Source organism: Eleginops maclovinus, chromosome 19 (genome assembly GCF_036324505.1).
Source record: "Eleginops maclovinus isolate JMC-PN-2008 ecotype Puerto Natales chromosome 19, JC_Emac_rtc_rv5, whole genome shotgun sequence".
In the NCBI taxonomy this organism is placed as follows: Eukaryota; Metazoa; Chordata; class Actinopteri; order Perciformes; family Eleginopidae; genus Eleginops; species Eleginops maclovinus.
In genome coordinates, this window is record NC_086367.1 from 11,925,238 (window position 1) to 12,060,925 (window position 135,688).

Genomic DNA, 135,688 nt, shown 5'->3' on the forward strand with positions numbered 1-135,688 from the left:
GCTTATCAATGTTCCTTATCTCTCTTCATTATTTCCAAACCAGTGGTTAAATTGGAAAAGCCCATAAGAACGCGTGAATACATGGCAGAAGCAATAAAACAGTAGGGAAGAAGAGGCCCCCCCAACATCCCACAACAGTGTTTTCCTTGGGTGGAGGGAGATACATTCAGCAGATAGTTGGAAATATTTCTGCTCCCCCTCCCCCACTGCTTCATATCAGTGAGCAGCACAGATAAAGATACAGTTGGGCAAATAAATCTGAAATGAAGGAAGAAAACCCTTCACAAGCACTTATCTTGTGTGTGTGTGTAGTGTGTGTATATACAGTTTATTACCTGCTTGCTCACAGTGCTTGTGTTCTTACAATGTTAAAGTGTAAGGGAACAAGTGATTTTAGCTAAAAGCTGTATTTTCTCCTCAGCACTGTGGGTCAGTGTGGTCTCACCCTCCCAGGCATCCAGTGTGGTGTGCTTCTTGGGTTAGCTTGAATTCATATCAGCTGAAACAACTCTTCTGAAGACCAGTACCACAATTTGGCCCAGAATTGTCTCATTTAATCATTTTTTTGCTAAAAAAAAAGATTTTCTATGTTAACTATAGTGATTTGACAATCTGGAGGTCAACTGTAACCACTTGTTTTTTTTAGGACAGCAGTTTAGTTGTGCATTAAGTGGTGAGCAGAGCAGGCATGTAACCTGATAAATGCACTTAAAACAGTGAAGATGGACAATGAGAGGGCGAAATCTCAGATGGCCCCGGCCTGTGTGCCTGCTAAGCACTTTGACAGCCTATTGATCAGCCAAAGAGAGTCGTGGGCAGGGTCAGAGGTGTGAGGATGCATGGCTCCGATACCGCCAGTGGGACAGGTACAGGACAGCAGTAACCAGGATCTATGAGGAAATAGATCTACTTTTGAGCCAGTTGCATTGTCCTCTTGTTGAGGATCGGACTGGTTGTTGACTGCTGGCCCTCGCACTTTTCTCTGTGGACACGGGTGAAATTTCCCCTCCAATATAATACACACAACAACAATATAGCAATCTGTCTGTTGTTTGAAATTGATGTGACGTAATGTTTCTGTCTGGGACATTGATAGCGCACGGTTGTGAAAATGCCCAGCTCCTGTTATTGAATAGTAATAGGCTTGTCGGCCGATGCCTCCAATTTCACAAATGGAGCAATAAATACACATAACAGAATCAGTGGAACAATAAGAATGCCCATAAAGGGTGGTTGTGCCTCAAAAACAAGGAGGAGGGGCGGGGAAGGGGGAGGAGGGCTCCAAAGAAAATTTGACAAAGGAAAGAGATGAAAAGTTTGTGTGTGTGTGTAAGGGAGAAAGAGAGAGAGATGGTGGCCCACTCTTCATTTCTGTGCCACAAGCTCTCCTGGGCATTTGCGTGCTCCGTTTTCAACCTAAGTGTAATTTGAGCCCTGGGTTGATACAAAGTGTATGCAGCAGCTCTGTTCAAACCCAATCACTCACCCTGACGTGTAATCCTTTCCCTCACCATCATCAACGTTGCTTTGGGAATAATGAAACACACTTAAGCAATACACAGCAGTCATACAGCTGCGCGCGGGGCCACATCTTGATGAGATGCCTCGTAACTCTAATGAAAGGTGTTTTGACCTGCCAATGGAGGTAAATGATTGCCTGGCTACTGTATCTGTGGGAAACATCTTGATGGCAATATCTGGTTCCAAATGGATGATTTTGAATGGAAAACGAGTCGCTTTGCTTTTAAAAACACACAGAACGTGCTCTAAATGTTATTTGTGTGGGCCTTCTTTTTTCTCCCCTTTTCATCCTCCAGTCATCTTGTCTTGTGATGCCTTTGTTTCCACGTAGAGGATTATTACAATTAATTGGTTAGCAAGACATTATTTCAAAAAGGGAAATTGGCTCTTATAATTATATAGAGAAGGGAATACTTTAACTCCCTGGAATATCAGCTTCCTGAAATAATGGAGCTACAGCCCCTCGCTTCTCCCCCACCTCCATCAGCGTTAGCGTGTCTGTCTGCCTGTTTCCTGTGACGGATCCATTTTCAACAGCTCCTGGACCTGCAGTAGCTGAAGGGGATGGCTGAATAGTTGGAGGCCTTAGTGAATCTTCCACTGGTGTGCCTATAGCTTACTACCACCCTTCTGTGGTCTGTTGGGAGCCCGGTCTGCTCTTTGTTCTTTCTCATTGCTAAACTCCCCGTGTTGGTGTTTGGGACTGGCCATAGTGCAATGGGTAAATAAATATGCTAAGCAGAGGGCAGGGTTAGAGTAAAGGTTGCTCTTCAGTTTAATAAATGTTCTTTATTTCTCCTATTTTCTCATACAGCAAATAATGTAATGCCAACAGATGACAATGTCGTTGTTTTTAGTTATTGGTCCATCTCTTTGGTCCAGAATTAAATATCTCAAAAGCAATGAGAGGGATTGCCTTGACATTTTGTACATGGTACCCAGACAATGTGGATCGGCTTTGGTGATCCTTGACTTTTCCTGGAGCTCCATAAGCAGGTATAAATGTTCACTTATCAGTTGAGATATGTTTAAAACTACAGGATATGTTTTGTAGCCATTCATGGGTACTAAAATACGATTGACTGTAGTTTGTCAAATATTGACATATTTTCATTGTCCTAAGTGTAGTTGTTGTGTTAAGGTTCTTTGTATATTTAATTGGTGTAAATACTTGTTTTTGGCATTTTCTTTTTAAATACTCAGTAGTTTCTTATAAATACTCCTTTTTATTATCTTTATATTTTTGACCTACTTTTGCTACTTATTTTCCTGGATTATTTATGTTCGCCACCAGACACCAAATCAAATTGCTTGTATGTGTAAGTCTGATTCTGATTCAAATGATTTATCCAATGGACTTTGGTGTTCCCCTGACTTTTTCTCTACTGCAACTGTGAGGTTGACATTTGTGTTTTTTGTCTAAATTATTTTTGATGGATTGCCAGGACATTTGGTTGGCTACAGACATTCTTTCTGTGATAACAAAAAGCTTCCTTAAACTTCCAGTTCTTTGGTTTGTGACCAAATACTTTCAAAAAGAATGCCATTCCCATGAGTGTTGGGTGTATTATGTGCTAGTTAGCATTTGAAACATTGTTTGTATCTACGTTAGCTTTAATATTATTGGCTTGTACTGGTTTAATCATCTTAGTAGCTGGCTTTACAACTTTTTTAAAGTCCAAACACAAAAAAAAAATCACAGAGTTCAGGTAGTATTTAATTCATTTAACCTTTACCTTTTTGAAAATCAAAACGTAAAAGTTACACAGATATTGGTGATTCAACGATCAGAGATATCAATGTACATCATTGCCAAATGATATATTTCACACCATAAATACTCAAAGCACAGAAGCAGGAAATCAGTCCCCTACCTCTGTCTGCAATTTGTCATCAAGGGACCAATTCTGACACATAAAAACACATACCCGCTTAGTAGCCAAAATGAGTGTCAAACCCACTGATGGCCAAGTCATGTGGTCAACGTGAAGCATGCTTTACCTTTACAAACAGATCTATGAAGAATGAGTGGGAAAAGAAGATCAGTAAATACATTACAAATATTTTGGCAGGATCACTGAGGGAGGGAAACAGGTTTTGGATGGAAACATGGATGGCTCAGAAATGTCACAGACGTGTGAGTGTTGAATCAGAGAAATATTGACAATATGATAATGAGGTAGTAGTCAGCAGGGCGCTGCATACTTTATTTTCAATGGTATTTCGGCAACCTACTGTACTGACGCTGATATATTTACACACTTAAACACAGTTTGTAATGTAAGACATGTTCTTTTTTTACTTAACACAATGCCATATTGCAAGGTTAAAAGAAAGAAAGGGAGATGAGAGAACTCCCGTTAAAATTATTCTTTTGGCTGATCGTCTTGGGCCACTACAAAAGTCTAGTTGTAAAGATTTTCTGCAAAAGTTTTCATTTATACTGCACTTTTATTGAAACAAGCACAAAAGTATTTTATCAGTGGAGCAAATCAAATATAGTTCTTCTTCTGTACAGTTTACATGTTTCTGATCCGAGGGATTTAGAATATGTCACCTAATAACAGATTCTGCCAAATCCAAGTAAAAGCATGCTCTTAGCATGGTTCCAGTCAGAATTGGTCCCTGTTGCATTGCACAACAGTAAAATAACTCGAGTTATATCGCCACCCTCTACTGTGGAGCTTTTTAGCTGGACAGCGGCTGGTTCAAGTTGGTGCTGGAGTAGGTCGTCTTCCTGCATTACGTGGCCAATCAGGCTGCTGTATAAAAGGCATCCCGGCCACTAGATCAGTGCTGGCCATTGATATCGCAAGCATGGCGGCAACTCTACCCTACTGCAATGTCAGGGATTCCTTTGATCACAGTATCATATTATTGTGACAGCGCCATAATTTATCACATCACATAAAATCCTTCAGTAGTATAAGCATTCACCTCCAGCACATTCTCTCTCATATGGAGACGAGAGGCACAGCCCTGCAGGACTGGACTACAGCATTACTCACACCCAGTGGAACAACTGACTAAACACAGGGAGAAGGGAGGACCAGATCTCTCCCCCACCGCAGATCACACCTTGTACTGACACACTGTTGGGTTGCTGTTACCCTTAGGAGCGTGCTGACACTTTGTTTTCTTGCATAGCTATTCACATATGCGTGCTCAGGCATCCGGACGTCTCCTCGCAGATGCCTGCCTGCCTCTTGGCCGGTTGGAAGGGTGTTACTCTGCACTAGCTGGTGTGTCAACATGAGGTCAAGAAGAAGTGTGTCTACAGTACGACCGCGCAGACAGCAACCTCCCGCTGGGGTTAAAAATAAACCCAGTGTGAAGTGCCTCCACTCCCGCTCTGCACCTGCCATTTACCTCTGGTTGGTACGAGCTGTATAAATGCAGGCACAGCTATTAAAAGACGAGAGGTGTCTAAAATGGTGAGAGCAGATGCTGGGCACCTTGCTCCCTGTGTGTGGGATGACTCTGCCACAGGCTTAAAGGGGCCCAAAATAGAGCGGTTGACATATGGGCCTCTGATTGTTTGAACGAGGAATCTCCTGGACTTCTGCCACTCGGCATAAATCCTTTGATACTGCCACACCAAACACGCTGATCATCTTTCACCTAGCTCGAATCAGGTCATCTATTTGCATGCCAAGTGGCAATTTCCATGGGCTTAAACAATGACCAAATTTGGGGTTCAATGGGTTATGTGACACAAGCCGCTACAAGGGTAGGAGGAACACTAGTGTGCAGTGGTGTGTCCCACTGGTGGGACTGAGATACACAGGCATGGTATAGGAACAGCAGCATTGAAAAGCATGTGAACACATGAAAGATAGGTTAAGCCTGACTTCTCCACAGCTCCCTTTATTGCTGAGTTAATACAGAATAAGACAACTGACTAATTGTACCTGCCTAGGCTAGTTTGGTTAAACATGGGACCAGCGAGTCTTCCAGTATGAGACAGATCCACAAAGATCACACGGCTCTGGAGAGGTATATCCAAGGACATTTAAACTGATAAGAGTTCACATTTAGGAAACAATTTGAATTCTTTTTTTTTATCCCAGGAGAACTAGAGAAAATGGCCACCAAGTTCACCAGACTTTAAACTGTACACTCAGTCTTCCATTAATAAATATATACACGTCCTGGTCAAGTCCAGGGAAAAAAATCACAACTGAGACAAGTGAGTCTGTTTATGGTTGTTGACACCTCTGCTATCTTCAGAACATACTTAAGGAGAAAAACCTTCTTGTTTTCAAGAACTGGCAACTACTTATTCTGAAGATGCTGAGGGGCAGAGGGGTCCTTCATCATATACAGCGCGACCACTGACAATTAACAAAAACCAAAACAAATTATTACTGTACATAGTATTTCTTATATATTTTAAATTAATCTGCATCATTTTTATATTTATACTAATAACCAAGTTTTGCATTTTTTAATTTAGTGTCCCAGGGTTCCAGGGGGAGGGATGAGAGAGGTCAGTCTCTCTGCTGCTGAGCACAGTCAGTGGGGGTATCCTTCTCCTGAGGACCCTCAGCCTTGGTTCAAGTCACTTTCTGTATCGCTAATGCAGCCCCCTGCTGTTGCTGTGGCCCATCAGCCGTCCTCCGATCAGACCTTGGCCTCCAGCATCTCCAGGAACAGTTTGTGCATCGGCACCTTTCCCTGCACCTTGATGCTGTAAAAGTGCTGCACCGCCTTGGTGGCTGTCTGCCGCAGTAGAGGCAGGGTCATGAGCAGTTTGCCGGCCCGCCGCGGGTCCTCCGGGTGCTGGGCTCCCTCATAGTCCTGCAGGGCCTCGTGCAGAGCGTCCTGCAGCTTCTGCACTGCCTCCATGTCCTCTATGTGCATGGAGTCTGATGGTACAAGCAGAGAAAGGAGCATGAAGATTGATGGAATTTTTTGAAATTTTACAAGAGGAAAAAAGTAACTTGTAGTGTTGTTTGCACTCGGAGACATTGGTAATATAACAAGAGTGATAGTAAATGGATTTTCTAAAAATTAAATCTCATGATTGATCTTTACTGCTCCGTCTGAAGCAGTAAGGTAGGGAACACATTATCAGTATAACTCACACCGTGACAAGATAAAGAATAGATCATAAAAAAGAATTTAACAACATCTGCTCTATTTCTTTTATTTATTTATTTAGTCTTTGGAGGACTGGGTGGGATATTCATACGGCCCTTGACCAGCGAGACTGAAAATCAATGTTATCCTGCAGTAACAATGGCATGAATAGCACCCAATCTGTTCTGAGCGAGTACACATTAAACACCTCACTGTTCCAAAGGACAGATTGTTTACGGACAAAAAACAACAAGGAAAAGAAAGGGGCTCCATTAGAGAATTGGACGCTATAAACAAGCGCGAGATGAATGCAACACTTCCTTTCAATTAATTTCCTTTCCCTCAAAGGAGTTTTCTGAGGGAAAACAAACACTAATGGGTCTATTTTACAGCTCGATGCAAGAACAAAACCAGCCATCTAAATATAGCACTGAAAAAAAAAAGGCAAATATTTGTTTCCCTGTAAATGCTTTTTTATTATTTGTCTATATTTATTTCTAGCTTCTACTGTACAAAAACTGTGCCTCTGATGTTTAGACAGGCCCAGAACTCCCTCACCTCGAGGCCAGTTTTAGAGCGGTCTACAGTTTCAGTCTGGCTTCTCTCCGGTGTTCTTTGCTCCTATAACGTTTCGCTACACTGCCACCGTTTTTTACTGATCCTACTGTACATCATGTTACAGCACTCTCCTCTCATTCTCGCCTTTGTCTTTCTATCTCACAGCCTCTCTCAGGGACAGTCAGGGGTCGCAGTTTCTCTCACCGGTTAACCAGTGTCTGGCACTCCGGTGGCGGCATGTCATTGGCTGCCTGAGTCGTCTCACCTTGGCGGTGCATATTTTACCACACGGGACAATAAAAGGCAAAACAGATTTCAGACTTCGCCCCAAATTCATTGACTGGAACAACTGTATTCCCAAGACCTTGAGACATTTCTCACCCTGACGGTTTTCAAATCCACAGTGGTAAAATGAAGTAGGTCGTTTTGTAAAGTGAATGCGGAAGGGGAGGAGGGGAAGAGGGGGAGGTTGGAAGAACAAAAGGCAAAAAAGAAAAAATCTCCGATGAGGATGTGGTGTGACATAATTATCTCTTGTTCCTGTCACAGAGGCTGGATTCACAACCTAACAAGCGGCATTTTTACAAATCAAACTCCTCTATTTTCCACACGCACAAACACGTTTAAGCAATAAACCTGATTTGAACCTACTATAATTGAATGTTTTGCATCGAGGGGGAAATAAAAAGGAGAAAATAAAAAGAGTGATAGAGACATCTCAACAGATGGGCAGGAGACATGCAGCCTGTAAGCCTTGGAGGAGGGGCAGACTTTAAAAAAACAACTTTGAAGAAACAATTTCCTCGCAATCCATCAGTGAGGCCACGTCGATCCGATTGATAAACTGCTAATTACAAAATCAATCGCTATGAATTTTCACAGCTGTCAGACTAGGGGGGCTCCCGGGAGAGCGATCTCCCAGAGACCTTGTTCTAACATTCGGGACACCACCCTCCTCCTCTCTCCTCGACCCCCATCTCTCCTCTCTTCCACACCCCACCTCCCCACTAAAGCTCTGTTGTCTGAAAGCAAAGGCTCACCATCAGCATTTTCATTTTTCAGCCCCGGACAAAACAAGGGAAAGAGGCCCAGTGACACAGGCGTGCATTGATCAGAGCGGGACAGGTCCTGCCTCCTCAAAAGGAGCCTGTCAATAGCGGCGTGCCGTCCTCGCATTTGAACAAACGAGACCCATCAGTCCTTGATACTCATTCCATTCGACTTAACACATTTTATTGACAGCCCCTGTGCTCCTAATGAAATGCTAAATTTATCTCCCGTGGCTGCTGTGCCCTGCAGCTACTGTTATGGAGATAGAAAAAGAGAGGGGAGAAGGAGTGCTGGAGAAATACCACAACACGGAAGATGTTCAATTAAAAAAAGATCCCCTCTCTATCCCTCTTTCGCATATAATGCCCTTATCTGCTCTCCATCTCTCCATCTCACGCTCTAAACTAAAGGTTACCCTGAAAAACTAAGAAATGTCATTTCTGAAACTGTGTCAGACAATACTTTACCGTTCCTGGATATTACACTGTCGAGTGTGCATTACTCAAAGGGCCAGTCAGGAAAAATTTCAATAATCCCAGTGAGAAATACATATGGCTAAATGTTATGAAGTTATTATTACATATCGATTTTAAAAAGGAATACACTTCAGTATATTCTTTTATAAATGTTGTGCATATACATTTTACTGTTATTTCAGAGTAAGGTTTTTTTTTATTCTGCTTTTACAGTTTTGTGTTGTATTTGAACTAAGGTGATCAAACATTTTGATAAAAAAATTAAGTAGGAATAATATCATATTTTAAAAACAAAACATATTTTGTGGAATAAAACAAAAAGGTAATATTAGGCAAACCACCCACACATTTATAACAATTGATCCTCTCCAAGTCATTTTAAATTATACCTTTGAGAGATGATTTCATATTTTTAAAATAATTAAGTGCTTAATAAATCAAATTAAACATAATTCCTTTTATTCAAATCACTCACTCATTTCCCCTTTGCTATTTTCATTTAAATGCCCATAAAACAGTTTTCAGAGAAAATCCTGACACCTTAATGTTAATCACGGTGTGTGAGCGTGCAGAAGGCCCCTCACCTGAGTTGGCAAGAGCGATGGCCTTGAGGGTGACAAACTCCTCCTTCTCCACTTTGAGCTTCTTATATTTGCGGACGAGCTGCAGGATTGAGACGTAGAGGTCGAGCAGGCCCGTCAGCCGCGAGTGCTCCTCGTCCATGATGTAGTCCTCTGCGTACACCAGCTCGTCCTCGTACGGCAGCGAGCGGAACACGATGCTGAGGATGAGGATCTCCATCCAGGCGCTCTGCAGTAAACTCATCTGGTCTCCCAAAGAGAGGGAGGAGAAGCCTGCAGGGACAGAGAGGGAAGCTGTGTGAAGGACAGGAGGACATCATGACGGTGAGAAAATACAAATCTATTTCATTGGAGAATTTGAAGAAAGTTAAAGAAAGTTTTTCAAAGTAACACATGACACTTTGACTTGATCAGTAAACCAAACATGACTTGTCAAGCCCTGGTAGCTTGGAGTACATGCCGAGGCACATGTTAGCGAGCGGTGTTTAATTTTAAATGCACGGTGGAAGGTTCACTTTGAAGCCTGTGTCAGAGCACTGAGAGAGGGCTTTACTGTAAGTGAGGATAGTAAATCGGTGCAAAGGTCCAGGATACACAAAGCCAGGTGGTTACCCCTTGTATCCTGTCACACCTCTATTGGTGTGCGGGGGATTAGCACTGAGACACATTCTCATTGGAGGGGTTGAGGACATGACATGCACTGTGTCGCAGGAGGAGGTGATGAGGGGGACATGCCCACACAGACACACAAACTTGTGTCAACGAGGAAAACAAAACTGACATGTGCACCCGCGGATCATGACACCCATACGTATGCACATAAATCCATACACGTAGAAGTACACACACATACCCAGAGCACAAGGGTCACATGGTTCAAGCCCGGCCTGAAGACCTGCTTTAAACCCAGAGCCGGCCAACGGCAGCTGTATGAGCTGAAATTGGCTCGGGTGCATCAAACCACTGTCATTTCCCCTTCAACACCTCTACATATGCTCAGAATAGAACATTAAATAAAACAGCTAGATCCCTGAAAGATGAGCTGTGAGAAACTCAAACAAATTAAAACGGGTGAAGGCAAGAAGAGAAAGGAAGAGAGTGAGGAGCAGATAGCCAGATAACCATCTCATCCCTTTTTCCTTCGTACTTCCCTTCAGCTGTCAATAAACCCTACGCTCTTTCCCCTCCATCTCCTATCTCCCCTCCTCCTGCACCTCATGCCTGTAGGCGGCTCATTCTGACAGCATATTAGGCTCTTCAGCTCCGCCCCTGATTAATATGATTGCTTTTACAAGTTGCTGTTGCCCCGCTACCTGCCACTGTGTGATTAAGAGGCGATAGATTACAGTATTGACCGGGTTGCTCACCACACCTATTCCCCAAGTTTTCTCTTAAATATAAATGATCTCGCTGGGGTGCAGCCACCAGCCTGATGTTTATCTGCTGCTGCCAGGAAACACACACACACACACACACACACACACACACACACACACACACACACACACACACACACACACACACACACACACACACACACACACACACACACACACACACACACACACACACACACACACACACACACACACACACACACACACACACACACACACACACACACACACGGGGTGGAGAAGAGCAAGAGGCATGATGAGGAAGCGTGAGAGAAAGTGAAAAAGAAACAAGACGGGAAGAGAGAAAGAGACAGACGCAGAGAAAAGAAGAGCCAGGGAGAGTAGTACCTGAGTGTTCAATTTCCCTTATCCGTGGTGATGACCACTGCAGGGGAAGAGCCGGAGGATACATTAATTAACAGATTGTGATCAGAATGTGAGGGCCTTCACATTTTGAAGGGGAATCAATAGTCAGTAGAATAGAGTGCTAACAGAAAGATGCTGCTGCCCGGCTGCTCTGGTCAGAGGTCTGAAGAGCCCAAATTAGACCCAACAAAGCAAACTGCCGAAAGCACTCAAAACACTCTGCTATTATCGACGGAGGCAATAAGCCATATTTTGTAAAGGCCTGTGCCATTACACGCATCTGGTCTGCATCTTACAATCTTTTGTTGTGTTATTTCCTTGTCTGCATACATGGCCATTAAGTTGTACAGACTGTGGACTGGCCGGAGGGAAATTGTCATGCAAGCGTGGATGTGGTCTTGATTGCCGCATCAGGTTGGCATCACAATCACAGGCGAGGCTTTGTCTAGCCTTTTAATGCCAAGGAGGACTGAAGCGGAACTAAAGCGCTGCTCCCAATGTGACAGCCCGTGTGAAGGCCTTGTTCAGGGTTTGTCGGAGAGGCTTTAGAGTTGTTCTGATACAGCAGACACCTCTCAGCCATATGCACACATGCAGCCCAGCAGCCTGCAATTACCTTTGACGCTAAAAGTCCTTGAATTTAATCCAGTGTTGTGAGATGGAGAGGTGGTGTTTTTCCCCTGCTCCATCCCCTCTCTTCAGAGCCTAAATTATCGCTCCAAATGGGATCTCGTGTCGTTGCCTCGCCTTTTTCCACTCAATTTAATCGAGTAATGAAGTGACTTCCCGACTCCGCAGGTCACACCGCGCTCCGGCCGCCGCACTCTGAAGGTGGCCCGGTTAAGTGCTGTCGGAGTGGGTGATTTCCTCTAATGAAATATCAATATTTACATCTTCATTTCCAGCCCACTGCCTTGGCGGGGTTTGACCAAACATGACACAATATTGACCAAATCAGAGAGGCCTGTCTGCGTGCTTGAAGGCCCTTTTCCACTCCACTGCTGAGTGCTCCAGCAGATTTCTGTCTGGAAATCTTTATGGCAGGTATACAGAGATAATAACCATGCAGCGCTTTTCTTTGTTCACTTTGACTTAAGCACCCTGCTCATATAGCGATCATATGCGTCAAAGGGATTTTCACTTTCAAAATGGTGAGATGTGATGTGACATATTTTACCCTGCATGGCCATGCCTGGAATTCAGTGCAATCTACAAAAAGGGACAAAAATAAATGTAGTTGACAAAAGAAACTACACTACAAAGCAGCCCAACTGACCACTAACTCCATCAATCATAGCTCAAAGGCTGAAACAAGACCACCACTAAAGACCAACAACAGAAGCCAAAACCATCACCTTTCCCTTTATCTCCCCAAAAGCACTCGGCTGTGGGCAGGAGGGGGCAGCCCAAACCCGCAGACGGCTGCTTGAAACCCCCTCGCAGAGATTAATCAGAGCACCGTTTCATCTGCCAGAGCACAGGACGGTCCAAAATGAAATGCTGTAGATTTCTGTTGAGCTGGAGTTCATATTCTATTAATTTATTATTGTTTCCCTCTCCCCGAGGGCCATTAGCGCGGGTAATAAAAAGAGATGTAATTACGAGGCATGGTGGCCCCCTCCAGCTGCAGCCCCCTCGTAACTCACCCTCAATCAGACAACAGAGCAGACAGAGGGAGGGAGAGAAAAGGGGAAAAAAATGGAGGATAAAAGAGAGGAGAAGATATGGGCCAGAGAGGAGAGAGATAAGGAAGAGGGAAAGAAAGCAGCAGCAGGCGGCGAAAAGGACCGGGGCATGAGAGGAAGAGGGAGATAGAAAGAGGAAAGAGAGTAATTCTGAGCCGGACAGCAGCTGATCTATCATGGCGAGCTATCAGAAGGACAAGCAGGCCCTGAAGACTTCTGCCCAGCGGCAATCTCACCTCAGCCAAGTCAAGTGCTCTCCGGGCTCCAGTTGGAGTAAAACTGCCCCTAACAGGGCCCCAGAGGTTCAGCACCTCTTTTTTATCTAACCTCAAAACTCTGAGTTGAATGATCATGCTGCCATAACCTTATTCGATATCAAAGTGTTTTTATTTTAGATGGCTGTTTAAGAAAAAAAAGAGGACAAAGGGAAAATGTATGCACCTTCCGATTTTTATAGATTAATCTGAGTGACACACTAAGGTGTAAGATGTATAACCTTCACAGAAGGGGCAATTTTGAGCAGCTTCATAACGGTGTGTGTGTGTGTGTGTGTGTGTGTGTGTGTGTGTGTGTGTGTGTGTGTGTGTGTGTGTGTGTGTGTGTGTGTGTGTGTGTGTGTGTGTGTGACTGCCGATCATGATTCTTCTTGAATTTACATGACAGCGTCAGGAGGACCCAATCAATAGCAGCTTGGTAGTAAATTGCTGTGCTTGACATAAATAATTTGACCTGCAGTCCAGCCACATGTACAACATAAACAGCTCAGTTTGCTGCGAGCTTCCCTGGACACTGATTTGATGACTCAAAGGCTGTTTTTATACTGGAGAAATCATGTCGATACATACTAAAAAAAGAAGTGGATGACTGAACATGTATCTTGTCTGTTTTTTAAGCAGCTCTAGCCCTGACTTTCAGGAGAGTCCGCTGTCTGCCTTCTTTCAGAGTGATAACCAGCCCATTATCCCATTGTAAGTAGCTGGGGAATGGGTGATTTGACCAGTAGCCTGTGAACGTTATGAGGTTGAAGAATGTTAAATACAGTAATCCCCTTGTTTTAATCTTCACCCTATGACCTGCTGACCCTAGCAGAGAGATCTTTAGCCCTCCCTAGGGTCCCACTGCCCAACACTGACGTTACATATCTCTGTTAAGCCCCAAAGACCAGGACGAATCAGGCTTTAATCATTGCTATAATGACACATAATTTATCTCCTCCGCCGTCAAGCAACATTGCTTAATGAGGGATGGCGCTCGGCAGACTATCACTTAAGAGTCACCAGTAAAGAAGATTTCACAGAAAGCGTTATGTATAACATACCGAAAACTCTACAGTTGTACAGTTTCAGATTTCCGCAGATTCAACTTGGTGACAATATGAACAGTGCGCACACATAATTGGGATGCTGGATGTACCTGCTCATGTGTCACAGTAACTAAACAAAGCCCTCCCCCACCCTGCCTGGCAGATGTCCCTTTCCTGGCCCTGCAGACTCCTGACTGCCTGTCTGCCTCCAGTACGCCCCCATCTCAATCTCCCCGTAGCTTTTCCGCCTTCCTCCCGCTCTCCTGCTGGCATTCAGGCCTCAGCATCCACCTGATTGCTCAATCTATCTTTATCTCTTGTGTTGAAGCCTACGTCAGAGGGTAAATTGAATATACTAAGAGCTGTCTGTTGGTGTCTATATTTAATAAAGTGCACTGATGAGGTGCTGATTTATTGCCGGGCAGTATTCACACTCTATTACAAGGAGATTACGCAGCTTGAGTGGGATCAGGCTGGCAACACAGTAAGTAGATTTCACAATTTAATGGCAAAGAGAAAACAGGAGCCCAGAGGGGGCTTGAGTAGGGTGGGCTGATGGGTGGGTGGGTGGGTGATTACGGTGGAGGGTTGAGCTGACACAAACACGACAACATACAAGAGGCGCGATCTCTTTTTAACATCGCTGCCTCCATGCTAACAACTAACCCGCCAGGCGGCTGTCTGTCAAATCAGAGCTGATGAGCTGGAATCCAATAAAGCCCAGATGATGAATATTCCCAAAACACCAGTAATGAAAAGAACAATGCCAACAAGAGAATTTCATTAGATTAATCTGGTCTGAATCTAATGCCGAAAAATGCAATGACACACGGGAGGATGTATATTTTTTTAAGGTAGCATTCAAAAGAATCAAAATAAACATTGAGCTTTTAAATGCAGTTTTAACATGTTACATTGTAGGGATACATGCCAGTGCAAAAATATGTTTTTTCTTATTGTGTATGTGCAAAGCAGCAGCAGCAGCAGTCGCAGAAAGTCAATGTTCGCTTTAGCCTTCTGAGAATTCCCCACTGAAAACACTCAGGCCTGGGAAGCACCAAACACCCCGTACCTGTTGTATAAACAGAATGCATGGCAGTTTTTACATATAAACACATGACATTCCCACTGCGGGTGGGAAGCAATGTGGGGTGGCATGAGGGGTCAAGCTGGTATTCCGTCACTCCTGAAGAAGGCAATGTCAAGGTGATAAACAGGTCCATGTGTACTTAAGCTGTCAGTATACATCCCTAAACCTCGGGTACGGACTGAAATGTCGCTTTACGGAATGGAAGGGGACCATAGGGTTGGACGGTGGACCGCTATGTGTGTCAAAGGTTGTTAGCACCTTAGGAACCACAAGCCATCTGTCAGCATCCCCCTAACACTGCTCCTAATGACCTTACCCCCCCTCAGCCAACAGCCGTGTTAGACTCTGCTTCATGGAGCTATTTGGAGCAGTGACACTAGCGTCCAAAAGCTCCGCAGTGATTATCAATTAATCAAAGGCAGATTCAGAATGAGGGCAAGGCTGCAGTCTGGCAATGGCAGACCTGTGAAAAGACTCTGGTGACACCAGCCTTTCAATTTCTACCTTATTGAACTCAGATAACAAGTCCACCCGATCGTATTGATTGTTTCATCTGAAATCATCGACTAAAAACCTGTAAAACCTGAAAGCACGTCATGTATGCCAATGGACCTTTCATGGTGTGCTAAATAGAGCAGGGATGACATTGGACCCCGTCAGGCAAAGATACCATCTACACTAATGATGGCGCTTTGATATCCTCAGATTGCCCTCCAATTAAAACTCAATAGGACCACTCTACTCCACATTATGCCACTTTTCAAACGCCTTTTCAAATGTTAGCCTGAGAATAGAAGGAATTAAAAATCAATTGAGGGAAGGTAAGTGCCAATTTTCGCGACATTTAAATTGTTACATTTGGACTTTAGTTATTGGCCCATCTGTCAACGGCCTAATCAATGTGGTCTACTTCATAATGAACTGTTAATCTTTTTAATTCCATTGCCTAAGGCTGCAAAAATCTATCAGAATGCAATCAGCACTTTTTCCCCCTTGTTCCTTTCTTGTCCCGGAGCGGAGGGAGGGAGAAATGTGGTAGGAGCCGAGCATGGTAGGCTGCCCTGGGGGGCCGTTGTTGCGTGGAGTGTTAGTGCATGGAGTCTCGCTCAACCAGTGAACCGTCTCTGATCAGGTTCAGACATGTACAACTCAATTATGCAGCCATTTCATGGCCAGAGGACACCCACTGTCCTAATACAGACACCACCAAAGGGACGGACACAGGACGCGCACTAAGTCTTTATCTCATCAAATATATATATATTTTATAATCTAAAAATAATATTTGACTTTTCAACAAGAGATAATCAATCAATCAAAGTTTATTTAGAAAGCCCAGTATCACACATTTTAAATTTGTCTCAGTGGCTTTACAGTTTGTACATAACATGAATAAGAATACGACACCCTCTGTCCTTGGACCCTTACATCGGACAAATAACAAATATATTTGAAAAAAAACCAACAGCATTATCCGTCTGTATGTATTTATAAAGAGGCAGATCAGAATAATCTACTTAAAGTCTCCCATCTCTCAGGTGCTGCACCAGCGCATCCGCCCTGTTCCAGGTACCCGCTCAGACACTGAGGATTACTGCGTCAGGTTTTGGGTTAAATGATCATTATTGACGCAGTACGACTGACAAATCCTCTGAAACAATCTGTGCGGCAAATCCCATTACCATTAGGAATCCATCCACTGTACAATACGTGCTGGTGTAATCTGATTAACAGCTTCAACATTATGACACGAAAAATCCCTAATAGAGTGCCCTCATATTAACATGCATATGCACTTTAAAACCTGAGTGAAAGTTGTTATGGAGTACAACCACATTTCAAATGACCTGTGAAAAATGTAGTATTTTTTCCACAGTAAAATATAAAAGACCCTTCTCTATGTGTCTAACTGAGTGAAGCCACCATGCTTCACTGTCTGTAATCTGCAGCCAGCACAGAAATGTTTTCTGTGCGTTGTGTGTGATGCTGTTGTAATTTTTGGGTCACGACGATGAGACTGTGTTATTGGGTCAGTTGTGATCCAGTCCTGCATAAGCTCCTTGTTAAACTCTCAGTGTGCTGACCATGCAAGGCCCGGTGGGAGTGATCCAAACAGTTTAGAAGCATAAGGGGCCAGGGCTGAGGCCATGGGCTGGCAGCGTATCCATCTCTAATCTCCTTACTATCAGATGTGTACCTGATTAATACCCCTCCTTCTGAGCAGATCTCTAATACCTTTTCAGAACAAAATGAACCTGCACGAGGTCAGCTGGAGTCCACTTCACATCACTGAACATAATGAACCGTCTTAATCTATGAATTGGGATTTAAATGTATCTGCTGAATTAACTGATATGATTCAATCCACACATTTTATGTGTGTGTGAGGCAGACCGAGTGTGTCAGTGCTGTAGTGATGTCGCACATTTCCTGCATGCTGACAGCTCCGTGCCTGTCCAAGTTATGCTGATGAGAAGAAGAGGTTATGGAGGTGCCGCTGAGGGACACATTCATTTAGTTTGTTACCCCTCCATGCCTACAGCGCTGTAATGTTATAGAGTTATGGGGGTCAAGCTCAAGATCAAGGAGAATCTGCCTCCGTTGCAAAAAAAAATTGAGCGGCTAAACAATGTGTTCTCTGTCAAAATCAGAGGAAAACTCTCGAAGGAAGCGAAATCTCTGCTGACGTGAGGTGCTGTATCCTTAATTCAACAGCCTCTTATAACCTAACACCTCGTCTATCAGAATGTCTATGGGGCAAGGAAGAAACATGATTATGCCCATCAATAATTCAATGCGTGTGTGCTTGCACTTGTGTGCGTTCGTGTGTGTGTGTCTGTGTGTGATATGATGTCTTGTTTGGTTGGGCAAGTCCCCAACTTTGTTATAAATCTCCCTGGTGATTACAACATGCATTGGCACTTGGTGTGTGTGTTCCCTCACCGTTCAATGCAGGGGTTTTAAATGCACTCTATTGATTTGTTTCTTGCGCAGCTTTTGTCCGTTTTGCAGCCCCTCCGTCCTCCACACACCCTGAGGCTGGGTGAGCTGCTGTCATTAATTACCCCCGTGTGTGGGTGGACATGTTTATTCATATAGTGTGTTTTGGAGAGGAGACGGCAAAGAATAAAAATGGGAAAATAGGATATGAAGGAATCAGAAATCATTTGTTTTATACCTGGGATGTGCTTGGCCCAGCCGATGATGACCACCAGCTCGCGGTCAGCCAGGTCGCACAGCGTGGTCAGAGCCTTGATGTCGCTCTCCGGCATGGTGGGGTCAGGCATGGCATAGATCTTCTCCGGTTCCGCCACCAACAGGTGAGACACTATCTTTGTGACTGAGGAAAGGAGATGGGGGATGTTAAAGCAAAGCAGAGGTCAAAGGTCGTCTCACTGTAGAGCTCAGCGAGGCATGAAGATGCACTGCCCTTATAAACATCTGTGAAACTGTAACAGGCAGTAGAGTGGCGGTCTCACTTTCACAGTTTCTTTCTCTGTCCCATTATGCAAACTAATGGATGGAGCTTGAATGTGTAAGAGTTAAATGATGGCACTGAAAGCTCTTATCCCTACAGAATGCATGCGAGTGGATGAAAATGTATATGTGAAAATGTAAGAGTCCTCTAGCACTCGGTTCTTAAATATCATCTATCAAAATACAGTCTAGAAATATGCCTGGCCTATTTTTATGACCAATGATTCCTTAATTGCCCAAACATGACAGCAAAAGGAACTTGAAACTGGCCTAGAATTTCAGATTTACATGCAGGTGCAGGACAGATAAACTGAGAAAGTGATGGATCAGTACTCACGAGGCTTTTTGGTGGGAGGGGGGAGCGTCAAGCCCAGGTATGGGTTGTTTTCTGCATCCAACCTCCGCTTGTACTTCTGCCTTCCCCCGCGCACGCGGTCCAGACGAACCCCTGGGTCAGAAATGACAAAAGGGACATAAGATTAAGAGAGTGTCGTTTTACAACAATGCATTTTAAGGGAATTCAAATACATGAAAAATAAATATGTAAAAAATAGGTAATAAATATATTGGCTAGTAAATCCATGTTTTACAACAAGGAACAAAAGTGTAGGATGATAATCAGAGATGACACCCTAACATATTCTGTATTAGATCATGTGTTTAAGTGGTACTGTAAAAGGACTGCATAGTGGCATAAGTGCGTGTGTCTGCCTGGGTGAGCTTGCACTCCAGTGTGTGTGTGTGTGTGTGTGTGTGTGTGTGTGTGTGTGTGTGTGTGTGTGTGTGTGTGTGTGCAAATGTGTCAGAGGCACTGCTGCCTTCCCATATGTGGTCCATGCCTGGCTGGTCTACTGTGACACAGCTGAGCCCAGAGCAGGTCTAAACATATGAATATTTAACGCAGGGTCAATGATCCCACAGACTGGCCCTCTAATTATTTAGCTTTTGGGGTGAGGCAGACTGCATACTAATGAGCTGCCAGCTAACATGCCTCTATGCTCGCGTGGGTGTGTGTGTGTGTGAGCTCAGGTGTGCGCTCTTTGGTATCCAGAATAAGAAACTTAAACCAGCCTACAAGCAAAGACACGGTCCCGCACACACTGTACAAAACATCCGCTGTCATACTGCAGATAGATAACTAGGTATTGCTTTCCCATAAAAGACCCTTATTTCACCCCTCTTTCACTGGAGTAGCACTGAGGCCTTATCACCCCCAGCCACACCTAGGGGGCCAGGTTGCACACTGATACTGTAAATGTCAAGCCGGCCTCATCATAACATAAGTTATTTATTATCTCATTATTTGATAAGAATGTTTCCATTTGGATGTCTTTTCTATTCTATTAATTTTCAACATAGTTAAAATATTTCATCTATGCTGTTGTATTTATTTGATACCAGCGGGCAGGTATTTGGTTATTTAATGCGAGTGCATGCAAACATTTATATCCTGCCTCCCTATATTTGGAGCAGCGTGTCACTGCTACCATGCAGCCTAAATATCCCTGATATCTTAATCCTGTCAAGAGGGAGAATCCCTTCAATTTACGTTGTGTGCATAATGTAACCGACCCCCAAACAAATTTAATACTAAAGGGTGGATGAGAAAAGGCTCAATGAAATGCTTGCGGTGGAGGAGGAGTTAATTTGTCAGCCGCCCGCGTCCTCTGAGCGAACAACACCCGCGGCCAGAGCACTTCCTTGATGATTTCATCACTTTATAACAGGGAGGACGGTGTCAAACCTGGGCATTGTGTGGCCACTGCAAATGAGCCTAATACAATTTGCCCATCAGCAAGTGCTCTTGGAGGGGATGAGTTTGGATGTGTCCCATGCACAGTGATTGGAGGTCGGGAGGAAAATCAGATAATGCAAGATAGAAGGTGGCCTTCATTTAACAAAGAGGAATTCAACGGTGGATTTATGCAAAAATATCTTCTTGATTTTTGCCGCTTATCTTTTGTGGCCATAGCCTCCTTACACTCACATTGAATGCATGGGGAGGGGCCCAGTAGACTGTAATATCATACAACTGTAGAATAAAGATTTCTTCTACTTATATAAATTATTTGATTCCCTAGAAACACAAATCTGATTAGAATTGTCTTTCAATTTCCTGACACTGACAACCCACTAACCTAATTACCCCCAATTCCCAGCAGAGCCTCATCTTTCCCAGCAAGCACCAGGGAATCATTTCTACCTGTGCCACACACACACACACACACACACACACACACACACACACACACACACACACACACACACACACACACACACACACACACACACACACACACACACACACACACACACACACACACACACACACACACACACACACACACACACACACACACTATTTCCTTTTAATGTGTACCATAAAGAACGTTTGTATTTTTTTCGAGGGAAGGTACTTGAGGTCTTCAAAGACCCTTTACTTGGGTTAAATCGTTTGGATTTTGTTCTGGATCTTTCGGCTCTACCAATGAGCTGCTAGTTGGCTGCTTTCTATTCTCCATGATCCTCTCTGAGTCATGCGGCTGTGTAAAGCCAGCGATGGAGGTAGATGGGTGCCTCTTTTAATTAGAACAGTCCTGGCCATAATTAACAGATGCTGACAGGAATTAAAGCTTGGCAATAACCTGTCTCATTTTACTGTCCAACAGGGCCAGATACAGTCCAAGAGGAAGACAGAGTGATTAAAAGCAGCTAGACGGATTCATTCACTGTGGTCGGGACTTTATTAGGGCCTTTGTGAGGTTCATATGTCCCTTTGGTGGCAGCAGCAGCTTCTGACTCTGACCGCTCTGTTGTGCTCCCTCCAAAGTAAACAGTAGGAGCGTTATAAATGTGTGAAGAGAGTTGAGCACTGCCTCATCCAAAGACATCTCACTGTTTTATGGCCCGCCACACAGTGCAGTGAGGTTAGCAGCGGGTGATCTCGGGTATCATCTCTTCAAAGCAGGGTGCAGGGTGCAGGGGGAGAGGGCTTTTGGCCGAGGCGGCTGGCATTTGTGCACGGATTAGCGCAGGCCTTCGGGTTGGGGGCTGAGGCCAGCTGACCTAAGGCTCTTCTTTCTCTCCAAAAACAATAATAATCCCCTTCCGAGTACACTCCTACAAAAGGGCCTGTCTTCACTCACTTTGTGTGGCCGGCCGTGCTAGGGGCCCTTATTTTGAGTCCCTCACCTGTTCTGGGTGTCTCTCTCTGGGGAAAGTGTCAGGATGTCTGGGATGGTTGGCAATGCCAAGGGGGGCTTAGGCGGACCCTATTTTAGCTGGGAAAATCAGAAGGCCACATGGTAAGGCATAGTGAACCTTGCCTTTCAAGGAAGCCGCCGCGCTAAACTGCCGTCAGCACTATTTCAAAGGACCCCTGATGCCAGCTTTGCATGCTTGTAAGTGTGTTGCAGCATTTTTAATCACGAGTGGTGATGAGCAAGGGTAGCGGAAAAATTGTCACGCATTGCCCTCCTCCCTTTTTGCTGACCCCAGGGGCTGCCATACTGACACCCCTTGTCACAGAGTCCACTTACAGGTTAGCTTCAATATCCCCAGTGAGCCGACATCCCTGCTCGTTCTGCTAATTGAAAACAGTAAATGGTACTTAAACTACATTTGAGATTGCTCTGAATTACAGCATTGAACACAAATTAAATAAAAATGTTTTTAGTGAGCTTTCGCCCCGGAATGACTTTTTTCTATTGCTTATTTTAGTATTTGCCAATAATAAATCTTGGACGCAGACTGCATTTTACTGGTATAGCTGGTCTGCAAAACATGAGGACATTTACATGTCTTGTATTTCAGGCACTATACATGTGAGTGCAGCGGTGGTTTGGGTGTATGTTCTGTATGTTGCGTATGTTGCTATGACGGGGCTATTGTGGGATGTGGTTGTCCTTTGCGTGCCAGTCTGCTGAACAATGAGAGGTGTATTGTATATCAGCAGAGCCACACTTTGGTCCTTTGCTCAGCCAATGTTCACGACTGTCCTCATACAGTGAGACTGGATACTTTTTACTTTTGCACTTAGCGCTGTCACACGGTGAGGTTAATGAAACAAGGACTATTGTCTTTGCTCAACGCCGCAGATACAACTATTTAAAACTTCACTAAAATATTTTGTCTACACTTGTGTGTGGAGGGATGTGTGAGTTTTTAAAGTATGGAGAAAGGTAGTCAGTAAGAGAGCCACTGCCACTGAATGATGTCAATGTAATCTCTCAATAGCATCTTGTCTTCTCTCTTGCTCTAAGCTCTGATCCGTTTCCATTGATCAGAGGAAAAACCTGTTGCCTCAGACATCTGATTCTTCTATTGATCACTTCCTCCTTTACACAGGCAAGGGAAAGTACAGCAACACAGGGTTTAAGCAGCTCTCCTGTAATCGGACTTCTGATCTTCAAAGACCATTCTCCCAACACCTATTACCTTACTTAGAGATATGTTTCCTACAGCTTATATGCTTGCGCTGTAGACATCATAGGTATTTTATACTGGGAATGTAAACAGAAGTATCTAACTTTCTAAGAAGACTTCTAGTATTCCTACTTCTCCAGAGACATTGATGGATTTAAACGTGTGTTTCATTGGGTGGTAGCAGTGTACTTTGTTGGAGCTGTAAAGTTATAATTAGGTGATTTTCCATTGAGACACAATGTGACCTTTCTGCAGTAATGAAAGTAAGTGGCAACCTCAGTCACATGAGCGGCGACCATCTCCACACCCCAGGCCTGACTATGGCGTTGAGCTGATGGCTTCATAGAGCTTACAGTGGACAGAAACCGTGTGCCTCTTTCCATTTTGACTTGGTGACGCTTTTTGAGTGCCTTGGCCTCAAGGCAGAGCGGAAATATCGTGGAAATAAATTCTGTTTACATCTCTCTGTTAATCATGATAGATGTGTTGTTTTTATGATAATATTTTCAGTTTTGATAGAAAACGGTTATTTTATGGTATTTTATTTTACTATCTATGATGATAACACCTTCGCAAGACTTCAATCAGCCTGTGATAATAGTTGCCGTGTGGTGATGACATCCACTGTTTAAAAGATGAGGGTCACTCTTATTCTGGGAATGTGCTGAACACACAGAAGTGAGCAGCATTAAGAGCTTGGGCTTAGCCGAAGTCTGCATATTTGAGTTTTACACTCTTTTTACTCCGACCTGACACTGGTCATTCATTTATAGCCACGGCTACATATTTTTGTAGTCTCTTATTCTCCAAGATGATATATTGGCATACATTTTTCATCAGATAGTAATACGATTACTCTGTCTTTCTGGCACTGAGGCTTTATCTGGCTGCATGCAGTCCAGGGGATTCTGTTACTGTGTGCAGATCCATACGGGCTATGACTCTGGCTTCAGGTGGCGACCGGATATATATGCATCTATAAATCCTGCTCTCCGATGAATAATGGGATGAATAATGGTGTGATATATATACACTGCACAGAGTCTGACAGAGGACTTAAAAGTGGAAGTTTGCACATAGTTTCATTTATCAGAGCTTCTATCTGGCAGTATTTATACCACTGTATAAACATGAGGGACAGTCGTACTTAAGTGCTACCTGACCCGCACTCATCAGCACTCGAGGAAAACACGTTTCCTTACAGAGCCCCTGAGCTACTCCCAGAGGAGGCTTGAATAAATATAACACCGCCACTTCACCCCGAGCCACATATCTTTCATTATTCATTTGTCTGGCTCTTTTGGAGCGACCAACAAGTGAGAAAGAGAAAGAGGGAGAAAGAGAGAGGCAGGTGAGAATGCATCGGTTAATGCAAGTGGAGATCGGATAGGTGCCTCCCCAAGGAAGAGCAACCAAGCCTCTGGGTCTCAGGGGGATCACTCAGGGCCATAGAGGGGGGTGTGAGGGGAAAATCCAGCCAGACAAATCCATCGGAAGCATGTTTAATTGTCACTGAATTCCCTGCTGGCGTGACTTTAAAAAACCATACGCAGGAAGAGAGCTGAGATGTTCGGAAAACATTTAGTGGATCAATAAGCCGGGGAGAGCAGAGACTGTTCCCAGTGTGTGCTCAGGGACCCGGCCAGAGCCTTTCCAGGCGGAATACTGTTACATTTCTATTACTCAGATGGCAGGATCAACCTATTCAGCATATTTCTGTCCCCGGCTCAACTGCACATTATTTACTGCTGTGTAGGTAGGGGGAGGACAGGGGGAGGCTGGGAAATGTTGTCCAAGCCGGCCAGTTGTATGCAGCTCTCGCTCTGGGCTTGTAGATGAAAAATACTGTGGGACTCATTGCTGAAGCATTTTGGTACTTAATTAAACACGTACCATATGTGATAATGTAATGTTCCACTAGCAGCTCTTTTATCGGATCAATGGCGGTTTCTTTGTTTGCATGGATCTTATATTATAAACCAATATAACTGGAGTGTGTGTATTTGTGGGTGTAAGAATAATAAAAATGCTCTTACTCTTCTTACCTTCTTTGAGCATCCCCACTTTGAGGCATTTCATGAAGCGACAAGCCTGACATGATTTGCGTCTCCGTTTTGTGATCTCACACTCATTTGTGGCAGGACAGCTGTATTCTATGTTACCTGAGGAGCACAAGGAGAAGACCATGTCAAGACAAACAAAATCAGGGTTTATTCATGGCCTATTAATTCAATTTGAAACTAACAGGTCAAATATGAGGTGATCAGCAAAGTAGACTTGTGAAATTTCTCTCGTTGTTTTATTTTAACAAGACAGTTGTTTTCTTTTGTGCTTTCTAAAAGATTATGTGCTAATTTGAATACATATCTGGAAAAGATCTCTGAACATTGACAACCCCTTAACAAGAGGCCTGGTTCAAAGTTTTTCTTTCATTTTGTGATATATTAGATTTAAAGTCAGTTTTATAAAGGTCATTTTGAATCACTCGCTCAATTATTCAAACGTTATTGTTGACAGCCATTAAACAACAACAGTACATTTCATATACCATGTTTTTAGGATAAAGTATGATATAAATAACGCTATGCATGAAATCTTAATATAGATGGGAACATTTGGTGTATGTAATGTCTATGTTATAATATGCATTGGAAAATGTAATACATTTCGGAAGACACTTACGGAGAATGAATTCAAAGATTGAACTAATGTATATCAACATGCATCTTCAACAGTTGATTACTGACATAAAAGGCAATATTCTGTTATTGCAGGCACTGAAGTGTTATGTTTGAATATGAAAATGAGGCATTATGAAATGTTAACTTAATTAATAAATAAACATAATCCACTATAATGGAAGTAATATAGCCTCACAAAATGGACCAGTGCATAAAAAGTGTAGTGTGTCGCACCTAAAGAGAACCTAATGGTAAATGGGTTGCATTTACTGATGTAATAAACACCAGTGTGCTTTACGGTCTGTAATAAATCGTCTTTTGCCAACCTGGCATGGGCATTTGTTAACCATATGGACTCCTATAGGATACATTTCTGTGGTGCAGGTGGCTCAGGTGTTCTCCTGCGAGTGCAGAGCCTTGCAGCACTCAGGGTCCCGGCAGCTGGAGAAGCCTGAGTAAGAGGTAAAGGGTGGGTGTGGGGGTGGAGGGAAAGCTACACTAGTCCTTTAGGACCCATCAGTAGACGCCACCCAGATCCAACACTAAATTGGCCTCATTAATTCTGTGCGTGTCCCCTCCGGGCCTCGGGCGCAGGCCGTGTCCCCCTGCGCTCAGAAGGGCCTGCCACTGCCTCAATAGCAGGCAAGAGAGCCAGACACGCTGCCCCCGACCACTTTACATAATACTCCAGCAGACCCAAACCTGTTGTTACCACTGTTGCCATTGTTGACTATTTACATAGTGTACAGGCAAGAGGCCTTATGCATTATTCAACTGCGGCGTCTGATTCCAGGACGGAGCAATGAAAAAGAGTTTCACTGCTGCACAATAAAAGAGCCGGCTCTGCTCTACTCTAGCATTAGCGATAGAAAGGGCAGCATATGTGAGGCAATGCCTCCGCTTCTGTCTGATTCCCTACATTTTACTGTATTCAGGGGTTTTCAATAAAGGGTTTCAATATAATGGTTGCCTCAGCCAAGGAATTTGAATTATCCTCGTTCTGAATGGGCTTTCAGCTTTAAAGCTTTTGACATTGGGATTTTTCTAAACTTTTCTTTTAACCTGGGGTTTATGTCTTTGTCAGGATAGTAAAATAAATTGTTGAGTAAAAATCTAATTTAATTATCATGATAACCTTTCCTATCCACGTAAATACACGCAAGTGCCAGTATGTCAGCAAATATGCTTTTAGTTAAAAGTAGTAAATATACGCATGCTGTACAGTAACGCTTTTACAGATGAAGCATTTTTAAATTGAGCAGTGGCCGATCAGGATTGCAGCCCAGCAGCCTGCAGCTGCTCCTCAGCTCTGACCCTCACTCTGTATTTTCTGTACAGAGTAAGCGAAAGCTGTGTAATATTCCACAGGCGTTCCTCCACTAGCCCCTCCAACATCCTTTGACAACTTATGCAATTATGTTAACATTATTGGACAGATCAAGTGGAGGGTCCCAAGATGTTATAAATAATTAGAAATTCCTCCTTATATCTGGGTTAGAAATCATTATGCTAATTCTCCTCATCTCTTTGGGATTGGGGTAAATAAAGGTGTGAGGGAAGGCGGCTGATGAGCTCTGATTGTCTTTCCTCTGTCTGTTTTCTCTGTTGTCATAGCAGACCCAGACCATAATAATCCTATCCATTTCCCATATGCTGGGAGGAGGCAATCAGAGCCACCCTACGCTGGAATCAACTCTTGGAGGTCTTTTTAGTTTGCATTCCCATTATACACTAACCAATCAGCAATTTGCAGGGACTAAATGCATAAAGAAACATTTTGATTGCAAATCTGAAAAAATCTTTACTTCCCACTTCGGCACGCTGTGTCGTAGGTTTGCTTGCACTGCCTAACCCGGCACTGTTAACCCTGAGTGTCCCTGAGGACGCTTTGTTTGCGGGGGTATTTTTCTCAGTCTCAGGGGTGCCAGGGACACGTGCTGAAAACACACCTGGCGGTTAACTAAGAGTTAAACCTTTAATATCACACACTCCAGAAACAAAAACAAACATACGCTCACACACTGCTGTGCTATCGTGTCCACCTGTCCAGTAAAGTCCTCTGTGCGTCACATGTTTTGTAGGGGGGGCTTTTCGTAGCTCAATGCAGAGCGACGACTGGATTAACTAATTTCTCATCCCTACGTTTGGTTTATATCTAGGAGAAGTTTCAGTATCAGTATTTGAATTCCCACTTGAAAACCAGCCTTACATCTTTTGGCTGAGCAAAATGACAATAAGCTCCGACCCCTTTTGGAATACTTATTTAAATTCATAGTGATAAAAGAAGAAAAATATAAAGTAAAATGTTGATATTTAAATGGATAGGGCAGTATTTATAGATTAGAACTTGTAAAGAATATATTACATTTAAGAAATTATAATATCCAATGCTGGTAAATGTTTGTTGTTATCCGTAATGTTTGTAACCAGAGGGTAAAGCCTTTCAATTTAAATGTGTTTGATCACCATTATGCAAAAATCTTCATTTACGCTATTTCTAAAATATACTTATAATTTAATTAGATTGTGTCTTGATTGTAATTGTGAATTAAAAACACTACCGATATTTTTGTTCATGTATTTCACTTTTTATTTCTAAGCTTATTTGCATTATTACGGTAAGTACAGACCTCTTCTTTTGTGTCAATGATTATTCTTTTGTAGCAGTTGTTCGTTTCTTGATCAAATTTTTCCACTTAAAGGATGAATAAACTGTTTCTACCTGAATCTAACTGAACTGATGAACCTAACATAAACTTTGCTGGATTTGCCAGAATTACTGTCTGTGAACAGTAGTTAAACAAAGTCTGTCTGATTCAGTTGGGAATTGTGTCTAACAGTAGTTTTAAAAAATCAAATGCTTTACAATAACCTTGTCAGTCAGAAATGATGTCTGGAAATCGTGGCTTTAGAGTAAAAGCATGGCAGTTTCACTTTCAGAAATGAAGCATACTGGCGGGAACCCCTTTAACCCCGGGGCCATGCTCTGGTTTATCTGTCTTTAGAGAGGTTATGGTATGGTTACCAATAACATTACAGAGTGAAGGGAGAAGAAAAGATTTCCCCCCTTCTTCTCTTGATAAGTATCTGTCTCAATCTATTTTATGGCTTTTCAGGACCCATGCCAGGGCACAGAGGGGAAAGTCAGGTCTTGTAAGTAAATTACAGTAAAATGGCAGGTATTTCTCATCAAAATCTAAACTGACTTTTACAGGCTTACTGTCAAGGTCTATTACTTCATATAAAAAGGGGGCCACTGAGTTCAGTTGGTTTTCAAGCAATTTTACACTTGGGTTCAAAATGGGGAGAAAACAGGGTTCAATAAGAGATTTATGTTTTTGATTGGTGGGGCACGTGGGGTGCAGGAATGGCGGGATGATTAGGGAGCAATGAGAACAGCCGTATTTCTGGGATGGATGGAGATTTAGGTTGACATTAATTTGGGCCTGGCCTTGACTAATGTAACTATCTCCATGTAAGAGTTCAAGGGGCTTTTCAGTGGATGAATATGTGACAGAAGATGGATTCTTCTTCCGCTCTTGTAAGGAAAAGTAAAGGCATAAGCTAAAGATGTTAAGCCGAGGCAAGAAATTGAGCAAGAATAGTAGACTAGACTCAGTGTATAAATGCCTTAATTTGTAAATACATATTTTAAACACAAATTGAAAGACTTTACACTAATATCTTGAATACAACTATATATTCTCAATCAAGAATTAGGTGCAATAAAATACGCAGCGCTGCACAAGGTGAGCACAAGGTGATAAAGAAACTGTCATGTACATGGTTAACATTTACTTAGCTTGTTTTTTGCCCTAAGTGCTATAGAACAATGTGATGAAGAGCTGGAAAAGACAGCTCCTTTGTTTTCCTCTCATTAGAGAGGGCCGTCTCACACTCCACCCTTGAATGCCTCGTTATTCCTTTAATTAATCAGTTCTCATCAACGGCACCCTCTCATTCTTTCAAGGGCTCTATATCCCGCTTTTTACCGCCTCTATTTTCCTCCAGTACTCCTGCATGTGTTTCTTTTATCATTTCGGAAAGGCTTACTCCTCCCCCAAAAAGTCCCTGCGTCCTCCTGCCTTCTCTGCCTGGGACCCCTGTCTGATTATTATGCCATTAAGCCTCTCCTCCTCTCCTCCTCTCCTCCTCTCCTCCTCTCCTCTGAAAGAGCAGCAGGGTCCCTCTCCAATCTAAAGAAGTCCTGGGTTTTTTTCCCCTCCTTTCCCTGAAATTACCCGGCGACGCGTGCCTGAGTTTCTAATTGGCATGCCCGTCCCTGGAGACGGCCCCCTCCCTTCTTCCTAATGAAAAGCCTCGGCCTTAATTACACTTTCCAAACGCTGATTGTTATTGACAAAACTCCTGTGGCTCGGACAAACGACGGCAGATTAGCTCAATTACAGGCAGCCCTCCAAGAAGAGAAAGAGAGGGATTTCAAATCGACAATGCAAAGTGAGCGGGGAAAAAAGAGGAGCTTTCAATTTTTGTCCATGTACCTTCCTCTTAATTGTTTGGGCCGTTGCTCCACTTAAGACGTCTCTTTCTTCCCCAATGCCTTTTTTCTGTTCCATTGTGTTGCCGTCTGTGTACTTTAAGTGAGGGGACAAAAGCCTAGTTATGTTACTTGAGAAAAAATGTTCCTCTTTTGTCAATAGACAGGATTGCTGATGGCAGCATGGGTAAACATGAGGATTTGGCGTAATGCTTTTGTTTGCCTGCAAAAGGTACATAGACTGTCTAAAGCTGATAGGGCTGTAAGGTCCAAAATCAACAACCAGGCAGGCAGCTGGATTCTCATAGAGTGCCGGCAATCATTTTACTGGTGAAAATGAACAGAAAGCAATGAATGTAATATGTCATTTAGCTTAAAGATCAGCTTCTTCCACTCTTAATCATGTCCTTTCACCATACTCCAACCCTTTGGCTCATTTTTACCTATTTTTTCCACTATATTTGTTGCTCTACTAAGCCGGCAGAGCTTAGACCTGGACAGCTGTGCCTGTTGTGCAGATTTTTTCTAGGCTCAACAATATCTCCGTCTTCCTGATTAATCTGGAGCGGAGCGCACAGATTCACAGTGGGGGGCCGTTCATTGCCTCTCTAATGAGAAGCTGTGATACATCATAGCTTGCAGTTAGCCAATCCCACCCTAGTCCCCAGGCACACACACAAGCACATGCACACAAACACAAAACAGGAATAATAGAGCACGTTCTTCAAGCCCCCCAAGGCATCTACGCAAACAGAACCTACATGCCACCAAATCTGACCTGAGCAATGATGTCCCATACACCACCAACTATGACAGATGCTGTCATCATACCTATACTCTTGTCCCAGGTCAAATACTCTTCATACATGCATTTCTATTTTAGTCTGTACACTTCAAGGGATATTTTCATTATGGATTGTTCTGTCAATTATTTTGTAGATTAATCAAGTGATCTATAGAAATGATAAAATAGGTAAAAAAAAGTAAATGTCAGATTCTTAAAGTACAGGAAGCTCTCATAAAAAGAGTAAAAGCATGAAATGCATATTTAAGAGGCTGTAACTTTGAATTTTGAATAAAAGATTTCTTGAAATAGTTGTCAGTTATTTTATATCGATTGTCCAACCGATAAATAAACTCACTTTTTAAATGCAGTTATTTAAAAACGGTTAATACGTTTGCAGGGTCTGTAATGTTATCATATAGTAGTTATGTATTGTACAGTCAAGCAGTCAAGATTTCTTATGGAGGTTGCTGGTCTCTGGAGTGGGGGAAAACATCTTTCACACTCCAGTGATCTTTTTTTTTTTACATCGTGAATTGCGTGGACTGAGTATGTTTCAGTGTTGTTGTGAGGGCAAAGGTGTCTTGTAAGGAGGGTGTTTTTATGTGCTGTGATGCAACGTCATGGGATGAAATAACTTGTGTTGAGTGTATGTAAGGGGGGAGGTGAGAGGAGAAAAATACCTTGTATTGTCCTTTTAAAAAAGGCTTTGCAGGCCTCACACGAGGCCACTCCATAGTGATACCCCGAGGCTATATCTCCACAGACCAGGCACAGCCTCTTGGGGAGGGAGTTCAACATGTATTCGCACTTTATGGACGAGTCCTCCATGATGGTGCTGGAGCAGTCGTCGTAGCGCTTGCGGCAGGTGCCGGCCCCGAGCCCGCCGGGGGTGAACATAGGTGGAGAGTCCAGGCCGTTGGAGTGGCTGTTCATAGTGCTGACATAGCCGCCACTGGCGTCTGAGTTGCCGCTGGGGCTGTGGTGACTGACCGTGTCGATGACTGAGGAGGGACTGGATGGCTCCGTCTTGATGTAGGACCCACAACTGGAGGGTAGGTGCCGGTCATCAGCGGCCATTCTATTCAGCAGCCTGAACGATGGGTGAGGGAAGGAGGGGGAGGGTTGATGGGAAAGAGAGAAGAGATTATTAACAGAGGTCTACAGAGAGCATACATTTATCTAATCAACCAGTGGAGTGACATAAATAACTAAACAGGTAAATACTTGATTGACATTTAGTACAACAAATCATGATTCTGTGGACACTCGTGAAAATTACAACACAACTGGTGTTTTGCTTTAACTATTATGTTAAAGTGTATAGTTAATCAATCATACAGCTTGTAACTCTACTCTTCTGGAGAAAATAAACACCATTTCTTTAACAGGAGGCTTGGAGATAACACATTATGTAGATATTATGTGATGAAACAACTGTTGTTGCTTTTTTCATTGAATGTATCAACTACAGTCATGTCTTTTTTTTCAAAACTAAATATCCGGTATTTCCAATGTTCTCCATACCACTATGTGTAACCAGAGAAGCAAAGGGGGATTCTAATGCTTCATTAGCCAAACACAACGGCAGCTGAAAAAGTGCTTCAGCGTATAACTAGTGCACACATCCACCCTCAGTTGCACACATGCCCAAACGACACAAACACACACAGAGAGAGAAAGTGAAAGAGGGAGACACGGAAAAAGAAAAAGAGGGAGAGAGGGAGCACTCAAATAACTTAACACACAAGTGCACAAACACACACACACACACAGAGAGCACATGTAGTGTGGGGTATCTCCATAGTTAAGAGAGCAGAGTGGACCTTGGCTTGTCTCCTTGAGTCAGCAGTCAACCAAAAGGAAACATGATGGCAAGGTATTGACTTTTTCACTGTCTGCCTAATAACTGTATTTTGGAGTACATGCAATATGATGCTGTAACGTGTGCAGACTAAAGTGCAGCCTTTTGGCGGTGGCCACAAAATGCACTCTGAAGCCTTCCTTGCCCATATAAATCTATTTCAGTCTCGCTCTATAACCTTTAACTTGAAATTGCACTGGGAGAACAATGGGGGGAAAAAAACTTAGCCTGGACATGTTCAACTCGTTTTTCCCTCCGCCAATGGAGTGAACTGAAGGGGTGGACCGGTGGAGGAGATGGATAACTCAATGTATTGGGGATGCCGTGTAGACATAGTGACCTCCTAGGGTCAAGGCGAGGTCACACACTTACATACACACACACCCCTTTGCATTAGGAACCACGGAAGGGGTGAAAGGTCACCTGCACTTGCCTGCATTAACAAAATTGAGCCTTGCATGGCTTATGCAAATTCAGACACAGGGGTTCCTAGTGAGTGGCAGCTAGACAGCCCGAAGTTGTGCCTTAGCACATTAGTTCCATTAGCATATTGCCAACTAATGGCAATGTTTACATATTTGACATGTCAGTTTACCATCAGCACAGGGTAACGGGGGGGGGGGGGGCTCTATCAGCCTGATTGGACGATAGCTGTCTGTCTCAGAGTGCTTCAGAGGAAACAGGAAACGAGAAGGCCTCTGCTGTGTCCCCTATCGGTCCGCCGGACTGCCTCTTGCTCTCTGAGGCTGATTTAATTGTGAGGGTGGGTGACGGAGGGGTTCAGGCCCGGGGGTCAGTGGGTCAACCTTATTTTCTCACCCTGGCTTCCTGGGCCCGTGGAGATGGGGGTCAGCGTGTCAAATTAAATCTCATTCCCAGGTTTTTCTCCCTGCTGTCATGTATATTCATTGGAGCTCCAGGTGCCTACCACTTCTGGAAATTCACAAAAAGGTTAACTGCTAAAATAAATAATAAAAAATGCCCCCTGTTAAAACCGTTGACCTTGTGGAATAAGCCCTTTGCTTGAGTACTCCTGGAATTCTTCTTGCAATATAAAGACTTAGCTATATAAAACTGATACACAACTGCCATTGTGCTGAAGAACACGTGGTCCAATGTGCCATTTTTCCTTTAGCGACTCTTAATTTAAAAAAATAAATAATACATTTAATACTGCTGATGTCATGCGGGCCAGTTATTCAGATTTGCAGTTTTAAAAATTACCCACTTGTACTCTTTAATGTCCTTGCAGAAAGAAATTGAAAAAGTGAATCCATTTCATGCCTTTCTAAAATAGAACTTGCCGCTCTTGATAATAAATGCAGATTGCATCCCCATAAATTAATGCACGGCTCTGTGTTCATCTGCGTTATGTTCTCTGTTTCAGATGGATATGTGCACCTGTGCGATAGGGCACCTGCACTTGGCTTATTAAAGGCTATATATTAAAACGCAGGAGCACAAGATGGCTCCATTTAGCTTTTATTTCACAAATTCAGAGTAAGCTTAACCCCGGTTCAAAGGCCATCTTCAGGGTGACACTTAGCATAATTGCATAAGTGTCTTAACTGTTTCCCCTCCAGCTCAATGTGGTCATTTATAATAAATGTGCTGGCTAGAATCCCCTTAACTCATTCTGCTATGACACATTATACCACTGCTATGCTTATGTTTTTAACAAGACTGCATATATTGATTAATGATACTGAGGGAATACTAACCATTTGAACCTGGCGTATTAATCAAATAGTCTAAAATATTTCTATAAATATTCGTAATCTCTAATGGGACAGGACCAATTTAAATCTATAAATACCATTGTATGGAAAAATGAATTATGAGCATTAAATAGTTTGACAGCAGCAATAGTTGTGATAAATAATTCAATATGTGGGGCAGGTGCTAATTAGCTTGTGTGCTACACAGACAGAGCAGACAGGAAAGGGTCTGCTGAACTCACTGAGACTTGATGCTGTAAAATCTATAGTTCTGGCTTCCTTCCTTCCTCAAGGTAAGAGCATTTCAAATTCTGCTGCCTGGCTGCCCAAAGGAGCAGTGCTCGTCTAAGATACAGTATCTCTCCCTCTCTTTTTTTCTCTCTCTGTTCCTCCTCCTTTTGTTCCCTTTGTACTGATCAAAATTCATGCTGAGTAGTGGGTTATGTGCCCGCAAACGCACACTGCGCAGTTTGGTTTTAATCTGATTCCACCTGGCCCTTCTAACAGCATTTCAGATCCCTAATATCATTCCACTGGTGCTGCTGTGACCAGGATTAGCTGGCCTAATGATCTGGCGGCTCGTTTCGCACTCTCTGTTCCCCGACTTCCGAGAGGAGAACAGAAGAGTGCTCATTTTCTCACGTCTCGACACTTCCCTTGCCTGAAAGCGAAACTCTGAATGTCGGCTGACACTGTCGTAAGAACGCAGAACATTCGGGATCTAATTGAGCCAATTTGTAAGTATTCCTGCTGAGAGCTTCCTGCTTTCTACTGGAAGATACTTACATCTTCCACTGTTCTCAGGGCGATTTAGGCTCTGTCCCTGTTTCATGTGTAAATCACAAGCACACAGTACGGACCTAGAGGCTCTACTCAAACATTGAATATATTCCTGATGTCCTTTTTCACTCCCAAGGCCACCAGATGCCAAAAACACCATTCCATAACATTTGCTAACCTCATCCCAAAGTGTCACATCCTTGCTACCTGATCAGCCTGGGTAAGAGGAGGGGAAGGGGTGTGTGTTGGTGGAGGTGGGGGTTGACATGTGCAGGCAGGGTGATGGTGATATCAGATGCCCTGGTAGGGGCAGATCTGTCTGGAGGGCCCCAGGCGATGTGGCCTGATAAGCCACTGGCCCCAGAGTCGGCGCTGGTAGGACGAACTCAATTAGCTCCTGACAGACCTCCTCTCAGCCCAGCTCAGCCTCCCGCCACCACGAGAACCCACTGGCAGCTGCCACGCTGACCTCTTCTCCAGGGGCCACTGCCACCTTTTACCGCTCTAACACACAGCCAGGGATTCATTTCTGAGAGAGCGGACACCACGCTGAAATTCTGCACAGCCCGACTAAAGTCACAGGAATTTGCGCAGAGGTGTGAATGCTACCAAGTGTGCTCGGTGTGTGTTCTCGCTGGGCAAAAATGAAAATAGAAAAAGGGCCAAGGGAGGGGTTAGGGTGGCCCTTTGGGAGAAAGGAAGGGAATGGAGATTTCAAAACACAATATGAAAGATGGAAATATGGCAGGGAGGGGGGAGGTGGACGGCTGTGGTTTGGTTGGAGGCAAGCCCGGTACTCCATAGGGACACATTCTAATCTATGAGGGAGAGGCCCCTAATTTTGAAGTTTCTCATTCATTAGTCCTGCACTGGCAGGGAGAGGAGGGAGCGGAGGGGGAGGACCTGAAGGGATGGGAGGGGCCTCTTTATTAACGGATATGTCAGACACTCTGGAGAAGCTGACAGAGATTTATTATGTGCAGATCTATGGAGGCAAACAAAAGGGAAGTGGAGGAGACGGAAAAACAGGAAAAGAAAAAGTAAGCGATACGTGAGGGGAAGAGGCAGAGATGGAGAGAGAGAGAGCGGTGTTTATGGTACCAATGGAGAGCGAGCCCTGGATCAATAATCCGTAGGCTGGGGGCTCGTGCAGGGTTACCGCTGTGTGTGTGTGTGGGGGGGGGGGGGGGGGGGGGGACCATGCTGCTCTGTGGCCCGGGCAATTAAGTTTTTCAGTCTCCAGCAGAGGATTATATTTAGCTGCTCCACAGCGATGTCACTGTAGTCTTTATAGAGCTATGAGCTCACTCCACTACGACAACATGAGCCCCATGCTCCAGCGGCACCACAAGATAGCACTGGCCAAGAAGCAGATCACATCTATTGATCCCCCCCTCTCGCTGCTTCCTGTTCTAGAGATGCTGCTGGCAGGAAAGAGAGGGCCTCTTGTGATACAGGCGCTGCTGTTTGTCTGACGTAAACTGTCTGGGCCGCACTGGGCAGATCTGGTTCTTATAAGGGGCTGAGTTCAGGATGTTGAGAGAAGCAAATGGATAATGACAGAGCTACTCTCAGTGGGGGATGTGAGGGAGTTGTCTGAACTCCCTGCTGTGGGGAGCAAAGAGTTAACAGACTTCCATGCAGACCCTGTGGGGAAGCTCCCTGCAGAATTGGACAGCTCATCATACTGTATGTAAAAAAAGAAGTTCATGATAAGTCTAGTCTGCCATGGAGTACATTTGGGATCAAATTTCTAATTCAGCCTTTTCATTAGAAAAGATTAGTTTCCATTACATCCATTATGTGGCATGGCCATGGTATAATTTAACAACATAAGTACAATGGCTCGTGATAACTACAAAAAGTAATTATATAGTCGAATACTGGAAAAAGCGTCCCTTAAAAACGGTCTCTATATATTAACGTTGTTTAAATGAAAGGCTCCTCCAAAGCTGGTGTGGGTAGTGACATCAGACTAAACACATGATACTGATACCAATACCACCCTACACTGTCTTGCAGTACTGAGGCATAGGTGGATCATTTCTTTATGTGTATTAACTGTAAGCTATTCTGCTTTATGGTAGTACATCTCTGTGTAATTTCTTTGGTGGTAAACTAAAAGATGGAATAAAAATATATTGCTAAAAATCTCAAAAATAGAAAGTAAAAAAAATAGAGCTGTTTTATTTTTCTGTGGAACAGTATTTTTCCTCTTCAGTTACAGAGATGCTGTGATGTACCGCAGAGTATGGTTTTAAAAGTTATTGTTTTCTAACATAATCTCTTACATCATGATGGCATCAACCAAACAGGTTCAGCAAATTCTAATGCCAAAAAATAATTTTAAATGAAGTACAATGTAAACACTTTTGTTAAAAAGGAGAAAAGGGAATATGGTTATCTGCTGCTATCACTGACCCGTCCAGACTTATATTGAAAGAATAAGTCATAAAGATTTTGTTTTATGTTCCCAAAGCCTTTTAAGGCCAGATTTTGTTTAACTGCCATAAATTATGAGGAAAGCCAGCCGATATCAACCGCAGCACACCTCTCACGTACTCTCAGTAGGGTTTCTTATGTAAAATAAAGAGGGGGGATTATAAAATATGAATGATGGAAATTTGAGCAAAAGGTCCAATCCAAGAGACTGGTTCCCTTTATCCTAGAGGTAAAGGATACGACTCATTTGGTTGAATGTTTTTTTGCATTGTGTTTGTGTGCATGTGTCACAAACAGAAATAAATATTATTATAAAGGGTTAAGGCTATTTAACACAGTCCAGTGTAAATCACAGGTTTAGACACAGTGACTGTGCGTACAGGAGGACAGAGGCATAGAGCCATGCATGAAATTACTTCATTAATCTTCTTCTGATAGGCCGTCTTTGTTCAGGGGAGACCTCTACCTGCTTAAAACAAAGAACCTGACTCCATCATAAATTGTCCTCTTCATGAGAAGAAGACACAAATACAAACAGACAAATACACATGCAAGGCAAAATTAATATGGGAAAATTAGCAGGTTTATCTGGTATCCAGGACCATTTAAATGCAATCAAATATATAAATGTGTGTACGGGTTTTCCCGGTGAAAGTGTAATCCAGTACATAGGTAAGATTAAAATGTAATGCAGAACACAACAGGAATTGAACTTCTCATATTTAAATAGTGGTTTGTAGCACACACTTCCACCAGATCCACAATGAATTGATGCTTTAAACACTACTGCTATGAGTGTCTGCCACAGAAGCAGACATAGTCATAGCAATAGCCTCTAGCTTTTTACAGGCTCATCTCTACCAGCTGCCACACATTCCCCATAAATAGTGCTGGTAATAAAAAGACGGGTGGGCCTAACTGATTTATACGGTAGAGTCCACCACCACACCATTCAGGAATAATTAAACTTTGGGGATATTTCCTGAATTAATGCGTCTCCTCCGGGGGGCAATCTAAACATTTCAGCGTTCACCACGTCTGGTGTCAGCCGATGTACTGCGAGGGAGGGGCTCTCCGAGTGGCAGGTTCAACAACCAGCCTCTCATTGTGGCCATTCGATTGCACTTAGCACTGTGGGGGTGGTCTCATAAGGAGGTGTTTTAATGTGAACATGTTTTGTGACCAGCAGGGAAACACACATACACACACACACACACACACACACACACACACACACACACACACACACACACAAACAAATGTGTCAGTTATCAGATGAATAATAGTGTTACGATAGTGACGTTGTAAACAAGAGGTTTTACGAGACATGAGACAAAAAAATGCAACCTGTAATGAATAACGTTTTGTGTGACGGAGAGGCAGAACCGGGCCTGATAGTCAGATTGCCCTAAATTAAATACGAAGCATCTCTTAAAAAGGTAGAAAAATGTTATGATATTAAGTACGAATGTTTTTGGTAAATAATTAATAATTATGTTTAGTTTTTTAAAATATCGAATTTATAGAAACAGGATATTCTAGCATTTTTTTCATTATTTAAATATTTGAGAAAAAGGGTATTTTTCCTGTAATATGAGCAATGCATATTTGAGATGGGTCAAGAGAATCAGATACGTCAATAGAAATTCTTGTTCAGCACAGAGAAACTAGGCCTGTAGTCGCTGGCTTTTTGCACACTGCCCTGTTAATGGCTGGTTATTGGTCACATATTCTTCCCTGGGGCAAATCAGGGATGAGTGATAGTAGTACTCTCTGTCTCTGGATGAGACACCCATAACATAGCTGCTATAAGTGTGCACACTGCATCAGTCTTTACTGTTAAACGGATGGTGATGCCAAGTCACACAGTTTTTCCTTCAAACCACGGACTGCGTGTTTTAACATAAGCCTGGAACGTTAAATCATAGCTTTACATAGAGTGAGATGAAAAAAGAGGTCGGCCTAAGAGCAGTAATGGGTGCAAGGCTCGCCCCGACCATGAGGAGGAGACTTGGTGAAGCTGTCAGAGAGAATCAGAGCGGCTACCGTGACGGACGGTTTCAATATTGATTTCATAAATAAACAAAGCTAACCATCGATCCTAATGTTATTTTGCATTTCAATTACTGCTCTGAAACATAACCTTCAAACAACTCGCCGTTCAATACCAATAGCCTTCACTGATAAACACCCATACAGTTATGCACCTTACATCACATTTCCTTACCAAGTACGAATTAGTGGACCTAGAATTTTCCCTACACTGCGTTCAGGACGGAGTGGTAGAAAAGCTGGAGTGTTTTAGTCAGCTTTCACACCTAAAACACTGCTGATGGTGAATACCGTAGGAAACATGGCAAACACAGAAATCTTCAAATGAGGGTTCTCTCAAGTGTATTACAGAAAAATGGCACTTGTTTTTTCTAAACTTCTGCATCCTAGATGTTTTGTGTGTGTTTAAGTGTTTGCTCCATACTGTATGGTGTAGATGAAGAGGAGCCCTTCAATGTTGGAGCAACAGGAAGAAGTGCTGACGCACCGTGTCAGTGATAGCACTCTGCTGCCACAAGGGCATGAGAGCCCACGTAGGCTAGCATTATGCTTCTCGACTAATGGACCTAGTTATTTTTAAACAGATTCTCACACTGCGGTGGAGGTGTCCAAGGTTACCATGGATCAGAAATCAGGAGGGACCCGTGTGGTGACGGCTGGTGGTTTTCTGTGCAGGTGGATGTTGTGAAATAGCCAAAGAGGCATAGTGGCTAATCACTGAGAGGCGTAAAGGCCAAAAATCAGATTGGGTCTCAGAGGACTGCCTGTTATAATACCAGTAACTTCAAAAATGTAAACATAATATCAAAAATACAGTTTGAAACTTCATGTAAACGTTCTGTTATGTTTACACTAAAAAGGTTTACTTATCTATATGACCAATTTAACAAATTTGTATGCATGATATTGAAAAAAAATGATAAGTTTTCAGAACAGAATAAGTTTGGATGCTCTCTCTATTACATTCCTAATTAATTACCTACATACTAAAGCAGATTTACTACAAATGTTTAGGTGAGTTTGATGTTGCAGCTCTTTAAAAGACAGTGAAAGCACTAACAAGTATAAACCCAAATACATATAATGCTTCAGGACAGTGATCATCCAGAGAGATAATATACTCTGCATCCCCATTTGGCCTGGAGAGGGACAACATGCTCCTCCCTCCCCCCACTCAGCCTGAGCTGAGTGACATATTTACAGTGAAAGTAATGATACTAGATACCAGAAATGAGAGGGCTCCAGCGTGGCCAGTGGACTCAGGAATCTCTCTAATGAATTGGACAACAAAGCCCTGTTGGTACAAGGAAGAAGTATTTAGAATGGGGTGACAAACTGAATTTAAAAACATTAGGTTTTCTTTAAACAGGCACGTATTCCAACAAGCCCTAAAAGCTCTGGGAGAGGAGGAGGAGGGTGGGAATGGGACAGGTGGGTCGGTTGGTCAGCTGGGCTGCAGCTACAGAGGCTACCGGCTCCTGGCTCATAGCAGGGTGGCCATTCTCGGCCAGGAGCCTCTTCTGGTAATGTATTCTGAAACCAAATTACCGTAAGCTGATCCCATCTGGATAGTGTCTGTGCACGGCTGCTTTGGTTACCCACCACTGCCTCTAGCCTGCGATAGCATCTCCATGAAGACAGCAAAAATCTGATTAACCCAATAACAATGAAACACTTGGTCAAAGAGCAAAGAGCTTTTAACTTAAGATACACTAATGCAATTCCCTCGCCTTGTTTTCTGAAACCTAATAAGAATCAAGCAGACGGACTGCTGGAGATGTTTGCAGGCTCTAATGCAGCAAGCTGGGAATGAAGTCAAATAAATTGAAATCTAATTCATCATTGTGTGCTAACTTGTTTTTGCTTTCTCTAAAAAATACATTAAAAAGCTCTTATTTCCTGAAAGGAAATTCGATAGCCTAGTTGTTTTTTAGCCGTGGCAATGCCCTTAAGGAGAGCCAGGGTGTTGATGGAACATTTAGAAGCAGAAAGAAGTCACATCTCAATTCACTGCCGCTCAGACGGCGTGTGTGTGATTTCTAGCGAGCAGAGGGAAACTCAAACTGACAATCCTCAGCATTGACTGATTTCTGAGTGGCGCGAACTGCCACTGCAATACAACATCAACAATAAGCCTGTCAGACTCCAACAGTAAATGGCTCGTCTCTCTGCAGGGGCCATGCAATATTTGGGCTCAAACAAATACACATAACAGGGGAGTGTGTACCAGCATTAATGTAATAATACCATTTTGAGGGAATTACATATTATAGAGTATTTAACTTTAAGTAAAATATGTGTTGTCAGAATCTAAAAACAATATATCGCCAGTTTGCTGGAAGACATTATCGTGTCACTATTCTGAAGGCAAAACTCTGTTTCCATGTAATTCCCAGGCAGTGGCGGTGCCCTCGGGTCAATCTATAGAGTATACTACAGTGATTCCACAACAGTGCTGTGCTAATTACATGGAGCAAATACGTCCCACTAATCCTCTCATCCAAGCATCAGGGACACAGCCCACAGTGAGGGGTGCAAATACCGCTGCACAATTAGCACAGGAGTGACACTGCCGGAACAAAATGACCAACACACTCAGGCCAACGCTGGAGAGAGCCCACAAATAACTAACTGTTGGTGGGGAGACAAGCAATCAGGAAAATGTTAATTTACTCTCATCATTTCTACATAAGTTACTGTGACAGATTTTAAGCTTAGGACTTACAGGGGATAATAAATGGCATCCCCATTTTACCACGAACATTTTCCAAACGCGTCTTCACTAAAGTTATTTATACCTCAAACACCTGTTCACTACTTGCTTTGCTCGTTTCCCTGTGTATTTAAATGGATCCATTAATCAAATGTTTTAACATGGCAACTCCTTTCTTCTGCAGTGCCATTAAATATTAGTTCAGTATATTCTTTTATTAAATACACAAAAGCAAAATCACTAAACCTCCTACAACATTTAACTTTGATGTTTTTAGGGAAAGAAACAAACGTAAAGATGAATTGCAATTGAACATTCCAGCGTGTTCAAGTTAAGGGACTTAATTGTTTTACATTTGATAAATTTACTATCAAATTAAGAGTAAATGTAAGATTGAAAACACATTTCTGAGTTTTGTCAGATTACCTAAAAAAGAGATTAAAGTCACTGATACTAAAAACATTCTCAACATATGACTTCCAACATGGAAGTATTAAGGTTTAGTTTAATAAGGTTCCTCCTTGTTGAAATGAATTGGTCCAAAATGTGTTGGAAAGTGCATTTGTAGAAAAAAGATTTTGAAAATGAAAAACCTCAAACATCCTCAGATTTCAGGATTTGTTGAAATTATAAAGATAATTGTATTGTGGGATGGTGTGAAGACCTACTTTCAAACTAATAATATTGGTTTTGCTTTCCAATGAAGGTAACACATTCAGGGAAGGCTACAAATATAAATATAAATACACTTGAACATTTAATGAAAAATCTGTTAATGCTGTTGGTGTCATTTTTTTAAAAGGAATTAGAATTTGTTTAGAGAAAAACAGAGGAGAATATTTTATGTATGTTTGAGATATGATTTTTTTAAATACCTAGTTGACTTAAAGTCCAAATAATACCAGTGAACAAATAGGTCAAGTAAAGCAACGTGTCTAACTTTACACTAACACATTATTTTCAGTATTTTCACTGCATGTACTGCTTTAAAATATAATTTTAGACTAAACTCCTCAATCATGATATTAATAATTAATGTCCAGTACGTTATCATATCATTTACAAAATACTAACAGGAAGAATGTAATGTTTGGGACATTTGACAAGAAACGATAAAATGTAAATTGTCTGAACAGTTAAAAGGAAACTGTGACAGGAAATTAAACGTCTTAAACATCAGATTGGACTTCCACAATTTCCCACTTTTGCACATATGCTACTTCTTCAATAATATCTATTAAACATTTTATATATATATATATATATATATATATATTATATAATAACGATAGATGCCTTTATCTTTTCATTTAAACAAACATCAACACACACCTAATGCTTGAATTTGGTTCAGACATTAACAGGGATGTGTTGAAGTTATTTCATTAATTCGTAACATGAACATTTTTTTAATCAACAAATAAATATTTTCCCTAGCTTAACATTTACTTTGCTTTAAATGTAAACTAAAGACAGATTTCCAAAGTTAAAGTGTGGAGGTGCTGTCCCAGCAGCCAGGAGCAGCTCACACGCAGCTCGCCTCGTGCCGCTGGCTGGGACACACTGAGGTTAAAGGGTGCTTTCATTTCTTTCTGTGGAAACAAATATTAAACTGTGTAATTTATCCTCACCGATTCCACGGCTTCACCTTAATCGCATGTCCTTAAAATATTATTCCCCCTGGGCGGCCCGATGGAGGAACAAAGCCATCAGCAAACAACCTCCTAACCCTACCGGACAGGTACCCCAAATTCTTTAGGAATAAAATACACACTTTGCTGAAGGGCACGCTAAATCAATCAGCTATGCTCGGACGGAAATTTATAAAGACTGGCATACATGATGTGCTCACACAATAAATCTACACACTCGCGCACACACACACATACACTGCGCACCTGCCCTGTTGCTCTATACTGTCAAGTCCTACATGATTTAAGAGCCCTTAAAACAATGAACAAGAGAACGTGCATTTTTAAGAGTGTGAGAAGAAATGAAAGGGAATACAGTATGAAGAGAGAAGCCAGGAAAAACTAAAATCACTGCCAAAGAAAGGAAAAAGTTCAGGGCTGAAACTGGTGGGGTTTAGGAAACAACATTAGAACAGACACTGTTACAAATAAGAAGTTAAAAAAAGACAGAAAATAAATAAAACTGCATCACAATAAAGAGGTTAAAAGTGAAAGAAGGAAAGAAGGTACACCTACTGGTTATGATAGCTGAGAGGGTCTGGAAGACAAAGTTCTGAAATGTCCATCAGTCCAGTTTTAGCATTCCAGGAATGAGAGGAAGAGGAAAGAGAAAACAATTGAGACCCGCTTCTTCCCCAAATGATGGCACAGCACCCTCAGAGACAACGCTGCCGAAAGCCCCCTCCAGTCCGCTCCCCCAGCCTGCACAGGTATGTTGGACTTGCGTGTGTGCGTGAGCATGTGTGTTGAGTGAGTGCGTGTTTTTGTATATATGTGTTGTAGAGAGAGTGTGTCTGAGTGTATCTAAGTGAAAGTGTGTGTATGTCAGAAAGAGAGAGAGGGAGAGTGTGCAGGGGGGAGGGACAGATAGACGGAGAGGTAAAGGGGGGTGAGACAGAGAGAGAAGCGCAGGCAGCAGCGGGATGAGCGCTAAGATGGAGAGAGCATGAGAGCGCGAGCGAGGGGAATGACTCTTTCCATGCTCGGGATAGGGCTCTTTAAGACTCAAGGGCTTGATGAATATGGAACAGCTGCTGTTGGCTGGCTCCGAGGGGCAGGACTTAAAGCGACAGAGGGGCCGGCGGAGCACCGGGGAGGAGGGATCCAAATGCTCACTCACACACTCCGCTCTGCACAGATACAACACACACACACAGACAAAACACCCAATCACATGAACAACAGACATGCAAAGTAAACAAGTTTTTATCTAAATTTAGTAAAAGAAAATTGGGAAATTCTGGAGGTCTTAAACTCACATTGAAACATAAATGGAGATATTAAATAGTACTCTGTATCAGTGCATGCACCAAGCATTTGTGGAATATTTAAAAGAAAAAGCTTATTTTCCTTCTGTATTGTACTTGTAAAATTTCAATATGTATTGTATTTAATAGTAAAGCATCTCGAGATTTTATAAAGGTTTTGTAATTCATGTTATGAATTTGAAATGAAAAGCATTTTCTCTCAGTTTCTACATCTTTTGAATGCTCACAATAATAATATTCATTGCGATGAGATCACACAAAGGCAAGAATAAAACCAAAGCAAAATGACTTCACTCGACCACAACAGAGAACTTCACCAAGCAGCTATGATGTCAGAACTTAATATTAAAAACTATTTTGTAAGACTTTTAAAAGTAGCCTGTACTGTTATACAACACATAATAAAGTCGAACCTGACAGCAGCCTAAACCACACTATAGAAGCTCCAGCATCAGTGGAGTGCATCTGCAGCACTTCACTTTCAAAAAGCAATAGCTTTCAACCCACTAAGGACAGTAAATGTATTTATTGAGCTGTTTCGCTAACTCCATTTGCGAGTGTTACATGTGAGGTACCATTGTGAAACCTTTCACCGCCTGTGAGAGATGATCTCAAGCCATAACTCATATTCTGGAAGCCCATCAACTTCTAACGCAGCGGAAAATCTAGCTCTGTCTTCTCTAACCCCAGCTTTAGGAGCGCCTGTGTTTCACTGTTGATCAAGCTCCGTAAGAATGCCGAGAATGCAGATACCATTTCACAGTCGGTGAGGGTCTCCATGTTACTGTATCCCCACTTTATAAGAGCAGAGCTTACCATGGCATCTTTTTGGAGAAATGAGCAGTCCGGCAATGGTTGACACTTGGATGAATCGAGCAGAAAGAAGCAGCACTTCTCAAGAACTCACAAGGTGTCTGACAACGGTCCTCAGCTACCTCAGTAAAAACCAGAGTGAGTGAGGAGGAGTCGAGATCTACTAGCAGACTCATGCGAAAAAGGTGTGTTAGGTCGCTCTGCTGCTTTTCCTCTCCTGAACAGGAACAGTGTAACCCTTGGAGAGGAATCCAGTTCCATTCATCGGCTCACGTTTCTATAATCAATGCAAAAATAACACGCAATCCCTATTGATCATCACAGGCCTATTGATGTGCAGCAAGAGTGCCTCCATAGTGGCACAGATCACACAGCATCTGCTCTCTTTTTGTTACAAAAACAAATGACTAAATAAATGAAAATCCAATTAAGATTGATGCCAAATCAAACACCTGTCAGTTTAGGTCCTTAAAGAGGAACACAATTACAATCAAACAGTTCTTTAAAAGAAAAATTGACTAATGATAAAAAGAACAAAATGAAACAAAAAAGACGCAAAGAATGCTCAACTCAAAACTACCATTTTCATTTATTTTAAAAGCTGTAGCATTGTAATTCATCTGTTTTGGATTGCAAAACATATTTGTATCTATTGCATGCTACCATAACTGTAAAAACATCCTTGATTCCGAGTCAAATAACGTGAAAACACAACATCATTCTAGTAAAGCAAATAGCTGATCCTGCAAGATTTTAAATCGAGAGGCTTAGCAACTACTCAAATGAGAATCACAAGAGGCTGCCTTTTCTTATGACTGGCTGCAATGTTATCTTGGTATCTATCCTGCTTGTTGTCTTTCGAGTTGATAAAAGCCTTCACCTGATCAATCATATTTCTGCATATTTTCCTTTGGCCTCCCAAGGCTTTCCACTGACACAACACTGACTTTTGTCACGCAGTGTGAGCTATGAAAGCCCTGCTGCTGCTATCTTGCTTCTTATCAGCTGTTATGAAAAAAAGTCATGGCATGTGACAGTTGATTTGACAGGAAGGGATCTGATACACATAAAGGATAGAGCTGCACTAGGCAAACACTCGATCACACATGGCATGACAAAGTTAGTGAGTGCAGTACGACAACCAGGAGCAGGGCTGAGTTGATAATCCAACAACATATTTTTTTGGTTTTCATAATTTTGATTTGATTTGATAAATGTGAGATGTCTGCATCCACTGTTTAGCTCCTCCTTATACATTTGTAATAACATGTACAGTGCAATAGGTAAACAGTAAATTCACTTGTCAGATTTATTTGGACAGTGGGTACCAACTAGTAAATAAAGTCACTTCAAGAAGTCTACTACCTCGAATTAATAATGCCTTTATTTATTTATTTATTTTTTACAGCAGTAGCTAAACATAACACCCAGTCTGTTTTGCACTTATTTTCTGAAGTAACACTTGCACCTGCTGAACTGAAAAAAGCAAAAAAAGCGCGATGGTGTTCTGACAATGTTGATAAAGGTCTTCCTGAAGGACATGCCATTTTTTTTAACTAAAAGCCATTAAAGTCTTTGGATATTAACTCGTTTGTGTGGTGAGACAGGGCATAACACCACACAATACAAACTAGCATGTATAAAAATACACATTTGCAAAAACTAGTGAATATATCTGCATTGATAGTGGTTTGCATTTAACACAGTACCTCCGAATTTCTCTGGAAATAAACAGACAGCTAGGCCTTGCAAAGTCTCCATATTTAACCTTTTCATGCATACAGTAATGGTAAAATCAATAACGTAATTCAGTCACCATTCCCAGAGGAAAAGGTACAGTGTGCGCACTACACACGTTTCAATTAGAGCTAAACCGCGTGCAAACTAATGTAATGTACATTAGCTACAGGTGCGTCGATGCTAACATTTAAAATGCATATACTTGTTTACTTTCTTTTAATAAAAAACAACTCAGAACTGGGAAAAAAAACCCCACTATGGTGCGAATGTGAAACAGGAAAATAAACTTTGATGAATCTATAGTGTACCTTACTCGGACAAGTCATGTCACATCCCCGGCTGAGCACTGCGCACCGGTGTCTCCAGGTTGTGGTGGTGCTGGTGGTGCTGGTGGTGTGTCTCTGCGTGTCTGAGCGCGCCGTGTAACTGTCACACTCCGCAGCCTCACTATCAACCCCTCCTCCGGCGCGCACCCTGTGGCTAAACCAAACACCTCCACCGGCTGCAGCCCCGGGGTGAGCGGGGTCAAACGTGATTCAGAGAACAAGGAAATGTAACCGTCCAGACTGTTTGTCGCGTGACTTCAACTCCCACTTTTTGTCTTATGGTATAAGTTGATAAACACCGCAGAATTTGATATTGTTGACCGTTTTTATTTTACTTGACCGTTTCTGGAATTCCTTTGCACACAGCTGTTAAAAAAACGTTCAAAGTAATTTTAGGCAGCGTATCTCAGTGAGCCCAAACACTTAATTGAGGTATTTCGAGTTCTGTCAAATGTGTTTGTTTCTTCTCTACTCAACCCCCGTGGTGGGCTGGACACATTTTAACCTGAGCAAACGTCAGGTGACAGCAAAGGCAAGGCAAGGCAAGGCAAGGCAAGTGTATTTATATAGCACCTTTCAACATAAGGCAATTCAAAGTGTTTAACAAAAATAAAAGACATTAAGAACATTAAAAATCACATTATAAAATGGCATTTAAACACAGTCATTAAAAAGCAAAGATAATAAAATAAACATAACAGGTATACATGATAAAATACATGAATAAAAGTCACAGTGCAATGTTAGATAAGACAGCAAACGTGAAAAGGTGGAACAGCAGTCGTTCTGATTCTCCTATTGATGAATAAATAAGAGGATAATAGCAGTGCACAGTTGCTGTATTACATATCCAAGGTATACTACTTCTTTTTTCTTTTTCAGCAGGAGTGGGTATAAGTATGTTTTTCAGTGTAGTTTGGTATATACTTTTTTTGTAGGTTAACACTTTGAAGGCCACATTTGTAGTCCTTGAACCCTATTATGGGATCCACCCTCAGTGTATATAAAAGCACCACATGCACAAGAAACATCAATATGTAGGCTAAAACGTCTTTAGAATACATTATCCCTGCAATATATCTAACAGTACAATCTCTGTAGCATGTTTGATTTGAATTGTGATTTAAACGAAAATGAAATGACTTATACGTTTTTAAAAAATATTTTCCTGTCTCATGAAAGGTTTTCCTTCACACGTTTTACATTCTCCATCATTGACTGACTGCCTCAGCTGTGGAGCAGAGCATGAAACCAGCTGACAGCACTAACCAACTCTATCATCTCCACTAGAGGGAGGGCTATCTCACAACAAGGCCACCATGGAGCTGCAGTAGAGGTACCCTTTATTTATTTATTTTCCCAGGGTGATAGTGTAATTCATAAACTGAATGAATGACAGTCAGGATTGTGCCAACAGCCAGGCGCACAATGGAGACTCGACTGCATTTACTTCTGAGCACAAAAACCTATCCATTACAAACGTGTAATTATTGTCCTTAATAGATTAATTCATGCTGAAAGATAGAAATGGGTTCCAGGCTATTGATGTAATCATTTCGCTGAGGAAATTAAGTGACATTAAAAGAATGATATTGTCACCGTGAAAGTATCATTGATTCTTTTCGAATGCAATTAACTGTATTTGAAAATGGGACCTGCACATTGAGCTGCACAAGGAGCACTGAGGATCACTTCATTTGTGAGAGATATAAAGACCAAATTATCCCATCAAAGAGAAAATCTATAAATGTAATGGCACAGCGCTTCAGCACTAAGGAATGACAACAGCGGTCCTGTTCAGTTCCCTCTGTTAGGCATATTAACTACCAGTGAGCGGCTCTCAACCACCCACAGACAGATCATCCAGACTGTGAAGCAGAATATCGCTTAATTTATAAATTCATGTGTGATTTTTCTTTTTTATTGGCCAACATAAACAATCCACATTTAAAGTAGGAGCCACAAGATAGATGGCTGTAATATGTATTGTCATTGAGATATCACCAGGATCTATCATTCCTAATAAAAAGAAGATTGATTTTATGAAATCGTAGAATCTTTTATTCAATTTCTACTACAAATGATTTTTGAAACTGTTTAAATTATTGATTTTTCCTTTTTATCCAACATTTAGTTTTTATTTTTAAGCCTTTCTTTGCTTTATATCATTCCAAACTGGATATAGTTTGAACTTTTGGTCAGGACTTCATTTTGGGTTTTGGAAGATATTGTGACAACAATATTCTCTGACATGTTATAGGCTTAACATTATGTTGATTAACCATGAAATATGTGGCAGATTCAATCGAAGAAAAATGATTCTTAGTTATGCTTCATACAAATCTGAATCAATGCTTGTTTATGTACAGAAGAGCTGATCCTTTCTGCCTACGCAACATTATCCACAAAACATATTCATACTTTTGAGCGTTTGAATAAAATGCGATTTCATGGGGTTCTCTTATGGTTTTCTGAATGTCGCCATCAAAAGAATTATGATCATGGCGAACATCACTGTGGCCTATGATAAGGGCACATTTCACCAGCGATGTCTCCTGCCTTCAATTGCACTTTGATGCACAATTGGAATGGCACGTTTAAATAAGAAAGAATGAAAGCTAAAGCAAATCACATCTGTGTTTGTTGCTCATGCTTTAGATTTCCAGCCCTTGAATAGTTGTATACATGCACCCTACATCTTTGTAATACCATTTCTGTGTGTGTCGTTTTGTTGACTACCCATAGTTCTGCGGTGAGTTTTGATGGATTCCAACAAAAGCGCCCTTGTGAGGCGGTTACTGGTCCACACAGCTCCATAACCCAATTACAGTGTTGGTAATCTAGTGAAAAGAAATTCAGGGGAGAGGCAGAAAGGCAGGCTGGGAGAAAAAAACATGAAACATATCAGACCCAACTACTGATATGATGTCCAGGCATCAGATGAATCAGGCATCAATCTCCAGCCATGGTCAAAACTGCTGCATAATTCAAACCAAAACATTTTTCTCTACGCGATTCAAACCAAATCAGAGTGTCCAAAGCCTCTTTCCCTCCACCTGCTGTCGGCCACCCTCCATCCCACCCTCACCTAAATTTCATTTGGGAGACATCTATCTCCCTTTCCCCCTCTCTCTCATGCTCTCCACATCGCCGTTTCTTCTCTATCTTTGAATTCAGTGCGCCGTAGCCCTTAGATTTACTTGCTTAACAAATATGGACAGGGGGCCTAAGTGGTTTTTGAAATCTTCGAATGGACTTTGGAGTGCCTGTGCTCTGCTGGGTGAAAACAGTCTCTCTCTCCCTCTAACCCTTGTGTGTGTAAACGTGTCCTGTTTTCTGTCTGTTTATGTTTATATCTGCGTGTGTGTGTGTGTGTGTGTGTGTGTGTGTGTGTGTGCACACGCACACGCACGTACATGGCTTCCCCACGCTCTCCCAGACTCCCTGGCTGGGAGATGGCAGCGCTGGGTGGAGCGGCAGTCTGGAAATGAGATAAGGATGTCTGATTCATAGGATCTGACAGGAAATCTATACTCTGCAATGTTTATAATCCAGCCATTACTACACAGCCAAATGAAAGAACAATAATCCAATCATTTACTCCATATTTACCTGAGGCAGATTCTCGGCTTTAAAGGCAGAGTGCATTGCGCAGTGACGGAGGCTGTAAAGCAGCCGATATGGGCTTAGTGTGCGGAGGGTGTTGCGGGGGCAGTTGCTAGCTTAGAGAGAAGGGAGGAGTGTGAGGATGGACTGTCCTCAGGGGAGATGTGTGTCTACAGGAGACAGGGTGGTTCACCTGTGTGCACTCGGCAGGGTTAAGGGTCACTCATTACTCATCATTAAGACTCCATTGATTTATGAAAAACTTGAAAAAAAAGGAGTAACTAAAGTTTATGAAACATGAGGTTTAAGGTTACTAAGATGAAAGACATCCTCAGCACACATGTACTGTATTAGCAAAAGGCTTCTACTGTTACAAAGCCAATGCAGTTTAAAGGAGAGGTGTAATTTGGCTCCCTCACACTGATCCTGTGTCATCTATAACAGAGAAGTCCATAGAGGTAACGTCTCTGCATAAGCATAGAGGAATTCTCTGGTGGGGGTTTACTTATCATAGAGTCTTTCATGGACAGTATCAGCTGCTCTTCATTGTGTACGAGGGGGAGGTTTATCTTATTTGGAAAAAGTGAAGGGGGCCTGCCCTTATCTGTCAATAAACAGTAATTAGATTTTGTGGCCGATAGCGTCGATTGGTTTCTAATCTAGCTGTCGCCCTAGACGTGTGTAATTAAAATCCTGATTGATAAAGGGGCACAAGCCCGCCCATCCCACCACTTTACCAGACCCTACCCCCGACCCCTTCAAAACACAAACGAGAGAGATATGAAAGAACGCCCGGAGAGAAAACTGCACTACTTATTGATCAGTTATATCTGCCTTCCTATCAGTGCCCTTTTCCCACAATGGAGGGGCTAGTACAAAGGTTCCCTACGTAAAACTTCACAGCTAATCTTCATCCGGCAGATTTTATCCTCCCTGAAAATTAAAACCTAAACAATGAACGTTTTATTTAGGAAAACAGATAATTGGCTTGCGCTCACATTAAAAATAATAATATTAGCATGTATTTCCTGGAATCCCCTGTAAATATGACTACTAATGAGGGAAAGTTGACGATAATTGTAATGCAATCAAGGAAAAACACGCCTTAGGCAATACAGAGATGAAAAAGGAATGCACTTTATCTATTTAACTAATGGGCCTGTGAACACAAGAAAAAGATCCACACAAACACACATGCAAACACGCGAGCACACACACACACACACACACACACACACACACACACATACACAGGACACAGGTGAATGTCAAATGTCGTCAAACATTAGAGAAATAAGGTAGTACCTTCAAGTCAGAGGACTCCCACAGAGAGTAGCCAGGCTGAATGATGTTCAGAAACACTGCCTCCAGACTTCACTGTCATCAGGGTCCGTGCAGACAGATGAGCTTGGAAGAAAGGCTTAAGTTCCCGATTTTCCCGAGGATTTGTTTTCAAATTTTGCATGGATGTCTGCAGGATGTTTAAGCTGTATAAACTGTGAGAGTGCAGACAGCAGGCCTGTGACCTTTCCTGTCTGACACTGGTCACCTGCTGTCACGTGTGAGCGCTGACCTGCAGCAGTGAGTGATGGCTGCACACTCTGCCTCACCCCCCTCTGTGATACCTATGCACTGGCAAATGCACATAAATGCATGCACACACACATACTGTACCCATTCTGGAGTGGATAAGCCGCCACTCACTCAACTGAAAACCAATGCTCCTAACACATCAGGAACATAATAAATCACAAATTAGAAGTGTGTGTATTTAGCGGGGGACTTTTCAGAAAGCACTGGTCCAGTGCTTAATTTAATTCTTAATGGAAGGCAAAATTTCCAAAGGAAAACTTTCATTGGGCACAAAATGACTTTGCGTAGTTTTCACTTTCTTCCCCTGGGAGAGAGATTGAGATTGATAAACGCTGGCAGTGCAGTGCCAGCCCATGCATGCTGTACCTCATTTAACCAATTTCTGTAATTTCCTCACTAAACACTGATTAATAAATGGTTACCTAAACAAATGGGACATAGACTGAATATTACTAAGAAAGCGTTTTAACTTCTAGAGCGAAACTTTAGTGCATTGCTTGTCTTATTAACTTCTCATTTTATAGAATAACGGTTTATGCCTTCACCAAACACAATTCAGTTGGAAGCTATCATCAATTACGGCTTAATGATCCATGCTGTGTCTAATAAAGGATAAAATACTAAAATAATATATAATTATTTTTTTAAACAAAAAATAGTATATATTTGGATTCTGTTTAAGATTATTAATTATTAGTACATTTTTACCCTTGAAACACTTCCAAAGAAAGTTTCTGGATATAAAAAACCTTGTCCTGCATGGATAAATGTGATTGGAGATCAGATTGCTTTAGATTCTTCTTAAGGATGTCTTCTGTCCTGATAATAAGGCCCCCTGTGGTGCCACAACAGTAGTGTGACCTTGTCACCAGGGGGCCATGTGTCACAGTGGGGGGACCCAGAGGGAGAGGGTAGGGTGAACAGATCATCTCCCTGCATGCTTGGTACCCACGCCCTACCCTCCTGCTCCCACCACAGGCCAAGCAGCAGAGATGCTGGTGCAGGGAGAGGAGCAGCTCCAGGCTCTGGAGAACATGACTCCAATTAAGCTGTGGAAGCTCGACTCACGCTCCACTGCCTCAGCCCAGTTGTCCTACGCAGGAAGACACACGGTAAACCCAGGGAAGTAAACTCTTGTCAGCATAGTCAAGATAGAGAGTCAGATTCTGCTTTACAAACAATTTGCATAAGCAAAAGACTCCCTGGGATTCATCCCGAAATGTAGTCTAAAATCATCATCTTTGAGGAATGTATAAATGTTCAAACCAATAACCTCAAGAAAAAAGCAACAACAGTGACAGCTAGTTCCTGTTTTGAGAGCCCTGTATAAAAAAAGGCAGAGAGTTAAGCACACAGTAATGGATGAGAGCGATTGAGAGGCCTCGTTTTCCCCTGTGATTAAAAATGTATGTTGCCACACGCAGCCTTTGGTGTGGAACTCTCCTGGAAAAGGAGCTGGTTAATATTCAGGCCCATGTCTGGCTAATGTCTTAAAGTGATAAATAGGAGGGGGTTGCTGCCGTTTGATTGTTCTTCACAGGCAGTCTGGGAGCAGCAGCACAGGGGGATTTAAGGTGGAGGAATCCTCTCAAAGCTCCTCATTCATTCACTCTCAGACGCCCCATCATTAATTGGGCCTGTCGACATGACTCCTCTGTATCCAGGGCCACTGGCAGCTACCATGGTGGATGAGCTTTTCAAGACAGTTCAAAAGAGTCCTTGCCTCATGAAAGGCATTCAAATTACATGAAATTGCATTCATGTCGAGCCTTGCAGGCATATTCATACAGTACACTGGCATAATGTCTTGTTTCGTGCCCTTATCGGCCATATCGGTGTGACTATATAATAGTCCTCTTGGGAACAAATTGCACTATAAAGAGTATGCTTTAAAAACTATTAATACACAATGTTTCTTTTTTCAAACGGCTATATACATATATACAGTAAATACAGCACTGTCTGATTTAATGGAAGTGCAATTCAGTTCACTGTAAGGTAAATATAGATGTCTTTGCTAATTAAAAAAGTGGCATAATATACCCAAGAGTAACTGACATTATGGAATATTTCAATGACAAACACAATTTATTTCCTCTTCATTTGATATTCCTTTTGAAAACCACAATAATCCACAAGGAGTCGATAGTAATCCCTGCATATGAGGATAAAATGTACAGTGCAAAGAGAAGACTTCATAGAAATGATCAAATCACTCAAATGTAAACCAGATGCATCTCGCTAATATTTACCAACAGTTGAAAGGAAGAGACTTCTGATCGAGTGTATAAATGGCCATTTCACATGGGAGTTGTAACTGAAATGCATTAGAGAACATCTTAATGTGTAGCCAAACTATAATATGTGTAGCAGTTACCCCTTTGGCACAGTTTCCACGTTGACACTTTAGAAATCTCCCTGCTCTGTATGAGGATAGCTATGCAGGACAAGGTGAGTCCAGCCTTCAAAACTTTGTGATTTCTACTGTTGTGGAGTTGGAAGGTGAACGCAGAAGGTGGCCAGATTTGGTTCATGATGTCAACCGTGTGATGCTTTAGTATTTATAACCATTAGGGGCTGTATATAAGTCATGAAGTACAGCAGACTCTTTTTCAGGGTGGCCATTGGCCTACTTCACTTCCATACTTGTATGATGGTTTGTTCACATACTTCAAAAAGAACACTTTATCTCCCACTTTGAGGCGATCTTTATTTGTTTCCACAATTATTCTAAAAGTGATCTATAGGCAGCTTATTAGATAACAATTTGGTCCTTGAATTGCCATTGTATAAAACATATCTTATGCAGAGATGTAATTGATGACGGAAGGCACTGATTCTAAAGCAACACCAGCTCTACTTGACCTGGCCTTGCAAAAATAAAGCCATCAAATGTTTAGCAGAGAACACAGAAATGTGCTGGGAATTCACATAGCTTTCTTTCTCACAGCGTTTCCTGACATCTCTGGATCAGTCAAACTAGCTCTTGCGTTGTCATTCTTTGCATTTTTTCTTTATACTTAAAATATTAGCAGCCTCACTTTTCCTCACTCTTAACATGTTTCACAATCTTTTGCAATCCCACCCATTCACTGTATCCTCCCTGTATTTTCCCCCCTCCTCCCCTCCCTTTCGTGGAAGTGGTTTCTGTTATGGCAGTGGGAAGGCTACCCGCAGCGGGAGAGATCCTAATTAACAGCCTATTCATTTGTGTGGAGCGGAGGGCTCCTGCTTTCCGAGCACTTGTTTTATGGTGGCGCTAGGGAGCCCTGTCCAGGGATTTGAAGGGGGATAATTGCCTTTGCCGCAGGCTGCAGTAATCTGGTCGGCTAATTCATTATTTTAATAAGTTAGCTTCTCCTCGGGGGTGTGCTAGCTGCGCTGCGCCTCAAACCTTGGTGGTGCACCTCGTTATTGTGGCGCTCTTTTACACTGCCGCCCGCACGGGGTTAATAACAGTTATTAGCCTCTCTCCTCAGCCTGCAATTTCTCGTTTAACTGGGGCGATTCAAACGAAACCTTTGCGAGCGTCTAATAATCAACCTCTCTGGAACCAGGGGTAATCCCTATGAAGGGGTCCATATAGAGGAGAGGGGTAATGGATGCAATCGCCTGAGTGCCTTTGCCTGCGCTCCTTTCATTATGGTTCCTGATGTTGTTTTTGTTGTTGATGCTGCTGTTGTTTTTACTCAATTGACTCCAAAATCATTTGAGAGGAAGCAATATTTGACTTGAGCAAGGGGAAAATGGATCAGATTCATACACACAAATAAGATGATCATTAGGTTTGCGTAACTAATTGCTTCATTTAGGCCATAATCTTCCATCTCTCTAATAGTCTATGCAGACAGTGGGATGTGTGCATGTGTCTGTGTAGAGGCAGGTTTAATGACTCCAGAGCAGTCAGACATTGCATTGGCTGATTAAAAACCATGTCATTTCAACAGGAAGGAAATAAAGAGAAGGCTTCATGAATAGAAATATTTGAAAAATCCAATACTGGAGATGGTGACGGCTAGATGTTTGAAGAAACCTGCAGTTAAAATTCAATTATGGAAACAGCACAAAGTGGTTCAATGGTTTTGAATGCACCTATTGGTTACATTATTTCACTCTGTGACCAAAAAAAGAGATATCCTAATTCACTTTTGAGAGAAAATATGATGTAGACAAGGCAATCCTATTATGTGTCCCTAGATATCCCTGCTTTGCATCTGCCAATGACAAAGTCTATCACTGCGGATAAGAAACAGAAAACATTCAGACTGTCCTTAAAGATGAAGTTATATGTAAGAGAATCTCCAATGTCCTCCTGGCTGTTCAAGGACATTTGTAATCCAAAAACTGGATTTATTTTTGCAAATTGACGCTTTTGAATCAGACATATTTACCAGAGGAAATTACAAATGCATGCTTTCACCACTAACTGTATCTTAACAACAGTCCATCTTGAGTGTTTGGTATCATCTGTGCAAGCCACAGTCTACAGGCCCTGTGTGGCTTATGTTCCAGTCTGTAGCGTGGCTTGTTTAGCTGTCATCGTGCTGTGAGCTGCCAGCCACTGTGAAATGAGCTCCTGGATATTAAAGAGGCTATCTCTTCATCTATACTTAACCATAGTGGAGTGACACATCACATGGCCATGGGCCCCGTAAAGGAGAGGGGGCATAACATCTAGGGTGGAAAATGTTGAAAGGCGCAAGGCCATAGTCAGTGGTCAGTCATATGACTGAAAGAACAACACTGGCGCTCATTTTGTTTTTCATCAACCCCACAACAAGCCATAAATGACCTGAAGTATTGCACAATGTTTATCCAAGAACATGACAGTCTGCAAATGGACCGGCGTGATCATTTAGCACTATCAACTGCATCTAAAAGTTAAACCTTTTCTTAGCCACAGCCCCTTCTGCACACAGTAGTGGCGGTTGTGCTCCATAAAGTAGGCACATGATAGTAAATGACCTGGTTCACTATTAACTATTATCCACTTAATGTCCTTCCTGGCTTGCCACATGTGGAGCTTTGGCTGAGTGCTGGCCTCTGGGGCTGCCTGGGGCTCGTTCAGGGCCACGGCTTTTCAAAGCCCACACTGCCATCTGCTAGTGCAGCGGCCCTGCTCCCCTTCCCCGGGTGGTGAGGCTGCAGCTGGGACAGCAGAGGCCCATGACTGTCCCACACCCAGGTGTTCAACCTAGCTTCATGCATATGGATTCAGATTGCTATAGATCTCTGGTAACATATGTGGACGCTGACACACACCTAATAAAAGCTCTGCTATGTGGACAGTATTGCTTAATGCTATTTGTGCACAGGGAGGAGTTTGCTTATTGATTTTGTTCCTCTTATGGATATTTCTCATTTGACACTCTTCTTTGTGAGGCGGTATTGATCAATGATATCAGCTGACGTTTTTGTTGAAGAATTGCTGGAGTGGCAAAGCCCAGCCCTGCAGTCCTGCCCACCTTAAAGCCACTCAACTTAGCATGACTGGCTTCTAATGAGCGGTCCCTCCTCTCATCACACAATCCTGAGTCCCTCCCTCCCGCATTCATCAATTCTCATTAGGGAAAATCATCATGTGGAATACCAACTTTTGGCCAATATTCATCACTGTCAGCCCTCATCCATAGCAGCACAATGACAGACTCTGGATCTGGGAGTGCCTAAGTAGCACTGACTTAGCTCTTTTATTCCCTAATCTCAGCCTCTGTGCTTGTGGACCCCAAGCAACTCTTTGCAGTGCACACTCCCTGACAGCAATTACTTTATGCAAAAAGGGTGGAGTTCAGTGAGTGGCGTGAGTGAGAATAAGCCTCCTCTGAACTCTGGCTGTTGGCAGGCTGCAGCATTCCAATAGGACCAGCTCACTTCCCATGGGCGGTTAAGGGTGGCGAAGAGGGAGGGCAGGTGGCACAGGACAGCGTTGTTGACTGGGATCTTGTTATAACATCGCCCGTCCAGGCATAATTCATTTACAGAACTGCTGATTGCAAAGACTCATTGTTTTTATGCTCTTGCTAAATAGTGAACCCCAGTGTGTGCACAATTTAAGAGCAACATCTAAAAATGTGCTAGAGTCGCTTAAGTTGCCTTTAAACCACCAGTATATAATAGGACGGTGCAGTGATGATGTATTTTTTATGCTTAACCAGAAGTAAGCATTGCAATGGCTCCCTCAACAAAAATCAATGGGATTTCTCCATTGGATTTCAGTATATTGTAGAAAATAAGCTCTGTAGCAAACACACATTTATATTGCTTACCACGTATCAGCAGGATAATCTCTCTTTGTATTAGTAGATTATTAACTAAAATATGTTACGTGTTTTTACTCTTAAACAGAAACTATACTGGGAAATAATGTGATAAGAAATAAGCTTCAGAGCCAGGCTAGCTTTTTCCAGTCATTGTGTTAAGTTAAGCTAATGGTTCTAGCTTTATCTTTACTTTATATGGGAACAGAATAGATCGATGACCCTTTACGTCTTGATAAGAAATTAAATAACTATATTTCCCAAAACGGTAAGTATTCCTATAAATTAAGCCTGTGTCGTTCTTACATCCATTGGAACCATCTATCCTTTTGAAGCTTATCTACGTCACCAACAGATTGCCCTCGCCAGCAATGTGTTCCCCCTCCTGTAAAAATAGCTTGTGCATGTCATTCTCATAATGGCAGCAGGATCAATACATTCATTCCCATTTTAGCTGCTCTGCCCCTTTGCCCACCCACGCCCAAGAATAGGACAGCTTGCAAAACCCAGCCGCCATGTCAGCTAATCACAGCCCTATTGCTTCAGTCATTCGTGCCCTATCGTTGGCCCACACCGGCTGCCTGCCCAGCGCAGCTAGAGATTTTACCCAGAGGTCAGTGGGCTGGCCAGCCTGTCTCAATCCAAACTCCCCTCCTGCCAGGTGGATCAGAGGGAGGCTAGCAGTTCGCTTCACCGCTGAGAAAATGAGATCACACCGCCACGATAGGGGGGCTGCCTTTGGAAGACCTTCATTCCAGGATACAAGATAATACTGGAAAACCATTTGCATCAACCAAGGGGACATTATAATAAATCAAATACCATGGTCAATTATTTTATTGCTGGACACTAACAGGTGTTAACTTAGAACTGTAATACATGTCATTTACAGATATATATTTATACCTCCGCAGATACAGAGGTATAAATTGCCTGTGTTTTGTTATGGAAATCTTAATGAGCGGCTACTCTAAGCTGCTCCAAGTATTTATTTGTAGGATTGCAAATTGTTAAATCGATGTGGCTGTAGATTAGTGAGATCGAGCCAATATTCAACACTTTTAGCACTTGTTGAAACTACGTTAGCTATTAATATGACCTTATTTGTGAGTGTGGCATTAGTGATTAAAGCAGCATTAGGCTGGTTGTGTGTACCTGTATACTTTGTTTCTTTAAAAATGTATGTAGCCAACTCAGTATATTAAAAGACAGATAGAAAAACTCTCACACACACACACACACACACACACACACACACACACACACACACACACACACACACACACACACACGCATACACACACACACACACGCATACACACACTAGCAGATGAAGATTGCATTGGGGAACCTTGGCGGGCAGCATATGATGGCCTGAGGCGCTGTCTCAGTGGTTGAGCCATGAGTCACTTTCCTCAGGGCAGCCAATGAAAACATGAACAAACAGCATTCCTCTCCTGGGAAGCATTCATTAAAACTCATCCAGTGTTCACAATAATAAAACAGGCATTATTGTTAATCTTATTTAACTTTAACTGTGGGGTGGATGTTGAAGCATTGCAGGGGGTTTAGTTAATCAAATGTGTGGTAGAGTTAAGAGGTCCCCTATTGTACAAAATGCACTTTTTGATGTCTTTTATACATAAATGTGTCCCTGGTGTGTAAGGAGGCTCACAAAGTGTCAGAAAATACAACCCTCTCTCTTTTCCTCCTTACCCACATCTCTAAAATAGTCATATCGGAAATGTGGGCTGGCTTTACATTGAACTCGTTGCAACGTCCCGCCCACATGCCACAACCTACCGTCCGCAATATACAGTCGCGAGCTGATTCCCCTCGCAGCACCTCTGTGTGTCTGTGTGTTCAGCAGGATGTCTGCAGGAGGGACTTAGAGTTGTTGTATATACACTGCCCGGCCAAAAAAGGTCACCACCTGGATTTAACTAAGCAAATAGGTAAGAGCCTCCCATTGGATAATTACTGCACGGGTGATCATATTTAAGCTGGCAACAAGTTATTGAACCCTAACTGATGCAGTGAGTAGCTTCTCATTTGTTAAACAGTCATGTCGAAAGACATTTCCTGTGGTCGTGGAAAAGATGTTAATCTGTTTCAGAAGGGTCGAATTATTGGCATGCATCAAGCAGAGAAAACATCTAAGGAGATTGCTGAAACTACTAAAATCGGGTTAAGAACTGTCCAACTTATTATTAAAAACTGGAAGGACAGTGGGGAAGCATCATCTTCGAGGAAGGAATGTGTTCAGAAAAAAATCTTGAATGATCGTGATCGGCGATCACTTAAACGTTTCGTGAAATTAAATCGTAGAAAAACAACAGTAGAACTCACGGCTATGGTTAATAGTGAGTAAGAGCATTTCCACATGCACAATGTGAAGGGAACTCAAGGGATTGGGACTAAACAGCTGTGTAGCCGTAAGAAAACCACTTGTCAGTGAGGCTTATCAGAAAAAACTGCTTCAATTTGTTAGGGAGCATAAAGATTAGACTCTGGAGCAATGGAAGAAGGTCATGTGGTCTGATGAGTCCAGATTTACCTGTTCAGGGTAAGAAGGGAGGCGGCTGAAATGATGCATCCATCATGCCTAGTGCCTACTTTACAAGCCTGTGGAAGTCAGTGCTATGACCTGGGGTTGCTGCAGTTGGTCTGGTCTAGGTTCAGCAACGTTATGTGCCCAAAGAATGAGGTCAGCTGACTACCTGAATATACTGAATGACCAGGGTTTTCCATCAATGGATCTTTTCTTCCCTGATGGCACGGGCATGTTCCAAGATGACAATACCAGGATCCATCGGGCTCAAATTGTGAAAGAGTGGCTCAGGGAGCATGAGACATCATTTCCACACATGGATTGGCCACCACGGAGTCCAGACCTGAACCCGATAGAGAATCTTTGGGATGTGCTGGAGAAGACTTTGCGCAGTGGTCCGAATCTCCCGTCATCAATACAAGATCCAAAAAAAAAATGAATGCAACTGTCAGAAATAAATGTTGTGACCAGTGTTGTGCCAGTTCACAGCTTTTCTGAACTAGTTCAAGTTCAGTTCATACATGCTCAAAGTGAACAGTTCACGTTCAAAGTTCACAATTTTAATTCTGAACTAGTTCAAAGTTCAGTTCATTTCACTTTTTTCGTGAGATATTCAAATAAATACTTTTTTTCACACTACGAGCTAGAAATCACTATACGTTCTTTGAAACTGTTCATTGTAGACATTTGCTCATAACACTGCTATTGTGGGTTTCTTAACAGGTGCTGAAACTTGTAGCAATACAGACAAGATAGACCAGTTCTATACTTAGTGCAATGAAATCTACTAGCATTCAATTAAATAAAGAATATATAATATGAAATATGAATATATTATTATATGATATTATATATACCTATGTGTGTGTATGAAATGAGCAAAACTGTTGAATTGCATTCACACTGGATGGATGTTTTAATTCAATGTGCCGTTTCAAATTCGAGAAGGACGTTGTCGATGTCCTAACTTGTTTTTGCTGCGCAGGTGGACACATCTTACACAGGAAGGAAAGATTTTTGCCGTCGGGGTCTTGGTTTGCAAGAGTGTAAAATTGTTTTAAATGTTCGTGAGGAGAATCGGAGTCCGTCTCCGTGCCATCACTTCCACTAGCCATCTTGTTTTTGGTTTTTTTTTTAAATCGCAGCGCTTTCTCTCACTCTCGTCATTGGTCTCTGTATCTCTCTCTCTCTCTCGAGCCCCCAGCCCTCCGCGCTCTCGGCGTTGCTATGCCTAAACCGCTCTGCTGCAATTCATCATGGGTAACGTCGTGCGGAAGCCAGTACGTTTCAACTATTCAACTCAACTATTCTCAGCCGGACACTACGTTGCCCGCAATGCATTGCGCATACAGTGCCAAAACTATTTCTGCGTTGATACATGATTTAAGCGGCACCTACAGGAGGGAGGAACTTTCTCTCTCGTTGCGTTTCAAAAGAGAAAACAGATGTCACTCAGTTTTCAATGGAAAACTAATGCCAACGTTCATTTACAGTGATGTCTGCCGTTCATGACACATAATGTGAACTAATTCACGTTCAAGTTCTTTATTGAAAAATGTGTTGCGTTCAGTTCAACGTTCACGAAAAAATGATCGTGTTCAATGAACGCGTTCTTTTGAACTCGTTCACGCACAACACTGGTTGTGACATTGCAGAAGCTGTTATATATTTAGAAAGAGCATGGGGAAGCTAGCACTGGTCTTATTGCTAAGATTAGCTAATCATCTAGCTGTTGATTCAAAAAAGCTTGTTTGTCAAAGTCTTGAACCATTTATTTAAGTCCTGAGCGGATCTGATATCCTTGTAGCATCTTATTGAGGTGAGTGAGGGACGTTTCCACCACAACCATGGCATATCCAGATTAACACACACACACACACACACACACACACACACACACACACACACACACACACACACACACACGCACGCACAAATCATTTTACACATACAATGCTTCAAATAATCTCATGTGCATCTCAGAGAAATTAGTGTACAGACACATACAGTAGATACACAACCCTGACCCAAGCTCTTTATCCCTCAGCAATATAGAGCACCTGAACTTTTTCTCGGTGTGATAGATGGATGGCAGAATATCCCTGAGGGAGCGGTGATTAAACAGGAAGTACAGAGAGAGCCACTGAGCAGACCAGGAGCCGCTGACCCCTCCTTCTCGGCCGCGCACTGATCTGCTGCTACAAAGACGAGAGGAGAGGAGAGACAGAATGAAAGGGAGCCATAGATTATCAATAAAGTCAATGCAGCATTGTGTTACACATGCCCTCTGACCTAAGCAGGCTCTGATATCTTTATTGTGACAGGACTATTGGAGCAGACAGTCATAATTTATCTGAATTCCACAATTAGATGTTGTTTTTTTTTCGTTCAACAATGTTCTGATGGCAGTGATTGAGAATTATTAACCAGCTTACCTCTGAGCCGTATCCCATAATGATCATCTGATATTTTGCTCAGGGGGTAATCCATACATTCTTTCCCCACACATAGGGATTTATAAATCGCACTATGGATAAATACATGTAGATTTAAGTTTTGAAGTAATTGATTTCTGTTTTATTTCTAACATAGTTCAAGTGATGTCTCATTTATATGAAATTGTCACATTAGTATGCAAATTATTCAAAAATGATCTCACAGTCACTTTATCAAAGCATTATCTCTTCAAACCTAATTAGAATTCCAGTCACAGTCAATGAAAAGCTTGTTTCAACATATACCGTATCACCACAGCTTCTATACAGTAATGCCACTGAGCTGAAATCCGTCTTAGACCTGCTACTTTAATTCATCTCCAGCATTTCATGTTTAATTTTTAGCCTTGGCTGCCCACAGGGACTTTAACCCTTTCTGCTGTCTCATTTTAATCGGATGCTTTTTTGTTAAATGTTTAACTTAAATTGGGAGCCTCATAAATATTCCAAATCACTCTTCCTGTGTTTGATGAGGAAATGAGCCTCGTACCCGCCGTGATTCCCCAGGCAGGCGGGCAGGGAGGGGGAAAAGAAAAAAGCCCTACAACTTAACTCTTGGAAGTAGACCTGTGTGCCGCTCCGACAGCCTACATTAGCAAGCGGCAAATTGTTTTAACAATGTGAGGGCCGCCTTTGTGTCGAGATAATGATGATATCTCTTTTCTGTGGCGCTACATGCTACTGAGGTAATCAAAAAGGTCCCACTGTCATCACTGCCTGAGAGCACCTTTTATGGTCTAAAGGGACAACAGCTTGTGCTGAATATGAATCTAACTGCTCTATCAGAGTCTTTACATGTGACGTGGTAATGTTGTAGCATTTTCTCAGGCTGGTTTTGATATATGTTGTAATAAAGCCCATTATATCAATATCGTTTTCTAAACACTGGTGACAGAAGTGCACAGACGTAGTTAATATCATAGCTGCCTTGCGAGGGTCAAGCATTTTTTACCTTTGGGTTAGTCGGTTAGGCCAAGGCCCGTTTTAGAGTTTCTCTCTTTTTCTGTCCGTCTTTCCCTCGCGTGGCTCTGTGGTCATTAATCTTCCACACAGGTGCTGAGGACTCCTGACCCTCTGCTCCACTTCCTCCATTAGCACCATGACAGCTCCACTGTAAGGTTCATACACCCAACTGTATTTCCATTCCTCCTCTCCCACAACACTTCTACCGTTCTGAGAACTAAAATGGTCCGCGTCCACTTCACTCTTCAGAAGTTCAATTACACTTGTTTCAGTACAGCTTTTTTCTTGGATTTTTTCCTGAAACTATTGGCTTGTACCTGAATGTACATTTTATATTTCAACAGCAATGTAATTATAAACATTGAAATATAGATTTTGGATTTAAAATGTAGCCATTAAGCATTTTATTAACCATTTCAAGTCACTATAAACATGTTATACTAAAAAGATTCTTGGCTTTGTTTCATTACAGATACTTTTGTCTCGAAAAGGGCATTGAACATCACCAGAAACAGGAGCTAGATATCTTCAAAGACTGTGGAAGCACCCATTTGTGCTAGAATAATTCAGGCCTTAAACTTAAAAAAAACAATGTAAAAATACGCAACAACAATTAAAAGTCCTGTATTCAAAATATAAAACTTAGCAAAAGTACAGAGCATGTGCTGACAGTAACAGAGGAGTGGTACTCTTAATGCAGCAGAATTTGCAATGTCAGTTGTTATATTATTATAATGTATTATATCATTGGGTTTTTATTACTGATGCATAAATGTATAAGATGCATTTTTATTGTTATGGCTGGCTGAGGTAGAGCTCCTTTCTACTATTTTACTTGAACCCCTATAACAGCGCATCATATTTTATTACATAGTTATGTTTAGTATATAAAATCTTTATATTCACATTAATTAGTAACCATACCTGTCGAAAAAATATAATAGTGTAGTAGTATTTAATGAAAAAGTTAGTAAGTAATTCTAAATTTGTACTTAAAGACAGCGCAGCACTGTCAGAGTACTGAGAGACACCACTGATGTCACGTGTTCTGGAAAACATGAAAGATCTTTGATTGACTTTTTCATGAACACTACTATTTTACAAAGCGAAGCAATAAATGAAAGTGTTACACACAGCTGCGAAAAAAAAGTGCAATTGGTGGCGTGATAACTATAGCAAGATGGAAAACAAAGCTAGAGAATATTATTATTGTTATTTGTAATGTAAAACATTCAGATTTTCCTTTTAAAACGCTCATAGTTGATTGATCATGTTAGTGAACATTTGTACAAACGCCTGGTAAATGTTAACTAACTGCTAAACAGTACAGGGATTCGTCTAAAGCACATACAGTACTGTATAACATTAGTATGTTATATGAAAGGGGAACTTTTCTTTTCACTGTCCTTTTAATTCAGACTGTAAACCATGTAGTTTTATTTAGTTTCCTTCACTATTACTCTTACAGTATTCACTGTCCTGGCAGATAAAGAATGGGAAGCGAAACACTTGGTGCATTTTCCTTCAGCAACACCTTGTCCTATAACATACATCTCGCATATCATTAATGAATCAAAAGTTGCATCTTGCGCTGATCGTGTCAAAATAATAAATAATGTTACTTGCCAAAGTCAGTACACTTCAAATATTATTTACTTTAAAACATCCAGAACCACAGCTGGATATCTAAAAATGTATAAGATCAGAGATTAACACATTTTTGGGGATAATCTGTCACCTTTTGTTAACATCGCCATCTATCCCTGACTGTTGCCATCTTTCTCTGTCCCTCTACATCTAGAAGAAGAGAGTGCCTGATCTGCTAACACACAGTCCTGATACACAGCAGCTGTAAGTGTACGATAACGTGACAATACTATGACGAGATTTCGTAACTTGAGAACAACGTACCAACTCTATTCAGCGGCTCTTGTTTTCATCAAATGCGTCACAGTCGGAGCTGTGAATGTGTACTCAGTTTCACAGCAGAGCAAGCTCCCTCCCGCCCGACCCCACACACACACAACAGATGGACTGGCTCACACACACACACACACAGACACAAACACACACACACGTTAACATCACACAAACATAACCCAACTGGACACATGCATGCAGTTGTTTAACATATGCAGCATCTCTGTGCATTTTCTCACAGGCCGCCATACGCCCAGGCCCAAGGCAAAGAAAAACACAAATGTCAGTCAGGATGGGGAAAGGTTACGGGGAACCCAGGAGCGCAATACTGTTAATTTGCTCCCTGGAGTCCAAGGAGTCAACCAGCAGAGTGATCTGGCTTCGCTAACTCCTGAGATATATCCAAAATACCACCTCCTCCAGCAGCCTGCAGCCATGACATGGAAAGTGAACTAACTTCAACCTTTCACTTTGAGAGTTTATTCTTAGGTTCACCTCAGTTCATTAAAAGAATATTTTTTGTAGCAAGGCAACACAATACCAAATGCAACATAAAGATAGTACTGTGTGTTAATTTTGTAAAGATACTAAACGCATGATGCTGAAGCTGCAACTCAAAGAATAAAGTAAAAAAATGAAATGCTATGAAATGAATTCATGTGTTGTACATGGGTAAATGGAAACTTGTCAGGCTATGGTTCGCCAAAGAATTTAACAGCTGCCATCACAATATTTCCCAGTGAAGTGCTCTTTTCAGATATTTTGATTTCTATACCAACGAAGCAGTTACATATGCTACAATGAATATGTTTTGTAAGCACCGCATACTGTTAAGCACATATTTGCAAAATATAAAGTAGGACACTAAAGTGTTATTGTTATTTTTTGTGTAAAACAGTTCATGCTGAGTGTATTTTTGAGGGTGGATGCGGTGTGAACGTGCTGTGTGAGGTGTGTGTATATTCCTGGTGGTCCCATCCAGACGGTGTGTCTGACTTTCAACACGTCTCTCCTCCCATCTCACTGAGGTCACCTCGTTGGTATCGCAAGCGCAGCAGTCACATTGTGCTTCAATGCAGACAGATTGCTTATAATAACCGTTAGAGACCTTTCATTTTTCCCTGTCAGCGATTTGCAGGATAATTTTGGCACCCTTTAAGGATTCAACTCCCTTAATAAGAGGATAAAAATAAACAAGGTAGTTGTTGAAGCACTATATTGGGATGGCATAATCCCATTAACAAGTCTGAACGCACTCTGGCCAATACAATCAAACCCCAGCAACATTGTTATATATGGCAATTTTCACCATTTCCAAAAGAAGAAATGACTGAGTGCTCAGCTTTTAGACTGCCAGGATTTACTAAATGGATGAAACGTCACTTTCCAAATTTCATTACTAAAGACCTACAGCGAAAAATGCTCAGTTAATTCATGTACCATAACAAATATTAGGTGCGTTTATTTTTAGTCCGGCTATTGACCATTTTGGCAACAGATTACATTATAGGTATATTTTCATTTACAGTATAGCTGGTTCAAAACAACTTCAATATCCGGCACAAGTGGGGGCAGTGATATCTACAGTGTGGAGCTTTTACTGTCAGTCCTGTCCATCCATTGTGTCACAACTGATCTGACAACCACATCACACACACAAGGTTTTCTATTAAAGGTATAATAGAAACATGTTTCTTTTATGAAACGTAGATACTCAAAGACATTAAGAAGAGCTCAGAGATTATGTAAATGAATCAAGTGGTACAAAAGAGAATTGTACAAGAAGGTGATGTATGAAAACAGAATACAAAGTATTTTAGGGGGAGATAGAAAGTCGGTCAAATTAATCAACAGAAGCTGAAGGACAGAGGTTGAAGGCGTAAACTAACATCTGTTCTGCTTTGAGTGAAATGGACATTTAAAAACATAGCCAGAGATCAATACACACAAGGCTATCTCTGTTGATAAGATCTATCCATTACTGTCTTCAAAGTTCAACACATTTCATTCTGCTTTCTCATTAAAACAGCTCATTGCTTAATCAAACATATCTACATCATTTTATTGGTATAATCAGAAGACAATGTGTGTCAATAAATGGTGAAGATAATCTCTAAAATGCTTAGGTAAAATGGGGTTTATGGAGGAGCGCCAACACTGGCAGAAAAGTCAAATGGAAATGGGTGATGTTCATTCCTGGCCTCTATTTATCCCACTTCCTATACTCTCTTTATGTATCTAATATTTGTAATTTACCACCGTCCAGGAAAAGTGACACAAGAAGCCATAAATTCCCTTCTAATTCCAAATAATTCCGATTACATGGACGAGTAGTTTTCAATCAGAAAGATAATCTGGATGATAGATGGTGGGATAATTGGCTGTCTCTGCCACGTAAATATTGTGTCGTTCTATTAATCTTGCCGAATGAAGTGTCAAGCTGTCACTCATTCGTCAAACTGAATTAGGAAATATAACGAATAAATAAATGCATGCGGATGGCAGTGGCTGTGTGTTTTTGTGTATGTGAAGTGTGTGTGAGAGAAAGAAAGGGAGAGATAAGATGAGATGAGAGCCGGCAGCTGCAGTCCAAGTAAGAGACGGGGTAAAAGAGACATAGAGAGATGAGTGTGGTGGTCGTCTCCGTCTTTAATGAGTTTGTGTTCAAAAGTAAGTAAAAGAACGAGAGTGAGGGGGGATTAGTATAACATCAAAATGTGATGTATGTATTGACAGAGAAAAGGAGAAAGACAGCCCTCTCCTTCAGGGAGTATAACATCATCTGGAGCATTATACATCTCAAAACGTTACTGTGTAACAACCCACTGCGCTTCATCTTGCCAAAGGCCTTTTTATCAGGATGGATACCCTCAGAATTACATTGTCTTTTCTGTCCCAGGGTCCATATCTGTCACATGTCAAAGGCGGCTGCATATTTTACCCAACTATCAGTTGAATAGCTTAGATTGTTTTTCAGCCTCAGAGGGAGAAAATAAACTCACAAGGATACTCACAACGCATTCGTAATATGTAATTAATGTTTACTTGATAACTGAATGCATTCTGTAACAGAAAGCCAATTGGACATGTGCTGCATTTTATAATTAATATGTAGGGGATCAGCCAAGAGGTGATAAATATCTTATCTACTCTTTAACCTGTAGGACAGGAAGATAAAAAAATCAAGCAGTGACATCCTCTTAATTTAATTTATAAAGATCATAATTAACGACCTGCAGGCTGCAGGAGACCCCATTTCAGACGGGAGACAGAAGGGGCCTCAGCTATAAGAATAAAGATGAAGTTTTCATTGAATTCTGAATCAAATCTCAAATATCAGTAATTTCACAGAAAAGGTCAGCTCTAATGGAGTTCCTCCCTGCTTTTTAATATCTCATATTTCTCTTGAAGGAGTCTACCTGGCTTGACGTGGGCCGCTAATTGTGGCCGGTTAATTAATGAAACCGTCAGGTGTTTGGAAAGCCAAACAAAGAGCCGGGCTTCCTAAATCATCGGTGCCCTTCGACATGGTTATTATCCGGCGGCAGGTGAACCCTAGTCTTGACGCATGACAGATTAGATCTTCTCACAGGATGGGGCGTCCATTTATCTGCCTGATAAACTCAGAGCCTCTCTCCATTTTCAATCATCAGAAAGGAAATGAGATTAACAATCTAATGATGCCAGCTTCCACCCGCACACACACAGACACACACATACACACACTCGCTCACACAAAACAATACTCAAATGTTCATCTATCGTAGCTTTGATTGTGAGCACGGGAAAAGGCATCTTCAGTCATGTATGATCAAATTATTGTTTATGCTATATCAGAAAACATTTTATTTGAAGCAAGGAATTTATTGTCTCAGTTTCCGTTGTGCCTGCTCTGCTGTGTGTGTCCCTGTTAAATCACACAGTGGGTTCACGCTGTTCCTCTGAGGTCCGGGCCTATCGTTTCACAGCTCCCATACCTCAGACCTAAATTTACAGTGCAGGGCTTGTGTGCCCCGCTGTACCCCCCTCGTGGGTCAGCCCCTCCCCTGCTGTCCCTGACACGCATAGCAAGCATCCCAGGCCCTCGTAAAGCTGACATCTTCACTAAACTATGCTAACAAGGCTGTAGTGATTTGTATATGCACAGCCCGCCGGCACGTGGCGTTGGGGGTTGGGGCGGTGTAGAAGAAGGTGGGGGGAGGACCTGCTCGTGTGGTGAGGGCAGATAATCAAAGCACCGCCGCCTGCAAAGGATCCAATGTACACACCAACATGAATGCGCACTAACAAAAACACATATCTGAGCGTTCACAGGGTGACAGGAGGCGAACCCGGGGTCCAGTGAGCAAGCCGTGGAACATTTCAGCTCTGTGAGTTGCAGGATTTATAGACTTCAAGCTGAATGGCTGGTGCAGGTGCACATCACAGACAACTGCTCCGCTCTGCTGGTGCAATATATTTCTGAGCAACAAACATCAGCCGGGGTGTCAACATGAACACTCCTATTATTTAAGGCTGTGTCTTTTAAAGGTGATGAGCTTCAATGGCTAGGATGGTGCAATCAGGTTGGGGGTTTGTATGTTGGCTGCATTGTTTACAGGAACTGAGGGGGTGATAAATTGAATTAATTTGTTTTTTTCTCGTATTTATCCAGATTTATTAGGAACCAAACATTTTTTTAGAACTATTGTGACATTTGATCGATAAAAATAGCAAATAGATAGATTCAATTAATAAAAAATTAAACAATTAAACACATTAGTTGATCAGCGTACATTTCTGTTTGCCTCTGCCTGCCTATTAATACCCGTGGTTACAGGCTGGTGGACATGGACCTGTCCACTGCTCACTCTCTGGTGATTGAAGGCCCTGTGTGCTCTTTTACTGCCCCGACAGGTGAGGCTTATTTGAGGGCACCGATGAAAGCAGCAGCCCAGTCGTGACCCAACCACTGCTAATTTGAGAGACTCACAGTTAAAATTATATTACACTTCATTAAAAGACACTTCTTTTTTTTTATCTGTGTGAGAACGACATTCAGAAGGTGCTTGGTTAATAAGATCATTCTGCTGAAAGACCCTCAACTTTGACGTGGGCTGTGTAGTCGTAAACCTCAGTTGAGCAAAGACGTCTGGTATATTTCTCCTAGAGCTGTTCTTTTTTTTACTGAGCATATTTCTGAATCAATTAGTTGCTTTTTGATACCCAGGGTCCACCACTTTTTGTCTCTCAATCGTTTGCTGGATTGACATGAAGTGTGGTGGGGAAAAAATATCCCCCATCAGAAGAGGTTTGGGTAACTTTGGTTGAACAAACTGTTTATCTCCCACATCATTTATTTTATGATGATCCTTGAGCCTCAACTGTATTTTGCATACTAATTAGCTGAAGTTAGTCTGCTAACACGACAATTGACTCTGTGTACTGTTAAACGCTCTTTACAAGTAGCAGTTGTAGTCTTATTTAGTCCTTCCTTCCTGCAGCAGTCGGACTGTACAACCACCACAACCCAACAATACGGACTGTTGAGATCTTGTGCGAAAACAGCAATGTGCAATATATTCTGATTCTGATATAACAACATATCCCTTTGAATTGCATGTAACATGTCAAAGTTAGTACACAAAATATGGGTTTTATTTCTTATAACATTTCGGTCTTGTTTCTCAAAAGTACCTGTTGCTTCAAATATCATCAATTTTAACTTAAGATAATGTTATGTTCTCTCAGCACAATCTCTCCCTGACTGTAACCATCCCTCTCCCTGTGTCTCTAGCTGACTCTCTGCCGGGGTCAGCAGGTAGCGCGTCAGTAGAAGTGAACGAGGGAGCGCCTGATCTCCTGCGAGCGATGCTGTCAGCGTGGCCCTGAGTGGGCTGTATGGAGCTTCTGTCAGAGGGTGTCAAATTTCCACGGCCCACACTGTGGCCCTCTGTCCTGCTCGTGGCTGTATCTCAATGGGCCCTTTGATGGGCCACCCGAGGCCTTTCATCGTGCACCTTGCCATGGAGCACGGGGCCCAGGGGAGGTTTGAGTCCCACAACACCTGGCAGGTATGCTAAAAGCACGTGCCTGAGACAAAACAAAAGCCACTTTGTCAAATGTTTATTGGAAATTAATTTCCTCTCCCACATCTTTTTGCATTCATAAAACGCAGGAAGGAAAAGAACAGGATTATGTGGGGCAGCACTCAGTCATGTGCTGACACAGGAGACACGATTGCGTAACGAACAATAAGTCGTTTGCCAATAATACAAAACTCATCGGTTTCATAATGAAGCAGATTTGTGATTGAGATCTGGCCCGCCTGAAAAATATTTCTGATGTTGAAAAATTTAGTTTTACAAGTTTGAAACGGTTTTGTGCCATGTGATCATTAAAGGTTTTCCGTCCTAGAAGTACAATGGTGTAGTAATAAAATGCTATATGAGAAGAAAAGGATTGCCATGTCAGTTAGGTTATTGTGTGACAGCTCTCAAATTTACATCTGTTTAAAACCACAGAAGAGTGCATTGCACATTGGACAGTTGCTTCTCGCTCAGGTCTTATCTTTTTTGGCCCTCTCCTGTTCCCATACACCTGCCATTGCTTCCCTCTGCCTGTACTGCCCCTACACTCCTCTGCCCCTGCCCTTTATAAAGCAGGCCCATCCCCGGGATCATCCTCTTCCTCTCTTATCTACAGTTCAAAGCCTGTTGACTGAATTATCTCCGGACGGTAAGAGAGAAGGAAACAACTGTCGGCAGCCCTCAGTCAGCCGGAGAGAAACTCTCCCCCGACAGCTGCTCGGTTAACTGGTCTTTTCTGTGTTTCCTCTGGGGGAGAGCGGTGTCATGAGATAGTGGATGTTCATAGCTAGAGCGGAAGCGGAGGTCTCAGGTTTGAGTGGCCACAGAGAGTGCTTGACTGAGGTGTTGAGAGGAAAGGTGTGTCGCGCCCGAGCCCACGGGAGGACGGAGGGTAGATTTAACTGCTGCGCTGAGAGGAAGAAAGAACAAGCACTGCAGGATGAGTGGAGCCTATTGAACCCAGAACACCTGTGGACACTGATCAAAGGCGATGTATGTGTGTCGGGGGGGGGGGGGGGGGCTACAGTGCAGTGTCAGCAATATTGTTTCCATAATCACAGTTATTCTCTGAGGCTCTAAGCTCAATTTAGTAAAACATTTTAGTGGAATTTATTTTCAACCTCATGAGTTCTGTCTCAAATTGAAGTTAAGTTAGTAGCTGTAATCAAATAGTTAATAGAGATCCACTTACAAAACGTCCAGAAAAAGATTGGATGGTTTTTTCTTTTACCGTCAAATATTCTTTTTTTTAACCAATCATTTTTTAGACTGGCACTAATAATGATACAAAAATGTAATACAGTCATAGTTTAGTACTGTATGTGTAATACAGTATTATATCAATCATATTATAGTATGTCACAAAAACATTGATAACAGTCAAAGTATAGTATTTTGAAATCAACATGAAAAAGTCATAGCCTAATATGTAGAATAATGTGAAAGAAGCCATATTATGGTTGTAAAAAATTCACAGAATAAAATTGGGAAATGTAAAGAACAGTCAATGTGTAGTATGTGGAAACATCTGAAAGACTCTTTGTTTTTTATATCAAAACATTTCAGAAAAATGTCATAGAACAGTACAGTCGGTGTCTTGAGTGCCGAGAAAGGCGCCTTCAAATAAAATGTATTATTATTATTACATCAAAATATCAGAAACAAAAGTAATTGTAAAGTATGTCGAAAACATAAACAAAAAAGTCTGGTTCATGGTAAACCCAGATATTACATGACACCCCACTTCCCACTACCAAGAAAGGTCATCGAGACAAATAGAGGCCTTAATCTACCGTACCAAGGAACAGAACCAAACAAAAGAGAAGCTTCTAACCTGAGCTCCTTCTTTTGTATTGACAGGGGAAAACAGGGATTCACAGTATACAAAAAGGGTTTCTCAGTCCTACTAGTGTTTTATTAAAGAACATTTTAACTGAAAGATTATATATACATGCACAGAAAACAGTTACCTTAATCTGTAATCAAAAATGAACTCGCCAAAACATCACTTAGACATTCCTTTAATTCTTTTTTGGGAGCAGTAGAGGTTTAACAGGACAGTCACTGACTAGCTGTTGTCATTCAGGTGGTCCAATTCAGCAAACTGGTCCAATCACCAGGAAGACCTTCCACACTCACACACATGCGCACACGACTACAATATGTCGAAACTATAAGAAAACCGTCATAGTAGAGTATGTAGAAAATACACTCATAGTACTGCATGTAGAAACAGGTTTAACTTTATATAAATACAACTGTTTGAACAAATATCCAGTTCACTTTTTTCTTTAGCTGTTTTATCTTATTCAGCTTTCCTTTTCCTTTTATGTTCTGACTATTACCAACTGTTGGCCTTGAGCATATTCATAAGCGTTTAAAAACCCTACACATTTACACAGACGACATCAACAGGACGAGTCAGCATAAATGTTTTACGGCCATATGGTTTGACCCTTAACTACAGTATGGCCTGTTAGATACAGTTGATTTAAAGAAGCCTAAGTCCTCTACATCCACACAGATATCCCCCCTGGCCCCCTCGTCTGTCTTGGCTCTCTGGCACACAAGGTCATCCCCTAGCCAGTCACGACACTCCAATTAAGGCGACTGATGGACGCAGCTAATTGGTAGGATTTATAACCTCCTTTTATTATGCTTTATGAGGAAGGCAAGTGGAGGGCATTACCATTTATAGGCCCCAGGCTCTATGCTGGATCACTGTCATCCACTACTGTCCAGTCTTACTACTTAATACCACAGCAGTCTTAGTAGCTGGAGCCAGGACGTCCAGCTGTCCATTCACACTGTCCTGTTTCGGCTTTTGCTGTAATTTGAGGGAAAATGTGTTTAATTCAAGTGTTATCATTTTAAAATAAAATAAATGAATATGTTTTCTCAAGATTAGAAATTGAAGGAAAAAAAAGTGCAATAAAAGGTGCAAAAATGCATTCCCCGTCAGCCTGAACAGTCCGGAAAGCCATCAATGGAAACGTTGTCATCAGGTGTATCCTGCTGCAGCCATGTTTCTGCAAAGCAAATGAAACTACACTTGAGATATTCCGTTTGACTCAAGGCGTCCATTTTATTAGCCAGTGATCTTATGGTGCCCATGATGAAAGAGCGGAGACACAGCATATATCTCCTCTTTTCCAAAAGCCTCTGTTGTCTGGACCCAGCTCTCCTCTTTCGTCTCTTTGGTTTACACCTGGTCCTCCAGATTTCAGTGATACATAGGAATACATTGAGAGGAAAACTCAAAATATAGGAAGACACTCTCTGAAATAGAGAGTGAGAAGGGAAGACAGAGTTAAAGATAAGGTGACGCATGGAGGGAGGTTCCAAGGGGCAGGAAGGCAGGCAGCGCTCCTGTAATGAGTGTGTGGTTATTGATTGTATTGTCAGGGTGGCTGACCAGGGTCCCGTGTGCTATGGGCCCCAGTCCATCTGTGGACAATGCAGTCAGTTACACCTCACTGCTCCGTCTAATAAAGAGCAGGCAGATTGATGTCACCAGTATGGTTGAACTCTACCTTACACTCACCAGCACCCCTCAGTGCGCACACACACACACACACTCTCTCTCTCACACACACACACACACACGTATGGTGGGACAGTCGTGAAGCAGTGAAATCATTTTTTATTTCCTATCCCGGTGGAGAAAAAATGATAGGAACTTTAGTTTACAGTTAATATGTTTATATATATAATACAGGGCTGTACTAATGAAAACAGTCAAAAGTAAAATCTAATGTTTATTTTCGTCGTAACAGTTTATTAATTTAAATTTCTATAAAAAATTACAACTGAGCAAAATTACTATTCTCTCATAATACCAAATTGTAATGGACTTAAAAATGGGGATAGAAACTACTCAATGATTCTTTGCATCTTAGTTACACTTTTATTGTAAAATACTGTAGAAAATAATAATAATAATAATAATAATAATAATAATAATAATAATAATACATAAGATTTGTATAGCTTTTCTCCTTATGCTTTACATAAAATCAATTTACCAATCACGAAAACAAGTCTGAAGTGCGAAGTAAAATGTTGGGGGTGAAGGGTCGATGATAAGAGATTGAAAGCTAGAGTGATTATGTGAGTTTTGATTAATTGATATAATGAAAAAATACTTTAAACCAATACATATTAGGTTTTGAGTATAAAATGATCTACATCTATATTTATGTTGCTCACAAACAGGGATAAAAAGGATAAACATGTCACCAGTTAAACAACAACAGGTAAGTGCAGTCGAGAGCCACGAAATCTGTGTGGACATCTCATGGGAACACTTTATCACTCCATCAGTTAAGTACACATTACTTTTTGCACATGCTAATACATCAACAGTTCAGGTAAGGACCGTAAAACAACCGTCATAATGAAGGCGCTGCGTTCTGCTCGTTAGCGTTGCCTCCTTTATCAGGAAGTCGGCCCCTCCACCTGAACATTTGTCTGCACTCGAGCCCCGTGGCCCCCGTGGCAGCAGCACGAGCGATTACTCCTGCGCAGCCAGCCAAAACACAAAAATCAATAAACAATCTCAACATTTCTGAGGGCCTTTCGTCTGACTTAATAAATGTCTCAATCCACTGTTATGACTTCATTTTGCTTTAACGTCTTCTTCATGTGCATCTTTTGCCGATCAATTAGAGAATGGAGTGCCCCTTCTGTCACGACACCTGCCCTCCATCCGCTGCTGCTGCACACGTGCACACACACACACACACACACACACACACACACACACACACACATACACACACACACATCCCATGCCCAACCACAAGGTGAACTGCTATTTTAATCCTTGAAATGAGATACCTTGTGAAAGCACTCACTTAAATGGCTCATTAGAGGCCATGCCATCCACTCCTTTCAGGTTACTCTACATCTCGTGTTCTTGTGTTGGTTCTTTTAATCTGGTATGATTTTTCTTTTTGCTGATAGAAATGCTGTGGGGCAGTGTGTTGTAGCAGTGTATCGAGACGTATATGCAGTCTAAGTGTGCAGGAGAGGCACCATTTCCAGGCTGTCAGCGGTGATGACGACCTCAGCATCTTTCTCTTCAGGCTGCTCCTGCTGTCACAGGCCCTAATCCCGGAGCTGCAGGAATGACAGGTGAGTGGTGCCAGAGCCTCTGGTCTGTGACTGGAAGCTCCGGGAGAATTTCACGTGCACCCCTCTCTTGTCTCCCATCGATTCTGCCACTTCCCATTATTGTCAATCAGAGCGGCGTAGTCTCTATGGGAAGAGCGGTGCAGCAGGCGATTGCCAGGGCAGCGGAGTTCGAAAAGTAGCATGCTGCGCGCCTGCCAGCCACTTCAGCTGCACGGGGACACCAGGGACCCCTCTCAAGAGGCTGCCTGGGCAGGTTGCCCTAACTAAAAGTGAAACCTTTTTGCTTTACAACACATAGTGCACATGGCTGAGAAGCACAGATGGGTTAAACCTCTGGAGCTGCTTTGTGTCGACAAAAGGAGCAGATGAGGCCCACGCTGCAAACATAGTTTCACAGCGCTGTCAGCGGGAAAGCAATGCTGCTCTCTCAGACGTGGCCGCCTTGTTAGAAAAATGACATAATAACAATGACAGGAATAATGGAACAGAAGTGAAGCGCTGCTCTGCAGGTGGAGGAAGGCTTGGGAGGTGGCTGCTCCATAAGTGAGCTTTCAAATGTGGCCACTTCCCCTGGTGGCTCCTGACCCTGAGTGGGCTGCCGACGCGTTGCCGTGCACGCGCCATGGTCAGGTAAAGCAACCATGCGGCGGTTATAAGCCCTGGAGATTGATGGGAACGGTGCCCCCCCACCCTTCCTGTGCTGTAAAAGATTATCCGCTCACCCGCTGGAAACAAAGCTGTGATGGAAATTCGTCTCGCATCATCAGCAACAAAATATCTACACGCTGAAGCGGGAGTCTCTCATTTTTCATGGGCTATATATTAAATAAAAAAAGGCATTAAAGAAAAAGGGAAGGGGGTGGTCTGAGTGATAGCACTAGTTAGTATTTTTTTTTTGTAAATGGGCCACTTGAATCAGGGAGATTATACGGTTTTTATTGGCTGTCAGGAAACACAACTTTCTGCGTACTTCACCCGCTGAAGCACGTAACGCTCTGATTAGAATGCCAGCAGAAATGAAAAGGGATGGTGCTGGTGTAAAGACACGGGAGAGGCAGCAGGACAAGCACAGATGCCCTGGAATCTGCTCCCCCTCAAATACACAAGAGGACCGACACATGCACACCAATAAAGCACACAAGGCGAGCTAACAGGCTGCACACAAGCTTCAGACAGAATTTATACACCGAGTTTCTCAGTCAGATCTGGTGTCAGAGGCTGAGCCGTGCCTATTCTCAACCGGATACATGAGACACATCAAGCAGAGTGTTATCTCACGCTAAGTGAATATTGCATTCAGCTGATACGTGATATTTGAATTTCCCATTAGGGGGGGAATGTGTGTCAGAGTAAAAAAGCTCACTGGTGCTTGCTCATTTCAGAGCGAGTGAATGGAAACCTTGCTCCACAGTTGCAGTGTGTCATGGTGGTGATAAGGATGCTGTGATGGAGGGGGACTCCTGAGGGGGTGAGTAGTAAGAAATCGGACTGCTGTTACTCACAGGTTCACCTACACAGCAGCTCGAGTCAGTCTGAAGACTAACTATCATTTACTAGAAACTGAACCCGATCACTGTGATCTTCTACGGCAGATTGAAATCGGTCTTTATATCGACTCGAGACACTCCAGTCTATTCACGTCTGTCAATTTGTTCAAACTCGTCTTTCAATTTCCCATCGTGGCGAGCGAGTAAGAGAGGGTAACATCAAACTCCCAAACATGACAGAGCTGGCTCTTTCTGACGAGAGGAAGCCATTGATTTTTCCTCCATTTCACCATCAATCTGGTGGAGAAGAGGTGGCTGTGGGTGCTCAGACAGCTGATGATGTGATTTGTAAGCGTGGACCACCGGTGAGCGGAGAGAATTGCTCCGACTCTCAACACGTGGCAAAGTGACTACCGGCGTCTTCAGCGTTCAGTCGCAACATTAACAGCAGGGATCAACTGATGGTCTCCTTCGGCCAAAGGAGTATTTTCTCTGTCAGCCACACTAACATTTGTATTCAGCAGAGCCAATGTCAAGGCTTGTGGGGCTTGTGTCACTCCATTGTGAAAAGTGTTAGAGTAGCAAGGAGCAATCAGTTTCCTTATCACTTAATCTGTTGATTGTTTTTCTTCATTAATTATTCAGCTTATAAATTGTGAAAAGTGTTCCATTGTTCCCTGAGCCCATGATCTTCAAATAGCTTTTTTTTTCTCACCAAAAGTTTAAAATCTAAAGGTACTTTTAGCCAAGGGCAACTCTATGAATGGCAATATTGGATAGTACTTCAGTCTGTCCAGCCCTTTATGCTATCTAAACTAGAAGAAAGGCCATGATATACTTCCCTCTTGTAGTTTTCGCTCAGTTTGTTTGTCTGTTTGTTAGCCATATTACTGGAAAGACTACTTGGTGGAAGGGAGTAAGGGCCAAGAAAGAACCAATAAAATGTGGAGTGGCTCCAAATCAAGAATTTTAAAGAATGTGTTGCTTACTGGAAAAATGTACGCAAATGTGGCATCATATAACTTATTGATTATTGAATAATGTATTATACTGTTTTATATCTATGTCAGGGAAAAAGAAGGTCTCAAAGAAAGTGTTTTTTTTGTTTCAAATACTTTTAAGCCTTCTGATGCTTGGATTGGCTATGTTGCATACCATGTAATCAACCAGTGTTTACAGTCGCCCTGTACTGCAATACTATATTTCAAATAACATCTTCAAAAACGCATTTTGCACAATCATCAACACTAATTTATTGCACACACATTTCAGCATTTAAAATAAATAGACAATGCAGATTTTTTTTCTGTAAATACTCACGACATGTAGGAATGATTAAAACATCACAAATGACATGGCATTACATCATTTAAAAAAAAAGATTTAAATTACACATGACAATACAAAGACATTAATAAAACTACAATTTCATCAACCAACTTCTTATGCAGGAGTCCACATTTCCTGTTCGTATAGAGTTTATTAAAAACCAGAGTATCCACCTCATGCTGATACTTATTTAGACCTAACAACACCCTCATAGAAAACAGAGCTACTGCATAAACGCTGCACTGCAGCTTTGATTGAATGTTACCATTGTCATGTCTCTCTAACATCTAGTGACACCATGCAGGCTTTCTAAGGAAGGAGTAATCCTCTTTAGATCATTTGCAAAGCAATTAGGCATGCCTCCACTGCTATTAAATATGAAGATAACAGCCTACGAGATAAGATGCTATTTGTACTACGTATCAAATGTGGATAGCTGCCTAAGAGCCCTGATATCAGGGAGATATATTTAATTCCTTGTAAATGAAATTAAAAAATACGACAGTAAAAAATTAAAGAGACATATCTACTCTACTATCTATCATGAAATTGAATTTATTAATTTAATGTCCTCCGACCTAAATCCTCAATTAATGGAGCTATAACTATGCATCACATCATAAATACTACACATTTTATACAGTGCAATCACTTTAAATGCATGGCTTCATGGATACGATCAAGTCTGACATTCCACTGAACAAGGCAAATATATAAATATGTTTAGCTGCCAAAAATAATTGTCAAACAGATTGTTAGTGCAGCATCTCCATGCTGACAATCACAGGAAACCCTGACCACACAAGGATGGATTTTATTGTGAAAAGAAAGGTGCCCAGATCAAACAGCGTCACTTTTGAAACCCAAAGTGAGTTGAACTACGGTGACTCGCAACATGCATTTGTCAGCAGGAACCAGAGAGCCTCTTTTGCATGTGTTTCTATCATCACTACACAGAGAGAACAAACGCCATTGATAAGAAAGGAGCCCCAAAAAAAAAGCTAATTTCCCACTGACCTGTGACCCGAGGACCAAGGGGCTGCCCCGTGTGCATATAGAGGAGGTTCAAACAGAGTTTATGACTGCATTATCTCTCCTCCTTCCTCAACACCTCTCCCCCCATCAGTGGACACTAGCAGCCACTACACCGGAGCACACAGACCGGGCATCACTCATTCACTCGCCTCCTAGGTGCCTTTGTCAGGTGATTGCTGGCGGAAAAAGGAAAACAGATCAATACATCTCCCATGGGCCTGACAGGTAATCTTTACCTGGGATGAAATATGAGTGGTACTGGCTTGCTGGATTCCTTAACTGTAACAGGGCAATTGACTGGCTTTGCGGAAGCCATTTCCCCCCACTTCCTGGCCCTTAGAAATACATTTTGGGGCCTACAGTCTGGCTGAGATGTCATTATGGGGACTTCTAATTACCAGAGAGGCAGGAGAGGTGTTTCCCCTCCTGCTACTAATGGAACAGATGCTTCTTCCTGCCCTGTCAATGCCTTGGCACCAAAACACAGACTGATGAAGGGAATGGTGGGAAGCTCTCCCTAAAACACTACACAGTCAATACCTGTCAATGTGTCCAGAGGCATATGTCTTAAAAACGAAACCAATGTATTCATAAAAAACTTCAGATTATGAATGTGGTTCACGTATTTGTGACGTGTGAATATCCCACTATGCTGCTGGACTGTTTGGTCAAGCTGCAGCAGCTGTAGCCAGGTGTGTGTGCGTGCGTGTGTGTCCTCTTTGCCTCAACACTTTGACTGATTCCTGTGGCAGGATGTCTTGTGTGAGGCATCCATTTAGACGAGTGTGCACACACAGCATTTATAAATGTCATCCCTGGCCAACATGATCACATAAAGCCTTCTCAGACGGATTATTGCGGACGTATAACTCACGTTAATTGGCAAATCTCATTCTACTAAATGCGATCCTTCTCTCAGAGAAGGCTTTAAAGTGTCTGAGAAGACATGCAGAATGTGGCTGATGATAATGCGGATCGTTCTACTATAAAGGCATCTTGCAATCATTATGGAAAGTGCATACCTTTGCCTTTTTGGTGTTGGGAAAGATTTCAGATAAGAGTTTTAAAAACTGTTGCACAAATTCACTCTGATGTGTCTCTTAAAATGTCCTTAAAAAACACACTTTATATTGAAATGTCAAACCCCAGGAGAGAATATGTATAAGAGAATGTATACGGCTTGTTTATCAGCTCTGTGAGTCTCGTGTTTGATCTCACTGTATGCCATTGATCTTTTAATGCATCTGATGACGAGAGATTCAGGGAAATGTATACCCCAAGGGTAGGTGAACATACAGTGCACAACTCTCCTTTCCCATTTTCAACAGCTTCTGCATCTCATTTCCACTGTCCCCACTTCTCCACCTCTCCTGAAAAACACACTGTTCAAACAGGTTTGCAGCTGGCCTTGAACTTACACACATTTGGGGAAATTTAAATGCTGAAGGTAGGCTATAGAGAACAAAAGCAGCCCTCAGAGGACGCAGGCTACGCTCCCTCTGTGTTGTGCTAATGAGCACCTTTGTACAAACTGTAGCTTTTCAAAACCATGCTAATCGGACCCCTGTACTTTGTGTGGCTCTCTACCGGTGGTCGCTCTCTGAACCCTGTAGCAGCATGTGGTAGCTAAACATTCTGATGCTCTCCTGTCTCGCAGCTACAGTAGCTTCGTGCCATAAACCTGACCACAGCATCCTCCCAGTGTTCCCGCTGACAAACGCCGCGCTACTACAGTGGACATAATTGTCGGATTGTGTGGTAGCAGGTGGCCCTGGAGCCAGTGTGTGGAAACAGGAGGAGCCGTCCAGTCTTCAATGGAACGAGGAGCCTCTTGAAGCTGCTTTGAGGAGATGGCTTAACAAGGCTTGATTGCATTAACATTTGTCATGCTTAATACAATACCTGAAAAGACTGGATCTAGCAATAACATGCTGATTTGAGGAGTAATGATGTGCTTTGTATTTTTCCTTTGTTATATAGTTTGTGCAGCAAGAGAGGCCTTTTCATTCGCCGGCACAATATCTTTTCATTTGTCACTTCAGTGTGCTTGTCCAGCCCCGTGCAGGTTCCTCGCAGTCCCTAAGGGGGAAAGGTAAACTCTGTGAACCTGGTGCTCTTGGTCCCACTAGGGTTGAGGTGTTACTGGCTCCCTGTGCCTCTTCTCTCCGGTGATCCTTGTGAAATGGGTTGCTTGCTGCAGAGAATAAAGAAAGCCCATATCATATTCTGGACATGTAACACAACACTGAGAACAAACAGTAAAAGATACTCACATAAATCACATTTTCCTGATTCAATGGACAGCCTCTCGGACAGAAATTAAATTTCGTCCACGACTCATGGATCACTTGCTGTTTTAGGTATATTAAAATAAAACTTTGAAGCAATCCTCTTCTAATAGGTTAAATATTAATGAGGTTTTGGTCAAGTGAGCCAAATCCAATTTGGCCCCATATGACTCGTGGACATGGTTATTAAAAGGCCAATCTGTGCTGCTCCTATGGCTTAACTCCCTCACCTCCAGTTATGCAGTATTGGAAGCTGTATGTTTTTAACTCCATTCATCACACGTTCACATCTCACTGACTACCTTTCTTTTTAAACATCCTCTCTCTCTTGATCTGGCTCAACCTTAAAGCTTTTTGTTCCTGGAATTGAAGGGAAATATCTGAAAGAGAAAAGGGGCCAATTTCTGCAGAAGACAGAGGAACTCTAAAACAATTCCCCTCCCTAACATGCTAGATAAATAAATCTTTTCTGATTTCCCCGAAAAAAGTTAGCGGCGGTCACACAAGACATTGGTGAGGCAGTCCCAGAGCAGAGGACAAGGGAACTAGAAGTGACATTGTAGCTCTGGGCTGTCTCAAAGGATTAGGCATTACAGCATTCACTGGCATGTGCTTTTGCTCCTTCCCATTATATCTGCTTGTGCCTCTTTCCAGATGACTTCTTCCCCAAACTGATCCGGCGGGCAAGATAATTGATTAATATTTCTTGAGGGAACGATGACTAACCGTTGCTGAGTTTCAACCCAAACACTCAGGTTAAACATAGTCAAAGGCTTGGATCAAAATTCAGTGGTTTTCATATTTGACAGATACACAGAAATGGCTGGGAACTTTCAGTTTGTGGGTGTGTGTACATGCACTGGGCATACCAGATACTCACCTCTATACTAGGTCAAGGTCACAATCTGGATAAGCTGTTTGTTCACATTTTTACATTCTGATCAACAGAGCGTTGGATTTACGTTGTGAAAGCTTTAGTTCATGCACAACGTAAATCCTGGTTGTACTTATTTAAGGGAAGCCACATTATTCTAGTTAATCAATAAACCAGTATTCCTCATGGTAAGCTCATTATACGGGGAAGAAGTACTTGAAAGTATGCTAACGTACCAATACAAAAAAAAGTCCTGCAGGCAGAATCCTGTTTTGGTAAAGTATAAAAGCATTATTCTGTAAATGTGTTCAATACAGGTAGGAAAAAATACTCGTTCTGCAGGAAAATGGCCCCTGTCACTCATATATTAGAAATGTATTGTATGGTGTGCCATGCTTAAGTCCTGTATTATTTTTAATGGCCAACTTACAGTAGGAGAGGTTATAAAAATTGAAATAAGTCTGAGGGTTTGTGAGATGATTCATTGGGTAAGGAAATACAAATATATCAATCATAAATTATAAATGCATTTGGCACTTTAACAGTTACATAAAAAAGCATCCAGGTGAAATTCATCAACATGTGATCTGACACTGGCCTCAAGCCAAGGTTTGGGAACACTGGTTTAATATTTAACAACACATTGTATTTTGGGAGCTTAGCATGTGTGGAATGTCGTGAAGTAGGACCATAAGGGAGCAGAAAACAAAAATACTTAAGGTACCTCAAAATGGTACTTAATCACAGTACTTGGTTACGTTCTACCACTGACTGTCTGTAGGTTTTAGGTAAATAACATAAAACGTTTAAATATAGCAACTCATCACAATTATAGTATATTTGTACATTAATGTGAACGTTACAAGATCAATTAAACTTGATGAATGAATAAAACATACTTTCATTCGGCCAGAACACCTACACTTACACTCAACTGGTTTTACATCAAGGTCGATAAAGGCATTAAAAAGGTTTTCTGTCAATGGGAGAATTACAGTACATGCATTTATTGTGGGTGATAATGGGAGGTTGAATGGAACCATCTTACCATCTTAATAAGCTCTCATGTGATGCTCTCTAAAAACAATCATTACAGGCCTTCCTGGAGCACTCCCCTTCCCCGTGTTTATTAATCAGCTAATTACACATTGACAGTAATGGGCCTGCTGATTCCCACACTTAAATGAACGGGGCTGAATAGCTCTTTAATGATTAGCCTTTGTGTTTCTCTCTCCTGCTCGCTCTCCTTTCCTCTCTCGTGCGTGCACACACACACACACACACACACACACACACACACACACACACTAACAGACCTTTCTTTTCCCAATTGAAAAAAAGGACACATTCAAATCAGACCTCCCGGTGAGAAGGTTTACACGCAAGCAGAGTCAAGAAGCCCCTGACAGACTCTGAGCTGCTCAAAACAAATCTGTCTTTACAAAAAGAAAACAATTAGGGTGTTTACCATGACAGCGGGTTCCTGGCTACACTATGTCAACTTGTGTGGGTTTCAGTGTTAAGCCCAGCCTCGAGCAACGGCAAACAACCAACGTGGAATTTGGTGGAGCAGCGCAGACAGGTGCAGGTCGGAGACGGAGGAGATGGGGAGGGGGTTTTTGAAGGACGCGAGCGGGGTGCGGAGTGGAGCCGGAGAGGGCGAAATAGTGCGGTGGGCTGCATTTCTGTCAGCAGAAGTGATGGCTGAGTGGTAGCGTTATTTGTCTTGTGCTGCCATACGGCCCTCGCACCAGCCTGGGCATTAATGAGAGGGGGCCGGACCGCCGGGCAGGAACACGGCGGGCCTCCGACGCCGGTGATCTGTCACACAGCCGTCTTGCTCGGGCAAGGAGACACATGATGAGGGGAGGCTGCAGGGCTGACCGGGGGGGGGCGGCCTCAACATGAGCACCCACATGTGGCACTTTCCAACACGTAGAGATAACACACTGATGAGGTTAATCAGACTTCAAACCCTGCCTATTTATTTCTTACTCTTTCTGAAATAAAGCCACTCTGAATAAGTTTGAGTTTGGTTTATTACATTGTCAACATGTACTTATTTCTCTTCTCAAACAATGGTCAACATGGTGATATTTTATGATTTACTTATTGCAAACACAACATTTTCAATCAATTATCAAAAATTCTGAAATAATGCAATTTACAGCCATTCCAAATATCCCAAATAAATTCCAAAATCCAATAACGTATAACAGAGAACGGGCATGCTTTGTCTCAGAATCTAGTAAGCACTTGTTGGATTGAGTTGGATTGTTGGATTGTTGGATTGACGGTGGTGAGAAAAGCAGAAAATGGGCAATTTACGGCTGACAAATGGAGTGGTCATCTAATCCAAACAGATACCTGACTTGATAAGTTGTTGTGTTGGTTTTTTTTTTTTTCCCCAAACCAGCTTCAGCACTTCCACGGCAAGTGCTAAAAGGGTAAAGAAAGAAGACGAAAGCAACAGCTGGGTACCGCCTCAGTAATTCCCCATGGAGACCTGGAAGACACCTCCGGCTGAAGACCATTTTCACTCCTGATTTCAGAGTTTCAAATCAAGCACTAACACGTACAACAATCCACTTCCTCTGGCCAACTCAAACAAAGTCTTGGCTGTCGTGTTCACTAAAAGCAACGCGCTGCTCTTTTTTCTAAATGCAGTAAACAGTCTTTACATGCAAACAAGATGTTTACCGGAGAACAACTTGGCTCAACAAATCACTGAATCTGATTTTGTCTCTGAACAGATTTATGTCAGAACTGCAACACACAGGGAGTGTGAAAGCTTGTCAGAGTGAATGTGCATCTCCTGGCCGCGGTGAGATTACTGAGGAGAGACATGGTGCAGCTCGCTGCCAAAGTAAAGATTTATACAGAGCAGTTGCAGCTGCAGAAACTGACATTGGACGACAGGGGATGCATGATAAATCATGGTGGACAGGGGGCACTAGAATCAAGAAGCAAGAAAACACCTTGAACGGGGCTGAGGGGGATGTGCCAATCAGGGACCCTTCTTCTATGCAATATAGGAAACAGATCATCTTGGAGTCTCTTAATCCAAAACACACAATGAAATAGCAGACACAGCAGTATTTATTTTGGGAAAACACACATTAGAAAATACCCTATCAGACAAAAATTATCCAGTGATCATTTGTAAACTGCAGGATTTGCAAAGACGACACTCATTTATTTGGATTTTTGGAAAAATTAACCTGTTTTGTTTAAGATTTGATACATTTATTTCCCCCCCCTCTTAAACCTTTAACAATAGGGTCTGTCAACTGTCCTAAACTGAGGGATGCCCCTTCGTTCTGCATGTTGAATATGAGGGGTCCTTAAGGGCCAGGGGTGAATCTTTTTTTATTTTTATGGGAAGTGGATCAGCGCTGGGGAGGTGAAGGACAGAGTCGCTGGCCGTTCCATCACTCAGTGCAATACATGGATGCAATCTGTACCTAAGTAAAGCATTGGCTGTTTTTAAATTCCACCTCTTTTATCCAAATGAATGATGGACTCTGGTACAGTGCACTGTGTGACAATATTAATATACATCAGAGGCCTGCACCCCTCACTAAATCATGGAACTACCAGCATTTGTTATTTAAATGACAAACAGCAGCTGCAGGAGTGGAGCACAGGGAGAGGACGCAGAGGAAAAAGGTGGACAAACCAATTCAGATTTCAATCCGGCAAAGACACAAGGCCTGGAGCCATGACTCTAATGAAAAAAGGCAGCTCCACCGGTCCAAACAGACACAGCGGCTGCTGCTCGCTGCCACCTGCAGTAGGGTGAACTCTACATCTCTTCTCTTTGCATTTTGCTTTAAGCAGGAAACTCCAAATGTAAAATGTTTAAACAAGTCTAACTTCACAATTTCATCTCCTGTTAACTCACTAAATATTCTTTAAACAAAAAGCTATACATCCATGCTACCTCTGCTGACTAGGCTCTAGGCTCTGGTCAACTGCATTTAGGAGTGGTGCTTTAAGAGTTATATTAATATGCTCAATCATAAAGCTCACAAGCTCATGTATGGCAGGTTTGTTTACCATCTACACCTTCATAGTTATCCCAGTAAATGAAAAAGTGTTGCCTATTCAATACACAGGTGTAATCTGATGTTTCTCTGTCATGCCATCATTAAAAAATGTGAAAAAAACATGCCCCCAACATCCTGACCCTAGCGCAAAACAAATCTCATTTCCTAACAAAAGCATAAATAATGAATCAGTAATGCATTGGATGTCTTCAGTTTGGAAAATGGTTTGGACTGATTTGAAATGTGGGTGGAGATGGTGATACATTTAATTACAATCAAAATGACAAGAATTAATCTTCAGAGGGGCATGAAGGCCCTTACCAAATTTCATGGCAATTCATGTTGAGATATTTCCCTAAAAAAACACATCATGTTGGCTTTAGAAAAGTGAGGGGATAAAGAAAGCCATTAGGATTCATCCTCTGAGCTACTATTATGGACTAAACAAAATGTCACAGAAGTCTATCCAGTTGTTATAAAAAAAAATCCGTCAGACCCACATTGTTGCTAACACTGCTAAAAGCACAAAGCTACAGAAATGATACCTCAAACTCTCTTATTTTAGGTATCCTTTAGATGTCTTTACTCAAGATATCTACAAATATATAAGCGAGTGGCGAGTAAGCCAGAGATTCATTAGTATGTGTGGAGGGTGATACCTGATGTTGTGACGGACACCGCTTCTGTTTTCCTCCTCCTGATGTCACTGCGGTGCTGGTATGCACAGGAGACATCAGTCTGCCTGAGGGGACACAGACAGAGAGCCCAAACGTTACTCACAATACCTCTCTACACATAAACGTGTAAAAAATGTTATAATTCCATAAAAGTCGATAAACGCAAGCGAAGCACATTCGCCAACACGGCAGTTTACAGGACGATGCATATCTTGGCCCCACCTTAATTTTTCTTCATTAATACATATTTTCAGCAGATGGAATATTGGATGAGGAGAGGTGCTGGGGTGCATGTGGCTGAGTCATTGCAGAGTTCACATAAACAAATTACACCTGCTCCGGGCCTCCTGTGTCATATGTCAGGAGCCCTGAAATAGGAAAAGCCCCCCCACCAGCTTAATAGCCCTGACTTCAGAAATGTAAAGTTAAGGTCAAGGTCCGTTCCATCACTGGGAAAGGGTGGGGGGGGGGGCAGCTGATGTTGTGTGTATGGGAGGAGGGGGACAGATTGGGTAAAAGAGAGTTGGAGTGTGAGGGAGCTACAGTAAGATATGACAGGAAAAAAAAACATTTTAGTTGAACTCTTGCACGTTCTGCTTATTATACACAGCTAAACTGCATCTCAGAGAGGATTTAAACAACAATGTGGCAAGCTGTTTGAAAACGCCAATAATTACAACTTGTAAAAATGAATTCATGACAGATTGCAAAACAACAGAGGCTCATGCAGCACAATGCTTCTTGTTAACCAGCGGCGCTCCTCTTGGACGGCAAGCTACATAAAGCTCACAACCCTAACAGGCACATGCTACAATAAGGCCCCGTCAGGGCAGCCTTATAACAGGCAGCGTGTTCCATGACCTCAACAACCATAAATCACATGACGGGTGTGCAGGCGCGGGGTGTCGAGAGCTGTGCGGGGCATGCTTTGAGCGAAGTCTCTATGTTGTATAATCAATAGATATAAAAATAAATGGCCTGACCGTTATTCTCTCCCTGCTACCCCTCTCTAATAAAATCCCAGTAATGCATATTTCATTTACTTTTATACTTATTGATTACCTGTACTCCAGTTAGTAAATCACGCGCCTATCGATCCCTCAATCGTAGCTCTGTCGGACAGCACATAACCAGCCATTTGCGCCCCTGATAAAGAGCTCAGGCATTGAACTCCCCACAGTAAATCTTTGCAAACTAACTTTTTAATTCCAAAATCGATCCCCGCTTAAATGTCGCATTATTTCACGAGGCACGCCTGCGGTATTAAAAGTAATACCCTGATGCATTTGGTCTTAATGTGTGGAGGTCCATCCCTCAATCTCTTCCCTCATTACACCGAGTCCGAAGCACTCCGGAGCCCCTGCAGCCTGAAGGGAGGCGAGGGCCCTATGAGAGCTCAGAGGCAGAGCCGCTGCGGGGCCGACAGGAGCCCACCGAGACGCTCAGCACAATGCTAATCAAACATGAGAATACCATCAGCTGGCTCATTAACCAAGCCAAAACACACCATTCATCTCAGAGCACAACCCAAAGGCTTTTAATAAGCATGTTACACGGCTCCGTGTAAAACTGAGGGAAGTGGTAAAAAATGCACAACACTGTTTTTATTATTTAACATCTGTTACTTCATCAGTTTATAACAGCAGGACAGATGTTGCCCAGTTGTTCTGTCCCTAAATATACAGAAACTGTGATGAGAAAACAAAGATTGACTCAGGGGCAATAAGCAATGAAAAAAATAAACAATATGTAATGAAGACGGCTAAAAACAACTCAATTCTGGCAAAGACACAAGGACACTGAGGGGAAAGTCTCCAAGATGGATTTCTCAGGTCCTATGAGACACTTTTAAATGCAGTGCAGTCCCTCAGGGTACAGAGTAAAACAGCCCTGACACAGGGTCAATTGTAATTTTGGCGCCCACATCCAAAAGCAAATATATCAATTAAAAATAATAAATCGTGAGGGGCCACAGTTACAAAATGGCCATCTATTTTCATTAGGGTACATGGTGCTTCAGGTGTGAGCAGGATCTTAAGATTAATAGAGGTATTCAAATGAATCAGAAAGGATTAGGGTCTCCAGGGAGCATAATCAATAACTCCAAATCAATAATCAATAGGCCACTCACACCAATATACTAACTGCTGACACCGAGATCTCACAATTAAAATGAAAACTGGGAAGAGAGTGGCGTAAGGCTATGATTTATCTCACAGCGCAAGTGTCATTTAGAAATAAATAAGTCAATAGATAAAAGCTGCTGCCGCCCGGCTCAGGTGGGAGGCAGTTATGCATTTTAAGGCGACAGCCAGCTCTGAGCATTACAGCCAAATCCCACAAAGCATCGCGTCTATTCTCACGCCGATACGAGGATAAACAGCATGCAACCTCAAACAGCCTTTATCACTTAACATCAAATCTCTGATTGTCGCCGTCAACTGGCGGCAAACAGGAGATGACAGCTTTTATTAATACAGTATCATTTCAACCTGGCCGCCATACAAGATTAATGCTTACACTCTGCCCACAGAGAAAACACTTTCTCTCAAGGGTGTTTGGAAACAAAGAAAAGTCAGATGTATGGGAGCTCAGCGCTAGGAATCGATCAAGCGGGTTAGAAGCTCGGATAGAAATGAAAATATAGTGAAGTGAGATCAGGAGAGGGCGTTTTAAAGTTTGTTAAGAGCAGGCATGAGCAATTATAGCATTCCTCATTGTCATGCAAAACAATAAGTGTAACGGGTGTTGTGTCTGCATGTGAATGTGTGTTTTGGAGGAAGTTGGGGGAAATAAATGGGGGCGATGCATGCAGAGCTGGGTCGTGAGGACAGAGCCTCCATCTCACTGGAGAGTGGATTTGAGCAGCTTGGGGAGATGGATTGAGCTTGTGCCGTCCAACGGGACACATCAGAAGCCCCTCTCGTCAATCCCCCCTCTCTCCCTCATTCATTTGGGAGTATGATTTATACTTTTTGAAGTGAAGGGTCTTGAATCCCACTATAAAGGAATTAAGAGGTCTCCCCTGAGTCCGCCATTCAAATGAGAGCATGGCAGGGATATGAGGGCTTTTTAATAGAGAGAAATTAGTATTCACAATGCCTCAAACTGGAATCTGAAGGAACCTTTCAGGTGGAGAAGAAAGGGCCAGTTTAGAAAAGAAAGCCCTAAGAAGTTGGGGGCTTTTCATAGCAGTCGTGTTTTTGCCCCTCATCAAGGAGTGCTGGAGCGCTCTGTGAACTAACCCAAGAGAGAGGGAGGAAAAGGAGTGTGTGTGTGTGTGTGTGTGTGTGTGTGTGTGTGTGTGTGTGTGTGTGTGTGTGTGTGTGTGTGTGTGTGTGAAACAAAATTAAGAATGCACCATAAATAGGCAAAGTGGAAACAATACAATGAGGAGTCCCACAGTCTCGAGGCCAAGGGGGCTAAGCGGCTCCTCAATGGTCCCCCATGCACATCCAACAGATCCAGGGATGACTGCGAGCGATGAGATGCTTTGACAAACATCTCTTGGATAAACCTCTTTATTTATTTTTTTGTGCAGTCCCAGAAATGCAGGGATTTGAAACTGCATTACAACTATGTCAACACATAGTATTTCTCTTCTAAGGAACGCTGACCTTGAAAACTATTTAATTTTGAAGTTTTAGCTGCATCGAACTGTAGCTGTCTATTGTCACTTCGTCTTAGACTTTGGGATTGACCTCAACACTTATCTCCTATTTATGGTCCTTCAGACTCTGGGGACCACTTTAACAGCTCAAAACACACTCAACACTCTTTTATCAACTTCATCCCTGAACTAATTCTAGAATAAATGCTGATAAACATGGTTTGACACTCTTAACTTTTGTCAGACTTCTTGTACAGACCCCACACATATCTAAAGTCCCTGTGTAAGACAGCATGCCGTACTTTTTGTCTGTGGATGTCTTTTTAGCAAACAAAAACATATACAAATTTGTCCATGCATAGGATGTTAAATGTGAATAATAAGCTTATTTGGTTTATTTTGCAACCTAACTCAATGTGCATGCTCAGTTTGTACCACGTTTACTACTTACGCAGCATTTGAGTCTGTGAAAGCCCAAGCCATGAGAAATTCAAGCCAATGTAAACACAATGGGTTACGATTGACATGAAAAGGATATTGAAATATGGGCATCTGTGTGTATTATATACAACTGCAAAGAATTTGATTAAATAGAATATTAAACAACATGAAAGGTGCCTTGAATTCACTAATTCCAGCAAAATGTGGCTTAACAAAGATATCTATAGTAAACAGCAACCTTTGCTCCGTGACAGATTGATTAAAATTCCTGAATGGAGTCTCCAATAGGCCCTTGAGAGCCTACAAATGCCCTCCACTACCTGCTTCTGCAGATTGAGGAAGAACAGCTGAGACCGGAGCTCTCTGACACCATGTCAGGACACACAGGTAATGGGCACAAAGGGTTTAACTGGAAATTAAAAGTAACAATAAGATTTAGAGTCTGGAATTCAAGTCTGAACAAAGTGTAGTGAATCAGACTTATAAGGCAACGTACCTGGCTTCTGTCTCGCTTTCCAACAGGAGGCCGCCAAAAGCTAAACGGAGCAAACAGAGTATAATCACTAGGTGCAAAATAATGATGATGAAACCACATGAGTTGTGATTTTCTTTTTTTAATTAGTTAAAAGCAGTATCTTACTCTCTCTGGTAAGGATCTTGGGAGTATTGTCGCAGTCTCTCTACAAACACTGGCATGCCCTGGCTCTGTAAAACACAAATCAAACATACATAGTAAGACACAAAGACCGTAAGTAATGTATCCTACTGCAGAGGAACATGCCTGTTTGCTTTAACCTTGCTGGGAAGCCGCCTCCTGTCCCTCCTCATGCAGCAGGCAGCAGAGCCAGGCACTCGCTTCAGGCGTGAATGATACCGATACCCTGCAACCACAAGACGCACATTTATCTTCCTGTGTGGCAAAATCATGTTTAGTACATCATTAATGTAAGCAATATTGTGTTATATGCACAAAACCATTGTGCATACCTCTCTGAGGGGGCCTTGCAGGTTGCAGGAAGGTGGGAGGGGGGCGGTTGTCCAGCTGGCTGTCTGAGTCCCAGCCGGGCAGCAGACTGGCTACACTCGTCCCAACGCCGCAGTCCCCCTCAAAGAACCAGTCGCTCTGCTCGTCATCGCCTGCACACGGGACAGGGAGGAAGTTGCATCGGTTAGCATGATGCTGCTGCAGCCTGCCGCTAGTTCTAGCATATTTGCAGACTTCATTAAGATGCCTCAGCCGCACCCCTGCTTTCTCCAAAATAACTTTGTTGGACTTTAAACAAGATTACTGATTGAGGACATTGATGGAGAAAGGAGGTTAATATTTATCCAAAACACTTGTAATACAGGATGAGCTGTTTGAAGAAATGTAATCAACAATACATTCTATGCTATAGATTAGAAGAAGCTGTTGTTTGGTGATCCTGAGGAGTGGAGATTTGAAGGACAGATTGGTGCTTCATTTTTTTTTTTTTTGTTCCGCTCATGATGGTGCACAACATAAGAAAAAAAAGAAAAGAAAATCAATTCACATTCAAAACACAACTCTATTTACACATTCAAAACAAATAAATCTTATTTAGCCTGCCCCCTGCTTCAATAATGACTGGGTATTTTTTTTTAGGGTAAACTTCCCCTTTAACTACACGCTACCAACCAGTCTGGTCCCCAGACAGCGAGCTCTTCTCAGACCTGTCAGTCAGCAAAGAGCACGCAGGAAGCATGCCTCTCACAGTCAAGGTGTAGTGACAACTGTTAAATCAGAGGCCGCCTGGCCCCACCACAGCTAATGAGATTAGCAAAGGCTTCAGCGCTCATTAACACGACATGACAACGTCTTATTAGAGTCGCCTGGGTGCCCAGCAACCAGCCCATTGTATGGAAACCTCCCTCTCCAGCCCCAGCATTCCCTCAGAGTCGGGGAGGGTATCTATCTCCCAGATCATGAACGTTTCACCTGTGAGCTCCAAATACACAGAATCAAAGCGTTTACTTGATTGAACCGCGCTGTAAAATTGTTCCCACCATACACTAAAATTAGGATTTTTTTAAATACCTTGTCTCCCCTCATCATTGGTGAACAGGCCAGGGTCACTGCTGCATGTGCTGCTGGTTTCCCTGCAAAAACAAAAGAAGAGAAACATCACATGTAAATGATCGGCTGTTTCTTTACTATCAGTGACATCTGAGGACTCTTTTTATTTGTCATTTTAAACCTGATGGCTTCTTTAGGTCGGAAAGTGTTTAAGCATTTGAAGAATGAACAATGTGAATCAGAAATGTACATGTCCCTGTGATGTCGATGTTTAACATTCACTTATAAAAAATAATGGAGAAGTCAAAATCTAGAGGTCGACATAAATGTAAATGACACAAAAAGACAGAGCGTGCCGTGTTCTCCCTCGCTGCGATAGCGAACACAAAGGCATGAGGAGAGGCTCTGATCGAAGCCACTGAGTGACATGCACAATCTAATTGAATATCCTCCGCTGTCAGCTCCAATCTAATCTGGCCAGCGTTGTGGAGGATGACAGGAGAGCGAAACACATTCCCCTGCCCGCCCCTCCCTCTGGGTGTGCCCCACACACAGAGCGGCCCACAGACATGCTGCTTCCTCACAACAACTGGCCAACATCTGCTGTGTGGGCTGCCACCACTCGCTGCCTCCTCTGCTCCCTCCCTGCTCCTCTCCACACCCCCAGGCCAACCCCTGTTACACTGCCTCCACACCCTCTGCTACCCCAGACCACCCTGGGTTTCCCTGCCTTTCTCACACCTCAGCCACCTTGAACTGGGACCTCCAGACACCCCAAGGTCACCATGGGGGTTTAGGGGAGGGGTGCAGGGGGACCAACATAGAGGGACAAAAAAAGGATTTCCTCTCTCTGAAACAATGTCACAATGCAGTCATTCCTTACTTCTAACAAACATATGTCAACAGTTTTTTACTCCCAAAGCATTTTCTTCTGAATACCTAAGAGCTAAAAAGAGATATCACATCAATTGATTTTGAAGAAATCTATTATGAGTCATTCTGATACAGTTTATGTTGCACTGCTGCCATAAAGGCTCACTAATGTGTATTGATCCGCAGGTGAAAATAGTCCCCGACAAATGCACTGTACTACTCTTGTTGGAGTGTCATAACAAAAGCTTACATTACCATTTTCTTGAAATCTCTTAAAAAAAGACGACAAATATTTATTTATTTAAGGACAATGACATTTGTAAACATTCCTGTAGATTGTAGAATAGAAGAAAGATATACATTCATGCCAGCTCTACATTTTAATTGGGCTAATTTCTTTACTTTATGAGAGGGAGGGGGGACTGATGCTTATGATTGCCTTGCATTTTGCTTCCTGTTTTTCATCGCTGACCTTGCTCATAGGAGAAAGCAGGAGGGTCAGATATGCGCTGATACCGTGCTTCCCCATATTGCAGAGGCCTGCAAGTGAAGGCAAGATCAGAAATCGTCCGTCCAGCCTGTGCGTCTTCCTGACCAGATGGTCGCGCACCATCTCCTTTCACATCCACAAGAAGCAGATGTGAGAGGGAGCAGGCCTCTCCGGGGAATCTGGAGGATGCCGGGCGTAGCAGTCCTGAACTGTCCCCCCCCCCACCCCCCCCACTCAGCCCATCTCTCCAGACTGACTCCCCAGGCCTCTGCTCAGCTGTACCCCACCTCTGGACACACTGGCTGACATCTGGAGCACACAACTCTCCCACATCACTAGAGGACACAGCCACAGGATCTACAAAAACAACCATTTTCGATTTTATGCTTCATTACAAAAACCTTTATTAGGAACAACAATCAACCAGCAGTGGTGCTTCTCCCATATAGGTAACTTTGGTAAAAAAGTGTTCTTACTGAAGGGATTTTGTTCAAAGTTTGAAACAGGTATACACAATTAATTAAAGACAGCCATTAAGTATTTATACGTATTAAAGGTGTAATGTGATGTCGCTTGGAGCAGCACAGGGCCGATGTGTGAGACCGTTTCCATTAAGTACTGCCTAATTAATGCAATGAATAATTGAGACCCCCATTTTTCTTGGGACCAAAAGAAACACCTCTTCTTTTATCAGCAGTGACCTTTGTTGAGAAAAGTTGACAAACAATTTGGGCAAACTTTGTCTTTGGCTGACACACAAAATACCACCTCCCCTGCCATTAAGTATTCTATTGTGGATTAGGTGCTATAAAGCAAATAAGTCTTAATTACATAAAATACCATATGTCCATGGTGAAACAAAGGCAAGGGCAACAACAAAAAGTGCACTGCTGTGTTTTTAGAACTGAACTCAAGTCCCCACATGGTCCTATTGTCTCTTTACAAGCCGAAGAGGTGAAGCAAAACACAGTATCCAGATGAGCACTAATCATTAGGATATAATCCTCAACTCCTGGGAGAGGCAGAGCAGTTTGCACAGAGATTACAGGCTAGCCGCCATTTATTGAGCTCGGGCTCATTCTGCAGAGGAATAAAAGAAGAGGCAGAGACGGAGGGGGGCAAAGCGCTGATAACAATGGATCTGTGGGCTCTTCAAACAAGCCGCCCCAACCCAAATCCATGCCCTCTTCCATGGGTGTCTGATTATAAGGTTATCCCACCATCCCTGAGCTGCAGTAATTGGATTAGTCTCAGAGATTTATGAAAATTAACTTCGGCAAATGCTGCACCGAAAACTCCTCGTATACTTTTCAAAATATAAATTACAGCGAAGTGTGGGAAAAGACGCTTTGTTTTTCCTGGAGGCCGGGTTGAAGTCAACATCAGCGGTAGCAGCTCGCAGCTGGAGACGGAGACTGAGCCCGAAACGGCGTCTACCCACAGGTGAGGCCTGCTTGCTGAGCCAGCCTGGGTGCCAGGTGGCCTCACTGCCAGCAGGCTGGGCCAGCTCTAATCAAGGATGTGGAGCCCAACTGGAGCTGCCAACATCTGCTCCCCTTGAACTTAGGTGGCTGAAGGCAACGCTCTGCTCAGTATGCGCGTAAATGGAGTGACCTTGAGGAGAGGCATGTTTTGAGAGACCAGACACTCCATATGAAGGAGGTTAATGGAATGAATGGAGACCAGAGAAGTCCTAGTGCTTCAAAAGACATTTCAACAATGGCATCTGTGTGTGACATTAAATGGGCTGTACACTCTCTGAGTATAAATGTTGCTGTTGTACCACTGTCAACCCTTCATCAATGCTGACATTTGCTCGTATCCTTAGCCTTAACCATCAGATTGTTCAGCCCTCGGTTCAGTGTGGCAGTCTACTGAGCAGCAATCAAGGGCGTTGGCGTTGTGTAAGTGGGAAATGATTGACAGCACACCATGGTGTTCCCATTTGTTTCTTCTCCGGAGCTGTTTTCTGTCAGAACAGCTATTGATTTTTCCATAAAGTAAGAAAACAAGTACCGTTTAGGGGCTAGGGAGGTCAGCACAAATTAAACCAGAAGATGTAAAGCCTTCTGTCTGTCCCATTACACATTACTCCAAGTGTCTTCCTCTTCTTCTAAAGGTTTTATAGATCAACAGATAATGAGATCAGCAAAGGAATTACTGTGCAGGAGCATGACTAGATGTGAACAATGGGAACTCCAAGGCTTAAAGTCAATGTTACTGCATGTTATAATAATAATAATAATACAAATAAACTCAATCATCGTAATAGATGTCGATTGGTCAGTCGACTATACATGATAGTTATTTAATGCAGAACCACCATTTATAAATTCTGAAAATAATATATATTTAAAGTATGACTATCCTTAAAAGCAATAGCAGCATGTCCACCACTTTAATCCAAACTGAATTATATAACTTATTGTAGTATATTACATCTTATGTGAAGCACTTTACGATACAATTTTTGTTAAAAGGTGCTATTAATTGAATGCACTTGGGTTTGAGACTGCTGCTTTGTCAAAATAAAATGTAAAGATTTTTTTTTTTTTAGCTTTACCATTGTTCAAAAGACTAATTGTAAATATAATTGTTACAGAGTCTTTTAAAATCTAAAATATATTTTAATATTTGCTTCAGTGTATTAACATACATGTGTTGCCAGTTTAGACACATTTACTTTTGCTAAATAAAATGCACACAAGAGGGTGCATTCAGGGACACTGGGACAGGCCGAGCTTTAATTACTCGGCCAAAGAAAGGAATTCATTTCAAAACAAATCAATACCGCACCAAGTCCCTTATTTATTTGTGACAATATTGCTGGAAAGGAAATAATGAGCTGGCAGATGCCCGGAGGCATAACTATCAAAGATCCCTCCCTGGTGATTATTTCAGCTATAGGAAATGAGGATGAAGAGACTCTATCATTCATTTTTAATGTCAACTCAATACTTTAAAGTGGAGTGATATGATTGTGATACTTTTTCCTGGTTTGGTTGAGGACATGCTGAATATTGACAAGTGGCTCGATGAAGACAGGAAGCATAGATCATCTTAAATGTCGCCATGTTTAATTGCTCCTGTCTGATAGTAGTTATGCCCATGACTTTTATGTTATGGGTTTAACTGCCTTGGTAACTTTCCATTTAAAGGGTAAAAAGGGCTTTTAGAGTTTTGAGCTCCTTTTTCAGAATGGTTTTAATCCTGACTTTTTAAACAATGACAAGGTTAACATTTTTGCTTGTGGCAGTTCAGTAAATTAAATGCAGGCTTTTGAAAACTGGATTTGCTTATTTTTCACAAATAACTTACCTAAAGAAATTGTATAATCCTAAATAGAGGCCAACGTTTGACTGGTGCTACTGTGGAAAATAAAATCTGACATTACCCTTCAGACATGTTCTCATCTGCAGCATCTCTGTGTTCCTTGGCCATCTTTCTCTTCCAGCACTCCTTCCCCATCAGCCGGGCTCCTTCAGTCGGTCGGTCTGCTGCCACCCAACTGCCAGACCTTTTCTTGGATCCCGCCAGATGCTGCATCCTGGACGGCTTCTGTCTTCTTTTCCCATCTACACTGGAAACCTTTAACTTCTGCTGCAACCTAACTGTGACATCTGAGGTCATACGTTTGACCTTCCTCCTCCTCCTGAGCTGCCGTCCTGGATTATTCTCGGTGAAGGAGTCGGACTCTGGCCACGAGGGCTGCCTATTTCTGACCGGGCCTCTCATTACAGAGCGCCATCGGTTGGTTGGAGTCACGTCGTCAGAGTCACTGCAGTTGGCCACGGAGGCTGCGAGGGTTGAGGAAGACTTCTTGTTTCCTTTAGTTTCGTCTAAGCTGGACTCCGAGGCCTCAATCCAACAGCGTCTGTGCTGCATAGGATAGAGGGAAGATTGACGATAGCGTCTGCGGCCTCTGCTGCGGCGGACCTGCCGGCGCTGGTGCAGAGGACTCAGGACCATTTCCTGCCACAGCTCCCCCAGCTTACTTTGCTCTGAGGTCTGTTCCAAAGCCGACACCAGGTCTTGCACCAGCTCATCCATCATGGTGCTGGAAAACAAAGATACGAGACAAAAAAAAAACATGTGGTTTCGTTTGATAATACAGTAGCCAAGACAATAATAATAAAGCTGAATGTGAAGTCAAGTGAACAATTCTATATGAAATGTTGCTTATTCCATGTTGACTTGAAAGAGTCTCAAAGTATTACACTCTGTCGTGATGTTAAAGCAAGCAAATTTGAGATCTTGGTAATTATTGGTTTTATGTGCAGGCTAACAATAGTGATAGTAGAATCCAACATTTCCAAAATCAGATAATAGTTTAACAAGGATGTAATACCATGTGATACATTTATGTAAGAGAAATGTTGTGACTTCTACCACTATAATATTTTTGAATTGTGATTGAACGTGCAAAAATGAGCTGGACACTTTATGGCAGCAATTACATTGTTTGATCTAAATGCTTGATTTTAATGTATCAGTTACTGTATATGATTTTATAGATAGGCCAAGATTTTCCAAGAAAATATTAGTATACCATTATTATCAAATCAAAACATCCCTTTAAACATAGACTCTTCTATCCATAAATAATCTCTCAGCTTCGTGCCATGTTATACAAAGGTTACTTTTAATGCAAAAGGGGAATTATTTTATATTATTGTGGAGCACTGATATCATTCTAATCTGATCATTGGAGTTGACACATTGCCTGCAACCATGTACAGCTGTGGTTGTAGTCTCTCATTCTGCAAAAACAAATGGACATAGAATGAAAGAGGCATCTCTAGTGGATTTTAAAAAACGATAGAATATGCCGAGGCCATTTTTTCATAAGGTCTGACAGCAAAAACTGACAAACTGTGAAACTGTGTGTTTATTTAATTGCAGCTGTGTAAACATAAAAGCTTTGAGCATCTGCACATCATCATCAACTACAAAGATGTATACCACCTTCATAATAAGGTAAGAACGTGACTGAAGCTGTACAGCATCAGTGCACCAAAACAATAGCAGAGACATGCTAGACTGTGTTACATAACAACAGCTAACACGTGAGCTCAGCACAGCCACACATCTTCCGTTAAATCAGCGAAACCAAACGATTAACAGCGTTTCACACAGTCACCGTGTCTTGAAACGACTCTAAGCTGCTATCATGATGTCATGTATTTATAGGCAGATCGCTGTGTTTGACTCACCAGTCGCAGTTTGTCTTGTTTTGTTTTTCAGCACAGCTGGGAAACAGACGCACTTCCGGTCGGATGTCTAGCCAATCAGGTGTCTCTGCTCGCAGTGACTCTTCTGCTTAACAGCCCGCCACAACGTCCAAGCTTCTCATACAGCCTGTGGATAATGCAGATAAGAGGCAAAAAGTCAGCCTGCTAAACTGCAGATATAACATTAATCTTTACTAATGATCATCGTAACACTCCTATAACAGGCGGATATTCAAATCTCCTTTTTATTGCCGTTTTCCTGTAATGTTTCTGTGTTACCTAAGTGATCCTGTATTGTAGTGTATTTGATTCCCTATAGTTGGCTCTTGAGTCTTAAGTGAAGAAAAAAAGACACCCTTATACTCAAAGAAAGTCTCAATTAAATAGTTTTTGTTCCCTCATAACTTTTTTCAATTATGTTTTCAACAAGTCTGTTATAAAATAAATTCTTTGAAAGATAATTCTTCTAAAAATCAACCAAATTCAACACAAATGTTTAAAGTTGGACAAAAGTAACTATTCGATGTATAAGTATTTTACAAATAGAAACTGCCTTCAGGGAAAATGAAATTACCATGCTCCAACTAGAACATAGTTGTGTTTTAAAGTCCAGTCTCATTTGTTTTACTTGATATAATCCTACCATGTCAAATGTATCATATCCAGTTGTTGTTGTTGTTGTTGTTGCTGTTACTGTTGTTTTTGTCACTGTGTCATAGGGGTGTTCAGTAACCTCTACAGTGATTTTCAAAACCTGATTTCATGGTACATTGTTGGTTCGCATTATATTGCCAGGTGAAGCACAGACAATGCAGTGCACCACATTATAAATCCCACACAAACAAACACAAAGTAAGGGAGAAAGAGTTGCACATTAGTCCCAGGGTTGGTGTATCCCCATCTCTCCCTGTTCACATGTCAAAGTGCTTTTGAGCAAGACACTGAACGCCAATTTCTCTAAAAGGATAGTCTACACAGTAGCTCAGCTGTAAAGGAGCTTGTAAAAGAACATTAATTAAATGCAGTCCGTTAACCATTCACCTTAAAAATTACAATTCAGTTGAGTCAAACTGCCTATGAGTTTCAATGGAAATCAGAGTGAACATTTAAATTCATCTACATTAAACATTTTGTTAATTTCTTCAAACAAAATCCGAAACCATGTTACATTTGTGATTAGTTGTAGATTACAGTCATTGTATTACTTCTGCAACTTTTAAAACAATAGTGCACTAATACGCGTTTTATGATGTGTGACAGCTCTCAGTAATGAAGAATTGTTTCTAAATGCCTGTCTTCCTGAATGAAGCAGAAATAAAATAAAAAAAGTCATTTACCACTTCTTTCATCTCCCATATGAAGGCAGCCCAAATAATAAAAAAATAAAAGTCTGTGAAAATGAGTACAAAAGCCATTTAATCTCTCTCATCTTCCTCTTAATAACTGCAAATTTCCCCTTGGGCCCATGGGAGAGGGCCTCTCTGTGCCGCTGCCACCTTATCTGTCGCCTCCATATTTCAGCATGCTGAGCGGCTCCCTCAGTACCCAGCCCCCGGCCTCCTCTCACCGGGGCCTGTGGGGAAGCTGGGCTCCTGGGCCCGCCATTGTTCTGGCCTGGGAGGAAAGTCCAGAGAGAGCCCTGAAAGCTGGAGAGAGGGAATATTAAAATAAAACTTGAGCCACTGCTTCATTAAGCGGCAGCCTTTCACAAGCAAACATATCAGAAACAGCCCCCTTTCAGAGGCAGTAATTAGCAATTTGGAAACCTTGCCCCCTCAGGATATACAGTTTCAATTTAGTCAGCAGCTTTAGATTCTTAGGCACTTAATATTCATTGTTTCTGCCATCTTCCCAATTTCTCAATGTACATTGTCTAGTCTTTCACTGGCGATAAAGTGTTTTATCTTTCATGTAATTCTTCTTTTCAATGAGCCCTCTGCAAGAGAAGTTAATTTTTATAAATAATTTTCAAAGGGATTTGCAAAGAATGTGAGGGATATGATAGCAAAGTGCTCTTCAGGAAGTACCAGGCTGAATATCGTATGGAACATGTGCTTGATTGATCTTGCAGTAAATAGTATATGGAAAGAGTTCCTGCAACTTACTGGGGAGTTATAATGCATAGAAAAACTAAACAACTTATCACATGGTCCAAAAAGTAAATAATATTCAAGTCGGAATGATATTTGATGAAAGGACATCTGGATTTACCATCACAGATTACAAAAAATATATTAAGTTAGCAAGATTTGAAACCTGACATTGGCACTTCACGATGGTATTACATTATTTACTGCTTTTCTACAATTGAAGACTAATGAGAACTCTTATCATGAATTATTTGCCTGTGTTTGTATTGGCATGGGAAACCCTTTGCATGGATTTAATGGCAAGTGTTTGCAAACTGCTTATTAAGCCAAACCACATATCGTACCTCAAGGGGGCAAGACAGACACTTATCTTTGCCACCATGGAGCCTTTGTTTCAAAATGCTACTACTTCCATTCATTTCCAATCAGCATTGTGTAATAGAAATAATTGATTTTTGCCTCTTCTCCACAAATGAAAAACGCTTGTGATTAAACATTTTGTCTCCAAATCTAAATTCCAAGATCCCCATCAACACTTTAGAAAAATAGGCAACTCATTAAAGCAAAAAAAAAGAAGTAGCTAAGACGTGAAAAGAGGAGGCAGGGAAAGAAATAATGAATGGAGTCCGAGTGAGCTATCTTTCCCAGGCAGAGCGCCACTAGGGATGCAAACTCTCAGCCACCAGAAATGAGCTACCTATCTGTGAAAAGAGTGACTGCTCCATCCTATTTGATTTGGCTCTCCTATCATCTCTTAAGAAGATGTCAGCCTTGCTTCTTCTATTGCTCTGAGCCTTTATCAACCCAGAGACGATTTCCCTGCGAAAAAAAAGGAAAGAGCGGAAGACGCATTTCAGTGCCTTTCAGGGAGCAACACTAAAGAATAAGTGTTATGCGATAAAAAGCGGGTTGTTAAATAGATCTGTCTATTTGTATGGTAATAATGATCGCTTAAAGACTCAAGGCTCCGTGACTTGTAGAACAAGGAAACAAATCTGTATTCAGGTATTATGTTAACACGACTCTCCAAACGACCTTGTAAAACTTTCATAGAGTAAAAAATGAGTTGGATTCTCAAGCTTTTTTTTTCTGTGTTTGAATCATTCTTTCCCCTGTCCTTTGAGCTCCTGCACTAAGCAATGCTGCCAATTTCAAACTACTGGCACTTTGCATTTTAAATGATCTTTTTCAGGGATGATTTAGCAATCAATTTGGTAAAAAAAGCTAGATATTCATAACAGAGTATCTTAATAGAATATATCTAATAATGGGATTGTTTTTAGTTGATGCAGTGTCATATAAGTAGCATTTTAGTCTCATCTTTTAGTAGTCAGACTACTATTAATAGCACAACATCTCATCTAATGTAAGTACAAAGCCTGCCTGTTACTTTCCACAACTAAATATTGGCAACCTTTCTGATCAATCACCAATTTCTAACCATTGTTAGTGTATCCCATAGTTTCATCATAAGCATTTAAACCGTACTACCTGCTGACTGTCAAAAAAGCAAACCCTGAGGTCTCATTAGGATTCAAAAGCTACATTTTTCCCCAGTTAGAATAAGCTGTTAACATTATCTGGGAAAACTGGCCAATAAACCTCAGGAGCATTTCGTTGTCGATTTCAAGCAAATGTAACAGAAACTAGGGGTTTGATTGTTGTTCTGCGTACCTGGAGACCCTCATGATTATTGTTTTAGATGCATCACTGCCGTGGGTGGCCGTGTCAGCGTGATCCACAAAGGTGTGTTTGACGTGTCAATTTAGCAGGTGGCAGGTTGAAGCTGAGCCCTGTTTAGTTGATACTTTGTCTGCTCTTTTGATATCTGCACGGCCTTTCTGTGTAAACAGCAAACAGTTCAGTGAAAAACACCTCCCAGGGGGTTGTTGAAACTGAATCCTGAAATCCTAATCTTACTCCTGGAGTACAGGCAAAAATCATGTGCAAAGAGTCGCATTAGTGCAAGTCTAATAAGAAACCTGTTTAATGGAGTGCAGGCCTGGATGGCTGATAGACGACTGCTCCTGGTTTATGAGAGCATTGAGGGCACCAGGGCCCACACTCAGAAAGCCCACTTGCCAAGACATGAAGAACAAATTCAATGTTGGGGTTTGATGACGAGTGAAAATACTGACAAAAATACTATTTTTAATGCTTTTGGATGTCTGTTATTGCTACAAATGGTCAAATCTGAGCATCAATTATGCAGAAACATCAATAAGCACTAATTTACCCAGCGAGTAAGTACCAAGTAGTATTTAAGGCGTAGAGATGGCATCCTTAAACGTCTCACCACAACTCTTAAAAAATGATTATAGTCTATTTTGTGTTAGTCCCTAAATGTATTGTTCTCCTGATGCTGCCTACTGCTGAACAGAGCAGGAGGAGGAGGAGGAGGAGAATGCCGACTACACAAAGCTCTCCAGGCTCGGCGTGGAAAGCACTAGAGGTAGATTGATTAGCCTGCCCAGTTTGGCTGATTAATCAGAGCCTGTTAGGTGGAAACGAGCACCATTTATGGCTGATTATCTTCCCAGAAGGCACAATCTTAAGGTACAATCCACAGTGGAACTTTTCAACCTCCATTTAAACCCAGCACTTTACAATCTCCTTATTTATTTAATAGAAATGCTTCCTACATTTGGATTCATGAGTGTCAGGCTTAGTGTTTTAACCATTTACATTTGGTAATGACCAGTTAGTATGGAAGAAAAAATATATATCTCCATCAGTTTGTGCAATAAATAAAGCAAAAATGAAGACTGTACCAGACATACTGGTTTTATGACAGCTAAATTACCAATAGCTTTAGGCTATAACCTCAACCTCTTTATATACAAGCCCTGTTGTTCCAACGTTTAACTGCTTTTTCTTAACCAATATTATTTTGTAATACTTAGCCTTTTATGTATTACTTTGTTCTGCATAACATGTATTAAAGGACCTTGGTTGTAAATTAGATGTAGAAAAGGCATTCATGTTTTTGAGTATTAGTTTACTAAACTAATACTATGGTCATTCTTGAACTTCCACAAAGGATTGCATTTGAAAACATGTCTTTGTACTGTGATGTACACCTGGGATGTTTAAATCGAAAATAGTTCCTAATTGTCTGTTTTGAGGGGAATTTATATTCGAACATGAAACACAAAATGATGATGTTGAAGATGAAAAATGTATATTTTTGATGAAGGAGAAGATATACTATTCACTTTGAATTTTTTCATAATATAAAAACAATGTGATTAGAATTCCGAATATTTTATGTTTGTACATCTGGACCTATCTTTCCTTTGTTTCCTATTTAGTGTATCATATAAGTGTTTTAAGTTCCTTATTATTTAATAAATTTTCCCAGCAAAAATGTCAATTGACCGGTTTTAGCTTCTCCAGTGTGAGGATCTACGGCGTATCTCGGCAAACTGTTGGACAACATTCTCAGAACATCTCCTTAGGCACTAAGAATTTGTACGTTTTCAAAAAATAAAACTATCAACTAATCAAGAAAATTGAAAGAATCATTGATTATAAACAGAATCTTTATAGGTAGCCCTAGTGATATATAAATAACCTATAACTAGTTTCAAGCCATGTGTAACAGCTTTAAGAAAAGCCAGACCAGCTTCCATCTCTTGCTACACCAAAGAACCCAAACTAACTAACGACTGTAACTAAGTACAGGTTCTGCTCCAGTGACAGTGAAGGAAAGAGCTTATGCAAAGTGTCATTGACCTTTTACATTGAAGTGAGCATGATATTATAGTAATGCTGACACTTCTAAATTGGAAAGTGAACACCTATCAGCCTGAGGACAGTTGCACTCACCCTTTTCATCTAGCACGGCTCGTCCTAAATGGAGCTAGACCACAGTGGGACACAAGAGGTTGACTCTACTCTCTACTCTCTCGTTCACCACCATGATATGAAAGAGACAAAGGGTTTAACACTTCCTAAACTATATTGGGTGAATTTTTAGTTTGATCTGTGTTTTAGTATATGCCTCAATTTCTCTGAGAACAACAGGAAAGGAGGTCGCACACACCATCTCATGCTATTGTCCAGCTCTGCAGCCGACGCTTGGCTCCAGAGTGGCCTTTCCCAGCCTGGTCACCCGTTTCCATTTATCTGCTGGGATAACTATAAAAATCTGTCAGGAGCAGGGTGGGTTTTTCGCTCAGCTCAGCCCAGCTGGCAGATTGAGAGCCCCCTGTAATGCCTAGTCTGTTTTTATTATTCTTGCAGGGGGAACACTATTTCATCAAGTGCATGATTCCACAGAAGAGAGGAGATAGCCCCAGCCCGGCTATATTTCTTCCAATCAAATATTCCAAGGGGAAAAAATGAGTGGGTGCCATCAAATCCCAGAATAATGCTGCCAGATTTTATGTAAAAAGAAGGACTGATGGACAAATACAGGAAGGCAAGACAAGTTTAATGACGTGTGTTCAGGAGCTGAGATTGGAAAACTGACAGAGAAAAGCAGCCTCTTTGCTGGAATATAAATTGTTGTGCGCTGTAAAAAGGCTTTTATCTGGAGTGAATATGGGACGAAATACACAGGTCAGGGTTAAGTCATTTTCTCCGGCAAGTTAAGCGAATAATGAAGGCGAGCCCGCGCGGAGAGGAGCACTGCTACTGCCAGTTTGTCTTCATTTATTATGCCAAATCTCATGATTTTGGCGTTGGCGCAGTGAGTGCTCTGGCGCGCACCGGTGGACGACATATCGCTTAATTTACACAAGGTAATGAAAGCAGGGAATGGGAGGACAAAACAATTTACCTGCTGACACGGGAAGAAGTGATTTGCGAACATGGGGGGTGAGCGAAAGAGCAGGCAGAGGGCCAGGGCCAAGGGGTGGAAGAGAAGCAGAGATAGGGAAGAGGGTGAGGAGAAGAAGAAAAGGGGAACAGGGGAGGACAAATAAAAGAGAGGGGGGTGGAGGAAAAAATAAAAGGATGAGGATGGCTTCAGCCTCTGCTCGTCAGGAGATGATGGCTTCGATGAGGCAGTAGACAGTAGACTCTATACGCCGTCTCCCTCTCCCCCACTGACACACACACAAAAATACACGCAATCAGACCTCAAATCTGGAGGGTCGGCGCTGACAAGACCCTTGTTTTACTCCTCCTTTGCCCACCAATTGTAATCACTTCTGAGAGAGCCACTTGTGTAGCAGGAATAGGCGTCTTGAACATCAGCCTGGAGTCGCAACAGGTATTTTTCCCCCAAAGACCAAATCTCTGACTGCTTTCTCACACCACATTTTGCTGACCAGAATATTGAGAATGTATTTGATTAATACAAGTCTTACTTTTTAATTGAGATTCATCATTTCAGATTTGAAAAGTGAGGTTTATCTGCCCTGCAAACATTTTACCTACCAGCATATTTTATCTTTATCCATTAACATTGTAAACAAAGTGACCTAAATTAGGATGACCAAACAGGTGATCCAGATGCAAATTAGCTCTGTCAAAAGCCAATCCCTTCCCAGCACTGATGGATGTATTTAAAGAGCACGATTGACCATTCAGCTGATGTCCCTCCACAAAAAGAGAAAAAGAGTCTGCCTGAGACTCCCTGACAATATGGTCTGAGCAGCACTGTAATTTTCCAATCACTAGCCCTTCAGGCCAGGCCACTCCTTAGGGCAGTAAGATCAGATGAGCTCCGGCATTTTCTTTTGTAAGAGGCCAAACTCTATTTGTCTGCTCGCAGGAACAAAAACAATCAGGGAGCCGAGAGAGAGCGGCTTTTTGGTCTCTCTGGAGAAGGGCCAAAGACAGAGCAGGAGGAGGAGGAGGTGGATGGAGGGGGGCAGTGGGGTGACACAGATAACTGAGCCCCCCACCCTCCTCTCCTGCCCGCTGTGGGTGGTTGGTTGTGGTGATGATGAACGGGGACGCGGCTCAGCACCCGTTCCCCGCTGTCAGGGCTCTCCGCAGGACGAGACAGAGAGAGGAAGTGTCACTCTCGGCGGGCCTGCTGGGCCAACCTGGACTCTGCTGAGTCCTGCTGCTCGAGTCTTCACAACAAATCAAACACCATCACACCCACCCCTCCCCGAACTCGGCCACACACACAGCTAAACCTCTGCTACTGTCTGGAAGAATGTGTTAGAAATACAGACTGTTGAGCGTGCTGCATCTGAATACCTGCTTCTGTCTGTCATGTATTTGAACGCATGCGGCGCTAATATGTGTCTCTCCTTGGAAGAGTCCTCGGGCTCTGGTTGTAAGGGTGGGGTGGGGGCTCTCCTCTGTCCTCCAGCCTCCCCTGTCTGCAGCTCTCTCCACAGGCTTATTTCCCCTCGCAATGAAAGGTGACAGTGAACAGTGGAACTCGTCAGTGTGAATAACAAACAGTCGTGCTTGGTGAGACTCTCGTGTACACACACACACACACACACACACACACACACACACACACACACACACACACACACACACACACACACACACACACACACACACACACACACACACACACACACACACACACACACACACACACACACACACACACACACACACACACACACACACACACACACACACACACACACACACACACACACACACACACACACACACACACACACACACACACACACACACACACACACACACACACACACACACACACAGGCCCAGCAGTAGGCACGCTGTCAACCTCAGCGCGCTGCCTTCCATTACAGCATAACTGGGGACAAATTGAGCAATTTGATGGGTTAAATTTGACATCTTTGCCCATCCGACCTGCATTTGTTGTACAGTACAATCACTTTCCATGGCTCTACGGGCGGAAACGGTGAGCTGTGGGACTTACATGTGTTCTTAAAGATTGCGATCAACATAACGTGCGGTCTCGGATCATTATGAAGGTCGGACGTACATTTTTTAAGTTTACCAACTCAGCTCACATTACTGTACCATCAGGTCTGTGGGGGTCCCTTAGTGATGCGGTTGTCCTAGTCTTGCAGTGTCCTTCAGTGGCTCCTTATACTGTAAGAGCAGTCCATAGCAGGACCAGTGGTCAAGCTTAATTTACACGCTTTCTCTGTCCGCCGCCCCATCAGCATATAGTATCATATAACTGCTAATGGGCTAATGGAGAGAGCGGGCGGGGGGAGCGGGAGGAAGACAGCGGTAGTTAGGGAAATGGAGCTCAGGTTCATCCAAACATTTAATAACTTATCCACTCTGGAGCATTCACCTCTTACTGGCCTAATTATATCATTTAACTTGCTCGGAAGAAAGGGCCAGCGTGGATACTGCTTCTTACAGTGTCATCCCATAATTATGACTTATGCCAGTGTGGCCTAGCAGGCCGGATGAAGTCAGCTCTCCATAAATTTTAATGATCACTTAGACAATACGAACATTCGCAGAGCTTCGACAGCATTGGTGGGGAAATGCGGACGCTGTCAGGCAGAAAAGTGCAGAAACAGACTGAGAAGAGCGAGGTTAAAGGAGGGGAGACGCGTGCTGCAAGAAGCAGGGGGGAGGAGATGTTTGTGTGACATGTTTAGGGATGGTGAGTTTAGACTAGCCAGACACACACACACAGCTTGACCGTGTGGGATCAGGTTCTGTGGTCACTGGGCTGCTAACAGGCCAACGTCAGGCTGTCAGAGAGCTAAACACCCTAGTGTAGTCTGTTTCAATGGAAAAACAGCAGCTGACACTCTATGCTGGCGGGCCAACTGCTGACCTCATTCTGAGAGTAAAAGGCACTCGACAGAAGGGAAGAAAGCCTGGCCCGTGGAAAGTCCATGCTTTGTTCCCCAGTACAGCAGAAGTTTTCTAATAACTTTTAAAAGTTGGGAAAAAAAGAGAAAAGGCCGTAATGGTGGGAAAATAGATGGGGCATAATGAAAAGGGCTGAGTGTCTTTTTTTAATAGCTGTAAAATGGCTAATTAGCCCTCAATGATTGATCATTGTGGGAGCAGGCATTGGGAGGTTTGAGTCTCCTGGGCTTTTATAGTTTCTGGTAAAATAATTTTACATTTCTTGTGTAATTAAGAAATGCTCTGTGACCTCTGTGACCTTTGAGGGGGGCATGTGGAAATATTTTTACAAGGGGTTCGTTTAATGTGGTGTCTATTAATTTACCATAGGAAAAGGTATGTGAGCATTAAAGTCTCCTGACAAAGAGTGTAAACTAATACTGCAGTATACGGGTTATTGATTTCAAGATGCAGACGGCCTACCCAGATATTCTGCACTTATAAAACGAGGAGAAGGGACAGCAGGGCAAACAGAAGCTGATCTCTTGCACTTAATATTAATGTCTGTTTTGTGGCTATCCTGTTTCAGGAGGACCCAGGTCTTGTGGTGAAGCGATTGAATGACACAGATTACCTGTTTGGAAATCCCCACGAGACAGCTGATTGATAATGCATGACACAAAAATGTTTTTGTTTACCCACATATATGCCCGTGAGCCGGGTTCAGTTCCTTGTTTTTTACCTCGGAAACCTGATTCACTGGACTGAAGTGGATTGAGGGGGTCAGGAGGTCTCCACTGGCTGCCTAGGTACCTTCTCGACCACGGATCTTCCACATCATATTCATCCCATTCAGCCTGTGTTGTCCTAGAGGGGATATAACATGAAAACATAATCTCACACCACAATTTCATTCCTTCAGCAGCATTAGATGAGATTGAAACTTCCCTGCACACTTTCCTGGGGCTGTCAAATGAGCTGTCAGTCATGTGTCAGAGCCAGCCCCTGCTCATCTGCTCTAATACATCACACAGCCTTTTATATGGATCAGTATGAGTGGGACTCTCTACACAAACGCCAGCAGCTCCTCCACCGGGACGAAGGGTGATTGATAACATTTCCCCAGCTCTTCACACTCATGCCCATTTGTATAGTTGGTTGGAGAAGGGGCCCCTGGTGTCCACTGACATCTACGGTGCCCATCATCGCCTCTCCGAGAACATGACATTAGCCTCAACAACCCGCTCTGATGCATGCCAGGAATGGGCAGCTTTCCATTCATAAAGTACAGTGTGACAGCCATTGACGGATCACTTGTACAGGAAGCTGATATTTGTTTTTCCTGAACAATGAAAGCAGTACGGGAAACTGGCTCAGGTGCCACTCGGAATTAAAGATCAGCTCTTAAATCAATTATTTAACCACCATATTACCACAGTTGATAAATGTTTATTGCTCATTAGTATGCCCGTACAGTCTTAATGCTTTAGAAAATCCTCAGCTGCTGACTGGTCTGAGTGTTGAGATCACTGAGGGGAATCCTGAGCATGTTTTTGTGTACAGTCATATTGGCATATTGGACGGGCTAATGGCCACTTGGCACATAGACAGCTATCCATCCCAATCTCAGCCTCAGTAATCCAATTGAGGCAACCTGCTTGGCACGAGGGAGACTCATCTGTCTTTACCGTTCATTAATAGGGCTCCTCCTCAAGCTCAGGGCCTATACACATTGCTTCGAAACGGACTGAAAGGAAAGCCTGAAACACTGGATCTGTGCCGGAGATTGAGCTGAGAGGGGAGGGGGGATGGATATATAATCACTTCCGCGATACATAATCACTGCTGTGTGTGGTAAAGTATCAGAAAATATGAAACCTCCCTTAGGGAAAAGCTACATATTACAGAGTATAAAAACACTCGGTATGTGATTCAGCTCAATATCATTACGTAGATAGCCTTTACTCAGACGTTTTTTACTGCTTTCCATGGCAAAGCTTTATGTCTAGCGCAGGAATGATGATAATGTTTCTAATCTTGTTACATTGCACACAGAATTGTCTTCTATGTTAATGATGGGCCGGCCCCCTCCCTGCTCCACTGAGATGCTTACTTTCAATTTGTGTACTGTCATCTACCCGCCTTGCGCTTGAAATTGATGCACCATCTTCCCTTTAATTAAATCAAAAACAGTTGGGGTCCAGGCAGGTGGGGGACATGCTCCCTTATACAGCCATCACAAAGACCTGGTTGACTCCAGGACTAATGTGTGTTGCTCGTGTGTCTTTCTGTGTGATTGTCTATGTGTTGTGCAGCCATGTTATGGTATGTAGGAAATTGACATCATATTTTAATTAAAGCACAATAATGAGGTCAAATAAGTTAAATCAATTATATCACTTGTCAATTCTAAATCTTTAATAAATGGTTTTTAAAGTGGAGTTTGAAACTATTTTATTTGGGTTTTACTACATTGTAACTTTAAAAATATATATATATATATATTGATTTCACAACGGCTAGATTTTCCTGGTAAATTTATAAATAAATAACAATCCCAAGAATCTTTCTCAGGTAGGTTTGCCCTCGAGCAAAGCTGGAGCCAAATTCTAAGAAATGAGAGCGTAAAATTCCCACACATTAGGAGGCAGATAATTGGATTTCCTGTGTCCTGTACGGTGGGCGGTGTGGTTCCTGCAGCTGTGACATTATCAAGGTAACATAACCTGAAGGCTGCGGTGTAGCAGCACAGGCCCCGCAAGGCCTGTCCTCCAGTTCCACATCACTGCCTGCTTGGCTATTCATCCTGTGGACCCTGAAAATGAAATTATGGGAGGAAGAGCAAAGGACATTCTTTGGGAATTAATCCCATTTATGCCTAAACCCACTTCAGATTTTATAGTGAGGGCCTCTTTAGATGTAGGGCACATTTACAATTAGACAAGGCCTTAGGAGGGTTGAAAGAAATATTGTGTGTGTTGGTTTGTTTTGGAGGTAATTTGAAGACAGAGAAGAAATAGGGAAGCTCAGACAGAGAAATTAAATAGTGAATAAGTTATCCCACCAAAAATGCCGTTAACATTGAAACAGATCACACAGGTGTCATCTCTAACAGATTTCTCCAGTTTAACATAACAGCATGGACAACATCAAACATGTGAAAATGTAATAACTAGGAGGTAAATAGAAAATGTAAATATCTTCCATACTGCTACTGAGAGTCTGAATTATTGATTTGGCCTTAATACATGAATCTATATTAACCCAAATAAGCATATGCAATAATTTTTTGAAATTACCTAAATATTTCAATTATAATATAGTGGACATATTACACTTACTTACTCAAATTCCAGTCCTGCACAAGGCCACAAGCCATGCAATTTGTTTTTCTGCCATATAAAAAAAAACAAAGACTAAGAATATTATTTAAAAGTTGTTCCTACATTGTTTTTCTTAAATATCCAGCTGCAAGCCACAACGGTAACCTACATTAACTTAAACCTCACTATGGTAAAATGATTTACTCACCTATAGTGATATTTTTCGGTAGAAAAGAAGGCCCATATAAAACATGTATAGTAGCCTTCTGTGGGATTTGGTGATTGAGCAACCACATTAACATTGTACTGCAGGAGTCTTCCACCAACATTTTTTGTAGCAGTTTAGCATCACAATATGGCAGCTTTTATGCTAGTGAAAAAAGGGTCAGCATGTCAAAATTCCTGCAATTAGGCAACACATCTAGATTCATTGTCTTTAAAAGTTATATATAATTCTTACCTGTGATACAGATGCTGTAATTGTACTGCCTTCATGTTGTAATACTCTGCTTTGCATCTCTGTTTTAAGCACACATTCAGTGAAAGCACCTGACATCAATTAGTCCCGTCTGTTCGCTCTCGCGATGCATTGCAGATAAACACTGCCCCCTAGTGACGACACGAGAACACAACGGTGTAACCACAGTCTAATACCAATGTTGTTTTGTATAAAATGAAGCCTTTCGTTTGAGATATGTTTTAACTATTCATTTATTTAAGATATTCAGAGCTGTAGGTTTTTATCAACATGTACTTTTATTTTCCTGCATATGCATTTTTTCAAAATGGTTTTCCATCATTTTATCAACCAGGCCAAATGAATTAATGTTGAGATGTTGATGAGTTACCTAAAAAAATAATATCTTTTTTTTTTGTATAAAGATGTTCCTATAAAGAATATTTTTACTAATTCCTACAGTTGTATTATAAAAGAATATTATGTTTTATTTATAATTTCTTGTCTAACAGTCATGTAAAATTAACACATTGGTTTGTAACTTGGAGATACCAAGCCACACACACACACACACACACACACACACACACACACACACACACACACACACACACACACACACACACACACACACACACACACACACACACACACACACACACACACACACACACACACACACACACACACACACACACACACACACACACACACACACACACACACACACACACACACACACACACACACACACACACACACACACACACTTCAAGTATAAGTACAAGGGCTGGGCTGATTACAGCTCCTTCACTGTCCTCATCAAGACCAGTGCAGACCACAGTCAGAGACGAGAGGGCCCCAAACACACACACACACACACACACACACACACACACACACACACACACACACACACACACACACACACACACACACACACACACACACACACACACACACACACACACACACACACACACACACACACACACACACACACACAATAAACTGTTCTCTCCACTGCACACATACTGTACTTATAAACACACATACACAAACAAATACATAGACAAAGACAAGCACACCATAAACGTCTCCTCAGGCAGCCTCGGAGCTCAGACAGGTCCCTGCCATTATCCCGTCCTCTACCCTAAACACGCAGTTTTAATTTCAAAGCTCTGATTAGCTGATGATTGCATGACAGCCGCCGAACCAGGTTCCCTTTTCGCCCGGCTCCCAGACTGCAACTCAATCATGCCCAATTAGTGGGTCCCCAAACACTCTCTCTTATTAGAGGACTCATAATCGACTCATTGTGTCCTGATTTGGCAAATAAATCACTCTGGAGGCTGCTGACTCCCCCCTTCCCCCCGTTCTCTCTCCCCCACTTCCCTCACCCTTGTCTTTCACTGCCCACTCGCCGTCTTTTCCTTGTCCAGAGGTTTAGTGACAACGTTTTGAGACGTGCTTTTCATTGGAGCTGACAGTTTGAGCAACGCTGGACTCCTTTTTTTTATTTTTTATTTCCCCTGAAGAATGAAGAATAATTTACCAGCTAAGACAAGGCAGGCAGCATGCGGGTGTCCTTGTCCTACAAGGTTAAGAATCCATTCCATCTGAGCAAGAAAGGAGTGAATTAAAATAAATGATGGCCAGATATTTATTGCAAGTTTGTAGATGAAGCTAAGACACTCCAGTGGACCAGCGGGGCCCGGGCTGCCAGTGGCTCAGTGTAGCCGAGTGACCTCCCTACCTCTGCCTTCCTAACTGGGGAATAACACTCAATGTCACATTACTCCTATCCTGCATTTCATATATATATCCCTGTATTTATTTATATCTATAAACGCATGTGTTGGGGACCTCAGGGTAGGACGTATATGAAAGTATCTGGTTGGATGATGCTAAAAATAATTGTAATTTGATAAAAGGATCGGAATTCTTGATGAAATTGAGCTTTGGACACACAGACAAGGAGATCCTGAACGAGTAAATGTCAAATGTCCTTCAATTTGTAGTTACAAAACTCAATGGCGCAAACACAGAGTTAATGTTTAGGTTTAGGTAAAAGTACATCCAAATGCCTGACGTTCATTATCAAAAAATGTTTTGAATGTTCACATTACACATAAACTAATTCTAAGGTTTTGACAATTAAAGGGGGCTAGGAGTTGAAGCGGACTTCACAAAATTAATTAGAAATAGTTTTCAGCAGGGCCCGGTGCCATAGCTACAGTTCCTTAGGACAGAGATCCAACATGAGAGCTTTACAGACTCAGCAGGTGCACCAGCTTGAGCCTGGGGGCTTGCGGAGCACTGGGAGGCCTGTGATGTTGCTCGCATGCAGGAAACCAGCGGACTGTGATGTAGTGGACGCAGAGACTTGCTCTACCAACTTCCCACTGTGATGGTGAGCTCTCTCTCCGGCCACAAACAGCTTTTCCAACAGCACAGACCCTGTTCAGCAACCTCAGGATGCTGCTTTGCTTTATCCAACCGAACCTCTCCCCCTGCATTGCCTCCCCCTCCTCCACTCTACCGAGGGCTATGTGTTTAGTGTGTTGAATGGTCATTAGTCTCTGTTTACATTGGAGAGAGCCTGGCCAGCTGGCATGTGACGTGTGATGTGCCGCGCTGTGGTCTACCACTGTGAGACCCCCGTGGCATAGTCGTGGAGGCCCAGCAACCCCCTTCCCCAGGCGGGCCGCAGAGACAGAGGCGAGCCCTCGGCAGATGGAGCCTCCAGTGTTTCTCTTCTCTCTTCCACAAGCAAATAAGAGGTGGAGCGAGCGCTGGAGGTGGGACTGGCCCTGGCCCCCATCACAGATGCCAGGAGAAGGCTGAGACCCAGGCGAGGCCCTGCTGGGAGGCTGCTGGGCCGGAACAGGTGCAATCTCAGCCCCTCGATCCCCTCTGTCAGCACCTCAGTGGTGGAGCCCGCGCTCTCTTCCTGTCTTCGCTCCTTCTCATTCACACACTTGAGAGGTGTTGTGGGGCTACATCCACCCATTCCCCTCCACCCCTAGCCACAAATCCAGACACCAAAAATCATGCAGACACAGTGCTATCGTTGACTCTTGTCTCTTCCTCAAAAGGAACAAAAATAGTTTAAAAGAACATTAACATAAGTGTGTTTGTGACCCTCGGAGGGCAAACAGTGGAGTTGTGTTGACTCAGGCGTTTTCCTCGGCTGGCTATGATAAGCTCCTCGGCTGACCTCGCCACTGCCAGGGGGGCCGACACAACCACTCTCCCATCAGCCCTTGCTTTATCGCCAGTGGCTGCAAGACAAAGAGGTTTAACTGTATACCTGGCCGCAGGCGCATGATGGAAAGAGTTTATGACAGAGGGGGGTGCGTGGCAAGGCCCAACAGGCCACCTTGACCTGTCCCTGCTCAGAGGACCTTGGTGAACCCCATCCCATTGCCCCCCGTCCCCCACCAGCGACCTGCCCACTCCTACAGCCACTGAGTTATTATCATAATTTCCAGGAGAAGCATTGCAGGGCCTCGGCGATCAGAGAGGCATCCGTGTTTTACAGAATGTTTTGTGTTTTATTGCCTTTAAGTCACTCATAGGCCAGCGGAGAGGGCCCACAATGATAAGAAAACCAGTCATGTGAAAAATGAAGGACCTCGCGCACAGGACTGAGAGGTGAGGAAGGGAAATAATAAAATACATGACAAATGTGGAGCTGGACTGTATTTCATGTTCAAACCCCTGTCTCGCCTGCCAGCCCTCGGCAGCACTAAAAACATATGAAGGGAAAGTGGGAAATAATAATAATGAATTCAGCCAATCACACTGCTACAAAAAGAACAGAAGCTTTTTTTTCCCATCTCGTGGTTTACACTTAAAAAAAACTCCAGGCCTCTCATTCCCCCCCCCGGGTCCTTTGACAACATGATGGCCGTAAGATGCCCAGGGGCATTCAAAGCTGCCACCGTCCCAGCCATTTCATGTCTAAGCCCACCTGGGGTAAACAAAAAAGGACTTGGAGCGACAGAATATTAACTAAAGAAGAGAGGGAAAAAATAGCACTGACAAAACTGAAAATACTTTTCAACCCGTCAAACTTTGGGTCTTAAAAAACACCACGTTCATTGTCTCTTTTGTGGAGTAATTCCCCCTCCTCTCCCACCACCCCCTGCGCGTTTTTTAAGGTGCAGTTTATCTAATGAAAAATAAAACATCTGTTTAATCTAGCTATTTCAAAAGCAAATCCCCTTTTGATCAAAAAATGATATTGATCTGACTGCCTTAGTTGTGTGGCGAGGATTTGTGCTTTAAACTTGAAATATCATGGAGTCTTTGTGGCGAATCAATACTGCGGCTGCTTTTTGAGGCTCGTTTCAAAGGGCACAAGGTCCATCTGAATACGACTGATATAGGCCAGGTAGAGATGTTATAAATGAATGTGTAAAATATGATCTTGTCCTAAAGGGGGATGTCTTTATTTTGTTGCCTTTCCAAACTGATAATAATCCACTCATGACCGCTTCATGGCACCTGACTGATGCTGGCCGGGTCAGCGACAGGGAACCTGTGACAGGCACGCGGCCCCTGGTGGAATGAACTGGTCCTAATACTCCTTGAGCTTTAGCGTGTCTGTCCTCACCCCTCACTCTGAGTCTGCGGGGCCCCATCATTGGGCCCCATGCTATCTCCACATCTCCCCATTTTCTTTAATTACACCTCAGCATATTGCTTTTGGGCCATATGGGAGGCAGATATTGAGACCAGATAAGATGTATAAACTTCTGTCAACACCACAGCATATTAGGTAGAGCTGGAAGCATATTATCTTTATTCTATCCTTCCAATTAGCGCCCAATATCAAAATACATTAACAAGCCTGTCGACGAGGAGCAGGAAAATACATTACATTAACAGTGGCTTTGTCCCTTTTTATTAAAAGTGTATTACTTTCTTCTGTTTGTATTTTTTGCCACAAAAATGAAAAGTCATTTCCACCAAGGGACCCAATAAAAGCATAGATAAATTACCCATTCAAACTCAATGGCCTGAGAACTCCCTGTGCTCAGCTGCTGCACATTGGACTAAGGATTTTACAATGTCTTCAGTAACAAACTGCAGCTTTAAAAATAAACAGTGCACATTCACATGAGAAAACTTCTCCTGCATAAACTCTGAGATTTTGGTGTACCGCCATGTTGAATGAGTCCCATCAAATCAAAGGATTTTAAACATTGTGTCATTACTGGAACATTTTGAATGAAATATCGGATTACAGAAGCACGCACTGGGGAGACCTGGATGTCTACAGCAGTAATGGCTCCATTATTTTAATAGAAAAATGTCAAGGAAAAACAAATTACACCCTAAACCCATGTGAGGCCTGTATCGCCTGATCTGATATACACAGCATCAACATGGCCTCAGACTCAGCTCACCTCCCAGTGACACCGCGTTCATCTGAAAGCAACCGCCATAACCAAAAAGCTCTCTAAGAACACAAGTGTCTTCTTCACTAGGAATTATGTACATATTGTAGCTGTTTTGACGTGATTGAATTCGCTGCAACCAGACAGTGAGAGGTCATTCTGAGCATTGCAGCATCAGGATGTACTGTGTGCACCGAGAGACACGGGGAAAATAAAGGCGAAAAGAGAGGCAGGATGAGGAAGTAGAGAGAGGTCACTTTGAGAAGCTGGATGCAAGCATATGCCAAACAGCGTCTCTGGATCTCTCTCTCTCTTCCTCTAATCCCCTCTCTGATCCAGCGATGCTCAGGCCAATCATTTGAGGCCGGGCGCAACCCGTGATCACTGGGCCCTAATCTGAGTCCTCGGCCCGTCCGCAGTCCACCTCAGACAGCACCGGCCGGCTGCCAGCAGAGGAGTGGCAGGCTTAGGCTTCTCCAGAGAGACAGCTAGAGGTTGTCTCTACATGGATGGGCACTTCGCAACTCGGCGGGGGCGGGAGGAAGGGGCAACATAGCAGCTGCTCGGGGCATATGGGCAGAATTCATTAGGTCTGGCCAAATAAGCCAATTGTGGAGGCGGCAAAAAAAAGTGTGTGTTTGTATGTCTGATAGCGAAACAAACACAGATCACTCACTGCATTCGAGCACTGGGCTCAGAGATTCTGCCACAAACAAATATTCAGAGCACAAATATCCCATGTGAACGCCTGGTGAAGGTATTACACTTGATGAAGTTGATTCAAGGCCAACCAAATGAAAAACTCTGGATCTATTTGTGATGGCCAGTGATTGAGCTGTTAGATGCATAGATAATGTGTCCTTCAGGACTCTGCTGTGCATCCCCAAATGTCATGAGAGTGCTCTCGGCCTCAGAAATAAACCTAATCACAATCTGTAAATGTTACAGCTGTTTCTCTAATAGACCTGGCCTGACTTTAGAGGCCTGCATTTATATTCACACACATGAACCAAAGACACAACTGAATGCTGATAGCGGCGACATGTCTAAGGCATGGTATACAACGTAAATGACATATCACAATATCTGTTCTAATGTGTCGGAGCCAATGTCAAATTAAATTCTGAATCCTGTTTCGAGTCCTGTGGCCTGTTTTGTATAATTGTGAGGCATTTGTGTTCTTTCACTTTTAAAAGAACCTGACGCCAGCTGTTGTCTTGTTTCCAACTTACATCAATTACTCTTTATCCAGTAAAAGGTATAATGTATGCTAATCCCCCAGGTGTCAATAGGAACTGTGTTCAATGCATTTGAGATAATAGTGAAGAAGGGGTTGCTCCTATCGAAGACCTGGAAGATAAAGTCAATGGCACAGTCAATAACAATAAGGTTGTAGGCTTTAATGAGGAATGTTAATTTGAACACAATCAACTGGATTTCAGCTTAGCTGATTATCAACCTTGGACTTGTATAAGGGTGTTGATAAAGCTGGCACTACAGGGAGGACATTTTTTTTATCTACGACAGCTTTTTTCAGGGAGCTTTTAAACAAAATCAGTTTGCCTTTGGGCTGTTTAAGTGAGAAACTAACAAACTAAAAGGGTGAAATTCTAAAAACCCTAAACAAAGACAGGGTAAGAAAACACTGCACTGTTTAATGCGCAGTGAACTTTATTTAGAAAATACGAAAAACACTGTATATACACTTTACAAAATATAAATTCTGGGTAACAAACAGTAATTAAAGTTAATATAACCAAAGTCACTGGCCCTCTGTGTAATGGACATTCAGTCAGTTCCCAGTGGAGCCTTTTAAAGTCCCAGTCTGAACATCTTCCTCATGATACAGGCAACGCAGCCTGATCCTCACTCTCTCCTTGATCCCATTCCATCAGCAGCTCTGAGGACACCTCTGTAAACAGATGATCCCAGTCCCAGCTCACATCATCCTGCAGAGCAGAAGAGGGGGAGAAAAGAAGAATTAGAGAGGCAGAGGGGAGACATCCCAAGAAAGAGAACAAGGGGAACAGAGACCAGAGGAAGGAGAGCAGAGGGTGTTAATGTACACATCATAAATCTTGATTACCTGGGAGACAGAGTGGCAACCTCCCCTGGTGCTCCAGAAACAGCTGGACATGCATTCGCTGGGAGCTCACAAGCTATATTTACTAAAAATTCACTCACCTCTTTCACCTCCTGCTCTGGAGCTAAAACCTTGGTGAGGAGCTTCAAGTCAATCTCTCCGTCCTGAAGAAAGATCGCAGTACATTTCACTTGGCTTGCACAAACAGAGGTTATGTGCTTTGCAAAATTAACCACATTGACAAGAAGAATATCATAGATATATGAAAGTAAATGCCCTTGACTTACTAAGGGCTGGAACGCAGAATAATACTTCAGATCATTGTCCAGATCTCTGTAGGTCATCACCCGGTTCACCTGCATGCTAACAGGGTAACAGAAGGTCAGAATACGCATTAGATACACTAACCAACTTTAATTTCAATCAGGAAAACACGTCACAGATAACAGTAGCCTTACTGACTGCAGTGCTTACACATGCAAACCAAGACACAGAAGTGGCTTTGCAGAAGTTTGTGCACAACGAAGCTTCAAGACTTCAAGCAAAGACCACAGAGAGCAGGAGATTGTTGCCAAGTGGTAAACGCTTCAAATTGAAACCCAGCTGCTTATCTGTGGGTTGGAATTAAGTGGGGGGGCTCTCAAAGTGGCCGGGGCCTAGCAGTGCATGCCAGTCCTACTTACTGCACATTACACGCTACATTGCCCCTGCAATGAGTTCAATGTGGATATTATCTCGCACAGAGAGCAAGCCCCAGCCTAATAACCTCCACCGCTGTCATAGCCTTGCTACATATTCGACACATGTCGGCGTGTCTCTCACTGCCCTGTAAATCAAAGGGCCCGGTTAGTAGGGACCCTGGTAACAGGGTTGCATAAATCACACCCAACTGTTATTTCTCCATTTCAGCCCGATAAAGCAAGACACTCTGCAACGGCACGAGTGGAGGACGGGTAACCATCAAAGTCACCGGAGCAGGCTGCTGATCTAATGTCCTAGCACGGACAAAGGTTAACCGTTGGACACGGGGACACGCTGCGTGAGTGTGCGTGAGTGTGAGTGTGTGTGTGTGTGTGTGTGTGTGTGTGTGTGTGTGTGTGTGTGTGTGTGTGTGTGTGTGTGTGTGTGTGTTGTGTTTAAATCCAATATTTCCATGAACTTCAAAAAGTTTGTGTCAGAAAGGTACCTCGGTGGAGCTGCAACCTGCATGGTGAGATCTTCTTCCTGCACTTCGTCGAGGTCTGGAATTACTGGAATATCTGAGAACCAAAACCACGTAGACCAGAGCATTTAGCAGATGATATGATAACATTTTCAAAAAAGTGTCAACATTTAAGATTATCCGATTGGCAGCCCAACAACCATTTATGAAAAATGTGGTAAATCCCCTGAGTACGGCTGCTTGGATTGCACATTGTGTGTGAACATGTGTATGTGTGACCATGTCTGTGTGGCACTTCCTCCCCTCCCTCTCTCTGGTTACATCCTCATAAGAGCTGCCCTGTCACAATAGCCATGCGGCCATGAATATTCAGGAGGCGAGGCGGCAGCTCTTCCTGCTGTGAGAGGGGCGCTGGCCAGGGGCTCCCCAGAAAGCACCCCCTGCTACCTTAGCATTTGGGCCCTGTCAGCGCCACCCACCCCCAGGACCCGCAGTGGCCGGCAGGCCGACCTCCGTGTCCACTCTGCCACTCCGACTGGGGCGGCATCCAGCCATGTGCAAGAGTATTTGCTTGCGGGCCCATCTGTGTGGGGTCGGAAGTCACAGTGCGGCCTGGCAGGGGCTGCAGTGCCAGGAGCCGCCAACCCGCTGCTCAAACAGTGGGAACCCACTTTAATTGGCAAAACGCAACAGGACAGAGGATCGCTCCACTCCCAAGAAGGACAGGGCAAACTTTCACAGCATTTTTCAGATGGACATTTTTCGGAGCAGGGAAATGAAAGAGGCATAATAAGGGATGTAGAAAAACTGGATCAAAACATGATTTACTGGATAATTAATAAACTGAAAGGAGCTCAAAGACTCTCATAATGAGACGTTACTGTGTGATGGCATTTTAGAGGTTACTGTTGAGCCTGAGAAGATTGTACAAAACAGTCAATGGGGAACAATTGTTTCACAAAAAAACATCTGTCTGAAAATGTGATAACTTTGGGTGGGATGTGAATTTCCTGAACAATATTTTGTGGGGGGGCAGCAGACTGCACATCCTTAGCTCTACAACTGAGTGTTGACAGTGAGAGAGAGAAGAACAGATGGATAGAAAAAGAGAGCTGGACTGCATGAAGAGGGTTGTCAGTAATCTCTAACCACAGTACTGCACCCTGAGGGGAAAGTCAATAGTGGAGCTAAATAGAGGTGAGGAGATGGAAGTGTGCATCTGATGTGAGGACATATCGTGGCATCTATGTCACCATCACCATCCCCTAAATAAACTGGAGTTGAAGAAACATCCACTTTAGATGGAGCACTACATTTCAGTTCTTCGTGAAAGTTATCGACGGAGGAGAGGAAGAGAAATGATTTTGAACACTCAACTTTCACACGATAACTAAAGCATGATAACTTATTTCTTTCTCTTTTTTAATTAAACCAAATTAAAAATGCCACGCTCGTTTAGCCGCTGACAAGATTCATCTGTGTTTCTGATATCCAAATAAATGCGGGCGCGGGTATTTCATATTCATGAGGCCGCGGTGACACTTTGTCCTCTCATTTACAAAGCACAGCGTTCAGCAGAATCCGTCCCCCCTGGACCCCCAATCAAATTTAATGGTCTTAGTGCAATGACATCAAAAAGCCTTGCTGTCCGGCTCTTTGCAAACAGCTTCCTGGGTTGTCTATCCCTCCACACCCACACTTTTTCATTACAGCCAGTAATGCATTATAAACACACTTCACGAGAGTTCAAAGTGAAGCACAGAGGCATATGGGTCTATATGCAAAGTCTATTATTAAGTGAAAGAAGGAACAACATTTTTAAATGAGCTTCAAATTCAACCTATTACTGGAGGTCAAGCGGGGCATCAAAGCAGCCGCAAACAAGCCCTGTTTTCTTCAGACGCTCAGGGCAGCTCTATCAGGAGGAGCAGTCCCTCCTGCGTTACCCACACTCACATCCTCCCTGGGCTGGACATGTATCAAGGTGGCTTTTGTCTGGCAGCGAGCAGGCCACGCGTATCCTTATTACCCGCTTGCGTCCGGCTTCCTCGTTGAAGCATGTAAATATCAAAAGAGGATCATTTGCTGTGAATGTAGACATACTCCCGGCAGGCACGCGCCAGTCAGCGCCTTTGCCGAGATGGGACCGCTCTTTACATCACTTGGGCTCCTATAATCCACGCAGGGGGCCAACCCAATGATTACCTAGGCACTGAATACATTTGGAAGGCTTGTGGGAAAATATTTAACACATCACCGACTAAGAGCAAGACAGCGAGACATGAAACAGATGAGTGTTTTTGTGACCGGCAGGAAGCTGTGGGGTCAGCTGATGGGAAGATGGGAGCAGGGGACTGGTCTAGCCTTCTCTCTCTGTGTGTGTAGCCAGTGGACATAAGGGATAAGGGTAGGGGACATAATCAAGATCGCAGGGGCTATCTCACTAACCCTCAGCACTGTAATTTCCAATGCCCCTGCCTCCGGCTCTGTATTAAGAGGTCTCCCTCACCAGAGTAATAATCTTTCCGGCGGCATTTACTGCAAGAGAACCAAACCGCTGGACTTTCATTCAACTGCCAATTTGAGCCAGCACACAGAGTGACAGACATTGTGTGTGTGTGTGTGTGTGTGTGTGTGTGTGTGTGTGTGTGTGTGTGTGTGTGTGTGTGTGTATACATATAATATAATAGAGATGTACAGTATAATATGGTACCTTAAACCCTGCAGTTTATGTGAAAATCATTGTGACTCATCAGTACATTTCAATTTCCTTTGAGGGTTTGAAAGATATTTTGAGAGAATTGTACTTTTTTTAAATGGTAGTTTCCCCAATTTCAATAAAAAGTTCAGATTTGAAATGAAAATAGAATACAACCTGTGGGAAATATAGCCAGATTTACGTCACGGCAGTCAGATTATTAAACACTGTTGCTCCATTGTATAATAATGAGACATGTTTTTTATTTCATGGTTCTCATTAACTTTTTTAAATTATAAAAAGTTAGATATCTAAAAACACATCCCGTCAATGAGAGGAACTTCTGTTTTTCATTCTATAAATGTGCCTATGTCTTCAGTGTTTTATATTATATGTATTCTACTTGATTCTATTATTAATATATTTACAATACTCAATAAACATTAAAGGGTTTTAAATGATTTTTTTTTCTTCATAAATGGCATCACTTTAACTGGGAACGTGATGTGTAAGAGTCCTTCAGTGTCAACTACATCTTTCATCCTGTTAACCTTTCTTTACTAAGGCAGTTTGAACCTATTTCCCCAGCTGCCTGCCGTCGCAAAACAGAACAATTATTCCAGGCAGGGTTCAGCTGAAATTTCCCTCCTCAGTCCTGACATTGTTTGTGGTGCGCAGAGTTGGGCCCTCAGGTGACTCAGTTAGAGCTAGATCTGTATTCAGCAGCAGCTGCCAGACGCACTGTGTGCATGAATGTGTACATGTGTGTGTGTTTGTGACTGCTCTAAGTAGTGAGGAAACACTGATCTCCTGCCACACCATTCCCCATCACTTAATAGATATTTAATGAGCGTGTTCACTTGTCGTTGTCATCAAAGGGGCCGTGCTTATACAGAGTCTCGCACTGGTCAAGAGTAGGAACACAGATGCAGAGCTCCAACAGATAAATCCATGCTGGATCCAAGGAGAAATATAGTGTGAGCATCAGTGAAAAGTGATGATCTGACTGCCTGCTTATCTGCTCTACTTCCAGAGGATGAATGTGCCCGTGGAAGCACTGGAGGGCTCCTCTTTGCCCGTGAGGAGGGACACAGAGTGGAGGATAGTGAGGGTGCTCTTACCTCCTTCATCATCTGATCCCTGGGGAGTTTGTGGTCGCAAGCGGCGGCTGTAGAAACAGGAAGCGTGAGAGTATGAATTATTTAATGCTTCCAAAATGCAGCCTGATGATGAGGTCATCATAAGGAGAGTGTGACTGGGATCCTGGGCCTCTTTGCTTTGATGATTGGCTGGTTTTGTGTCTTTTTGTTGGAATTCAGAAGACTTATTACAGTCTGACAGGACTTCTGAACACTCTCCTTCAAAAGCACTGATGGTGCTCTAAGACACGGCTGTGTAGTAACCAATCTGCAAGCTAGAGACAAGATCACCTCCAAAATACACGGCTGGGGCCGCAGTCTGAATAAGTATCACTGAGACAAGGCAGTTGTGACAGGAGCACAACATAAGGGATTTTTCTGCCGGGTAACAACTTTCACACACAAAGCCTCTGTCTCACTACAGCCATTCAGGCACCGGGCTCCAACTGCGATGATGAGTAAAACATAGAGGACTTCGTCCTCTACCTGCCTCTCCTCATGATGTCTATTCTAGTCACTGAATGATGTAAAGGGGGGTAGGGGAAAAAATGGAATAACAGGAAACCTTGGCTCCTAACAGCAATAAAAGTGATGACAACTCAGTCACGCCGTTTTTAATCATGTTAAGTGATTGTTCTTGGAAGGCAAGGATTAGTCGCAACCAAGGACAATCTGAAAGTGCAGCGCTGTTTTCACTTTACTGCAAAATAACAAACATTTTGATGACCTTATCCAAAATTGTAACCAGCATTGAATCACATGTGCAGGAAAACAATGAAATATGGAGCGAACGTACTCTTCCAGATCCTCAGTTGCAGGCCTTCTTGAAGATCTGTGGAGCAGCAGAATAGACAAATGTCAAACAAATTAAATATCACACGTTATTTAACATTTTCCCTTACTTGCACACAGAACTCAAGCTATACACAGTGAAGACTGGTTATATATTCTTAGTCCTGGCACAGTCCTTAGAGGGGTTTTAATAAATACATTATTTTCTATATTTAATGACTTTAATTCTGCATAGCAGACGAAGTGGGGTCTCCAGTAGTTTTGACTTCGCCTCGTCTCGTGCTGGTTACTTTTCAGACTTTCGTCCTTTTACACAGCCCAGCTTGAACAGAGCATGCCAGACACCTAGATACTTTGTTTTACCGCACCTCTGCCTAAACACAGTATTATAAGCATCCAAAAAAAGTAGCAATCCCATATAAAATCTAATAAAAACAGTATTATTATTACCTAAGAAGTATATTACTCTAATTTTAAAAGAAAGTCAGTTTTATGTACTTAAAAAAAGTAGCTTAGACATTTGTATAAGAGGTGTTTATCTTTTTTCCTGATGCAAAATGCTTTTGGTTCTGGTTCTCCTGGTTGAGTAGTGCCCCCTACTGGATTAAAAAGTAACACATCCTGTAAAGCAATAGTCTTTTCTACTGTCATTTTTCATCCTTTCATACTGCCAGAAATCAAGGTTACTGATCTTAGATGAATACAAACTTCGAAATAAATGTACATTCATCCAAAAAGTATTTAAAAGTGGTGCGCATCAAAAACCTAAGTAGCAGTTTTGGGATTCAAATGAATGCATACAAAGTCAGGGGCTAATTCAGGGGCTCCAAAAACAATGAGGCAGTAAAGACGTCACCATGAAGGCAAACCGATTGTGAACAAGTTTGATTACAAAAAATCAAAGCTTCTATATCAAAAGCAGCACCTGTAAACCAGTTTCAATACGAACTGTTAGTTCACAATTAAAGGGGTCCCTTGTTCTTCTTTAGGCTACTTTTTTATATTAAAAGGGTTTTCCTGCAGGAGTTTGATGAATGGTTTACTGTAAAATTTCTATGGGTAATCTGATTTGGGAATTTGGGGCATATAAATACATTTTGACTTGACAAGCAGAGTAGATATCATTCAAATTCAGCAAAACAAACTCAAAAAGAATAAAGCCTGCTAGAAAATCCACATAACCAGCCTAAGAGCAATGTCCTTTTGAGTAGATACCACTAATAAACGGAATATTGACATAAAACACATTTTACTAACCAATTGTCAGCTAAAATGTTTACTCTGTTTTATCTGTCTTCTCCATGCTGTGTGTGGACCAACAGCGCCTAAGGTTTATATGAGTCCAAGCAGGCAGGGCAGAGAGGAGCTGAGGGAGCCCACCTGCCTGCCCTTGGACTGTGTCCTGTCTGGGGGGTGGGGGTGGCGACACTTAAGACACATTACAGGCCCCTTGATTAAGACTCATGTAAGGCAAAGCGATAGACATGGTAAAACTGTCTGGAAAAAGTTGTTAGGGATAAAATATATTGTGACAACCTGGTTTCAAAGGTTCATCAATAAACTGACAGATCATTTAGTGTCAATTAGAAGTGATAGATCGACAAATCCCGGGAATTCTGCGCTGGGATTAGTGGGAGGAGGGCGGCGGTGATTGAGCATGAGGGGTGACATTGAAGGGAAAAGTCCTTGCCGGTTCCAGGGGGGACCATTACTTACTTTGTTTCAGAGAGGATCAATGCGTGCGCAAAACCCTTTTACACCTCCTGTATTTCAATCGCTTTGAGACTGCGAATCAAGCTGGGTTACGCAAAAGCAGAGAAGCGACACGCTGACCTTCTGTGAGAAAGGAAAGATCTATTGAGTTTTCTGTTTTCCCTGCTTGCACTATCAGTGCAGTAAACTACGCAAATAAGCACAATTGCCTCAGTGTGTTCACTTCAATGCATCTCCTATGCTCTCACCTCCACTCAGAGTGAGAAAAGGAGCATTGCAGAGAGGTGGTTCCACACTAGCTCAGTTGATTTAGTCATGTACAGTATATAGATTTAGATGTGTAAGTGGTAGACGAAAGCTGAGGGAAACATGTTCCATCTGTTCCAAATACTTTGTAAATTCTCAGTGTTGTGCTCCCCATGTAAAGAGCAGCCTGCAGTGGTAAGGGGTGATTAAGTGGCTTGAACCCTTGTGATGAAGTGGCTAGCTGACTAACAGTGCCCTCCTGTGGCTGATGCATTAACCATGTCAATTACCGCCTTGCTCACAGATGAAGACGAATGGATAGTTGCTGCTCAGACAGGCTCCCTCTAACCTTGTTGATTCACAGCCTGAGTGCCAAATATGCACTGATAAATAAGCTCATTCAACAGCATGAGAGTTCATTAATAACACATAAACCCGAGACCACAGCCGGCTGTCTCTGCCTTCAGTGTAGCTACAGGAGCTGGAGGTAAAAGGTGGAGAAACGTACTTGGCAGAACCAGACGCGGAGCTTTCTTCTGCCCAGCCACCCTGTCGCCGGGCCGGTTTAGGAGGAGGACCCTAAAAGAAGAAAGAACTTCAATAAAAAGAACTTTGTTGATTATTTATTCAAACATATAGAAGATAAACAACTGAAATTGTAGGCAATCTAACTGTTAACGGCTTAATTTTGTAAGAAAAAAAACACTTTTTAAAAAGGGAATGTGACTTTGAATGTGAATTATGTGACCCTCTTGCCTAAAACAGAAGAAACAGAGCTCTTAGATTAGCATTAATGTAAAGGACAATTACATGCTTATTTTAATTGTCCCTCTAAAGACTTGGGGATCATTTAAACTGGGGGTTCACCTCCCTCATATTTATGTTTCAAGCTACCAAAAAGCTCATGTAAAGTAAACAATAAGCCCGGTATGTGCCGCACACAGTCGTCTATATGCACTCCATTGTCTTGTTTATTTTTATAGTTTTCAATACCGTCCATTTCCAGCACCAAACGTATGGGGCAGAGTGTGGGAACTGCCAGGGCCTGTAAGTCTGACCCTAAAATAGATCAGGAGGAAAAAAATGACTCTCTCCCTCTCATTCTTTGATTCTGAAAATAGTAAACCAAGTAAGCATCTCGATCCTGAGACCGGGACCCTGAGACCAGCGCTTGAATGAATGAATTCCTCCGAGCACACGAGGGTGGGCACTAGACAAATGAATTAGGGAAAAAAAAGGCACAACATTTCTCATTACTAAATTGGGTCTGTAGAGGACAAAGTGCTCGTGAAGAATTCCTCTCATTTATGATGAAAGAGGAAATAATCTTTCATGGCTGGTTCCTTCACCAAAGCCATTTATAAATCTGAATGTGGCCATTAAGCAGGGCAGAGGGAGGGGGAGCCACTCTGCACCGCTGTATATTACCATTAACCGAGAGAGCTGAGTCTGAACAAGCTCCCTCAACTTCCTGTAATTAGTAACTGTCTCTTTATTAAGAACAAAGGGGATTGCCATAACGACAATTGAGTCATTTTACGCCACATTCTTTCAAGTGATGTTTGTTAAATTCCTCTTACTGTTTGGTATTTCTGACAGTGAACAATTTTCATGACAGACAAGATAGTAAGGTCAAGTGTCTTTGAGCGTAATAAATCCATCCTGTGACAGTTATTTCAGCCTGAAAAAATGGAGAGGACCATAAGTGTCCTGAGAAACAAAACAAATCTGTGCCTTGAATACTTCATGACCAAATATGAACTTCACAGTCCTAGTAAAATAGTTATGGCTGTAAAGGCAATTAACTTAGCTCTTGAAGGCTCTAATTCAGGATTCTCTGATGGTCTCTAGGGCAAGGGACTTGTGGTGGCCAAACCCTATGAGCCCATAAAAGCAAATGAGTCTTTGTTTTAAAGGACGTCAGGAATGTGACCAATCAGTCGGATATTTTAGGCAGACGAGGCCAGGGTTGATAAACGAAGCCTGCAAATAAATACACCCAGTCGCACGACACTCTGGAAAAATGTATTGCATGTGCACAGCAGGTCACAAAGGGCGCGAGAATACTGGTTCATACATTAGGGAAGTTGGCCTAATTTGGGTAGATTAGCCTAAAGCAAAAGCATTGCTGGAATGTTTTACTTTGGGAATGTTGGCTGGTTTACAGTTTGCCAATCTAGGAGATGTGACTGATTCCATAAATGCCAATGATAGTGGAGTGAAATTATTTGATATATTTCCACTGTCCTCAGATTTGACTTCTCTCATATATTTGTGTCCTATATTAAGTCTAAATTTAGCAACTTGTTTTAAGAGGCAGACATCACAAGGAACAATTTACAACAACATTTCTGCACGGACTCAAAGGGGCAGAGGACTTATAAAAATTGTTGGTAGACTCATGGGGACTTTAGTGATGTCATCTGCTTGTGTTTCAATTAGGCAATTTACAAGAGAACAATAACTAAGCGTTGCGACTCTAAAGTTTTAAAGGGTTTTAGAGCTTGTATGAAGGGACACTTTCCATTTCATGCAAGATCATCAGAGTGATTACACACATAATTCACAATAATAATAATAATAATAATAATAGAAGAGTAGCAAAAAATCCTTTCTATGCTTTGAAACAGGGAAAAATGTAACTGAAATGTTTGTGAATTAATAAGCCCTCTATTAAAAATATATATTGTGGATGTCAAGCTGTGATACGATGTGTGCTTTAATTTGAGAGGTGATGAGATATCAAAGCCAAACAGCTGAAATGAACAGATCAGTGTTTGCGGACGAGTGTAAAATAGTATAAAGTTGATGTCTGGTAGCAGAAGCCATGCAAAGTCACCAATTTTGTTCATGCTACCTACCTCGTAGTCCTCATGTGATTCATGTATGAGACAAAACCAAAATGCATATTGATGAAAATGATGGTAAAGTGAAATTATAACATGCCCCTAAGTGTCTACTATTATATGTTTACATACTTCTCCCATTGAAGCAGACGTCGAGGATTTCCTTATGTAACGAGAATCTTCGAACGAGGATTGGTCTGCTGCAAGGCGAGCTCTTCGTCCAGACTTTGCAACCTGGGAAATGTGCAGAATTCAAAAAATGTTCAAATAGATTTTAATATTAGAAAGCCAGAGAAGCAGGCTCTTCAAAACACTTCCAAAGACTTTGTGATTTGTATTGCTTTAACTGTGCAATATAATGTTTTAAAGTCACAATGTGCAGATGTCCCAATTTTTTTCAATAGAGGACCATTTAAGTTTTTTCAACAGCTTCCATGTCATGGGACTCATTCACTTGAAAATAACATTGGTTTTGTCACATCAACAGTATTGACCATTAATTGATGGTCCCTAAGAGTAACAGCTGAGGTTAAATGATAGGGCTAACTGTCCTCTGAATGCTGATAGTCTGTGGGACTAGGTAAGAAGACTGGAGAAAACGGCTGTCG

General features: G+C 42.4%; 3 protein-coding genes and 2 long non-coding RNA genes across 12 annotated transcripts in view; 1 reads left to right on the top strand and 4 right to left on the bottom strand.

Moving 5' to 3' along the window:
- Window positions 1-3,241: 3,241 nt before the first annotated feature.
- Window positions 3,242-48,421, bottom strand: esrrb (estrogen-related receptor beta). 7 transcript variants are annotated; one of them, XM_063909736.1, is made up of 9 exons: window positions 44,751-45,187; window positions 41,379-41,478; window positions 41,056-41,124; window positions 31,658-32,067; window positions 25,048-25,173; window positions 18,924-19,034; window positions 18,288-18,449; window positions 9,272-9,541; window positions 3,242-6,389 (listed from the first exon to the last, which is right to left on the bottom strand). In XM_063909736.1, the coding sequence occupies exons 4-9, from the start codon at window positions 32,052-32,054 to the stop codon at window positions 6,145-6,147; spliced, it is 1,311 nt and encodes a 436-aa protein (XP_063765806.1). In that variant the 5' UTR covers window positions 32,055-32,067; window positions 41,056-41,124; window positions 41,379-41,478; window positions 44,751-45,187; the 3' UTR covers window positions 3,242-6,144. The 7 variants fall into 7 exon arrangements, with proteins under 7 accessions (XP_063765806.1, XP_063765803.1, XP_063765802.1 ...); XM_063909733.1 differs by lacking the exon at window positions 41,379-41,478 and having other exon boundaries at window positions 25,057-25,173; XM_063909732.1 differs by lacking the exon at window positions 41,379-41,478.
- Window positions 48,422-49,566: 1,145 nt separating this feature from the next.
- Window positions 49,567-68,409, top strand: LOC134882059 (uncharacterized). Its single transcript, XR_010168114.1, has 3 exons — window positions 49,567-49,717; window positions 67,648-67,697; window positions 68,008-68,409. It is a non-coding gene; the product is annotated as an uncharacterized LOC134882059 (long non-coding RNA).
- A 13,276-nt stretch (window positions 68,410-81,685) lies between these two features.
- On the bottom strand, window positions 81,686-103,434 carry LOC134881996 (G patch domain-containing protein 2-like). Its single transcript, XM_063909635.1, has 10 exons — window positions 103,372-103,434; window positions 101,553-102,215; window positions 96,817-96,878; window positions 95,748-95,897; window positions 95,556-95,641; window positions 95,401-95,465; window positions 95,257-95,296; window positions 95,081-95,169; window positions 90,692-90,774; window positions 81,686-85,015 (listed from the first exon to the last, which is right to left on the bottom strand). The coding sequence occupies exons 2-10, from the start codon at window positions 102,209-102,211 to the stop codon at window positions 84,855-84,857; spliced, it is 1,395 nt and encodes a 464-aa protein (XP_063765705.1). The 5' UTR covers window positions 102,212-102,215; window positions 103,372-103,434; the 3' UTR covers window positions 81,686-84,854.
- Window positions 103,435-104,787: 1,353 nt separating this feature from the next.
- On the bottom strand, window positions 104,788-117,097 carry LOC134880974 (uncharacterized). The gene is made up of 3 exons (XR_010167983.1): window positions 116,997-117,097; window positions 113,956-114,080; window positions 104,788-105,035 (listed from the first exon to the last, which is right to left on the bottom strand). It is a non-coding gene; the product is annotated as an uncharacterized LOC134880974 (long non-coding RNA).
- A 6,957-nt stretch (window positions 117,098-124,054) lies between these two features.
- Window positions 124,055-135,688, bottom strand: part of LOC134881093 (intraflagellar transport protein 43 homolog A) — a 12,282-nt gene continuing 648 nt past the window's right edge. Inside the window, exons 2-10 of one of the 2 annotated variants that reach the window (XM_063908224.1) lie at window positions 135,212-135,314; window positions 135,096-135,115; window positions 132,743-132,813; window positions 130,280-130,315; window positions 129,466-129,512; window positions 125,671-125,743; window positions 124,772-124,847; window positions 124,586-124,648; window positions 124,055-124,350 (exon numbers count right to left, since the gene is read on the bottom strand). In XM_063908224.1, coding sequence (XP_063764294.1) covers window positions 124,240-124,350; window positions 124,586-124,648; window positions 124,772-124,847; window positions 125,671-125,743; window positions 129,466-129,512; window positions 130,280-130,315; window positions 132,743-132,813; window positions 135,096-135,115; window positions 135,212-135,314 — 600 coding nt within the window. In that variant the 3' untranslated portion in view covers window positions 124,055-124,239. The remainder of the gene's footprint in view (window positions 124,351-124,585; window positions 124,649-124,771; window positions 124,848-125,670; window positions 125,744-129,465; window positions 129,513-130,279; window positions 130,316-132,742; window positions 132,814-135,095; window positions 135,116-135,211; window positions 135,315-135,688) is intronic. The other variant, XM_063908225.1, reaches the window with a different exon arrangement.

Coding starts and splice junctions, on each gene's coding strand:
- esrrb (XM_063909732.1), bottom strand. CDS start 44,800: ATGGACATTTCAGAACTTTGTCTTCCAGACCCTCTCAGCTATCATAAC. Junction 19,035..25,047: donor GCTCAAAGAAGGTAAGAAGA/GTAAGAGCATTT, acceptor TTTCTGACCCAG/GGGTTCGTCTGGACCGCGTG. Junction 9,542..18,287: donor CTGGGCCAAGCACATCCCAG/GTATAAAACAAA, acceptor CTGTCCCTGCAG/GCTTCTCCTCCCTCTCTTTG.
- LOC134881996 (XM_063909635.1), bottom strand. CDS start 102,211: ATGATGGATGAGCTGGTGCAAGACCTGGTGTCGGCTTTGGAACAGACC. Junction 95,466..95,555: donor GGAGGCGGCTTCCCAGCAAG/GTTAAAGCAAAC, acceptor TGTGTTTTACAG/AGCCAGGGCATGCCAGTGTT. Junction 95,297..95,400: donor CAAGATCCTTACCAGAGAGA/GTAAGATACTGC, acceptor TGCTCCGTTTAG/CTTTTGGCGGCCTCCTGTTG.